Here is a 124458-nt window from a genome sequence, read left to right as displayed (position 1 = left end):
AATGGGTTCTATTGTCAATTTTCGTGTCCTGTCCGGTGTAGATTAGATATCTCTTAAAGCAAGAAGAAGATGACATAAAACTGGCAAGATATAACGTGATAATACCTCCCAGATTTTGTAGGATATATGCACACTGAAAGACTCAAACGTGTGTGGAGTCAATAACCAGAGCCAATATCAAAAAATATCTAATATCTCAATTATTAACCAAGACATCTTTAAGATTAAACGAGGAACACATGGGGAAAATGATTTATTAAATATATATATCCGTACATCCTGTAATTCTACAGGAAAAAAATTATTTTAAGGTATACTTCCCAGTTTATTATCAAGGTTATCTGCGCTGCGTCAAGATGTGCTTCAGCCCGTTTCTCTTGCGATATGAAGGTGAGTTGTATCCGTTTGCTCACAGAATTTCAGTGATGGATGTTATATAGACACTGAATATAACGCTGGATTTGGAGATGGTTTGAAACTGATAGATGGAGTGGTCCCAGCGCTAAAAGATGCCCAACATGAACCGCACGTGGTAAGCCAAACTGAGTCATACGTGTCTGTTTTATTGGCAGTCGGTGTACACGTGCACATTAGGGATTAATGTGATGATGTCTTGATCCCACTCTCCCCACTAGTCCCACCTCTAATAGCTTGTGTTTTTCTGGAAAAGAATCGTATAACTGTATCTATCTTTTATAAATTTGATCAAACTAAATACTCTTTGAATCTACGATGTATGCAATACTACTCTATAGATACTCAAGATTAATATGAGATTGGCAGAAACTTCCTGTGATACGCGATCTTTAAGACTTAAATGTAAAACAACTGTGAAATCCCATCAAATCACCTATTAAAGTTATTAAAGAGAAATGTCTGAGCAATAATTTGCCTCTGGGTATTTACTCAACATAATAGACAGAAATTCAGTTTTGTCTCTTTGATCTTTCAGCCGACTCTAAAATTCTTATTATGGTCGTGGGGTCAGTGGGTTTGTGTCGTTCTCTGCTGGTTTCTTATTATGATGAATGTTATTCATTATACGGCTGAGAATATCAATTAAATACAAATGAGTATTTCAGCCATCTCGACTTAGTCACGTGAGCAAACTTAATGTCCCTGTGAACTGGAGTTTGCGATCGTTTGTACGTTTTGATTCTGACACATTTCCGAGTGAAAAGGAATTTCAGAGGAGAAAATGAGTGGGCGTGGCTTGCGTTTTTTACTGCAAATTGATTGGATGTGTAAAAAGAGCTGTTGCATTGATTTTGAAATCAAGCTGACAGCAGACTGACAGCTGAAGGGGAGGATTTAACGGATGCTCCGCCCAAGCCGTCTAATTTACGTAATTTGAGATGAATTGTCATAACATGGAGGAAGGGCACTTTTTGACATTAGGCCTAACTGTAGATTATGAGGGCACATTAGTTTAAAAAGTGAATGACCCACATTGATAAACTATTTACTATAAACGCTGCGATATTTCAAGAATAAATAAGAATGGTCATTTTTTATTTCACAAGGACTTGAACTCTCCCTGCAGGGTCCATTTGAAATCATGGCATTTTCTTGCAGCTCAGATATCTCAGATATATGTCTCCATGCAAGTAATTTCCCATAATGCATCTGTCATTCACAGCGCGAGACGGTGACAGAGACGGAGAGAGGCCATTGAGAGCGCTCGACCGTGAGAAGGCCATTTTCTTTCTCCATTACTAACAAATGTTATCATCAGTCCATCAACGGCCGTCACTGAAGATTGATTCATCCATGATGTTCCACCAATGGGAATTCAGAGAGATGGTGTTTATATTTTCCTTTTCTTCTTCTCTGTGACATTTACATAAAGAGCATATGATAAAAACAACAAACTTCAAAATTAAAAACCATGTTGGCGTTGTGATATTATTGTCGTGATAATGAAACACATCATCCTCCCTATCATTTTTTCATGATCTTGATTAATACAGTCTTAAACAATAATCCTGTTTTTGTATTACATAAATAAGGAATTTAGAGGACACGTGTTTAATTTTGTAATAATAAAATAAAATATTGCAATTATTGTATCATTAAGTGATACAATCGCCTAAAATCTGTGTAGTCAAGTGTAATGCTCCGTTTTTGAATCATTCATTTTTCTACAGTATCCCTCAGAGCTATTCTTTCGTTTTTTTTATAAATCAATAGATGATTAATTATCTTATTAATTAAGATTATTCTAACCATAGTTCATAGCACAATGAACGTCTCAAGCCTACAGACTTTATTGATATGCATGAGGCGCTCGCAGGAATTACACGCCAACCTGCAGTGAAGCAATGCAATAATTAACAACACATCACAAACAACCATAAATATCCAATAAAGAATTCAACGTCGTTCTTGCCTCGAATGTTTTTTTTCAGCGGCTCTGAGAACACATATACACATATTTGAGGGTAATGTGTGTTTTTTTGAGGGTGTGCGTGCTGTCACTGTATAAATGGGACCTTGAGCAGATGTTGTGTCATTGAGCCGTGAATGCAACTGCTGTTATACAGAAATGCGTCATTAGAGCAGAAATGCACTCAGAATGCCACTCGTACAGGCATTGCAGTGATAGGAGCTTCACACATTTCAGAATGTTCATATCTGTGTGTGAATAACATATATGCAATGTAAGTCGCTTTGGGTGAAAGCACCAAATGGATAAATGTAAATGTGTGTGTTTCTGTGTGATTGTGTGCACGCTTGTGTGTGTTTGTGTGTGTGTCTGTATGTGTGTATGTGTGTGTATGTGTGTGTGTGTGCGTTTGTTTGTGTGTGTCTCTGTGTGCATGAATGTCCTCATAAAGATAGCTGTGCAAACAGTGTGTGTGTGCGCATGTGCGTGCATTTGTGTGTCTGTGTGTGTATAATAATGTATATCCAATGTAAGTTGCTTTGGATAAAAGCGTCTGCCAAATGCATAAATTTAAATATAATGTGTGTGTGTGTCTGTGTGAGTGTGTGTTTTTGTATGTGTGTTCATGTGTGTGTGTCTGTGTGAGTGTGTGTTTTTGTATGTGTGTTCATGTGTGTGTGTGTGTGCCTGTGCGTGTGGGTGTCAGACGCTAAGGGAGGTGGACGGGTGCTGCTTCAGTCTGTTGTCGGGTCTCGCTGTGTTAACATTGCCTTTAGAAGCTTGCTGTGTGTGTGTGTGTGTGTGTAGGTGTGTGTGTGCGTGTCTCTAAATCCAGCCATTTAAATCATTTCAGAAGGCAACAGCACAGAACCTCAAGCTTTAGCTCCGTCTCTATGATTTGCTGTTAGTATGTGAAGAGATGTGAACCTGTGAGGCGTTCGGTACCTCTGAGATTAAATGATCAGTTCATCCTCAACTGAGTATTCTGTCTTCATGTATTCACCTCATGTTGTTTCTGTTCTGTTTGTTTTGCAGTGGGATTATTCAAATTGATCTTTATTAAACTGCGAGAGAGATGTGTTTGCAGCGTCCAGGTCATGACTTTAATTCCTACTGAGGGAATATTTAGTTTACAAGGTAATTTTAGTTTTCTACAATTAAAACTTTGAAAATGTTTTTCAAACGTAAATTTTTACCAAACATTTTTGGGGAAACTTTACTCAAGGAAAATGAGATAAACTGAAGTAAATTTAAAGCTGTAAATTTTAATAATAAAATAAAATAAAATAATTTATCATATTAAGCAACATTAAAAATAAACCAATAAATGATCAAATAATTGACTACAGTTAACACAACAACTAATACCAGAAACTAAAATCTAATTTAAAATATATATAAAAAAAAAATCAAAACTATAATAACTCTGCTTGGATTTCACCTAAAATATCTTTATTTGTGTTCCGAAGACGCCGGGACATGTAAAACATGTTGAACGTCAAATGGATAACACACTTTCCTTTAATATAGTTTATTTGCAATATATTTTTAAAGCATTTTTGTAAAAGTCAGTCTTATTAATTTAGACATTTTTTTATTTTCTCCGGTGAAGTAAATGAATGATGGTATCAAAGTAAACGATTTGCCCAAACAAACAGATGAACGACTCGATCCAATGTGTGCAAACTGAATAAATGAATCCATGAGCCAATTTATTCTGCTCATATTATTGAGAACATGTTTTTTTCTTCTTGGCACAGCTGGAATGAATTTCATGAAGAACTCATTTCAACACTAAATAAAAAAGGAAAGAAATCTATTTGCATTAAGAAAACAAAGCGTTTTTTGTATTCCCATATTCCCAGTAATACATTTCATTATTGCTCTTATTCTATCAAAGGTCATGGGTTTGATTTCCAGACACCGATAACATGGACTTTGTATAAATGCAACAAATGCATAACTGTTATTTATATTTTTCTGTATTAAATATAACAGTAAGACATTTCTGCATATAAATCTTTTATGTATGTACATTAATTAAAGACAGGATTACAGCAAATGCCATAATGCAGTATGTGTACTAATTTACATTTCATTTAGTGATATTATATGACAACGGACACGACACGACAATCTTATTGAGGACAAGCCGTTGTGGTGTCACGTCCGCTGTAGACAGGGTGTGATAAATATATCGTTATACAGAAGTGAAAGATTTCTCATTAATATAATGTCATGTTTCAAAAATTCTTAATGTTCTTAAAAAGGCTTTATTTACATAATACAAATTTTTATTTCTTACAGTTTTATTGTGATCCTGGGGTAAAATGTGAACAGGATTTGTCCATATTATTTACATTTAATGCATACTTTTATTTATTTATTAGTATTATTTATTTATTTGTATTAATATTTTTATATTTTTTTGTCCTCTCTCTCTTATTCTACTTGTCATTTGTAGTGTTACATAATTCCATCCATCCATTTTCTACCGCTTATCCGAACTACCTCGGGTCACTCACGCACTCACCCTACGGACAATTTTTCCAGAGATGCCAATCAACCTACCATGCATGTCTTTGGACCAGGGGAGGAAACCGGAGTACCCGGAGGAAACCCCTGAGGCAGGGGGAGAACATGCAAACTCCACACACACAAGTCGGAAGCGGGAATCGAACCCCCAACCTTGGAGGTGTGAGGCGAACGTGCTAACCACTAAGCCACCGTGCTTACATAATTAATTATCAATAAAGTTTTTTTGAAAAAAAATTCTCCCTCTCTCTCTCTCTCTCTCTCTCTCTCACTGTGTGTGTGAGGGAACAGAAAGCATCTGAGCGGTAAATATAGGTCACAGACACATTGCAGCTTGTTTCTCATCTCCTGCGCACAATAACAAGGTCACGATTGACTCTCTCACCCAGCACTTCTTTTATTGCTGTGCTTAGACTTCAGGCATCTTCAAGACTTCCACCAGTGGCTGTGATGTCAGAATCCATCTTCAGCAAGTCTCTGTGGCTTCAGACTCTCATGGAGCGACAGGTATTAACAGTCGATGGGTTTGCTGAGCCCGGTTTTAGAGTAATCCGGGCCCAGAGGCTGTGCTGTTACGAGAAACGCAAGGATGGAAAGATACCTCATTACAGAAACTGCTAAAACCACTTTTTAAAGCTCAGCTGTGACATGTCACTTGACAAAGGCCAGGGGCAGACTGACCAGTAGGGCATTCTGTCAAAGTCCAGAACAGCTGTCCCACCGACGGCCTATGGCTGTGACCAGGGGCGGACTGAGGGACGTATTATAAATGTTAATGCACAAAACACAAAGGTAATTAGCGGGTCGGACACGTATGCATGTAACATATATACAACAACCCCTCCCCCCCGTCGATTGGTGGAGGGCCGAAAAATCCCAGTCCGCCCCTGACGAAGACGCACAACCTGACAGCCTTTTTTTTTTAAATATATCAACAAAGCATACATTAAAGGTCCGTGTGACATTTATCTCGCCCTCGGAACAACAATGAAGGTGAGATAAATGTCAGCCACTCCTTTAATTTATGCTCTGTTGGTTTGCTAATGTATTTTTCTAGAAAAGGTCGTGAGCTTGTAAGTCTTTGTCAAGCTAGCTTGAAGTACAGCTGTTTAAGTGATTATTTTGAACACATGTGTGCAGCTCTGTATGTGAGCTCGCTGATGAGCCAACCGCACGAAACATTGTGGAAGACGCTGGAGATTTACTGAATCAGAGAAATGAACATTGAGTTTAGTGTGGAAGTGAAGCTGAGAGCAATCTTGAGGAAAAACACATTCATTCACGAGATGAGGAGCACAGATGCTCCGGCACTCTTTCACAGCATCATTACTGATCCAGACCTCTACGGTGGCCCTCAGGGAACAAAGGCAGACACATTATTAGGGAACAACAGAATATACAGTATTTCTAAAGTTTCACACCATCAATTTGTCATTTGACGCTTCATAAATATAATCATAGTGTCATCACACACCTTGAAAAAAATATATAATTAACGCTTTATGTGATTCAATATAAAATTATATAGCATTTATTGGTCCAAACACCATTTTTTTCCATGTCCCACAACTCCGGTCACAATATTAAGATGCGTAAAATAAGCTTATTCAATTATAATCTCACATTTTTTCAAATAGAATTGTGTAATATACTTATTAATTGACACCATCGCAAAACATTTTACAACATTTTAACAGTTGGTGGCGTTAAATCAAGTATTTTGCAGCAAGTGAATAAAAGTCTTGAACATATTTAGTTTTATTTTCAATAGAGTTACACCAGTGTGAACTGAAATGCAGTCATTTACAATACATTCTTTCTCAAGTGCGTTACAAATGAAAATGCTAATCTTCATAATTAAAAAATTAAAGACATTCATTAGGCTTTCCATCTGGCTTTGATTTGATTGGTAAATTACCCTTAAAGAATGGTGTTGTTGTTGATAAACAGATGCTATACTGTGTATGTCATATAATGTCACATGTCACATAATTCTATGGGGACCAAAAATGGTCCTCAAAGTGAGACGAATCTCCTTTGGCCTTATTCACATTTCGCATCTTTTCCGTGCGAATATTCGTTCTTTAAAATTTTGACGCGCGGGAGGCACATGCAAATAGAGGGCGATGCGTCGCCGTCGCATCGAGATTGAAATAGTTAAACTTTTCAGAGGGCTGCCCGCAAGTGTGCGAAATGAGAATCGGGCCTTAGGATGTCTTCATTTTCAAAACCGTATATATAAAGTACATGGTGCACATATACATGATATGTTATGTCATCTTAAATAAATGAATTGATTATATTTCTGCAGCAGATGCAAACAAACAGCGTGATGATGTTTTACACACCCACTCAATGTTTCTCTTGAACAGCAGAAGAGCCTGAGGCTGCTGCGCTCTCTCTCTCTCTCTCTCTGTGCAGTGCAGTAAAACAGGGGTCAGATGGATGGATGGTTCCTTTGGCTCTTTGGTCAGGGGTCTATTGATTCACAGCAACGCTGCAGAGGAAGAACTCATTGGGTAAAGCTACAGCTGGTTTCCAAATGTAAGTACGAGAGAGTTCAGAGGCAGAGGTGTAAAGAGTACCTGAAAACCATACTGGAGCAAAAGTAAAGATTCCAAAACGACTTGAGTAAAAGTCTCTGAGTGTCTGATTTTAACAGTGCTTGAGTATTTTACTCACACTGAATGTAGACTCAAAGCAGCACTAGTCCTCAACACTCAAAGTGACCGTATCTCAGACAGTTCCTGCATATCTCATGTTCATCTTGAGTACTTGAAAGAATGGTATCGCAGCCTTCAAATATCCGTAAAGTCTTTATTTTGATAACATTTATTAAAAGAGAGATACAGCTGTATGATTATTTCCAAAAACAACATGCAACGCGATGGGGTGGAACTAAAGCACTTGCGCACCCTTTGCCAACAAAACACAGACATATGACATAGTTTGACTTAGCTCTTGCAGTTCATGTCCGGCATTTTTTAATGATGGCGCCATTTATCAGTTTCAAACCATCTCCAAATTCAAAACAACTCTCACTATCGCAAGAATAACGAGGTGCAGCTGCAGGGCCACAGGGCAGCCAACCTTGACACAGTGCAGCCAATCTTGATGGTAGGCGGGTTTTCTTATCTCGTAGGTTTGCGTGTTATTTTTTTTGCTTTTACGTGAGAATTGTCAGTGAAGAAAAGTTGTTACGAAACGGATTTTCATGTTCCAGCTTGTTTTTTGACAAGTTGACCATGTCAGGCATGAGAAGACAAAAGGTTTAACATTATAAAGAAGTCAGAATGTATGAAACACAGTTGCACGGACGCTTTAAGAAACATGTCAGTGAAAAACAGGAAACGATTTGTGAGAAGAGCAGTCGCATCAAACTAAACACCTCAAAATTGCAACAATTTAAGGTCGACACTATAGCCTACGTCTATTACAATTACACCCAAGTCTCAGTTAAGCTCGAGTGCTCATAAGGAAACCAATATCTTTCGAGAAGCACTCTTCAGTAAAACGGATGAATTAAATAATGTAAAGTAAAAAAATACAAAAGTACTTTCTCCACTGGACATGCTGGTTTGGCCTTATCGCCGGCTGCGGTCATGTCACTTACCTGCACCTGCATTCACATAAAGAAGCCATGTTGACAAGTTTCAGAAAGTAAGGGCAAAAATACACAAGTTATACTACCTTTAACGGAAATGTAATGCCTCTGACCATATTTGGAACATCAGGTTCCACTTCAATTGTACTGACAGGTTACTCCACCTTACTTGCGTTTACATTTGGGTGGTCTTAGTCAAATCAGACCACCAATTGACGTGGATTTCTGGGGGTGTGTTGTTATACGAGGCGTTTCAGGCTGGTCTGGGTGATCATTAGCTTTTAGATAGAATCTTTTGTTCCCAATCTTTCCTTTGTGTAATTTTGCGTGTCTAATACATGCATGGGCAGCTGACCAAAGACACAGAAAAACACGTGTCCGTGCCATATGACCCCTTTAATACTCAATACAACGACAAAGTAGCCAAAAAAGATACTTAAGTACAGTAACTAATTACATTTACTACAATACTTGACACCACTGGTCAACATGCCTCTGTCTCTATCATTTCTCCTAAAAGGATCAGGAAAAATATGTAAATTTTCACTCACAGAACGAGCGAGAGGGTGAATATTGTCATAACAACTAAAACGTTAGAAAAAGGCATGAAAATGCATAAGATTTTTACTATTGAAATAGAAAAGAAATGACTGGACAAAGCCAAGGCAATATAAACAATGTTGGAAAAAAACAAATTTTAGATTCTCTTTCTCAATTACTGCGGCAGGTCAGTGTTTAACCTCTCTCTCTCTCTCTCTCTCTCTCTCTATCTCTCTCTCTCTCTCTCTCTCTCTCTCTCTCTTCTGCTAATGTTTCTTCTAATGAAGTTGTCAGTGCTGATATATTAGTCAGTCGTTTAATGCTTGTGTGCTGTAGATTAAGAGAGGAGAAACTATTTGTTTAGACCTCAGAATAAAACAAGAATGTAATTACTGCACAGTCATAGACATCCATCCAGAACAATACATCTACAGTCCGTGTATAGCGAGCGTTCTCTTGCATGCTACAGACTTCCACAGTTTGACACACAGTGGTGTTTGTAGCTGTTGCATATCATCCATCCGCAGTGTCATTAAAGTAGTTCACTTTCAAAATAAATGTTCATGATCATTTCCTCACCCTCATCTCATCCAAGATGTTTAAGTATTTGTTTTTGAGTGGAAAAGAAATGAAGTTTTTTGATGAAAACATTCAAGGATTTTTCTCCGTATAGTGGACTTCAATGGACTCCAAACGCTTGAAAGTGAAAATGACAGTTTCAGTGCAGCTTCAAAGGACTTTAAACCACACCATACGATGATAAAATGTCTGATCTAGAGAAACAATCGCTCACTTTCTAAAAAAATAAAAAAGTATATGCTTTATAAAACAAATGCTCGCCTTGCTCTGTTCTGCGATCCGCGTTCCTGACTTCACGTAATACATAATTACATTGAAAACTTGTAAACACTGACTCTGTACTTCCACCTACGTCAAGCGGGACCTATTCAATGTAATTACGTAAAGTGATGGAAAGTAACGAATTACAAATACTCAAATGACTGTAATTGAGTAGTTTATTTCAGGAATTATTTAAGTAGTTTAAAAACAGTGTACTCTTACTTTATGTGTTTAACTTTCATGTGATTGGCTAAGGAGAATAATCGGTCCCGTCACGTGAACCCGTCCACTCAAATCGCGCATAGAAATCTGCGTCACACAGATTTCAAGACTTCTGCAACCAATTTAGTTTAATCATGGAGGAGGACGAACGTGTGCGGCAGGCAGGGCGGGTATCAAACGGCAACTTTCATCCAAACAGCTATACCATGAGATATCTCAATATCCATTGTCCATCTCTCTCAAAAGTCTCTACTTCAAGTGCTCTGCCCTTGTGAGTAGGGAACATATGCGATTGGAACGCATGCGAAGCAATTTCGCAAACTGTGGATTACCAGTAAATGTTGTAAATAATTTGTACTTTTACTCAATCACTTTTTTAAGACCAGTACTTTAACTTGTAATTGAGTACAATTTCAGCAATGTAACTTGTACTTAAGTAAAAATTTCCAGTACTCTTTCCACCACTGATTACGTATTTTGTGAAGTCATGAACGCGCATCGCAGAACAGATACAGGTATACATTTTTTTTTTTTATAAGATGAGCGATCGTTTCACTAGAAAAGTCCATTATTCATGGTCTGGTCTGGTTTAAAGTCCTTTGAAGCTGCACTGAAACTGTCATTTTCACCTTCAACTGTTTGGAGTCCATTGAAGTCACTATATGGAGAAAAATCCTGGAATGTTTTCATCAAAAACCTTCATTTCTTTTCCACTTAGGAAACAAAAACATAAACATCTTGGATGACATGTGAGTGAGTAAATGATTATGAACATTTATTTTGAAAGTGAACTACTCCTTTAAGGTCACATAACGAAACAAAGAAATATTTAAAAATGAAAAGTACAGTAGCACAACAAAGAACAAAACTACCCTAACACTGCAACACGAATGAATTGTACGACCTACAGGAGACACGAGACACATCTTTGCAAATCATAAAGTCATTTGTTAAAGTCTGTGATTGTAATTACACGAGGAGAGCAAATGTCTTGCATGCTCATGTCAAGCCTCGTAACGCAAGGTGAATGTGAAATCTGCTTTTAAAAGGGATTTCACTTCGTAGGGACGGGGGAGCGTACGGCATGCATGACTATCTAGTGTTTATCCAAAATCACATCACCTCCAATATTTATTATTATATAAAGCTGCATAACCTGTGAATTGAGCATCCAAAATGCACAAAAGCTTGCCAGTGGTGCTGTGTAAACGCCCTCTTAAAGCGTGTGTGCACTGCTTTCAGCTGGTTAGTTTCATGCTGTGGTGTGATGGCTAAAGCTCAGACTGGTAATCACAGGGCTGCTTGTTCGAGGCTCTTAAAGAGCCACAAGCATCATAACAGTGAAAAGTCTTTGGAGGTTTTGAGTGGAGAAAATGACAAGCACCCACCCTAAACACCTCCGCAACCACATAACAACACCCTAGTGTAGATGTCTTGCACGGTGAATCACCACTCATATCGTCTTCATCGTGATTTTATGTGGAAATGACATGTAATCTAATTATCCACGATCCCTCAGACACGCTTCGTTTGTGCTCCGGTCGCGCAGTTTTGAGATGATCCCTGCGCGTGACAGCGGGGTGAGCTGAGAGCCAAACAGCCGCAGATACACCGAGACATCACTGAGACATCACTGAGACATCACCGAGATAGACCGAGACACCGCTGAGACAGACAGAGACAGCTCGTGTCGTGTCTCTCTCTCTTTCACACACACACACACACACACACTCAGAGTACATTTGGAGACCGGAGAAGGAGGAGTGTGTGTGCTGAGATGCGTCTCTGATGCGCGCGGCTGAGAGGTAAACACACGCGCGCGTGGATGTGAACGGATGTTATCTTGTGACTTACGGACACGCAGAAAAATGTGAGGAGAGACACACACACACACGAGGAGACAAATGAGGACAGAACCCTCACACTCTAGACCTGGGTGAGTAAACTTCACACGCGCGCGCGCGCACACACGTTATGGGGACTTTTCATAGACATCATATTTTGTATCAACTGTATATAGTGTCCCCTAAACCTCACACAACCCTTCCTGCATTTGTGCGTTTTCAAATACGCGTCATTTAGTTTGATATATAATCAATTTACACACAATGTATGTGGATCAGTCTTTGTGGGGACATTGTGGGTCACGATGTATTAAACAGGTACACACACACACACCTGTGGAACAGTGTGGGCTGACATATCGGTGGTTGTTATGCAACAATATTTCCCTGCAGGAGTTTGTGTACTGTTGTGTTGTTGGGTCACGGGTGATGTTGAATTGTCCAGCGGCTCTCAAAGACGAGAGTGTTGTTGTATTTTGGGAGGTCGTAGCGTGGATGAACTTCGGTGTGTTGTGAAGGCTTGAGAACCAGACATTGATTGACCTTTTTTATTATAGTACAAATGTAGTCATTTTGTTTTATTTGCGTGTTTCTAAAACCACCGTTTTATTAGAAATTCCGTGACAAAACTCTTTACCATAGACGGTTTCATTATGACATCGTAAAAACGGCACTGCGCATGCGCAATTTTGTGACAGCTCCCCCAACACCTTAACTGCATGTACACATTCACAAACAACACAGTTCATGTAGATGATTCCTGCTGACAATCAAAAGAAAAAGAGAAGAAGCGTTACTTGGCTAAACTTGTCTCGCCAATATTTTGACTTTAGACTGCGATACCAATCTCTACCGCTAGACGTCAGTGTATCATAAGGTTTATATAAAAACTGCTAGACCCAATAAACAAATAGTTTATTTAATAAAATTAACATACAACAAAATTCAGAAAATAGTTCATTTAATACATTTATTATACAATTAAATAATAATATTAACTAATATTAAACTAAATCAAAGAAGATTTAAATAGTAGGCTATATTATTACACACTACCCAAACACAAACCGGAAGTTAACCGGATGTCTGGCACGCTCGCGTCCGATGAAACGGTCCATAGCAAAACTGTAATTTGTACCTGGGATGCACGATCTTGGCCAATTGTTTTGATCACGAATGAATAATAAACATGATTAGTTCAGTATAAAAACAGCAGTGAAGCTGAACCAAAGCGTGTCAAACAAAATAATTAAAGAAAGATAAAAAGAAGACAACAGTAAATACAGAAAAAACATTAAAGCTCCAGTATGTAATAATTTTGTAATAAAATTTCAGAAAATAACTTGCACAGTGTGATATATTTCCTCCAGTTGTGTACTTACAATATTTCAAAAGTCTCTAAAGATTTTTTATTTCAGAGAAATTCCGATTTTAAATAACTGGCCGTCCCGGAAAAGAAATGTCGCCTCTCAGTGACGCAATGTCCGCTCTATACTTTGTTCCGGTGTAGACCAGAATATCACATGGTGAAATGCGGAAGTGGTTGTTATGGATCACGATTACTCTTTGGCAAGTATTGAAGTGCCAGTAAACCGGAAGCGTCCATATTTGGATACACGCAGACTGTGTGACAAACGGAGGAATAAAACCAGGATAAATATCGGCCAGGCGTTTTCGAGATGGAGAGAGCTGCGCGACAATCTTGGACTTGACAGAGACTCTGCTCTCGCGAGTGTATTGATAGACAGGTAAGCAAATCAATTATTTATTTTAGAACGATTGGTTTGAGCACGTTAAACAACACGGCATTAACCATAAACACGTAACACTGCACAACATTAACCCAACAAATCATTTAACAAATAGCTGTAAGTTGCAACGGGATAATATAGCATAACATTTCACGTTCCTTGCAGTTGACATAAAATAATACGATCAGATATACAGGTAATACAAAAACAAATAAATTACCTCATCCGTGATCATGATTCGTTTATCCAATTTAGATACATCGCTATGGCGAAAACGCATTTAAAACGACATCTCCCATGGTCACCTGCTTCATATCGTCATCAAGCTTCGCCTTTGTTATTGTTGGAAATGCGCCCTCTTGTGGTCAAATACCAAGGTTACATACTGCAGCTTTAATAGATAAAATAATAGAGTAAAATAAGAGGGGTCACATGAGAGAATTTTTTTGCCACCTTCTAGAAATCGAGCTGCGGCGTTTTAAACCATTTGTAACTGGGAGATAAGTGATTTTGAGATACCATAATAAAGTCAGTTGTACTATAATCTAGTCTCTTAGCGATGAAAGCAGATTTTTCAGATAGATTAAAAACATTTAAATCATTATTAAAATATGATTCATTGTGCAGCCTCAGTGGTTACCGTGGATTCTATAGTAACCATGTTATTAATGTGAAGTAAACTAATGTCAAGAAAGGACAGTTATTGCAGTAAGTAAATATGGTACAGTATTCATTAGGGCTCTCAAATGATTAATCGTGATTATTATTGATACATATTGTAATAAATCTCCATAAAAGGGAAGGAAGGAGTCGGGAACCGGCAAACATTCAAAACATTTAATAAAGTAATAAAACAGCCGGCAGCCCCTCACGGACGACCGCCGGCGAACAAAACATAAATATAAATACAAATACAAATACAAACATAACACAAGTTCGGGCCCGGTCCTCTCTCTTCGACGGTCCGGTCGCTCGTTCCTTTTATATGTTCCCTATCTCCTACGTGATTCGAGCCCGGTGTGCGCACAGCCTACTCTACTACACATTTAAATAAATGCATGCAAATATTTCCTAAATATGTATACATGTATGTGTTTGTTTTTATAAATACAAAATTAATATGCGCAGTACACAGACATTTATTATGTAAACACAAACTTTTATTCTCGATGCGATTAATTGTGATTAATTGTTTGACAGCCCTAGAATTCATAAAAGTATGGCGTCTAGGACATCAAGCGGAAACCCAGCACTAAAACAACGTCCGCAAACATCAAAAACAGAGGACATGTGCCGTGTTTTTTCTCCTGCCTATAAAAGCAAAGAGAACACCATCACTTATGTTATTATGCAAAATCCTTTCTGTTCACCTTCTCATGCATCTGTTTGAATTCTCCAACATTGTTTTTTTTCTCTGAAGACCTGGAATGTAATTCTGTAGCTCAGTAAATGAAGCTGAGATTGGTCTGAATCGACAAAAGATGATGCAAAAACGGTGTCATTTCAATTAATCGAGTTCATATTGAGATCTTGGTTTTATTTAAGGAGGAGAAGACACCGTCCATGTCCTCCATTGTTGATGTTTACAGACGTATGGTGTACTGGCTTTCCACTTGATATCCTGATCCGAGATTCAGTTTGAATGTTGAATATGATTTAAAAGGCACTAAAAAAATGAAACGTCTTGTGCATACATGTGTGTGTGTGTAATCCGCTCTCCCCCATTTGCAAGTCCAAACCATTATAATGTAAATTGTTTCTGACACGTGCTGCCCGGGGCCGCGAGGCTTTTAAACAGACTATAATCTCAAACCACCACCAAACGAGTCAGAGAGAGAATAAAGGTATAGTATAGCATCCATTTTATCGTCCTTGTGTGTCCATTTCCCACTGGTGCGGAAGGTTAATGAGAGAGATGTTCATTTAGACTATAATCACACCGAAACCGGACATGAACAACAAAACACCGTCCGTCAGTGATAATAAACGCACAGACCGCATGCGTCTCTGTGATTAAGCACTCATTTGAATTTTAAATGAGCAGCATTAGTGATGTTTGTTCTCTTATTGCACATGCATGACGTTTGGTTTTCATCCGGCGACAATAACACGGGTAAATCATACTAAACATGCACAAAATAAACGGATATCTGTCAAAAATCTGCTTATAAAAGAAACCTGTTTTCACGTGCATAGTAAACCGGCTACACAGAAAACCACTTTAACATGGAAGTTTGAGACTTGCCAGGTTTTCGGGTGCAGTGACGTCATCGTCTACTTAGTCAATAAAAATGCAGCGGGAAAACGGTCAGAAGCTGTATTTTTATATCTCTTCTCATGGTTCGAGGGTGGACTTTTATGCGTTATATTACCTTTACTTCCATTTGGGAGTTTTACTATTTTAAGCTTTTGCTTCATCCTGCTCTGTTTCGGACTTAGTTAAATTTTGTTGCTTAGTTAAAATACATACATTTATGTATTTTGTTTTTGTTACACGGTGTTTGTTATATATATATATTTTGTTTGAAATAAATACATTTAAATTTATTACTATTGCGCTGTCAGACATGCGCAAATGAACAAAACTGAGAGAAAACAGGTAAAGGCGTTTCCATGAAGTGCGAAATCTGAGTAATCGGCGGAAAACTACCTCTGCCGATCTGTTTTTGCCGTTTATGAGCTTTCCCCTATAAAATAAAACCATTTTACGCATTTACATTAGGGATGCACCGATCCGATACTCTGGATCGGAATTGAGGCCGATCCGGGTCTTTTTTGCTGGATCGGATATCGGACTGACGGGTTCTCTTTAGTCCGATCCGTTGCGATACCCGTGGATGTTACTATAAAGCTTCATAAAGGACTAACTATCAGGAAATTACCATAAACGTTGTCATGCACTGTTTTCGATGTCATGTATTTTGATAGCTTTATGCGAGGAATAAACCAATATAGCATAATTATAAAACTCTGACCTCCGCTGGTGCGGTCATCTGTCAATCTCAATCCAGCATGCGTGTGTCCGGGAACAGTCAGGATCTTTCTCGTTCCAATGTTTTCAATATTCTTCATAATCACTAGATAATAGAGGGTGGTTTTGTTTAAAATGCATTTTGCCGGAGACTGTACTCTCTGAGTGTAATGTTATTAGATTCAAGCACTGGAAGCGGTCTATGTTATGCGTCATTCATACATAACTTTAAACTTTAGGATGGATTCAATTTTCTATGATTTAAACACATAACATATATATTCTCTTTGTGTTATAACTGTTTTGAACTTGGGAAGCAAAGATCCCCGCGACAACAGGATCATCTCTATCCGGGATGCTCGTGAGTGAAGCGGGTGCTTTAAGCGCATCATTCTGCGTCCAATGCGCATGACTTTAAATAACGTAGAAGCGAATGTATTAAGCGCATCATTTTGTGTCCAGGATGTGCATGAGCGAGTTTGGACACTTTTATAATGTGATAGCTTTGTGTAATAAACAGAGATTTATTTGTTAAATATTTTGTAAGTATCTGTGCTTTATGAGACCACATTTTTGTTTTGTTTGTATTTTTAAGTTTAATACAGCACTTAATTACATTTAAAAAAATCATACTTTTAAGTAAAAATACTTAAGTAAAGGAAAATGGTAGATTTTAATGTACTCATGGATTTAAAGTAAAAAAAAAACAATTTATTTATGGACTGTAGTGGAATAAGTATGATGTGATTCATACTGTAGGAAAGCATTTTTTGTCCAAAGTACTCTGATAAAGTACAGATAGTTTAAAATGTACTTGAAAGTAAACATGCTTAACTATTCATCTCTGGCAATAAAAGTTAAAATATGCAAGTCTACTTTGATCATGAAAAACAGTGCTAGTATCGGATCAGAATCGGAATCGGCCGATACGCAGAATTCAGATATCGAAATCGGATCGGAAAGGAAAAAGTAGTATCGGTGCATCCCTAATTTACATGACTTACACGTCATCAGTTTATTAAGCGTAACTGGATTAAAGGTCCTTGCACGTATAGTCCGAAATTTTCGTTTCCGTTTTTTCCGGATTTGTCCCTTGTTTGTACAGTGTCTCTGAATTGTCAAAATGCCTCTCAAAATGCTTGCTATGCATTTGAAAAAAACATAAAATCGAACCCAGTCCGAAAATATCTGCGGCAGTGTGTAAATGTAGTTGAGACAATGTTCAATGTTACATATTTTTTAAAGGGGAGAAATTTCATTGAGAGTTGGGTGGTCCCGCGAAACTGGACGGCATGTTCGGCGTGGTTCATCCGGTCCAGATTCAGTGAGTTTCCTGTAGGGATGTTTTATCAGGGAAATGCGTAGCCACAACAACTCGCCCTTTTGCTGTAATGAACGTTCCATTTAACATTTCCTGTCGACTAGACGGTGTTTGTTCTGTTTTTTTTTTTTTAAGGAGATAGAAAACACTTAAGCAACAGTAAAACTTTCACAGTTTGATTTCGAGAAAGCAAAAATAGACTTGAGATTACCCCCATACCCTCAATTACTGTGTGTATAACATTACTTCCCCTATGTGGTCCAATGGAAAGAGCGAGTGAATGTGAGTGAGTGAATTCGGACATCAAAGGAGCGCTGGACATCATTGTGAAATGTTGCCTTGAGCATCATGGTTGAAAAGAATCTGTTTTTTGCACTGCATCATGGGATTGATTAGCATCAGACACCACTAAACATGACTGTTTGAGGGTACGGGAGGCTGTTTTAGACACAGACGATGTTTTATTTAGAGTTTTCGAATTACTGAGAAATGTTTGAGTCCAGATTAAGATCTCAGAATTTTGTTTGTGTCTTTAAACGAAGACAGCTGTAGAGACAATAGAGAAAGTAAAGATATGCAAAAGAAAGTTTGTTTCTCAGCATGTACAACATTGTGCAGCGGTTGAGACTCGAGTGTTAAACAGACCTCCAGCACCTCTCATCTCATTACAATTCATCTTTAACGGAATAACAGAAGAGACAGGTAGAAATATGAGAGATCTATTATAAGAACAAGACTGTCTGGTAGACACCAAACCTGACGGATGAGAACAAGAGAGCAACCGTATGAATCATCAATAATAATTCATAATACAGTATGAGCAGAACGTATATTAAATCTTCTCTTGAGCTTTTATTATTTAAGAGATGAGATTTAAACCCAATGAAACTGGAAAAACACATCAAGAAATCAATAGAGGTTTGTTGTGGCCAATGTTGAACATATGTGTGTTTGTCTTCCACAAACCTAAATGCAGTTTTAATTTAATTGAATTAGTGTTGCAAATTGTGCTGAATTAATTACAGTATGTCGCCATGGTAACGTCTCCACCTGAAAGACACAAAATGACTAGTGATGGTCTCGAAAGCAGTGTGGAGAAATATGAACTGATCAGTATCATATTCCTGCAAAGTTGTTTTACACTTTTTTTTCATTTTTAGCGCCATGCTCTAACCACTGAGCCACAGGAAAGCTAAATTTGATTTTAAATTTAATTGGATTTTAGCAAGACAGACAACAGCAAAAAAAAATGCATTTTGCTAAATATATTAGCACATTGTGTATGCTGAATACTATATTTACTACATTTATAGCAGCATTTTGTCATGGGAGTAATATGAATACAAGATCTATGAATATGAGATATGTCCGCTAACACGTTAAAATGTAAAAACATTATTTCTTTCCTGTAGCTCGAGCATTGCGTTAACAACGCAAGGTTGTGGGTTCGTTCTCAGGGGATTGCACATACCTATGTATAAATGTATAGGATAATGCAATGTAAGTCACTTTGGATAAAGGCGTCTGCCAAAATGCATAAATATAATATTATTTCAACAACTGTACATCAAATGAGTTTGGGAGACAGTGAGATTATTGGTCTTCAGTGCTGTGTTTGGAACCATTGGTCGCTTCATGACGCAATTTACTTACGCATTCCATTCTTACTATGGAGGTCTATGTGAGTGTCGTAACTCAACGTTGGTTCCACCTGGAGGACGAAGTGAAATAAAACATGAGATATTCCTACTTTTTAATGAAATATTGCAGCATTTATTGTAAATAGTTTACCAATGTGGGTCATTCTCTTTATTAAATTCAAGTGCCCTCTTCAGCTTAAATCTATAAATGCACTTCCGCCCTCTAGTGACCATCCATCTCAAATGATGTATGTGGACGGCTTGGACAGCGCATCCGTTGAACTCCTCCCCTTCCACTGTCAGTCTGGCCCAATACAACAAACATCAGATGCATCAAATCTGCTAAATGAATGTAAATCTATTGCAATTACATTGGTGTGGTTTTTGACCTTATGGTGCCGTTGACATCATTTAAATAATAAAAATGAAAAACAGATTTATAAAGGCATTAGTTGAATACAAACAAACCTTGAGGGTGAACCTCAAATCATCCGCAGTGTAGTTCTTTATGACATAATGACACAAGTGATTTGTTTCAGTATTCTCATCAGAGATCTGAGCTCATTATATGACGTAACATCAAATGTTTAATGATGAGGAGAAGAGGTTTGTATGTCAAAGACAGCTGGAGTCCAGCACATCGAAACAACACGACCCGTTAACAGTCTTAACTCTCATCATTTCTGATCTTCCATTTACATTACAAACATATCAGAGCATATTCATTTCTTTAGATTGGCTTATATAAAACATCAGAAACACGAGCAGAGTAAATGACCTTCTCTCTATGCCCGGCCACAAATCTGGAGCCATCTTAAACTTTCATGCGGCTCGTATCAATATTGCATTTTAATGAATGATTTACAGATCAAACAGTCAGCTGGCTTCTGTACGAGAAGCAGTCGATGAGGAGGAAATTACACAATACGCTCACGTTGTAGGGTCCATCCAGGGTTTGTCTGCAAGATTTATTACATTGATTAAATTTAGATTACTCACCAAAAATAGCCCATCCTGGATTGGAATGGCGGATATTTTGGTAGTACCATATTTTTGCACGTATTGTAAAAGAGTCATGTAATTATCTTGACATGCTGTTTGCTCGTATCTAAAGTATAAATTAAGGTTTGTTCTTTACTGATGATAGAACAATCACGTGCGTTGTGTACACTCTTAAAACTAAAGGTGCTTAAAATGTTCTTCACAGCGACACCATTGAAGAACCATTCAGTCAAAGGTTCTTTAAAGGGGTCGTATGCGAATTTTTTTGTTTGTTATAGATGTAATGTAATGTGCATACATCTCTTTCTTACCTTTTATAATCTGAAGAACCTTTTTCGCCACAAAGGACCTTTTGTAAAATAGAAAGGTTCTTCGCATGTTAAAGGTTCTTAATGGAGCCGTTTGACCAAAAAGGTTCTTCTATGGCATCGTGAAGCATCATTATTGTTAAGAGTGCAACCAAACACAACAATCGCAATTTGGCTTCATTTAATGATATTTCTTGTGCATGTGAAATCAAAATACCAAAGTAATGCAAATTAACTGCATTTACAGTAAACAGTGAGTTATAAACAATAAAAGCTATACAGGGATTGAAAAATTCATCATGTGTCAATGTTATCAAGAGAAATGTTTTTTCAAAAGAATCGAGGCACGTTTACAGGTGCACATGCTTTATTTTCTAAACTAAAGCAAAGAATTCTGGGAACGAAGCGTCCATCGGTTAGACTCTTGGTTCGGGATGCAGACTGCCCTCAGGATGCTGATTTATCCCATCTGTGTCTCGGGGTATATTGCTACGTTCACCGCTAGCTTAACGTCACTGTCAGCTTTCTTTTGGCTTGTGATTGAGGTTCAGGTGGAGCGATCGATCAATTACTTTAATTAAACGATGAATTGCTGAGAGACCCTCCGGACCCCCGCAGCTTCATCAATAACTCTCTTCTGTCTGCCTCATATCAGTGTGATTCTGACACCCCGAAGAGACCGAAATGGACACTTTTTTCCTATATCAATAGAATGTCAATATTACTTTGTTTGCACTAGTAATACCTGACGTGTAGTCGCTGTTTGAAACAAAAATGTGATTTGTGAAGCTGTACGGATGAATGCATGTGAAGTGTTTTGTGAAGAATCCGTCCTGAGACAGGAAGAGTTCTGGCAGTATCGGTGAAAGCAGATGGCTGATATTTTCATAGTTGTCATTGAATCATCAGTCCGTGTGTCACTCAAAGTGGGCGTAAAACATTTCGTTCTTTCTAAGAAAAACAACAGCATTTGTTTTTTTTGTTTAATGTGAGCCACACGATGGTGATGCATGCTGGATGATGAGTTGTTGATTTGTTATTCTTTTGAATCCTGTAATCCTAACCCATTCTGAGTCGTTTTGACAGATTTATCACAGATGCGGGGTGAAGTACTATAAAGTGAATTACTATGGCAACCAGGATGATGGGTTATAATGAAGTCGACTGGCACACACTGTACCCTGCAAACAGATGAAAGACATTTCTACTGCTGTTATATAGTTACATACAGTGGGATAGTGATATATTGCTTTTTTATGTGACGACTAGAGGAAGATATTAAAATGGAAACTTGTAAACAAAATGTTTTTTACTGCTTTGTAATTTTTTAAACCCATCGTTGGGTAACAGCATAGGTTAATTTACAACCATGGGTTGAAAGCATATTAGGGTTGTCAAATAATAAATCGCAATTAATCTCATCCAGAATAAAAATTGGTGTTTACATGATAAATGTCTGTGTACTGCGCTTATACATTTTGTATTTATAAACACATACATTCAAATATATTTAGGAAATATTTAGTACTATTTATTTATGTTTACCAATAATTTAAATGATATATAAACGTTTATTAATTTTCATATTTTACATTTTTGTTAAATATATACATGTACAGTATGTGTTTGTGTTTATAAAAACAAATTTAATTTGAACAGTACACAGACATATACTATGTAAAAACAAACTTTTATTCTGGATGCAATTAATCGTGATTAATTGTTTGACAGCCCTGATATATATATATATAATGAATTGTATTTGATGTTTTGTACTGTTTGTCTAATTCAGTCAGAAAGCTTAAATCATTTGTCATTAATCAGTTCTGCATGTTGTCTATTTAAGAATTTGTTTCCAAAATGAGTTTTTTTATATTTTTACAAAAATCATGTTTTTTTATTGTGCATTCCAATTAATACCAATCAAACTGCAGTTGGTTTGTTTTGGTTTAAGCCATAATAACTCAAAAAATACAGCTAACTTACATAATAAAAACATGATTTTAGATTTTTTTTTCACATTTTGGAACCAAACTCATTATTTGATACTTTATAAACATAAGAATTCGTTTTGATAGTTAACGTCATAACTGTGTCAAATCCAGGGACTGGTTGTCCCTCAAGAATCTCATGAAGGTGATCTTGTAAATTAGTTTCCTGGATTTTTAGACACTTTTCTTTCATTTTAGTGTGCAGTACAGGACACACACACACACACCAGATGGGTGTGAATCTAAGACGTAAGCAGAGGAAATCCAGACGGGAGTTTTGCTCTGTAAAAGGTTTATAGTCACAGTATAGAATGAGATAGAAATGAGCTCAGCTGGACTGACGGTCTGCTTCATTCTGCTGTAAAAGAGAAAACTGTTACGCATTAGTTCAGCCTCAGCGAAACACGCACACACACAAATACACAATCTCATCGGCAAGTGATGAGACTGATGGTCTCTGGCCGGTCAATCAGTGCAGAAGTAACTGTAATTAAATTACAAAATTCAAGGGAAAAATAATAAATTACATTAACTCGTTTTTTTAAGTAATTACTACTTAGTAAATTGTTACATCCAACACTGCCAACAAGCAAAGACAAATGTGCAACCCACAGAACCAAAAACCCCAAACAGACACAAGCGCACAGAAATGCACGGCTGTCACGTGACCGTACCTGTACATGCGTCTTTTAACCTGCGGCAGGGCCTGTGATCTCCTCCCGGCGGTGACCTCAGAGACGAACCAAATAGAACAAATCCCCAGTGTTGGAGGGCAGATGCGAGAGATCTCGGCTTTAAAATAACTCCGGCAATGTGACAGGTTCTGTGTTCATCATTTTGTGAGGAAAATGCTGAATTATTCATTGTGAATCATTGCATGCGCAAGGGGGACCGTCACCGAGAACAAGAGCTGGAGTTTGACTCCCATCATAAATTCTTAAGTGGCTGAAGAGAAATGAGGACGTGGAAGAGTCTGATGATGAATATAGAATAAAGTGAGACGTTAAATACAGATGTCGAGCTAAAACCGGCTTCAAGCTTAAATCACTGCAGGTAGTGGAAAAACAAATCAAACATTTACTCCTAAAGCATTCAAACCTTTGTGAACAAATGCGTTCTATGACTGCAAAGATGTCAAAAAGTCAAAATCTCACCCGTGTCTCCCAGCTACTCTGAAGTCATGCAGTAATGTTTCCTTCGTTTAGTATGTGTGCAGCGATAAACAGATTTCACTCAGCGCTCCTTTATGTATATAAGCGACATCGCGCTAACATTTCAGAAATATTAACTATTACTACGAATATTTAAACAGAAATGAATGTCAAAACACCTCACAGGTTCAGTTATCGTGCTGGAAACGGAAGGTCATGTTAAGAGCGTTGCATTGTGGGATACAGTGTATAGTTTTCTATCGTTGTATTAAACGGTTCGCCGAATGTGGTAGAGGATTGTAATTCTTTATTATTTATTGTAATTTTGTTGTCAAAACATCCTTTAAACAGATTTCCTTTTATATTAAGTCTGTTTTTTAGTGAAATTGTGCAATATGTTTGAAATATGAAGATTGTGTTCGTCAGACATTTTATACACATTTTATTTGATCTCTTTGCTAGGTTTTCTCGTTTAGTTTTTTCGGGTTTGCATGTGGTACTCAGACAGGATCTTTTTACGTTTATATGTTTTTGTTTTGTAAATAATTGAGACCAAGGCGTTTTGTTAATGAAAAACTTCATCTTTAAAGTGTGCATACACACAGTCAAGAGTGTCCAAAGGGTGTGTGCATGCATGTTGACATTCATATTACGTAAATTTTTTAATAAATCTTGATAAGTAAGTGGCAAATTACAACATCAAGCTAGGGCTGCACAATTCACTCTATGCACGCCCTGCTGCTTACGTATTTCTGCCCATAACTCAGTTTTACACGGGCTTCAGGTATAGCATTCTCCCATAGCAAAACAAGGTCCTAGCGTGGTCTTTTTTCACATATTTGAGTATTATATTTCACATATTTTAATTAACTAGTGATTTCATTTAATTATATTATATTATATAAACAGTATATGCTAACTTTTGTTGCATACCTGTTCTATATATTTTCTGCGTGAAGGTGCGACGTCTCAATATTGCTTGGTTGTAAGGCCAGATTGGTGGCCCTTTATAAAGTGAACGTGGAAGTGGCCCTGCATAAAGTTAATTTATCGTATTTAACCGTGATAACCAATTCTATTCATCCCACGATTAATTGAGCATTTTCGAGCAGATTTTACTGTATTATTAGCAAGCACAAAATATCATCACGATAAGATCAGAAATTTTTCATTCAGTACTTAAAATACAATAAAGTTTCGCAGAAGTTCAACAGAAGCAGATATAACACGTATTTACTGGCTTTAATGTGTAAAGATTATCTGGAACCAAAATTGAAAACTGACAGAATAATTATTTATTATTTATTAATCTTAAAAAATGTATTGTTTTTTCCTTTGGAGGGAACATTAGACGTCATCGTGCATATAAAACTCACAAATAACGCAACATGGGCTCAACATGGGCTCAAATCTCTTAAAACGTAGATGCGGATTCGTTCACAGAGTAATTACCCACCAGGGAACACGTTTTTAATAAAGTTTGAAAAAATAGTTGGAAGCTTGGTGGTGGTGACGTTGATATCGAGCGACCTTAAGTGTAGTCTATTTTTAGCATAGTGTTAGCTTTTCATTTCTGACGATTGTATTCCGGCTTTAAAAGTAACAAATGTTAATTTGTAAAGACATTAAGCGGTTGAGCTTGATATCGCTAAATTTAAAATATTGGAGAAGCAAGTTTAGCCAAGAACGATTTTCTTTTGATTGTTATCAGAAATAATCTACAGACACTCTGTTATGTTTATGAATGTGTACCGGATGTAAAGGGCGGTCCACGATCAAACGCATGCGCAGTAACGTTCATGGTGAAGTGTCGTTTTATTTTAAAATGAGGTTGGTATAAATGTGAGCACGAGGCTTTGGATTAGTTTAACGCCCAGTCAAGCACATGATGCCGCTCTTTTGTTGTAGAAATGAATAATCCGTCCATGCAGAAGTGTAAGATGTCAGCAGAACACAGACGGGTTGATGTGTGTCGTTGTGTTGTTGAGCCGTGGCTTTTATGACCATCATTGACACGTGTGTGTTTTTGAACGCTTGTATTTCTGTATGTACATTTTGAGACTTGTGAAAAAAGTGTAATCTGTTAAATGACGCATCTCAGACCGGACATCTCTATTTGACACCATCACTATTTGCACAAACTTTGTGTTTTGGTGTGAATATTTATGAGTGTTTATTCAGAGAAATAGCTGTGTCTTCTTCTGTAAGGTCGGCTTAGATGAAGCGAGCGTCTCATAATTCTTCTGTTCTGAATAATAGAACAAAGCAAACGACGGTGGCAGGTTTTCTTCTGACACTTCAATAAGACGCTGGAGAAGTTTCTCTCATGTCTTGCCCTCCTTATCTGTCTTGTGTGTTGATGATTGTGTAGTGTAATGAACCTGAGGCTGTGTTTGACAATCACACGTGTGTTTGGTCACTTCATTCTGTCTGATCTATTTGTGTCAGTCTGATCGGCAGTTTCTGTGCAAATGCTACAGTTCACATCTGTGTTGATGCTGACGTGTGTGATTGGTTTTTGTGGTGTTCTGGGAGGTGTGTGTTTATAGGGGAGTTGTGATGTTCTGGGTTGTCATGGTTATATTCTGGATGTTGTGTGTGTGTGTCTGTTCTTGTTATGATTTTCTGAGCTATGTAGGGTGTTTTGTGCATGTGTGTGTGCCTGTGATGGTTGTGATGTTCATGGCGCTAGTGTGTGTGTGTGGTAATTTTGAGGTTCTTTGCAGTGTGTTTGTGTGTGTACATGTTGTGCTAGTGTTGTGTGTGTGTGTGGTAGTTGTGATATTCTGGGTGCTGGTGGGTGTGTGTGTGTTATTGTTGTGATATTCTGGGTGGTTTTGTGTGTGCGTATGTGATTGTTTATGATGTTCTGGGCAGTGGTGTGTGTGTGATTGTTGTGATTTTCGTGGTGCTTGTGTGTGTGATTGTTGAGATTTTCTGGGTGCTTGTGTGTGTGTGGGGGGTGTATGTGTTATTATTTTTGTGAATTTCTGGGTGCTTGTTTGTGTGTGATTGTTCTGATGTTCTGGGCACTGATGTGTGTGTGTTTGTGTGTGTGATTGTTAAGATTTTCTGGTTGCTTGAGTGTGTGTGTGTGTGTGTGTGTGTTATTTTTGAGATTTTCTGGGTGCTTGTTTGTATGTGTTGTGATGTTCAGGGCAGTGGTGTGTGTGTGATTGTTGTGATGTTCAGGGAGCTTATGTGTGTGTGTGATTGTTGTGATTTTCTTGGTGCTTGTTTGTGTGTGTGTGTGTGATTGTTAAGATTTCTGGGTGCTTGTGTTTGTTATTATTTTTGAGATTTTCTGGGTGCTTGTTTGTGTGAGTCCTGATTATCTGGGCACTGGTGTGTGTGTGTTTGTGTGTGATTGTTCTGATGTTCTCTGCACTGGAGTGTGTGTGTGTGTTTGTGTGTGATTGTTCTATGTTTTCGACACTGGCGTGTGTGATTATTGTGATGTTCAGGGCACTTCATTTCTCCTGCTCTTGTGTAGTGTTGTGAGGACTCTTGTGTCGTCTTGTTGGGTCACACAGTGCATGAAATGGGAAAACAGGTTCCGGTTCTCTCTTGTGATTGTTGACATATTACCACCACATTTGAAACATCTAGAACGATAAAAGAGTAGTTGGACATATTACTGGTACAACATATTTATTTAATCAAGAAACCTTTTGCCAAACAACTGATGTAATAATGCTGAACACAAATTTGACAAAAAAAAAACAATTTCAGTCATTTTATGACCTGTGATAATAATTCAGCAGTCTGATGAATTCTTCTCTTAATTAAATCTATCATAAACACACAGTCATATCTAATGCTTTATATGATATAAACTTCTCTGTTATATTTTGAGGCGTGTTTAGTCAAACACATGTTAACTTTACATTATGCGAGAAAAGTAGTTTGCATCTCTGAATCTACCATTCATCATTTTAGAGTTAAACTGTCTTTCCTTGATTCGACTGGCTCTGTAATTTGTTTGGCTAGAATTCTCTAAACCCTGTTCACAGTTCTCAGGTTTGTACCATAACGCCCTTTGTCTCTTTTCATTGCATTTATTTATGCAAAATGAATTATAATCAATGCATGGAAATGAATATTGTGAGCAATTAGTCTGTGTTGTTGTGTTTAAATCATTTATTTGGATTGAAGGTCGTGATTTAAGAGTGTTGTTGATAAATGAAGCTTGTCAACAGACGTGCATATAATGAGTCTTTGTGCGTCTCCTCCAGCATTAGTGTTTCTCTGCCGTCCCTCCCACTCGTTTCATCAGTGATTTGAATAACGCCTCATTTACAGCATTTAATTATGTTCCAGTACAAACAGCCTGATGGCACAATGTTGAGAGTGAAGGCCGTGGGCTGACGCTCGCTCCAGGTTTTCTCTCTGAGCGCCGGCTGTACGCGGAGCTTAATCCAGATAATCATCTTTCATCCTCTCTCACCAGCGCTGAACATCAGAAGATCAGATCTACGCCCACCGTCTCACCCTGTTTGTGTGCATTTCTTCAGGTTTTGATAAAGTATCCAAGAGGCTGGAGGTGTTTGTTTCTGACATGCAGTTAAACTCAATAACGCGGACATGTCACACACGCTTAAATACTGCATTTTAGTCTCAGGGCAGTTGTGTGTTAAACTCTCCAGATAGTCTCAGATGCTCTCAGAGCGTCTCTGGTGATCACTGACCTTCTCGGGTGATTTCAGACCAACTTTAATGTTTTTATACAGTCTCGGGTGATCTCAGACCATCTCAGTTGATTTCAGACCTTCTCAGTTGATTTCAGACCATCTCGGGTGATCTCAGACCAACTTGGATGTTTTTATACAGTCTCAGGTGATCTCAGACCATCTCAGGTGCTCTCAGACCTTCTCAGTTGATCTCAGACATCTCGGGTGTTATCATACCATTTTGGGTGTTTTCAGATCATCTCTATGTTCTCAGACAATCTCAGACCATCTCGGGTCTTATCAGATCATCTCCGGTGTTATCACACCATTTTGGGTGATTTCAGACAGTCTCAGGTGTTCTTAGACCATCGCTTGGGATTTCAGACCATCTCAGGTGTTTTCAGACAGTCTCAGGTGCTCTCAGACTATCTCAGGTATTTTCAGACCATCTCAGGTGATCTCAGACCATCTCGGCCAATATCAGACCTTTTAGGTGATCTCAGACCATCTAAAGTTACCTTAGACCATCTCGAGGATCTCAGATCATCTCAGTTGTTCAAATTGTCTCAGGTGTTTTCAGACAGTGTCAGGTGCTCTCAGACAGTCTCAGGTGCTCTCAGACCATCTCAGGTATTTTCAGACCATCTCAGGTCTTCTCAGACTATCTCAGGTGATCTCAGACCATCTCGGCCAATATCAGACCTTTTAGGTGATCTCAGACCATCTAAAGTTACCTTAGACCATCTCGAGGATCTCAGATCATCTCAGTTGTTCAAATTGTCTCAGGTGTTCTCAGACCATGTCAGGTGATGTCAGAGCATCAACTCTACACAGAAACATTTCTTGAAGTCAGCGGGAGTCTTTTAATTTATTGAAATTGTAAACTTGCCTGTTATTGAATTGACTCTGATGTCAGATTTCATTCAAACTATTGAATTGCTGATCTACATGTGATGTCAGGTTGTGTGTAATATTCCATGTGCTTGGAGGTGGTGAACCGCTTCGAGTCTTATTAGCCAGCGATGTAAATAATTAATCCCGTAAGCGTGTCTGTAAAGCTTTCGGACAGAGAGCAAAACCTCTTACAAACCTGCTGACAGAGCCGAGAGCGTACTGCTAATCTGACGTTAAACCCCGTACATCAGTGGACGTGCTCCTCACAATATCACGCTCTGATGTCTCTGCAGTTTAATGGACCGTTAGCACAGTTAAAGCCTGGTTAAAATAACATTTAATAGACTAGCAGAACTATGAAGATAAAGATGAAACATTTTTGGTATCACATGATTTTTTTCCACCTGATGAATGATCACATGCATTTAACATGTGAAAGCTAAGAATGCTCTTGGTGTGAATGGGCCTTAAGTTAGAAAAGCATGTTGTTAACTGAATAACATATTTCTGTACCATCAAATAACATCAATTCTGTCAGTCTTTTGTTTGTAAACGCTGGATCATTGGAATAATGATCATCTATTCTATACATTTACAACATGTGCTGTGTTGGAATGATAATGTAATTTCTTTCATGGGTATGTCCCATGCTTGTTCCACATTGTCGACATGGTTAGAAGTAGGGCTGCATAATGATTATGTAACAAATGTTAGTAGTTTAAGGCTATAACAACGGATGAAGACATACATCCCTCTATACCCTGGGTTCCCTTTAATAAAAATTGTCTGTTGGTTTGAAATAGGACCATTATATTCATAGTGCTGTTATGCTAGTATGAGATTTTTCAGCACATGTATTTTTGTTTATTAGTTATTCTGAATGTGTTTCTGTGAAAATCAGCAAAATAAAATGAAATCGTATTTATTATTTCAATAATTGTTCCCTTCATCTCTGTGAACAGTCCGCAGATCCAGACTCTGCTGTGGTCCAGTCGAGTCGGTCTTGTGATGTTAGTCTACGACGTGTCGTCTCTCAGATGTAGAGCCTCAGATCCTCACGTGTGTTGGTGTGATGCGGTGGCAGAGCTCTGCAGCGAGTGAGGTACAGCGGTGTTGTTCAGCAGTTTATCACCTCACACAGATGTGGATGTGAGCGTGCTGCTGTTCATAAACACTTTCTGATCTTCACCCTTCACCTACCATATGTCTGCTTGCATACAGAGCTCTGGAACACTCGCAGTGGATTCGTTGTTTTAACCTTCAGAGCTTGTTTGTGATAGTTTCATCATTCCTGTTATCATTCAGAAAAAGATGTTGACTGTGTGACTTTCACACCGGGGCGTGTTCTGTCAAAAATACAATGGTGAATTGGATGTATTTTGGGTGATACATCACCCAAAAATGATAATTCTCTCATCATTTACTCACCTTCGAGTCGTTTCAAATGTGTATAAATGTCTTTGTTCTGATGAACACAGAGAAAGATATTTGGAAAAATGGTTTTAACCAGACAGATTTTGCCCCCATTGACTGAAATGTTTCCGTTTAGATTTGATGCACTGACTTCACCTGACATGGTCTGAGAACACCAGACACTATTTGAAAACGAGTCTAAAATCTCTCAAAATGATCTGAGAACACATGAAATGATTTAAGAACACCCAAGATGGTCTAAGAACACCTGAGATGGTCTGATATCCCCTGAGATGGTCTGATATCACCTGGGATGGTCTGATATCACATGAGTTGGTGCAGGACAGGTCCTCCGAAATATGGGTCCCCAGGAACTTAAAACTGGAAACACGTTCAACAGCCGTCCCGTTAATGTGGATGGGGTCGTGTGTGCCTCCTTTCGCCTTCCTGAAGTCCACAATGATCTCCTTTGTCTTGGAGGTGTTAAGGAGCAGGTTGTTGTTTGAGCACCATGTGGCCAGGTGCCGTACTTCCTCCCTGTAAGCAGTCTCATCGTTGTTGCTGATGAGACCAATCACTGTTGCATCGTCTGCGAACTTGATGAAGGAGTTAGGTCCATTCACAGGTCTGCAGTCGGGTGTGAAAAGGTATCACATGAGTTGGTCTGATATCACATGAGATGGTCTTATGTCCCCTGAGATGGTCGATATCACCTGGGATGGTCTGATATCCCCTGAGATGGTTTGATATCACCTGGGATGGTCTGATGTCCCCTGAGATGGTCTGATATCACATGAGATGGTCTGATATCCCCTGAGATGGTTTGATATCACCTGGGATGGTCTGATGTCCCCTGAGATGGTCTGATATCACATGAGATGGTCTGATATCCCCTGAGATGGTCTGATATCACCTGGGATGGTCTGATGTCCCCTGAGATGGTCGATATCACCTGGGATGGTCTGAGAACACCTGAGATGATCTGATATCCCCTGAAATGGTCTGAGAACACCTGATATGGTCTGATATCACCTGATATGGTCTGATATCACCTGGGATGGTCTAATGTCCCCTGAGATGGTCGATATCACCTGGGATGGTCTGAGAACACCTGAGATGGTCTGATATCCCCTGAAATGGTCTGAGAACACCTGATATGGTCTGATATCACCTGATATGGTCTAAGAACACCAGAGATGGTCTGATATCACCTGAGATGGTCTAAGAACACCAGAGATGGTCTGAGAAAACCTGAGATGGTCTAAGAAAAACAGAGTTGAGTGAGTAAATGATGACAGAATTTTCATTTTTGGGTGAAGTGTCCCTTTAATATGTGAATGTTTGTGATGTGTTGTTTTGGTGGTCACACTCATGTAATGCTGATCTCACAGGATTTGGTAACTACTTTACAGTTATAAAAGTATAAAGTGGCTAATTCTATTTGTGTGAAATAAATACTCTCATAAAGTACAATTATCAATATCTCAGAGCATCTTGGGTAATCTCGGGCAGATGTCATCCAGTTATTCCCAACACTGTGAACAGTATAGTAGTTGAAGAGAAATAACATGATGTGTCATTTATATGAATCCACACATTCTCTACATATGATGAGATCAGACAGAATGTTTCTGTGTCCTCCAGAGGATCATATTCAATCTCTAAGGCGTCACAGACAGCTGCTGGACACGCCTCTCATCTTCTGTGACACAAACTTTCTGTTGTGTCTCCAGAGACATTCAGCTCCTGTTAAATATTACTGACAGTACAAATGAAACACTCCGGACAACAGATGCTGTTCTTTACGACTTCATCAGTGTGCTTCAATACTGCTGTCTGCCCTGAACACACACACATACACACTCACACACACACACATACACACACTCACACTCACACACACACACACACACACGAACACTCACACTCGCACAAACAAACACACGCATATACACACACAGAAACACACACAGAAACACACACTCATATACAAAAACTTGCACAAAAACACACACACTCGCACGAAAACACACACACTCATATACACAAATTCGCACAAAAACACATACACGCAAAACACACGCACTCACACACGCATATACAAATACATGCATATACACACACAAAAACACGTGCACAAAACAAACACGCACACACACGCATAAACACACATATGCACAAAAACACACATACATCGACATATACACACCCATATGCACACTAAATACACACACAGCACACAAGCATTTACACAAACTTGCACAAAAACACACACACACACACATATCCCGATCTGTCACCCTCACTCTCCCTATGAAAGGTGACAAACATCTGTACAACTGAGGATTAATCACCTTAGTAGTGAGGTACAGGCCCGCCGGTCCCTTCATTATTCCCTTCATATACTTCATATACTTCAGAATCAAGTCAGAGCAGACACAGGCTTACGCACAATAATAATCTACTGGTCACTGTTACTTTGTACCCACGTTCTCACTGCACGCTGTTCTGTTGTCAATAAACACACACGATGATGCTGCCACCGACATTTACGTTCTTTGTGCTCTCTGTGTGTGCTGTTAGTCTGCTACGACCATAGTGATGTCTGAGCTGGTGATGACTGGACTGAAAATAAATGGACTACATAACTGCCACATCAAGGCAATGAAGAGACAAAGAACAATACCCTCATTTTTATTCTAAAACCAAACAATGTAAATATCCTGTGCCTCTTGACTTTTCCCAGATGTGGCAGATTAGTTTTGTTATTTGTTTGTATAGCTAGTCTTTTGCACTTAGCAACACAGCAAAACGTGGAGAGCATGACTATGCAATAAGTGAGTGGACAGAGGCAAATAGTGAATTAACACAAAAAGAATGGTTGGATATTTCAAACAATTTATCATCAAAAAACATTATTTTTTCAGGAAAGTTTGATCATGTTTTGCTAGTGTTGATCAGATAGGCCTTTGTTCATTGTTGTTTGTATACGATTTCAAATAAGAATCCTCCAATGGCTTTTAAGTGCAAACCATTAGCCCAAATTAAGCAAAGTAACTAACTGAGTTGAAATTATTTGCTGATAGCTCGGTCCCCCCGTTATAAAATCCCATCTGCACAAACACACACACAACCAGATACAACAGTGTGAATTTAGGCAGTTTTTAGGCAGAAATTTAGTGTGTAGTAGGCAGTATACATTTTAGGCAACACCATATACGGTTTCATCATAACAACATAAACTAACGTAACTGCGCATGCCAACATATGTGACCCCCAACTGAATTCCGGTGCACATTCACAAACAATATTGCGCCTGTAGATTATTTCTGATAACAAGCAAAAGAAACCGAGCCGAACCGTTACTTGGCTAAACTCGTCTCGCCAATTTTTTAAATTTAGACTGGGATACCAAGCGCAACCGCTAGATGTCAGTGTACCATGCGACCCAACTACATGAACCAATCAACAAATTCTAATTTAATAAAATGAACATACAACACATTTCAACAAATCATTTATTTAATACAATTATTATACAGTAAAATGATACTACAACTTATATTAATATATATATAATATATTATATTAACATAAATTAAATCAAATATCAATAGTTATATTTTTAGACACTAGCCAAACACAGACCGTAATTTAACTGGGGGTGAAACGGTATACATAGTGTTAACATGATTATTTTGCAGATTAGACATTATATTCTTTTGTTTGTGTTTTTGTTTGTGTTGGACAGAAGACAGTTGTGTGGGATGGAAGTATTAAGTGAGAGTAAATGTTGACAGTTTTTTCATTTTAGGCGATTAATCAGCTGCTTGAAGGTCTCTTAAAGTGTGAATTTGAGATTTTTTTCCTGTCTGGTGATTTTAATTTCACAGCTTTTGAGTAAACCATAGACAGATGCCACATTTAACCACTCCACACACGTCGGCATGTCTGCCATTTTGGATAATCAACATTTTCCTCACCGACTGTAAAAAACTGTGTTTCCATGAGACCTCAACATTGTGCAGCATCTGTTTGTTAAAAAATTGCATGGAATAAAATTCCTGAAGACATGAAGAAAACCTTTCACTGATTAGAATGCTGTTTGTGTTCTGTTTTTATATGTATATATGAAGGGTGTGGTTCCAAAATGAGATAACTTTTATATTTATCATGTTGTATGTTATCATGTTGTCATTTTTTAGTTATTCTGGCTGAAATCAAAACAAACCAACTGCAGTTTGATTGATATTAATTGAAATTCACAATAAAAAAACATGATTAAAAACATTTTTCAAATGGAATTATCTCATTTTGCAACCAAACTTCTCACATATACTTCATATTACAAGTTTTTAAATTTTAGTAAATGTTTGTTTCTACACAACCCCACGTAACATTTGACATATATTCATTCATATATGTATAGCTATGGTGGTTGATGCACAGATAACTCACTTACAAGTGTCGACGGACTGGCTTTGACTGTTCCAATATGGTGGCCCACCGAAACAGACATCAATGAGGCATCTCTGAACATACATCTGTGTTAAGGCTGCTCGATTATTACAAAAATCATAATCACCATTATTTTGGCCAATATTGAGATCCTGGTTATTTAACCCGATTACTCATTACCTTTCAGAACAATATAGAAAACTGAAAAAACGTGCCTTTAAACTGTGAATTCAACTGAAAAAATATATAAATCTAAATATAGCACAGCTGAACCTCGTAAAAAGGGGTACGCTTTATATGCAGTTGGATAAAATTGATAAATATATATAATCCCGTGGATTTATACCACAAGAGGATCCATGCAAAATGGAATGCGGCACAATTATTGTTTTACCTTGATTCTCTTGTTTTTGTAATTTTGCTTTCCTGTAGCTCAGTGGTAAGAGCATTGTGTTGACAACGCAAGGTTGTGGGTTCGATGCCAGGGGATTGCACATACCTATGTATAAATGTATAGATAATGCAATGTAAGTCGCTTTGGATAAAAGCGTCTGCCATATGTGTAAATGTTAATGTTATTGTAATTGTTGAAGGCCAAAGTTGACAATTACGAATAATTTTCGATTAATTGTACAGCCCTAATCTGTGTGGCTAAAGCTGAAACTGTTCACTCGTTCACTATTCCCTATATAGGGAATGAGTTTTGAGTCCACTATATGGGAAAGAAGTTAAAGACGAGTTAGTGGTTTCGTGCATTGACACAGGATCACACCCCTTGTGTCTTGTATAAGTTTAGAGGACGAAACATTCACATTTATTTGAAGGCATGCTTATATATCACGTTAAATAAAATTATTTATTTAAAAAATAAAAAAGCACCACTGTTTATCACCTTCATTTAATCTGCTTGTTTTTTAGAAGTAGAATATAACGGTCAACAAGAACAAACATATGTGTGTATAATCATACATTCGTGGCAATAACGATCAGTGTCCTCCAGCTGATTCTGATCAAGCGGTAGACTCGTGATGAATCATAGGAAATAGTGAATGAGCGAGTGTGCATCGATTGTACACCAAAGATATTAATATTAACAAGATGCGGCGCTGCCTTTACAATGAAAGGCGAGGAGTGCACCGCTCAATATGGCCTCTCTAGCTAAGGAGGTCCTGCCTTCCAGTAAAACGAGCCTATCATCAATCAGCAAAATTCTCTGGGGCGGATTCCCTCGTGAGGCGCTTGCCAGCCTGTGCACAGTAGGTAAGATGAAAATCAAAGTGCATTGTGGGTAAACGAAAGTAGTTCACTCAGGTCTCGGACATCGCTACAAAGTGTTCAGGCACATGACGTTTAGGCCTCAGGTGATTGGCTCACACTATTCTGTGAGTTCTGTGAGTTTGAGATCTTACTGTGAACTGTGAAGTTTAACTAGACGCCGGTTGAATCTGTGTCTGACACCTGGATATTACTGTGAGGTTATATCGAGCTCACATCTTGTTACTTCCTCTTTTAACATCATTCTTTCTCCAATCGGGACAGGCTCGCTGGAGATGTTTCGGTTTGTTTACCAGCGTCTCAACTCTGTGTTTCTCTTCATCTCCTCCCGCCGAATGTTTCTAAAGATGAATTAAATGGTTTGATTATTCATGAGCCGTGTGCTGTAAAACTAACTTCAGTTCTGTTGGGTTCACTACCGTCAAAAATGATTGACAATTAGCATACGTTGTAGATTGGCAATATGGTTCTGTTCTGGGCAAACACAGGGGGTGCAGCGATAACCCCCTGTAAGTGGCCAAGTCTTATACTTTGAGCGGCTGAGGGATGCTGGACAGTGCTTGTAAACGGACTCCCATGCTTGGATTCCTATTAAGTGGAATGTCCACACAAGACGTTAGAATGCCAATTGTTGTAGATTTATTTTACAGTTACTGGTCTACATTTCCATGTAAGCAAGAACCCAAACAAACAGTCAATAAATCCACCAATATTTCATCTTTACAATCACTTCCATAGCTTGGTTCTTGCATGGCCAGCATACTCACCAGACATGTCCCCCATTGAGCATGTTTGGGATGCTCTGAATCGGCGTATACGACAGCTTGTTTCAGTTCCTGCAAATATCCAGCAACTTCGCTCAGCCATTGGAGAGGAGTGGATCCAACATCAACAACCTGATCTCTAAGTCTATGCGAAGGAGATGTGTCGCACTGCATGAGACAAATGGTGTACACACCAGAGACTAACTGGTTTTCGGACCCCCCAAAACTGCACATTTAAGAGTGGCCAATTATTGTGGCCAGCCACACGCACACCTGTGCGATAACCATGCTGTCTAATCAGCATCTTGATATGTCACACCTGTGAGGTGGATGGATTATCTCAGCAAAGGAGAAGTGCTCACTAACACAGATTTAGACAGATTTGTGAACAATATTTGAGAGAAAAAGGCCTTTTTGTGTACATAGAAAAAGACGTAGGTCTTTCAGTTCAGCTCATGAAAAATGGGGGCAAAAACAAAACTGTTGCGTTTATAATTATGGACTGTGTATAAATGGTGAACAATCAACCAAGTTTGGCCCCTACTGGACATCAGGCTGTAGTCAAGTCCGCTGTTGTCAAGTCCAAGACCAGGACAAGTCGAGACAGAGTCAAGACCGAGTCCAATTGAGACAGTCAAGACAGAGACAGAAAAAAAATCATGACTACAAGACCACATACTGAACTATTGATCATTGCACGTGATGCAAGAGAAAGCATATCTTCCATTCTAAGATAGTCATTTTCATTTTTGTTTGACTTGATGAAAAAGCTTATAACCTTATATTTTTTTTATTGAAGTTTAACAATTTTATTCTGCCAATAGAAAATATAACAAATAACCAACACTTGAACATGTTTCCATTCTATAACTTATTACTTAGTGTCTCCCAAAGTAAGCAAAAATGAACCACTTTTTTAAGGAACTTTTTTTATCAGTCCTCCTAACAGCAAGATTGTGCAGCAATAAACACCTTTGTATGCTCGTCTGTGTGCACCTGCCCGTGCATGTGCGTGTTCGAACATCAAGAGAGGAGCTGCCTGAAAGATGTTTGTCTAAGATAAACCGTTTTTTTCTTTTTAGTGAACCAGTCGAACCAGTTCAGCTGAATCGTTTGCGTTTAAGCGTCTCCTGTAAACACTTAATATTATCCACAAATTAATTCAGTTCCTCAATTTCTGGCGTGCATGACTGTCCCGCGGACTTGAACCAATATATCAGAGTTATTTAGTTCCGTAACAGCACACACTGAACTGAACTACTGTGTGAAGAGAGAACTTATGAGCAGACGCAGATCTCGTTCTTGAGTCGAGAGTCGCCAACAGTTTTCAGATCATTCGTTTTCGGATCACAAGAATATTGATCTATAAATATTTAGTTTTGAAGGAGAAACATATATTGCTGGACTCGGACGAGACCGACTAGAACATTTGTCGAGACCAATGACCAAGTCCGAGACAAGTCCGAGTGCAAATACCAACTAGTCCAAGACAAGTCAGAAAACATTTAAAAAACGTCTTGAGTCCGGACTCGAGTACTGCAGCACTACTGGACATACATGCACATAATTCACAGTAAAGACCAAGCAGATGTCATTACTTCTTATTGACATTTAAGTTAGGGTCGTTATTTAAAGTAATTGAGACTTTGTAAAAGAACGACAGTCGAGTCCCAATTGCAGATGTGAGGTGGAGCTGGGGATAAAGGCCAAGGTCATGGGTTCGATCCCAGGGGATTGCACATAGTCAGAAACAAATGTAGAATACAATGCAATGTAAGTCGCTTTGGATAAAAACGTGTGCCAAATGCATATGTAAATGAGGATTACCTGATGAATGATTGACTCACGTGACCTGCCAGAACTAACGCTGAATTCTATCATATCCAGATGCTTTATATCTTGTGTGTTTGTGTGTGTGTGTGTGTGTGTGTGTATTATACAACTTTAAATGTGACTCAAATGGTTTTACATTTAATATCGATCAGTTTCAGAAGATTTTTGTTGTGTTTGTAAAAGCAGAGTCCTGAGTTTGTGTTTCTCGTCCTTTCGGTATGACAGATTTCTCGCTCCGTTTACAGCACATTCTCTCTCTCCCTTCTGTCTCTATCTCGCTTGTCCTTGTGGTAGATGACAGGGCCGGTTAGGGAGGCCGGGAGCCGTGTGTGATGCGGTGTACTGACCTGTATGAAGTTGCTCAGGGGAAGACAAATCACATTCAGCTCTTTCCTCTGGAATCACACAGCGTGAACCGGGTTTGAGGTGATGTGTTCTCTCTCTCTCTCTCTCTCTCCTGTACAAATAAATCTGATGTTGTGACCGGACTACCGATCTTCCACAGGAAAACACAAAACACTTCAGTTTCCTTTGAAACTTTAAATTTGTTTCGGAGGAATGAAAAGAGAAACAAATGAGATCGTTTGGACATGTGTATGGAGGTATAAATGAATGTAGATTGTAGGCCTAGAGGTCAAATAATCTGGAGTTCAGTAAACTTGATGAGAAATGTTTGACTTCATATTGAGATCTTCAATAATATTGACTTTTGATTGCAGACAAGACAAATCTGAGCTCAGCTTGGCAACGGTGTTTCAAACATTCTGACTTCTTTACAATGCTAAACGTGCTGTCTTCTCATCCTTAACATGGACAACTTAAAAACGAGCTGGACGAATGGCGATACGCTAATACAGTTTTCGGATAACTTGAAAATCGGTTTCGTAACAATATTTCTTAGTTCTTAGTATTGGACGTGTCCACGTGTCAACCCCCCAGAGCCAGAAGTGAGGATTAATAAATATCTAGGACTGTATAACTCTGTAGTAGAGTAGGCGGGGCGAGACCGTGGTTCGAGTCCGGTGAGTAATTGTGAATGAGCGTCAACTGTGCGCACACCGGGCTCGAATCACGTAGGAGATGGGAGCATAAGAGAACGAGCGACCGGACCGTCGAAGAGAGAGGACCGGGCCCCAACTTGTGTTACGTTTGTATTTGTATTTATATTTATGTTTTGTTCGCTGGTGGTCGGCCGTGAGGGGCCGCCGGCTGCTATTATTTATATTAAATGTTTAAATATTTGCCGGTTCCCGTCTCCTTCCTTTCTTTTAATCAACCTTTCTACAAACTCAAAGTTCAAATTATTATAAATCACAAAATGATGTACTCTCTAAAATGTAATTGAATTAATTTATTTGATTTGCTTTATGGGGGCACGGTGGCTTAGTGGTTAGCACGTTCGCCTCACACCTCCAGGGTTGGGGGTTCGATTCCCGCTTCCGACTTGTGTGTGTGTGGAGTTTGCATGTTCTCCCCGTGCCTCGGGGGTTTCCTCCGGGTACTCCGGTTTCCTCCTCTGGTCCAAAGACATGCATGGTAGGTTGATTGGCATCTCTGGAAAAAATTGTCCGTAGGGTGTGAGTGCGTGAGTGAATGAGTGAGTGTGTGTGCCCTGCGATGGGTTGGCACTCCATCCAGGGTGTATCCTGCCTTGATGCCCGATGACTCCTGAGATAGGCACAGGACCCGAGGTAGTTCGGATAAGCGGTAGAAAATGGATGGATGGATGTATGGATTTGCTTTATTTGTTTTGAAAATATTAAAACGGGTTATACCAGTAAGCATTACCAATTTTATTAGATAACTCAGTAACACTTTCCTTGAAGCATGTATGTATAATGCATTATAAAGAGTTATTAAAGTGTAAAATGCATTATAATTCTTCATAATGTGTGTTGTAATGCATTATATGTAGCTGTAAAGAAGTATAACCAATTTAAAATGTGTAGTGTAACAATGAATTGCGATACTATTCTGTAAGTACTCAAGATTAACTTGAGATATGCAGAAAATGTCTGAGTTACGGCCACTTTAAAGACACTTGTGAGATTTCTTTACTGATGAGTATTGTCACGGTTCATGGATCCGTGTGTTCATTCCTGCTTGTTTGCCTTATGTTCTGTGTACTGATTAGTGTTCCCTTGGCAGCCTGGGTGCTAATTAGCAATCAGCTTGGCGGCACCTGTAGTGCATTGCCGGCTGCCTATATCTGCCCTGCTATCCCTAAACTCCTTGTCAGATCGTTGTGACTCTTGCTCTGTGTTCACCCTTAGTCTCTTGTCGGATCTGTCCAGGAGTAGTGGATATTATCTTTCTTGCTGAGGACTACCAGTGGAGATTATCATTCTTGCTGAGGACTACCAGTGGAGATTATCATTCTTGCTGAGGACTACCAGTAGCCGTTGGGTTCTTCGGGACGGTTGGACTAGATCTGTATATGATCGGAGATCAGCATCTAGACACTACTCACTTTGGTTTCCTCCTATTATTGTCCTGTCTTTGCTCTCATTATAGCATTAAATCTGTTTACACTTGCGATTGGATCTTGTGTTCTCTCGGCCGTGACAAGTATTATCTGAATCGCAGATGAGACGTAAGTGTAGGCTTCCATTTGAAGAATTTACTTCCAAAAAGAAATAGATCTGTTTTTAAAAATGTACAAAAATCATGTTTTGTGATGTGATCGTGTTTTTATTAGCTGTATTTGTTGAGTTATTATGGCTTAAATCAAAACAAAACCAACTGCAGTTGGACATTCATTGGAATGCACAATCGTGATTTTTGAAAGTTATCTCATTTTGGAAAATAATTCCTTATTTGTTCCTCATTTAATCTCCTTGATTCGTAGCAGAAATAATAGAGATATTAACGAGATCTCGTGTGGGATTTTTCTTTTTGATGGGACGGGTCTGACCTTGATGTCAGATGAAAATCCCTCTCAACCAATCCAATCGTTCATTTGTCTTTCACTTTAATTCAGCACAAATTACTGGAATGCATGAAGATCAGATCTCTGCTGTAGTTATATAAATGAAAAGAGGTCACTCTACGCAAACTCATTTGATTAGTTGTGAGCGGATGGAAGGCCGGTTGTGTGTTCGGGATGCTATATTAGTATTATTGCTTTAATGAACGAGTTGAGTTTAAGCCGTAAAGAGTGCAGATGTGCATCTCAAAGATATTATGAGATCTAAACACCTTACCAACCGCATAGCAACACCCTAGCATCGTAGCATGAGATTTTAATAGATTCAGGATGCGTTATGACATCACAGGAGGGGTCTGCCTGCCGTTGTTAGTGGACCCAATTAAAGTTTCATGTGATTTCTAGGCCCGCCGTGGTCCTGCCAGACCCACAGAGTGTTTGACTTGGCCCGGCGTGAAGATTAGACGGACTTGGCTGGCATCTCTAATTCAGTATCCAAGAGCAGTGGCCCGATGCCCAGTGACTCAACCTTTTAATGTGTGCCAGCGAACCAAAACACGACACATCAACAAACAGCAGATATATATCATTCACTGCCACCATATCAGATAACCTGAATTCATCTGCTCGGTGACAGATAGCCCATTTATTTACCCTCTTCATTCTCAAATGAATGAAAATTCGGATAAAATACGGATAACAGCTATGCAGTTTCATTGACCTTTATATTTCCTAATAATCCAACTGTCATTGTTAGCACCATGCTCTACACAATGAATTACAGGAAAGCCATATTGCCACCTGGATTAGCACTAGAGCCATCGATGGACTCCGTTCTATCACAAGAATAGCAAAACAATAGAAAAGTTCACATGAAGTGGTGACCATTAATTTTATTAGAGACTATGATGTGGATAGGTCTGTACAACAGTTTGAATCTCAGCTCTTACAGCTCGTGTCTGTAGCTTCTGTGCTTGCTTTAGCTTTTTCCTTCTTCCTGAAAACAAAACAGAAAGTGAAAATCAAACCTCTTACCCTAGAATTTTAAGCCTTAATTATAAACGAATTAACTGCTCAATGCTAGTACATGTAATGATAAAACCATACTTCTCATATTTGTATTAACCCCTTCTTCCCTGAATGTACATACCCTCACATCACAAACAAAGTATTAACTTTTAGGGCATAATGTAGCCAAACTGGAACGCTGGACAGATGATATAACGCTGGATTTGGAGACCGTTTGAAACTGATATATGGAGCCGTCCCAGCGCTAAAAGCTGCCGGACATGAACCGAGTGCGATGAGTGAAACTGATGTCTGTGTTTTGTTCACAATGGGTGCACACTAGCTTTGGTCCGGCCTACCCCCTCCCCCCCGCACGCGCCAGACCAGTGTTTACATCCAAAAACTATAATGAAATTGAATCAAAGATAATAGTTTGTACAGAAAATCATGTTCGGTGAATCTAGACTTAAAATTGCTGGGTTATTTTATTCAATGGTTGGGTAGATTATAGACAAACCCAACCGTTGGTAAAAACCTTTTTTACCTAGAATATGTGCATATATTTCACTCAACCTCGGATTGAAACAACCCATTAATGGGATACTTCATCCAAAAATGAAAATTGTGTCCATTTACTCGCCTTCAAGTTGTTCCAAATGTGTATAAATGTATTTGTTCTGATGAACACAGAGAAAGATATTTGGAAGAATGCTTTTAACCAAACAGATCTCAACACCCATTGACTATCATAGTAGGTTAAAAACAATGGTAGTCAAAAGTGCCACAGAATTGTTTGCTGTTCTATATTTTTCAAAATGTGTTCTATTATGTTCAACAGAACAAAAAAATATAAAGTAATTTTTCCTGCTATGGGAATCATTCAGTCAGGTCCATAAATATTGGGACATCGACACAATTCTAACATTTTTAGCTCTTTACACCACCACATGGATTTCAAATGAAACGAACAAGATGTGCAGACTATCAGCTTTAATTTGAGGGCATTTACATCCAAATCAGGTGAACGGTGTAGGAATTAAAACAGTTTGCATATGTGCCTCCCACTTGTTAAGGGACCAAAAGTAATGGGACAGAATAATAATCATTTATCAAACTTTCACTTTTTAATACTTGGTTGCAAATCCTTTGCAGTCAATTACAGTCTGCAGTGTGGAACGCATAGACGTGAAATGCATTCTCAATTGGATTCAGGTCAGGTGATTGACTTGGCCATTGCATAACAGTCCACTTCTTTCCCTTCAAAAACTCTTTGCTTGCTTTTGCAGTATTCTTTGGGTCATTGTCCATCTGCACTGTGAATCGCCGAGTGCTGAAGCATTTGGCTGAATATGATCAGATAATATTGCCTGAAACACTTCAGAATTCATCCTGCTGCTTTTGTCAGCAGTCACATCATCAATGAATACAAGAGAACCAGTTCCACTGGCAGCCATACATGCCCACGCCATGACACTACCACCACCATGCTTCACTGATGAGGTGGTATGCTTAGGATCATGAGCAGTTCCTTTCCTTCTCCATACTCTTCTCTTCCCATCACTCTGGTACAAGTTGATCTTGGTCTCATCTGTCTATAGGATGTTGTTCCAGAACTGTGAAGGCTTTTTTAGATGTCGTTTGGCAAACTCTAATCTGGCCTTCCTGTTTTTAAGGCTCACCAATGGTTTACATCTTGTGGTGAACTCTCTGTATTCACTCTGGTGAAGTCTTCTCTTGATTGTTGACTTTGACACACATACACCTGCCTCCTGGAGAGTGTTCTTGATCTGGCCAACTGATGTGAAGGGTGTTTTCTTCACCAGGGAAAGAATTCTTCGGTCATCCACCACAGTTGTTTTCTGTGGTCTTCCGGGTCTTTTGATGTTGCTGTGCTCACCGGTGCTTTCCTTCTTTTTAAGAATGTTCCAAACAGTTGTTTTGGTCACGCCTAATGTTTTTGCTATCTCTCTGATGGGTTTGTTTTATTTTTCAGCCTAATGATGGCTTGCTTCACTGATAGTGACAGCTCTTTGGATCTCATCTTGACAGTTGACAGCAACAGATTCCAAATGCAAATAGCACACTTGAAAAGAACTCTGGACCTTTTATCTGCTCATTGTAATTGGGATAGTGAGGGAGTAACACACACCTGGCCATGGAACAGCTGAGAAGCCAATAGTCCCATTACTTTTGGTCCCTTAACAAGTGGGAGGCACATATGCAAACTGTTGTAGTTCCTACACCATTCACCTGATTTGGATGTAAATGCCCTCAAATTAAAGCTGACAGTCTGCACATCTTGTTCGTTTCATTTGAAATCCATTGTGGTGGTGGTGTATAGAGCCAAAATCGTTAGAATTGTGTCGATGTCCCAATATTTATGGACCTCACAGTATATTGTACAAGTCTGTTCAAGCAAATTTGTTAAAATGCTATTCATATTCCTTTACTTCGCCACTAAAAACGTATCGTATTTATAATTTGTTTCTTATTTTTAAATTGCATTGCAGGAGAGGATAATTACTTGATTTTGCTTACCTAGAAATACATTCCAGTTTTCTTTTCTTGATTTAAAGCGGCCCGGCAATGAGGTTTCATGCATTCTGAATTCTTTACAATGTTAAACGTGCTGTCTTCTCATGCTTAACATGGTCAACTTGTCAAACAATGAGTTGGGCGTATTACGTAGTATTTCTGTGCTCAATACACTCCCCAAGAGATCATACAGGTTTGGAAAGTTTTTTTCAAACATACACAACTGTTTCTTAACAACTTTTCTTAGTCCCGTATCGGACAATTCTCCCGTAAAGCATGCGGCACGGCCACAGGAGAACAGGAGAAGGAGCATGCGCGGACGTCACTTTCACTTGTAAGCTAGAGAGAGAGAGAGAGAGAGAGCATACGTTCGCGAAATTCAGGTGTTTCCTTGTTCACTGCATTTGTGTGATGAATGTTATATAATCTGTGGCTTTAACGCTGGATTTGGAGACCGTTTGAAACTGATATATGGAGCCGTGCCAGCGCTAAAAGATGCCGGACATGAACCGAGTGCGATGAATGTAACTGATGTCTGTGTTTTGTTCACAATGGGTGCGCACTAGCTTTGGTCCGGCCTACCCCTCCGCCCCGCACGCGCCCTATGTTTTAGGAAACAATCGTAAAGCTGTATCTATCTTTTATAAATGTTATCAAACTTAATACTCTTTGAAGATACGAAATATGCAATACTACTCTATAGGTACTCAAGATTAATATGAGATTGGCAGAAACCCAGTGTGTTACGCCCACTTTTTATTGCACAATGCACATAAAAGGAAATGATCCCATATACAAAATGAGACTGAATTAAACAGATGGCACAAATATTTGGAGTCAAATAATTTTTTTATTTTTTTTTGATTAATAGTTCAAATTAATAAATACAATTTTTGACTTAATCATAAAAATAAAGTGCTTTATTTCCAAGTATGGTTTTTTGTGTGTTTTATCTTTTGCAAGTCATTTATCCTTCATCTTTAGCATGCATGATCTTTTGCTTTGGGAGGAAACAGGATGTTGGCAAGAGGAATGGCGTCCGTGTCATATATCACAAATCCATTTTTCCCCTCTGGGTTCTCCTGACACTCGACAGAAAGCTGAAAAAAAAGTTTACCGATCATATAACATACATATAGAACATAACATCATATATTGTATTAAAACCATTATGTCTCTGTCATACCTGAACTTGATCGGGTAAGCTACAATTTATGTCAGTCGAGTCGTTAACCTCATAGTCTTCCCTAAATCGGACATATTTCTGCTGAGAATCAGATTCTTCAACTGATTTGCAGCATGTGGAACCCTTATTTGATAAGAAACAAAACTTTATATCAATATTTGATAGATTACTTTGTTACCATGAGTAGAAACTCAAACTATACGTAAACACAATATTACGACTCAAAAAAGTTTCATTGTTAGCATTCCGTGTCAGTTCTGTCTTACCATTTCGATAAATGTTGAGTTTTTTAACTTAAGAAGTGGTACAATTATGGTGCGTTCACAACGTCTTGGTGTTGCATATATATTTTATCTTCCCTATTATTATGAATGACGTCCAACCTTGGAAGTAAAAAAAATTCCCCTTCCGGGTCAATCTGAAATGATTGTACATGCCGTAAAAACTTTCAAACTCATTAAAAGTTTGGCCTTGTTCCTTAATGAGTCTGATAACATAACACACAATTTTCTGGATAAAATATGGCCTCTGTGAATCTGTGTTTAAATTCATATCAACATAAAAACGGGCAACAATCGTGAATATATTCAATTCAAGTTTATTTATATAGCGCTTTTCACAATGTGTATTGTTTCAAATCAGCTTTACAAGGGCAAACAGGAAAAACAGAAAAGTTAAAACACAGCACAGTGCATGGTATTTATACAACGAGTAAGTTCATTCTAATAAATAACATCTAATTTCTAAATAAATAAATGAATGAATGCAGTCTCCCGGTGAGCAGGCCAACACTGCCCTGCTGTGGCGAGAAAATCAGAAGAAAATCTGAGGACCCAGATGATTTTTAAGAAACGTTTACATCCAAAATGACAATGAAATTGAATCAAAGATAATAGTTTGTAAAGAAAATCATGTTCGGTGAATTTAGACTTAAAAATTGCTTGTTTATTTTATCCAATGGTTGGGTAAAATATAGTCAAACCCAACCATTGGTCAATTTTTTTTTACCTAGAATATGTGCATATATTTTACTCAACCTCGGATTGAAACAACCCATTAAAGGGATACTTCTGCCGAAAATGAAAATGTTGTCTTATTTACTCGCCTTCAAGTTGTTCAAAATGTGTATAAATGTATTTGTTCTGATGAACACAGAGAAAGATATTTGGAAGAATGCTTTTAACCAAACAGATCTCAACACCCATTGACTATCATAGTAGGTTAAAAACAATGGTAGTCAAAAGTGCCACAGAATTGTTTGATGTCCTAAATTCTTCAAAATGTGTTCTATTATGTTCAATAGAAAAAAAAATATATAAAGTAAAATTTCCTACTATGTGAGTCATATATTGTACAGGTCTGTTCAAGCAAATTGTAAAAATGCTATTCATATTCTTATACTTCACAACTAAAAACGTATCATATTCATTATTTGTTTCTTAGTTTTAAATTGCATTGCGGAAGAGCATAATTACTTGCTTTTGCTTACCTAGAAATAAGTTCCAGTTTTCTTTTCTTGATTTTAAAACAGTAATCCATTTCGTTTGGTTTTTATCTTTATCTTTTCCAGCACTAAACATGATGAATAGAATCAAAATTGATATGCGATACAAATGCAAGAGAAACGGAAGAGAAGTCTGTTTAAGTGCAACGGAACAGGGATTCTCAGTGAAGTCTCTGACACGAATTGAAACTTCAAAACCCACATTATTGCAACCACATCACAAAAATGTTGTTGCATTTCGGCTTGCACTGCAAACTGCAGCATGACATTTACCATCTGACTCAAAACCATCTAGAGATGACAGAGAAAAATTCCATTCCCTTTTATAAGACCTCAATGCAGACTGCGACTGCAAGCCACTCCATGGTCCACAGAGATGATTCTCAGTTCCTTTCTTAGTTAGGTTTTATTGTTTCATCAAAAACTAACCATGGATTGCTTCAAACTGTTTAATAAACACAAATAGGCCTGTAGTGATTTTCCCTCATGACAAAACATACTGTAGTACTTTGACAAAAACAAGAACTTTCATGCCTAGACATTGGGCATGAATGTCTGAGGCCAGACTTCAGTGCTGCTTGATCTGAAAAATCAAGTTTATCTGTTTGGATTACAGCAGACTAGAGCAACCACAGTTCTTCCTCCCACAAGAAGAGAGAAATTATCTAGACAGGGCTTGACATTAAAGGTCAGATGTCATACTATGTCATCCATTCTGACTTCTTTACACTGTTAAACGTGCTGGCTTCTCATGCTCAACATGGTAAATTTATACAAAACGAGTTGGATGTATGACTGTACTAGGCTACATTGACATTGGAACTAGAGTAAAAATAAAAAAAAATGCTTGTCTCTTCTGTGTTTGTCTATTAGTTTTTGTGTGTATATTGCAAATGCATATGCTTATGATAATAAAATATAATAAAAAAATATTGCCATTAGTAAAAGATAATTTTATGAATAGTATATAATCAGATACAAGGTAACAAGTAACTAGCAACATGAGAAGTATTTTCATTGCATACTTTTTTCTTTTACTCGAGTAATTTTTGAAATAGTGACTTTTACTTGAATAACAATTTCTCTAGTTACTTGTACTTTTACTTGAGTAAAGATTTTGGCTACTCTACCCACCTCTGTCAATTTGTGGTCATACTTAAAACAGAGAACTTCATATTTACTGTGGTTATGTTTGTCAAGTTGCTGTACATGTTGAATTGAAGATTTAATCTCATTCGTCTCATTAAAAATAAAAATACATAGTCTATGAACTTTGATCTTGTAGACCTTGACTTCATGCATACTGAACTTTCTCTTGATCCAAATTCACTCCAGACAACAGTAATCCAAGATAACAATTCTAGTGAAGCCATTGAATATCAGCACAATAAACGCATTGTACATGTATCATCCTAAAGATGTTTGTAGATGACAGTTTCTGCACTTGACGTAACATGGCGTTCAACAAATGAGGCATAACTGCTAAAAATAATGGCAAAATTTGAGAAGTACACTAGACATGTATAGTTAATCTTAAAACCAAGAACCACACCAAGTATGTTTTCTTATTCTTAATATAAGCTATAACAGGTGCGTATAAAGTACTGAAAACAAAAATTGCATCACACAACATGAAGTTTATCATTTTAATGTATATAAAGAACAACAGACATGTGTCTAGATCCTGACACACCTGGAGTAAAGGAGTCAGAGCATGAGTTCATACCCTGACACAAAAGACAAAACTTAATAAAAGAACTGGAGTACAGCATGCAGATATCATGCTCTGACCAGCGGTGGTACGAGAGTTTTATACAAGGGATGGCCAAGGTTACTTCTGGATCCAAATATCCTTTTCTTTTAGGATTTGATTGGGGTTGAAGGGATGGCCAATCACATGTTCAGTCACAATACTCTCACAAAAGACCAATAAAACACCTACGAGGATGACTTGACATTTCATTCCCAAGAATAAGTAAACCTTATTGTAAGGTAAACGAACTTCAGTTGAAATATTAAATACTCAAAGTAATATGTTCTTCATTTCCTCACTATTTACTTCAATAAGCATCCTTATTTTTTAAAATAAAATCATTTATTTAAAATCATTGACAACAATACAGTTCACCTCACATTAAGCAAAGTGAATCATAAAAAACACTTTTTTTGCACATTTTGACATGAACACGCAAAGGACTGTAACATTAATCCAATTTCAAGTCTTCATTTTCTTCCATTTCAGTTACGCTGCCTTCATCATCAGCGTCCGGGTCATTCAGAGGTTGGAGATTCATGGGATATGACACATCTTCAAATCCAATTTCCCTGTGAAGGCCCTTTTGGTTCTTCATACAAAGGATTGACAACTAAAGCACATTGAAAATTATATAGTGAGTCAAAATATTTGTGTTAAAATTACCTGTTCAGTACACTGTAGTGGTGTGTTGTTCTCTTCAAATGTGTCATCAGAAATTTTCGTCCATATGACAGCAGGTCAAACACGATCTGACCATCTTGACCCCCTTGGTTGTCCACACATTTATACAGAAAACTTGAAAACAGTGAAAACTGAACCGATTTAAATCACTGGCACATACTGAACAGAATTACACAGAGTACTGACAAAATAATATAAAGTGGCAAAAGTCTGGCAGACTTATAACTAATAACAACAAAGTAAATACTGTGGTAGCCTAAGAACGTAGCTGGGCATACATATATAATATAAACTAATATAACTGTTAACAGCAAAGTCTTATAATAATGTTACAGAGCATATGATACTAATATAACCAATACTAATAATATATAATACTAATATTACATAAGGATTTGCTCCAGAAGGTGTACGGATAATCCCTTTGTTTCGCTTTCGCCACAATCTGTAACATTTTCAAATATGTTTTTTACTTGACCATGAATGTAGGGGAAACAAAAACGTATATACCAGATGTTATAGGCTTAATACAAACCATGGCTTCCATCATCGAGATCAAATCAAAACTGAAATGATTAAATCATACAGTTAAAGTGTGCGCAAATCTTACAAAAAACCTGCTGTTCTGACTCCACACCGGTCACTGTCAAATCAAGGAATATACGGTAAGGAATATATCCCGGAAATGAAATGTGTTGGCGCCAAGATGTGGAGCATGCGCATACTGCATCAGGAATGACTGACGTGAGACCAATTAATCAACTATTAAAACCAACTATTCCCATAAATTAATGTTCATAGAATCAGAGAAAGAGTCCATATCTTACTGTACATCTGACGTCCTTGTTGACTTTGATTCATCTTGTAGATCTTCATGTGCTCTGAACTTTCTTCTTCATTCCATACAACAACGGTAATCCAAAATACAGGTTTTAGGGATGCCATTGCCATAATCGGCACAATAAACACATTACATACTGGTATAACTACATATTATTTAAATAAAGCAAAACTAAAGATCTCAAGATAAAGTAGTACCGCAGTCATGAAAATAAATAGAACCTGTTTACAGAGACATCTCTTAAATCACAGACTCCACGCAGACCAGCCTTATAACATGTATCAAGCTCAAGCATGTACCATCAATTATTTTTGTATGCAAGTTTGCATCAGTTCACATATGAAATTTTCATGATTCAGCTTCATTGAACATTCTTTTCCGGCAAACTCTGTTTTTCAAAAGCTCAAATGAAATGATCCTCGTCTTATTTCGTTTTTGAAGAATCACTGTTTCAGGTGTTGTGGGTTGATCTGAGTGTCATGGGGTCTTTTGTATATCTTTGGGTGTCAGGGGGTCTTCTGGGTCCTGTGGGGTTTTCTGGGGTCTTTTCTATATCTTGGGGTCTTGTGGGGTGTCATGTGGTGGTGTGGGGTGTCATGGGGTCTTTTGGTAATGTTGGGGTGTTGTGGGGTGTTTTGGGTATTTTGGGCATTGTGTTCTAGCATTCTGGGCTGTTCTGGGTGTTGTGGATTTTGTGGGGTGTTTGCCATTCTAAGAGGTTTCTAGATGCTTTGTTGGTCACAGTCACACCCGCTCGAAACACCAACATGTGACTTGTTTCATTTCATCAGAGTTGTGTCAGTTCTTTCAGCACACACACACACCCAATGTATTTAAGTTATATCTCTCTGTGTTTCATCTTGTGTGAAGACATGCGGACCAGTTTTATTTTATTGTTGCTGAAACTGAATCTCAATGTCTTTCTCTCTCTGTGTAGGTGTGTAGAGTGAAGTGGAGGGGGGCTGATGGCTTCCCGGTGGGTCCTGTGCTGGTTGGGGCTCATGTTGGCCTTTATGTCCCTCTCACAGTCATCTCAGGGATGCCCGCCGCGCTGCGACTGCGCCGCTCAGTTACGCTCAGTGTCCTGTCAGCGCAAGCGGCAGTCCGGTGTCCCAGAGGGCATCCCGACAGAGACAAGGCTACTGGATCTCAGTCGAAACCGCCTGCGTTGGGTGGCCCCCGGAGACCTGGCGCCGTACCCACACCTTGAGGAGCTGGATCTGAGCGAGAACCTCATCAACACACTGGAACCCAACGCTTTCGCCAGCCTGCAGGCCCTGCGCACACTGCGGCTGAGAGGAAACCAGCTGAAGCTCGTGCCCATGGGTGCGTTTGCACGGCTGTCAAATCTCACCACGCTGGACCTGAGCGAGAACAAGATAGTCATCCTACTGGATTACACCTTCCAAGATCTGAGGAGTCTCAAAAATTTGGAGGTGAGGTTTTTCATTTCTTAACATATTTCTATTCGCCTTCCATTTAATCTCTTTGATAATCGCTTTCCTGTAGCTCAGTGGTAAGAGCATTGCGTTAACAATGCAAGGTTGTGTGTTCGATCCCAGGGGATTGCAAATACCTATGTTAAATGTATAGGATAAAGCAATGTAAGTCACTTCGGAAAAAGTGTCTGCCAAATGCCTTATTGTAAATGATTTACAGGAGAGAGTCAAGAAATGTCTATTTATTTTGCTCAGTACAGTTTGGTTAACTTGTGCGTGTTTTTTAGGTTGGCGATAATGATCTGGTCTACATATCCCACAAGGCTTTCTCAGGGCTGTTGGGTCTCGAGGATCTCGCCATCGAAAGATGCAACCTGACGTCCATCTCAGGCCAGACTCTCTCGTATCTCCGTAACCTTGTGACCCTTCGACTTCGTCACCTCAGCATCACCGCGCTCGAAGACCAAAACTTCCGCAAGCTGTCGGCACTAAGAGGCCTGGAGATCGACAACTGGCCCTATCTGGAGTACGTCTCACCACTGAGCTTCCAGGGTCTCAACCTTTCCTGGCTTTTCATCACCAACACCAACATTACGTCCGTACCGTCGGCCTCCTTCCGAAACCTGGCTTACCTGACGGCCCTCAACCTCTCCTACAACCCCATCTCCACGCTGGAGCCGTGGGCCTTCAGAGACCTCATCAGACTGAAGGAACTACACATGGTCAACACTAACCTGCTCACCGTCGAGCATCACGCTCTCGGAGGCTTGAGACAAATGCGAGTTCTCAATCTGTCCAACAATGGTCTGGTGACTCTGGAGGAGAGCTCCTTTCACTCAGTCAATAGTCTGGAAACCTTGAGAGTTGACGGCAACCCTTTATCCTGCGACTGTCGGTTGCTCTGGATCCTGCAACGCAGGCGGACCCTGAACTTTGACGGCAAGATGCCTGTGTGCGCTGGGCCGGCAGAGGTGCGGGGGTATGCCCTGAGCACCTTCGGCGATTCGGCCATGTTTGATTACTTCACCTGCCAGAAGCCGAAGATAAGAAACAGAAAGATGCAGCAGGTGACGGCGCACGAGGGCCAGCCGGTGTCGTTCCTTTGCCGGGCGGAGGGCGAGCCGACGCCGGCCATCGTCTGGATCTCTCCGCAGAGAAGACGGATCACATCGAAAAGCAACGGCAGGGTTACGGTGCTTCCGGGCGGGACGCTGGAGATCCGTTACGCCCAGGTGGCCGACAGCGGCACGTACATATGCATCGCCAGCAACGCTGGCGGCAACGACACCTACTTCGCCACGCTGACGGTGAAAGGCCACGCGGCCGACCCCGCGCTGTTCGCCAACCGCTCCATGTATTCCACGGACTTCAATGAGACGGGTCTGAACAACACGCGTGTTTTTCTCAAATTCACACTGGACCTCACCACCATCCTGGTGTCCACGGCCATGGGCTGCATCATGTTTTTGGGGGTGGTGTTGTTTTGCTTTCTGCTATTGTTCGTGTGGAGCCGCGGACGCGGTCAACGCAAGAACAACTTCACGGTGGAGTATTCCTTCAGGAAAACCGATGGACAGACCACCACCGCCACTTCCGGAGCAACACGCAAGTTCAACATGAAAATGATATGAAACAACGCAGCCAGGGGCACACCGGGGGAAGCATAAAGGCCCAACGCTAACACACACACACAGCGCTGATGCAGAAACACAATGGCCTGTCGCAATCTGACATTTAACGCTAACCTTGTCCTCGAAGCTCTCACAAACGTTCTATTGTTTTTTCTGTTGCCGCTGACGGTTATATAATTATCCGTTTTAATGCTGCACTTTGCTTAGGAGAGGTCATTGTTTAACCACAAAGCCATAGTAAAGTCTCTGTTCTTGGTTTCCCTTGACTTCTCATGAAACCAACAACATGTTAACTGATCATCACCAGAGACAAATAAATATATTGCCATAACGTCCTCCAATATAACACCCACTTGACTCTCAAAGCTTGGGCTGAGAGGAGAAACTAAACATCCGTGAGAAAGACAACATCTCCATTACTTCTCCTAGACGTCACTAAGAGGAAATGGAAGCTTGAGTCTCATCTGCGTCTCGAAAGTTTCCCCTGAGAAAATAGGGAAATCTCAAAGGTCTCTATTAGAGTTTGAGAAGATATGTCAACAACGTGTTGAACTGAGCTTAGATTTGTCAAGTCTGCCATCAAAAGTCTATATCGTTGAAGATTTCAATAACAACTCAAACATTTCCTCATCAACTTCACTCAAACCCAGATTATTTGACCTCTACCTCTCTCTTTTCCAAGCCATTTTAGGAGAAGCATCTGAGACCAAGTTGAGACTCAACTGAAAACCAATTGAGGGGCACTAAATTTGAGCAATAAAAGAGGGCCAAGGAACTAAATTGGATGTAGATCGCTTGGTTTTTAGTGATCGTTATACTCAAAGATGCGTTAAAGAAGCCGTTGATGTTCTGCGTTGAGCGTCTGTGTGGGTTGGGATGAACACACCGGCCGCATCACTGTAACCACGATACTGCGGTATCCAAATTGCACTACAGTGAATTCATCGTGTCTGATCCGGATTGATGAGGGGTCGGCTGAGTGTTTCTTATCCACAATCCCCCTCCATCATTCTGAATCACACACGTGCTGACCACCGGCTAGCCTTCATGGGGGGAGGTCAGCCGGGTGTCACGTCTACTGGACGTCAGACGCAGAGAGACACACACACACACACACTGAAAACCCTCAAGCCATATGATGATATTTGCGATCAGGAGGTTTACAGCAATAGCGTCGTGCGTTTCATTGATTCCCAACAGAAAATACAGACAGACGTGATGTTTTTATACACGCAGGCTTGTTGTATTTGCAATAACTGTAGAGTAATAACGATGGCAAATTGTATTTTTTTATTCTGAGTCTTACGAGACGTCATGCGGGATTCTTGATCAAAACGTGTTCACTGTTTCTCCAGAACCGCTCGCTGTGAATTCATTTCTCATCGGAAGCACTTGAAATATGTTGTGCCAAATATTGAATTAATAGACACGTCACCTCTCTCTCTCTCTCTCTGACGGTCTTGGTTTTTGGCGGCCGGTGTGTAGACGTTTCTGCTTCCCCTGCCCAGTCCACCCCAACGCCCCCTATGTCATGTCCCTTCACCCACCCGACTGGGTCTCCATGAGGGAGGGTCCCTGGCTGGTGACGAAAGATGTACACGAAATCACATCACCCATATAGTTCACGTGTCTTCGACTGTAGAGGATACTATGATATGTTTAGATTTATAAATTATGTGTTTTTGTACTTTTTTTTTTACGAGTCTTACGACTGAGACCGTTCCGTTGGTTTTCAGCACCGCAGCCAATGCTTGATGTAAATGAATGAATCTGTTAACTAACGCCGTAAACCAGCAGCTGCTGTTGAAAACACATCGCTTAATAAGTGAACTACAAGAGCCATAAATGATCCACCTGTCCAGAAATCTGCGATGACAAATACAGTTGAATTTGCTCCACGTCGTGTCTGTAGGTGACGCTTAGAGAATACAACGGTCACGTCTAGAGAGAATATTTATTGTGTAGTATTTGCTTTAATGCCTTCTTAGGTTCCATCAATCTATCTAAGTGACAAGTGTAGGGTACAAAATCAAGAATGTGAATGTAGGTGACAAAAAAGTGTAGGAGTTTTATTCTCATGTACAAAAACGCAAAGAAAACGCTGACAATAAGCAAACATTGAGTAGTCTTATCAGTTGTATAAATATATATAAATATACATAGGCCTATATATATTATTAGTTTACTAAAATTCTGACTTGAAATCGTCTCTGTTCATTGAAATCAAATAAAATATTGACATCAAAATCTGACTTTGATGCAAATTTGAAATGTTTGGTTTTATTATTAAACACGTAAACATGGGGTGACATAATTAATGTGTGTGTGTATAAAATGCACAGATTTAATAGAGAACATGATGATATAATTTACATTTGGTGTCTCTCTAGCGCCCCCTGTTGAGTGTGACCTCCACTCTCTCTATCTCTGAAATAAGTTTAAAGCACTTCAAGTATAATAATAAACTAAAACTTACATTGAACTCAATTACTATTATAAAGAAACATAAAAAATAAACAAATAAATTATTCAATCACCATAACATATACCAAAATTGCTAAAACTTTACCTACAATTAACAGAGAAACTACAGATCTAAAAATAAAAGCTAATTTAAAATATGAATAAAATCAAAACTATAATAAGAGAGATAACACTGTTTTGTTTTGTTTGATATCAATCAAACTGTAGTTGGTTTGTTTTGCATAATAACTCCCAATACAAGGTTTCAGAAGGACGCCAGCGATGTGTTTTTCTCCTGGCTCTGCTCATGCTTTTTGTGACCAAACTTGATTAAGTTCTTCACAGCTACACATCACGCAAAGATCATCTTCAACACATTTTATAACATATTAGAAATAAGATGTCATCTTTCACAAAGACCTGGTATAGTTTGACATCACAATATGAATTGATTCTTTGTCACACGTTTTATTTGACATGCGCTGATAACCGGATGGCGATGTTTGGCACATCTGACTGTATTTCTTCACATCGGGGAGCGTCTGGATTTGGTGATGTAAACATGTCAGGTCTTTGGTGACCCTGGCCCTTTTGTGTCGAGTAGCTGGTTGTTCTCAGACCTCGCCGTTGGAGTTTTGGTGATGGATGTTGTCTCTGTGGCCTGGGTTTGGATGTTGTTTTTGTTTAGTTTCTGTTAGCGTTAGACTGGTGCAGTCAGTGACCGTGTGTACTGTAGGTGATAGGAGGAGAGATCGGAGGCTCAGCCGGGACTCCATCACACAAGCGCCCGGCGTCCTCTCACACCCGACCCTTCATCTGCTCATTTTCTGACTGACACTTTTAGCAACTCGATGATGTGAAAGACTTCAAACCTTCATCCCTGATCTCGAAGAGTCCTCGGCATTTAAGTCGCCAATGTGTTTCTGGATGTTTTTGTTTCTCTTCGAATTGAATATCGAGCCGTAAAACTGCTTCAGAATGACCTTCATTAATTGAATATATTTGATTAATAAGGAAAATCATGTGGACACGTTATGTTATTATGAACAAATGTTTACCATCCAGACTTGTTTTACAACACCGCGTACATGCAATGGTTAATCTGTGGTTATCACAGTTGAGCTATGTAGCCATGTTTTTTCTTCTATTTTTAACCATGGTTCATTTTCACAATATAAAAAAAGCATTTGAAGATTGATTTAAGAATCGTTGACATTTCATTTTTTGTTTCATTTTCTTAAAATCAAAATGTTCTCCATCCTGTTTGCTGCCTCGGTTTAAACTGGAATTTTTTAAGCGTTCCCAGTTCAATTCTGGATTGTTTACAACCCTGTCGTGCATGAAACACGTAAACAGGCGCTGACATAATAAATGTGTGTTTGTGTATAAAATGCACAGATGATTTTAGGAGAGAATATGATGATTACATTTGGTGTCTCTCTAGCGCCCCCTGTTGAGTGTGACCTCCTCTCTCTCTCTTTCTCTCTCTCTCTCTCTCTCTCTCTCTCTCTTGCTTCAATTGTACCATTTTAGTCTCATATAAACACAAACACTTATAGCTTCGCCTTGTGTCACAGACAATCTTCATAATAGATGAAGCACAACACTCTGAATTTGATCTTCTCTTGTCTCTTTAACATGAAAAAAGAATTCATGTGTAAACATTCCCATAGACTAACACTGTAATAGGGACCCGAGCCATAGCTACAGACCAGCATATTCTTCACACATAATTCATCTTTAATACTTCGATTTCTGATCTTACAGCATCTCTACAACAGACTAGATATTGATCTGTATTGGTATATTATTTACCGAAAAATACTGACTTGTGACGCACATTGGCCTTGTGACGTCAATTTGAAATGTAGCTTTACTGCCATCTGGCGGTGAAGAGCCAGAGTGCTTCATTTCTACCAGTGAGAATCTTGCTTTTAAATGGACAGTTTACCCAAAAAAGTTCTGACATCATTTACTCACCTTTGACTTGTTCCAAATCTGTAACAATTTCTTTGTTCTTATGATAATATGGAAATATATCCCCCCCCCCCATTGACTCCTATAGTAGGAAAAAATACTTTATAACTGTTTTGAACACAAAAGAAGATATTTTGAAGAATATTCTGAGAAGACTTTCTTGGGCACTTTTGACTTGCATTATATGTTTTCCTACTATGGGAGTCAATCTGTCATTCTTCCAAATGTCTTCCCCTGTGTTCACCCAAACAGAAATTCATACAGTTTCATCAGAGAATTGTAATTTTTGGGCGAAGAAGCCATTTTAAGCTCAACATCTATCATCTGTTCTCCCCTCGTGATGATATGCAGATCAAAATATGACTGTTAGTCCCATAACACAATAAAAAAATCTTGTTGATATTTAAGGTCTCAGATAAAGGTAGATCACATGTAGTCTTAGATCTGTAGATGGAAGCCTCTTTAGATCTAAATAAGAGAAATTAAATGTGACCGTAGTGTAATTTAAGGGGAATAAGCCGTTCATATTTCTTCTTGTAAAACTGACAGCATAGATTTAAAGGTTTATGAATGCTGTTTGTTCAGACACTTTTCATCGGGATGTTTTTTGTGCTTTTTTTACTCATCTTATGTGTTTTAAGCTCAGTGTGAGATTGGATGAAACATCTTTAGCTTATTAAACTTGTCTGAATCTATGAGCCATATTGTAGTGAGATGTTTTACTGAGCGTTCAGACCGGGATTTCAGGTAATGTTTCATGTTTAACTTAATGTTTGTCTTCCTGATTTGTTTGTTTCTACTAATGTGTGTGTACATATATGAATCTAGACAACTTTCTTGTTTTTCTTCTCTCTCCTACTGCGATGAATTGTTTGGTGGACACTTGCTGTCAGATAATGTCATTATTACAGATTGATAGAATTCTGAAATGTTGCTGTAGATTCTCTCAGATATTTCAGGTGAAACGTGTCTGTTGTGTCACTTTATTTTTGTCTGCTTCATGGTGTGTGTGTGAGCGTTTTGCCAAAAGGTTTTCAGCACACGACGAATGAAAGCAGGTGCGGTTATAAATGTGTTTCATCCAAACCTCACAGCGGCTTCAGTCTCGTCCAGAAATCGAGTGTATATCTGTTATTTTCTATGCATATGTTTGTTTTATACTGTGTGTGTCTTGTCTTGTAAAAAGAGAAAATATCTCTTCTTCATAAAAGCATGTTGTACCCCGTTCACCATCACGGCTGTGGTGTTTTGTTTTTGAGCTCATAAACAGTGTAAGATGAAAGAAATGCACGTGTTTCCTCCTCTGAGCTTCTCTGTTTCCATACAGAACTGGCTCTTTGTTTTCCATCATACAGAAATATGAATTAAAAGGCAAAAGGGTTTTGTAGTACTTGTTGTTTTAAGGTCCTTTCAGGATCTGAAAGTCATTCAGGTTTCCAAGGATAACATTAAAAATATCAATTTATAATAATTCTGCAGCGTTGTTTATAATGAATCAAACATGTTATTTTATTCACATAGCAACGTTTACGTCAATTTTGTACCACCACATAGTTTCAGTAATGCATTGACTTATTCAGAAGTTTTAGTGTCGTCAGTTATATTGCAGTTATTTATTTATGTGAAAGAGTTTATTAGGCAATACTTGTACTTCTGCATAATTGTTTGCTTTAGTTCAGACAAGTGCACACAAGGATGAACTCCAAAAATAAATTGACATATTATTGATGATTTTTTCAAGTTGATGTTTTATATAATGATCATGAGTATTAATTAAAAAAAATGGAAAGGTGTTTGCCAGATTAAATTAAATAATATTTCATTGCAGTACTGCAGTATGACCACTGGGGGGTCAGTATTTGACTATATTTTAATACAATGTCTTTTCATGGAGAATTTTGATTATCTGATCTTCCCAAAATTGCTGTGAAATTCCCGTTCCGCTCCGTGTTTTTCACTGACACACTGATATGTGAATGCACATACTGCATTTTATTAAATTCTTCATCTGACCGCCTGTAAATGCACACGCAGGGTTTTGTTCTCGCTTTCGTGTCTGAGTTTCTGTCCTAATATAAAACACAACGCTCCTGTAACCTTTACACTTTATTCTTTATCACCTGCATAGAATTCTTCGTTCTTGACATTTCTGTTGATGACACCAATAGACTGAATTTAATAAAGCTGTTGAACTACGTCATAATTCGAGGAATGTGAATCTGAAAAGATGACGTCACGTGCGCAATACGTTTATCTAACAGTTTTTTCTGTTCTCGGTCTTCAGAGATGTTTTGGAACATGACCAAAGTCCCTTAATGCGTCCCAATTCGCCTACTTATACTATGCACTAAAAGTATGTACTGTTTTTGTAATGGAAAAGTATATATATTTTAGTGTGTATGTATGCACACACTGAGGCTGTGTCCGAAATCGCCCACTATACCCTCATTCACTATTCCCTACATTAGTTCATTAATTTAGTCCACTTTAAGGAGCGGGTGAAAACAACTGACTATATTCGGACACTCTGTGCACTGGAGATGCCGCGGGCGCCATCTTCTGCCGAGAGGCGGGAATTCATTCAGCAAGAGAAAACACTATAGATGGCTAGCAGCTAGCTGCGAGTGTACATCGGCTATATTATGATGCTGATTGGGATTTATTAAATGCACTCAATAGGGTCCTCTATGAATTCGGACGCCGCTAAAAATGGATGTCCCCTCTATGGCACTTCATAGGCATGGCCGCATTAACAATAGGGCTAGGCGGGGCTAAAGCCCCGGGGCCCGAGCAAGGAGGGGGCCCGTGATTGGCTGTGGAGCAGATTGATTACTACTAACCATCTGATTGCCAAAGCCTTACCACGCCCCCCACAAATTAGCCCTGTTATTTAGTAGCGCTTTGCCGTATATTCCATGCATCATCATGGAATCATTCTCATTAATATTATTAACAAAATTGCGCGTTCGCGTTATGATTGGTCAGGTCGCATGTCAATCAAACCCCCGTGGGCAGCAGGGCACGGTGAATTGAAACGTCACGTTTGAATTTGATATACCAAATCAAATGCATTTATTTTATATACAACAATTCAGCTTAGGCCTATCAGGCGATGGCTGTCTGCGCCTTATTAGAATATAGCCCACACATCAACCAATCAATCGCCTCCACTCTTCACTTCATTCTAGACTATTCTTAAAATTGCCACGCAAAAAACAGTCCTCGACAGCTAAAAATGTCATCTTAAAAAAAAAAATGTGCGAGTGGGGCTCCAGAAATGAATTTTTTAAAGCTAAACAGCAGAGGAAACATGAGCTACTCAGTAAAATCCCAAAACTATCGGGTTATTTTACTAAAGCTGATGATCACGGAGTGGTGGATGTTGGAGCTGATGATAAAGACACAGCGTCATCATCGACCACACCAATTTCAGGTAACGTTAACTGTTAAGTTTGATTATTAACTTGATGGATGTATGATATTGCTTTTGTCTTTGATCAAACTATTCGCCTAAAGGGCTGGCAGTGGCGATAGTGCTAATGTGTCCGGTAGAAATATGTCAATTGTGCTGCGCCATCATCATGATGTAAGTTTATAGTTTAAACACGTATTTAAGCATTGTGGTATAGAATCAAATTATTTTAAACTGCTCAGGCACAATAAGCAGCAGGAGAGGATTCATTTTGTAAATGCTCGTTTTGATACCATGGTGAACTTGAGACGGTTTTGCACAGCGCACTTGGTCTTAAAGTGACAGAAGCTGCTAATAAAGCTGCTATCGCCATTGTGTCAATAATGTTAATCAAACATCAGAAAGAAAGTAATTTACTGTCCTTGACTGAATCACTTTAGTAAAATAAATAAGAATGGATGTTGAATTTATATTGAAAGCTATGTATTGAATATTTGATTACTTTATACAATATTATTCAGTGCTTAAGGTTTTTCAAGTAGGTCGATTTCTTATGTGCCTTTGTTCTTTTATTATTTGTGATTGTTGTCATCAGTAAGCTTGATATACATTTCTTAAGCTACTATTATTTTTTGTGATATTGAAAATTATCACAATAATTATGAAATTTTAGTGCCATTAACTTTTGATATGATAAAAATCGTATTAAAATTAATATAACTTGACTGTGAAGTATATTGTTCGATAAAATGACTCCGTATGATGATATAGGCTAACATTTAGCTCATCGCCCACCCCAATATATTCGCTATTAGCAAAAAGACATGTTGACTTCTCTTTCCGCAAAACCAGGAAACTTTTTTTTAAGGTAAGCTATTTTCTCAATTGTATATTGTAAAGGAATTGGCAAGAGTTATTCTGAATGTTTCTAGATTATATTTATGTAAAACAACTTCAGCAGTGTTTTAGAAAAAAAGCAGTTTTTTTTTCTCTTTCTCTGTAGTTGGAGACCTAAAGTGGTGGGGGGGCCCTGCAGTAACTCATAGCCCCGGGGCCCAGTGAGCTCTTAATGCGGCCCTGTTCATAGGGTATAGGGGGCGATTTCGGACACGACCTGGAACATACTAACAGGAATGGCCGTTGTTGCCTAGACAACATAGTTGGCCATTAACAGTCACACACATCAGAATACAGTTCTTCTTTCCATTTATGTATATAATCATTTATTGTTTTTATATGTAATGTTAACGCTGTGCTTATTTACTAATTTAGTGACGCATCAGTTATTTCATTTTTTTAGTGCAGTGGAGCGTCACTTAACTCCGCCTTCTTGCGGTGAGTTGTGGGTAATATCAGCCGTTAGTGTGCATCATTCTGCACTTAGAAATTTTACCTGAAGTAGTAGACCATCCGGGAATCTTTGGAATACGCTTTTCAACATACTACGATTTGGGACGAACTCATTCTGTTTTCGAGTACGGTGTAGGACGGATAGTTTGCGAATTGGGACGGAGCATCAGTCATAGAGGGTGTGCGCATGTGCGGTAACCATGGCAACCTGAAAAGAAAATATAGGCCTATGTTGCAGTTGTGTTGGAAGGTTTAAAGAAATCACAAATACACACATTGCTCAGAGTTTTTACTTCCCAGTCATGAATCTCTACAGTGACATTCTCTCAAGATTCATCCCTTGTTCCTTTGTTCTTCTCCTTATTGGAAATTGATTGTCTTGTACCATCACAAAGACACGCGATTCTGATTGATTCTCTGGTAGCGCGAGGAGGGGGATGAGTCGCCCGTGGGGTGTTGGGTCACCAAAACACACAAAAGATTTAAAACAGGGAGTGAATCCCATGAAAACTTCAAAAGCAAACAACCTAATATCTTTTTTAAGCAAATTAAGCCTGTATTTAATTTTTTTGTATTGTGACGTTTTTATGACCAACAACGTGACAGTAATAGCCTCAGTTTTATTAAGTTCTACGTCCTCACGTCGTGTCAAACCTGTGTTAGTTTCTTTCTTCTTTAGATCACAACAGACGATATTTGGAAGAATCTGAACTCCATTGACTTCCATTGTGTGAAACATTTCTCAAAATATCTTCCTTTGTGTTCCACTGAAGAAAGAGGCTCATACACATTTACAATCACATGACAGAGAATAAATGATGGTTGTTTTATTTTTGACTGAGCTGTCACTTTAAGCCGTGTTTTGAAGTTAATTCTCCGTAGATTCTCTTCTTTGTAGTTCAGTAAGTCTTTACCGCGTTTTTATTCCATCACCATACACCCAAACGCAAATCTTCCCTTCCACCCCACCGGGTGAGTTTTGTTCCTCTCCTCTCGCTGACCGCGACGTGCGAGTCGTCCTGCAGTCTCTGAACAGTTCGATTAATATCCATGCATAAAAGAATCACCAGCGTTTCCCTAACAACAGAAGAGCTGGTTTTCTCATTCTTTTTTCTTTTTTTCTTGTTTTTAAATATCAGAATCACTTGAACACACACAACAAACACTTCAAATGAAATGCATTTTCCTACGGACAGAAACGTGGGTCAATGAAATTAAATCAACAAAAAACAAAATTCCACATTAAAATAAAAAAGAACTCAAGTACATAGCAATTTGCCCCATGACATCACTTTGGTCTCTAATGGCTTGTCCACACCGGCACGATAATCGCGCGCGTTTATCGTCGACATTTAACGCCTCGTGACTAAACAAAGGGCGCCAATGTGAGTGTGCATGCCAGGCGTAAAGGCGTGATTTTTTTAAACGCCTCTTTTGTTGTTGTTTAACGTCGCGTTAAAAACTGGCCGACCAATGAGATTGGAGCCTTTGTTCACGTACCTGGACCTGCTGCAGTTGCCGTAGAACACGACTTGGTGGTGCTCAAGCACAAAACGAGCACACATTGACGAAGAGGAAGCGAGATGAATTCTTCTTCTGTGTGAAAAGCGAGTGTGAGAAGCGTAAAGATGCGCAGCGCCACCTTGTGTACCGGCTTAATTTTCATTAAGCGCGTCTATGTCAGGGAGTGAATTGCACGTTGACTCGTTTCAACGCCAGTGGAAAAACGTCTCGAAAAACGCTGGCGATAAGGGCGTGCGATTATCATCGCGGCGTGGACATGCCTTAAAGCTGATTGTGTGTTTCTCAGAACGATTACACAAGCTTTGAATTTCAGGCTGATTCCCGTCACTCAAAGGCTTTGATAGCAGAAGTTTGTCTACATTCCAACTGCTCTGATGTCACTTCAATATTCAGCTGTCATTGACCTCAACTTAACAAATAAAAGTAGTTTCTTTTTAAGGGAGCATGCCAAAATCAACTCAACACGACGGTACAGAACAGTAAAAAGCTTCAAGTCACAATATTTCCAAAACTATTACTTATCACTTTGATCTTCTACTATCATCAGTGTGATTTCGTCAGATTAACTTTACATTACAAGGGTTTGAGGTATATCAGATTTGTCATTGTCAACACGTGCCTGCCAGCGTGAAATGACGTGATTGGTTGGGTTGACACGATTGGATTGCTCAGATGACCGATGGAGGCATATGATTGGACGGTCAGTGCAGACGTGCCTCGAATTTAGTACACACGCACACTTCCAGAATACTGTAAATGACACAAAAATAGCTCTGACGGAAGTGTGTGTGTGTGTGAATCCAGAGGCATTTCATCACATTTAAAACAAGCTTCTACACTATTCAAGCGTCTGTAAATAAATAGTCTAGATAAATAAATAAACCGACAAATATATATAATAACCACAGAAAATAGAAAAACAACATTTTTGGTAAAAAAAACAAAGTGCTTATTTATCAGATGGAAACAGTGCATGAGACTCCTTCAGTTGTATTTGAAATATGCAGCGATGCAGAAATATGCATGTATGTTTCGGGAATGAGTTAAGTGTGTGTCTGTCTGTGTGTGCGTGTGTTTGTGTGTTCAGAGTAGTTCCACCCGTGGTTAAAGGATAAAGGCACTCAACATGTCCTGCATAGCTGCCACTTCCTTCACCGTGGCAATAATGCAGTCTGACTACTCTGTGTTCGTGTGCGCGTGTGTGTGCGTGCGTGGGTGTATGTGTGTGCGCGTGTACATGGTTAACCCTACGCCAGTGTTTGCGTGCGTGCGTGCGTGTGTGTGTGCGTGCGTGCGTGCGCGGTCACGCCGATTAACAATACTAATAGTACTTTAGGGTTACGCTTACAAAAACGTGTATTCAAGTGTGCTAGTAGTATACCAGAAAGTTTACTTTCATTGTACTATTTAGGTAATGACACTGTCGTATACATGACATTTACTTTATACACCGAAAAAAACTACTTGAAGAATTTACTTAACTTTTTGTGTTAATTTGCCTATTTTTTGCACACGGCTTTCTAAAGTAAATGCGCTTGCCAAAATCAAGCAAATTAACAAAAATTATATCATGAGGTATTACAAGTGCACTCGTAGTCTTGTTTACTCATTTGATTTGAGTCATACCTTCATTTTTTTAAATACTATTAGTTTATGGAGAGTAAATATTTAAGTGTACTTTTATGAAGTAAAAATGTGCTACAAGTATTGAAGCAGTAAACTATCTTCATGGCTATATGTTCTTATAGTTGAATTACAAACAGCTGTAAACTAGGTATAAATAAAAAATTGGGCCAATTTAGTCCAACTAAAGTAAATAAGTAGTACACTGAGGTTAGTACAGTGTGCTTGTTACATAAAGTATACATAAAATAAACCTAATAAAAAATAATATTTTTTTATAAGGGTAGAATGCGTGTGTGCGTGCGTGTGTGTGCGTGTTGAGAGAGACGAGAGAGGATGACAGTGAAGATGATGATGATGATGAAGGTGGGTTGAACTGGCAGGCTGAAGAATCTTTGGTATCAGTGGCTGTGTCACACACCACTGTGTTTCTGTGAGGTAGCCACATTGATTCTCACTTATGAGGTGTGTGTTCACTTCCTTCACATTTTTGCTTCATGTCTGTAATGTTTGTAACGACACCTTGCTAAAAAAACACACATCTTCACCTGTGGACAGCTCTCTAATGCTACAGACATCTGCTGTCTTACCTGTATGGACACACATACAGGATTTGATGGTCCGGATGAGAAGCCTCTGCTGGATCTTCTCGCCAGCAGAAACCTTTCATGAAACATCCGCTGTTACAGGTGAGTGTGAGGTTCAGAGGTCACTCCTGTCAGGAGTCTGTTTCTGTTTGTCTACAACCTCTCGTCACACACAACGCTTTAGTTTTCTTCTTCTTCAAGTCTTTGTTTTCTCGTTGATTTGTTGACAAGGTGCTTCTTCACACAACAGAGCACAAAGAGTCCAGACGTTAAATACAAACGTTGTGTCTATGTTACTATTTTACCCGCATCATTATTATAGAGGAACCGAGAGAAAGTGGAAAGAAAAGCCTAGAAGAGGATTATTTACAGTTTCATTCGCAGGACAGCTTTGGTAAATTTGGCTTTCCAGAACAGACGGCCGTGAGGATGAGATTTCCGGTGATTTGTCAGATTCACGCGCGCGCGCGCACACGTCCTGTATATGATTATCATTAAGGCAACTGTCATTGGCACACAATTATCATACAGTGACATTTTACCTTTTGGGTTTGGCCACTAAAAGCTGCACATCATGAGAAAAACTAACAAACAAAAAAACAGCTCTTTCTCTAAATCACTACTGATTGTTTTCTCTTTGGTAATTTGAAGAATCTTTGGACGCGAGTTTTAAAACACAACATGAAATGCGAAAAACGCTTATGAATGCACAGAAAAAGTGAAAGAGCTCAAACCAGTAACCTGGACTGGTTTGAAAGCAATTAAATCAGCACAGGTCCATTCATACTGCCTTAAAGACTGAAATGAATCTATCATTTTTGTCCTTCTCCTCATTACAATCAAGACCGAAAGATTTTAAAAGCATGCACTGTAAAAAAACGGAAATTATTCGTTAACTGGAAAACGAGAAATATGCAGTAAAATACTTTTCCGCTGTAAAATTATAGGACAAAAATATTAAATAGTGTTTCCGATCGTTCTTGTAAATTTGTGGAGATTTTCTGTGATTTTATAGTTTTTGACCGTATTTAAAACTGTGAAACAAGAAATCGTGTTAAAAAACGTAAATTTGCTGGCAGCGGGGCGCCAGAAATAAACGGTAAAATAACGAGTTTTCCCTGTAAAATGACTTTAACGTAAATGTCGGTCTTTTTCTGCAATTTTACGGTCTGACTGTATTTTTAAAAACATTAAAATCTCTTTTAAAAAAAGATATTTATTTTATTTTATGTGGAAAATCTGTATTTGTTTGTGTGGTATCCACATCAAGTGTGTATTTAATTCTCAAGAGGATTACGGGAAGTGCTGCCTTAAAATTCAGAACAAGTCGTCATTTCTGTGTTCTAAGTAAACTAATAAATAGCTCTAATAAACTAAATTAACAAAATAAAATAATGTAATTATGCGCAAACCAATTTGTTTTCTATACCCTGCTGAAAAAATCCCAGTACAAATTCTGTAACACGTCACAATAAGGTCTTATTTGTAAACATGAATGCATTGCTTTACATGAACAAACATTCATTCATATTGGTTCATGTTAGTTTAAGCACTTATTGATACATTAAAATTAAAAGTTGTATCTGTTAATATTAGATAATGTGAAATAAACAAGTATATTGACGTTAACAGAAATTAATAAAGGCAAAAAAATTTTTCTTTGTTAATTCATGTTAGCTAATGCATTGACTAATGTTAACAAATACAACCATTTTGTGAAGTGTAATTGATTCCATTACAAATGTCATCATTAACCTTTAAAATGATTACAAAATGTCTTTACGTAGGGTGTTTTTGGGCCTTATTCTAATAACATCCCACCAATAGAACCTAACACATTACCAGTAAAGATTCCCAATATAACCCTTTAAATCCACTACAGTGGATTTTCTCAGCAGGGTGTTTATTTAAAATCTAAACTTAAAAAAACTTTCCACTTGTCTTGAAGGCAGCATGAAGTGGTGCAGATGGTGAAGGCATGGATTGTCCAGCAGGTGGCGCCGTTGCTCTACGCAGATTTATCTCTGTAAGACCCCCACGGTAAAATGATTCTTTAGGGGCCCATACAGAGGATTGATTGATTCTTTGCATCCCTTTATCATTGTGCTGAAGCGAGAACAACGAGCCACACTGGCAGTGAATACATCTGAGATCTGTCTGATGAGAAAAACATTGTGGCGACAACGCTTTCAAAACATACAATGCCGCCATATCCTCGTCAAGGTCAAACAAGGGGTCAACGTCAGGCACCAAATCAAAGGGGGAGCGTGTGCTGAAATTCGTATTGCCTTCGTCCGTTCGGCTGCTCTATGAGAGAGAAATTTCCGTATCGTAGCTTCACTAACCCACAGACTGAGGTTTAGCTCAAATATCAAGCACGGGAGGAAAATGACAGGGAATACATACCCAACACAAGAGACGGAAAGAAAATGAAAGCGTCGGATGGTGTTCTGGGTTCTCTTTGTCTCAGCCGTGCCCGTAAGAGGACGTTTGTGAGGTTTGATGGGCGCCGTAGATCATCTTCTGCTGGATTTGAAGAGGTTCTTCCGGCCCTCCGGAGCTCAGGCCTTGGAGAAGGTGGTGGCCGAGGTGCCGGGCTGAACCGGGCTGGCCGCGTGCTCGTCCTGCCAGCGGTCCACGCAGCGACGGCGGGCGTTCATGAAGAAGTTGCTGACGGTGGAGAGCTCCAGGCCCAGCTGCTGAGAGATGGTCATCTGCATCTCTTTGCTGGGACGCTTGTTCTCTTTGAAGATGGCGATGAGCGTCCGCCGCTGCAGGTCCGTGAAGACCAGACGCTGTTTCTTGGGTACCATGTTTCTGTCTTTGTGCTGCTCTTGTTCCTTTCTCTTGCAGGCTGTCACGGAAAGACAGAACAGAAGGAGAATGTAAAGAAAGCTGAACCGTGTGGATTTATAAACATGCAGTTTGACAGAATCAGGTGAGTGATTTCATGTGGCTCCTGTCTGAACTTGTGGCTCCTGTCTGAACTAAACACGAAACTAAACACAAATCTGACATTTAGACTTTTTAAGACTGATGTTGAGAAATTGAGCTTTAATATATTAAATATATTAAATATTTGGAATATTTTAATGTGATGGTCGAGTTTTTTTATTTAAGGTGTATCCGCAATTTGCATGCTTCATTACAGCCACGCTTACGAAAGTAAGTATGCTATTCCATATACTTTTTTTAACTAAAACTAAAGATACTCTTTATATTTGCATTTTAGAAATATACATAAATTGACACTTACATGTACTAACAGAAGAGTCAAAGTAAATTTGGTCTCTAAATTCATTCAATTTACCTTACATTCGGATATACTTTCAAATTTAAGATGAAGTATTCTGAGTATACTTGGCTGTGGTGTATCTCTAGATTGACAATTAAATCTTTTTTTACTGCAGTGTACTTCAAAGTGTACTATTAAAAATGTGCTATAAGTATTGAGCTAGTCAACTATCAGTAGGCTACACCTATAAGATCATGTGTAGTGTTGCAGTGCTTAATAAAAAAGTTAGTTGTGTACTTAAACTCTACTGTTACACTTCAAAGTGCACTTCTATAAACTAAAAGGTGGTCCAATTTAGTGTCAAAATTGTATTCAAATAGTACAAGGTATACTCTACTAGTACAATGATCGAAGTATACTCACTACTCATAATAAAATGAACTGGAAGTATACTTATCCTTTTGTAAAGGCAGTCAGAATTTTATATGTAATCAACTACGTTTTTTGTTGGGACAAAATGGATGTTGTTTTTCACATTAAAAATATGAATATGCTCAAGCATTTGTCTCCTACTGTTTATAAGTGTTGTGCAGAATAACACACTGCAAGTATGTACATATGAAGTATGCAAACTGAGCACATTTTCTGTGTATCTACACTACAATTGTCATCATGTGCAGTAGAGCACACTGCACACGTTACTGTATCCCATAATGCTGTGCACATAGAAAGCAAGTGTTTATAGAATAGCCATAATTCTGACTGTTAAAACGGGATAAAAGAAAGAACAGGTGCTCTTTTGGTTTAAAGTCCCCGTGAAACGGAAGTTGCAATCGTTTTTACTTTCGTATTTTGACGAATTACCGAGTGAAATATTTTGAATGAGAGTAAACTGTGTTTCGTTGATCTCTGCGATTTGATTGGATGTATTAAAACAGCCGCAGCATTTTGAAATGGAGATGGCAGTAGTGGAAGGGCAGGAGTTAACGGATGCTCCGCCCAATGCGTCTATACGTCATTTAAGTCATTACAGGACGGAAGTGCATTTTTAACTGAAAATTATGAGGGCACACGAATTTTAAAAGGAGAATGACCCACACTGAAAAACTACTTCCAATAAACGCTGCAAAATTTCATGAAAAAATACATTTTGTCCTTTTTAACTTCACTCGGACTTTAAACAGTAAATAAATAAAGTGGGCTTTTATTCGTTTAGCTGCACTGGCACATTACAAATTATTGCACGTGCAGAATGATCATGTTCTGTAAAAATCATACAGAAATGTGTTCTGATATTTAAAAGGGACCCATTTCGTACAATGGGAGGATGAGCGATGGATAATGTAAATTATGCACAGAAAGAAAAATGAAAATAACATGATAGAATGAAGCAGCACGATCTGCTTTTAATGTTTATTTGATGTGCACACTGATGTAGTTAACCGAATCACAAGCACAAACCAATATATTCAAATGCTGTGTGTGTGTGTGTCCTGTGGGAATGATGTGTGAGAAGCCTCAGGTAAAATCCACTCTCCCTCTCTGAGCTGTTTGGAGGATTTAGATTTACGTCTGACTTTGTAAACACCGGAAACGTGTTATAGGCTTTTTACTCTCAATACCATCACGGAGAGAGAGAGAGACCCAAGACACAGTTTACAGTCCTCACTGTTATCGCTCATGAAATAATGGTTTGTTAATGTACAGTAGAAAGCCTTCCTCTCTGTTTCTCTGTGTATGTCACACACAGACTGTGTTGCGGTGAGGGTTCCCCCAGTGAGTTTGTGCTGAGACGGCTGATGTCAGTCTGAGCGCTGTGTGTCTAATTACAGAGAGCCATGAGCCATCGATCCACCCTACACAGTCAAATCTGTTTACTGCTGCCGTCTAAAGCAGAAGCGCCCTCATCCATCATATTCATATAACACTGCACAACACACAACACGCGCACACGCACACTTATATTGCATACACAACACCGACGTACATTTATACTGTATACACACACACAATACTTCAAGCGCAGACGCACACCAAAATCCAAAATAACACATCTAGGGCGCAATATTATTTGTGTGTCTGGCTGTCTGCGTCTATAATCCATTTTACCTTTTTTATAATATAAAGCCCATATGCAACAAAACTGAATGTCTTAAATACTTTATTCTACGTCCCATCTGTTAAGACAGACATGAAACATGTTATGAAACGACGCAGCTACAGCACTGTGAACTTAAAGACTTAAATACATTAATTTCACGAGATCGCTCAGAAGACACGAAGACTGGTGGAGAGATCGCGACAATAACGCGTCCTCCTGTAAGTGCCACGTGTCTCCTCGCTGGCCCACATTTACAGATCTTTTGTCCTACGATCTCCTGTCGAGCATCTTCCCTGCTCGTTCACACCATCCGCCTCCCGGTGTCACGCGCGCTCGCATGGACGCGCACTGGGCTCGATACGGATCGATGGCCCGGGAAGGGGCCCTGATTACTGGACCACGTGCGCGCGAGAAAACAGAGGAAAATCGATCATTGCAGCTTTTAGGGCAACGGCAGACAGAAGAAAGACGCATATTCTGCCCGGCGTATTAGACGCACTTTTACTTAAGAAAAACAACATCCAGCGTGCTCAAAACCTTCCGTTTATTTGCTTCGACGTTTTTATTTATGCGTTTAATTTATACGATCTGACCATTGTATAGATTCTTTGTATTTAAATAAATACATCATCGCTGTTGATCTAAATGAATGGTGTCCCCAAACATTTGTGTGAGCAACAAACCAAAACTCTGTATTTGCTATTGATAAAAATATCCCTTACTAAGCGTATTTTATTCATTTTGTTTGTTTGTTTGTTTTATTTCCCAAATGCAATAGTGCGAAGGTGCGCGGCGCGTGGTAGGCCTTGGAGAAGCGCTCGCGTCTGCGCACTCAATCTCGGGTGTTGATTTATTAGGTGCAAAGAACCAATGAAGTCTGATGTCAATCCCCATCGCGTGTTTGAATGCGTCTACACACAAGAAGTGAACACGAGGTGGAATATTTTCTATCTTTCCTGTTTTTAGCAAACCATCGTCCACTTCTGTGATATTAAGGCGAGTAAATGATGACAGAGTTAAGATTTTTGCCTTACTCAGATGTAAACACAATGCAGTGCTTTTAAAAACTCATGCCACGCGCAGTTTATTCAAATCTCAGGGGTGAAACACATTGCTAATCTGAGTAAATTGTAATTAGGAAGAAACACACTGTTTAAGCATCTGAACAGTACGCACCTAAAAACAAAGTTTCATCCTGCATGAGAGCCTGCAGGAACACTCAATGAACCTTTATGTTTCAGAATAAACATTTATTCTTAATTTTATTTCTCCCGACTCCTTCATTTTATTTCTCCTTAATTCTTATTTTTTATCCTCAAATCTTAATTAATTTTCTCCTCAATACTTCATTTTATTTCTCCTCAATTCTTCATTTTATTTTTCCTCAATCCTTTACCTTCCTCACACTGGGTTTTTGCGAATGCGTTTAAAACAATAAGGTTTATACTTAATTCATATTCTCATATTCTCTACTCCAGATCTCAGGTGCATTTAGTAATTTTAAGATTGAATTCTTGTCGCGCATTTTCTTGCATCTTAATTATCGATTGGTTTTTATTTTGCACGAAGTATCTCTTTGATACAGACCTCATACCTCTCCTAGTACAGGAATTTTTAAGTTTAACTCATTTAAGTTATAACTGTAAATCAGCTGCTTTATTTATTCAGTTTTAGCGCAGTGTATTTTAAATATGCATTCACAGAAGTGAAGGCAGAACGTGCAATAAATTGAACATGCGTTTGTCTGATTGATCAGGATTATATAAACCCGCACTGCATACGTGTCAAAATTAAGATGTGAAACTATTATATGTATTAACTAATCTTTAGAAACCGCATTATACAGAAATTGCACACAGGCATCCACTACCGAAGAGCTTTGTTTGCACATGACACTTTCATTGGCAGCTTGTGTTTAGTTTTGTATTCCAGTTCTGATATGTAATCACTCAGGTGGATAAATAATAAAGTGTTCGTTGTGTATTTTTATTTGCGTTGCTCAAACACATGATATCTGTTTCACAGGATAAACATGAGAGCACCGTAAATTTAAACTCACATCAGTCAACAAGCTTTCTTCACATTTTTTAAATAACACCAGGTTAGATTTTTTTGGTGATTGAGCCCTTTTTCAGTTCGTTCCGAATAAGGAGCCCATCGCAATGGTCAAGCAGGCCAATAAAACAACTGATATCCACATGAATGCGTCAACATTCCAGTTACAGTAGCTACATGTGCATATGAACATGCTTTCTGCTGAGGTGGGTGTGGTCTGTGTGTATGAATGTGGGCGTGGCTAGGGAGGGGATGGGATCGATAACTAACCGCACCAGGCCGCGGCTCGGGATCGATGGCTTGAGCGGGGCCGATCTGTTTTTGGGTGCGGCGAAACGAACCCTCTCCCGAGCGGGCCGGGCTACTGCTGGCGAGAAACAGTCATGTCAATCAAAGCCTGCTCAACAACAATACACACCCATGACATCATGCTGGTGTGCCAAACAAAATACACGACTGATGTTTCATTCTACAGATGATCAAATATAGCACAATATTCCTCTCGTTTCTTAATATAGTCTTAAATCATGCCGAACAATATTTGGACCCTCTCTCTCCAGTGTTGGGTGTAACTAGTTACTAAGTAATTAGTTACTGTAATTTAATTACTTTTCCCTTGAAAAAGTAAAGTAAGGGATTACTCATGTTTTCTGTAATTTAAATACAGTTACTTTTGATGTAATTAAACTTAATACTTTGTTAAATATATGAGTGTGCAATAGCGTAATTGACTTCAAATTCAAAGTCTTACTTTAAAATCTGTGCTTTAATGTATAATTCTCACATTTGTAATACTTTGGTCAGTTAATAATATAATTTGAATGAATTTAATAAGCCGTTTCATGTATATTCTTGAATCACAGAAAATCAAGGTTGATGTAGGATATAGAAAGTCATTAGTAATGAGTAAATAAATACTTTTTGGACAGAGTAATTTGGACAGTAATCTAATTACACTATTGAATATGTAATGAGTAACTAGTAATTAATTACTTTTTCAGAGTAACTTACCCAACACTGTCTCTCTCTCTCTCTCTCTCTCTCTCTCTCCCTCTCTCCCTCTCTCTCTCTCTTGCTAAAACAAGGGTCTTGTCGTATATTCTATATTTTCTCAGTAGAACCTCAACTCTGACGAAATCCGTCAGTCGGGTCCAAATTAATTTGCGCCCAAGTAATTTAATTTCACTTTGTTTCTCTCAGCAGTGATAACACAATGATCAAATAACTAAACGTTTATGGCCAATAATCAATAGCTTAAAATAAAAATATATATATCCTGAATTTAATATGTCTTCATCTGGTTTTGTGCTTGTTTGAACGAGTTTATTTTGTACACCGGATCTACAATGTTTAATATGTTCGGTGAAGAAATAAAAAAGTAAATAAGGTACAAGAATCCTCGATACATAGGCTACAGTGATAGGCTAAACATCGCGTGATATCGCTGCGTCTTTACTAAAATGAAGAATTTAAGAAAATGTCATCTTGGACCAGACATCTTGAAAGATGACTGAATGTTTTAAATTATATTTAGAAGCCCCAAATACGCACCGAAATCAATGTATGCTTTGGGTGAGATGCGCTACACGTCTATCTTTTATTTATAAGAAGAAAATTAGACTAGCTTACAGCTCATAAAGTCTCGTGCGATGCACTTTTCACAGTAATAATCATTATTATTTCATGGAACGGTTGATATCATTTTGACCACCAATGTCATGAATTTGAATTATTCTCATGCAATGCTTTCGTCTCGCGACTATAATAGCGGAGCATTCTCTCTCTCTCTCTCTCTCTCTCTCTCTCTCTCTCTCTCTCTCTCTCTCTCTCAAACATCGTGTGAATTTTGTCTGCTGTGCTGCAATATCAATGTAAGTTATCGATGCAATATTTTTAGATGAAATGATCTTAAATAATTCACTCACTTTCGATCAGCCTTCATTGCTTTATTGTCCTCCAAGAAATATTAAAAGTTAATCATATTGAGACTAATTAAATGTCAATCAAGCATCGTTTTGTCGTCCTAACGCTGTTGTGTATTCTACACTGTATGCTCGACTAACATTTCATGAAGGTCTGCCATGTCGTGTTGCTGCTGTGATGTTGAGAGGATATAAAGTCCATTCTTCAGTTTTACTCATATGGGTTTTGTGTTCTTGCCTTGATGAGCTGTTGGCCATAAGGAAAGATGGAGGTTTTATTTGAATTTCTTTGCAGAATATGTGTTCAGTGTTCAATAGTCTGATATTCATAAAACCGCAGAAGACTCTCGGTTATTTCACTGAGATCATTTATAGATCATTTCAAATTCAAAGAATTTCAGGTTTTGTGGAGATCTTCTACTGGTGGATTGTCTTTCTTTCAGAGTTCTCTGTTTCAACCGGTGTCAAAAATCAATGTGTCGGCGGACAAACATCTGACAGACCAGATCTATCTCCTCCAGCTCGATTAAACATCATTCATAGACACTCTGATTGATCTGAAAGTCAAGAAGTCATAGCAATACCAAACCCGCACCTACAGACTCCAACTCAATGTATGTTTTTATGAGTCTTTTATTCTGTTAAACGCAGCTGAAGATATGTGTATATATACTGTACAGAATGTGTTTTACAGAAAAGAATCGCTTCAGAGATTCTGTGTGTTTGTGAGTGCTAAAATCTTTAAAACATCCAGCTCAACCAATGGTGTGAGTATGTGGGCGGGGCTATCTTTCTGATAGAGAGGTGAAGCAGGTATGGGGACAAAATGTCCCCACAAAGATGGCGATATTCAAAATCCTTTTCCTTGTGGCAACATTTTTTGGTCCCCATAAGGAAACAAGCTTATAAATCATAGAAAATTAACTTTTTTGAAATCTAAAAGAGCAGAAAGTTTTGTGTGATTGTTAGTTTTAGGGGGTGGGTTAGGGAATATGATATACAGTTTGTACAGTATAACAACAATTGTGTCAATGGAATGTCACCATAAAACTTGGAAACCCAACATGTGTGTGTGTGTCATAGACCGATCTCTCATGTGTACTGACTCTTGTTGTTTGTGTGTGCGCGTGTGTGTGTGTTTATGTGTGTGTGGACTTGGTTTTTATATGTTAGTGGGGACCTAAACCTGAATGCACACCAACTCATGTGGACCCGTGTCACTGTGGGGACCAAAATTGAGGTCCCAGGGACACAAAAGCTTATAAATTGTATAGAACGATAATTTTTGAAGAAGTTTTCTTCGATCTGTAGGTTTAGGGGTTGGGTTAGGGGATAAAATATACAGTCTGTACAGTATACAGCTCATTACGCCTATGGACTGTCCCCACGGAGATAATAAAACATACATGTGTGTGTGTGTGTGTGCGTGTGTGTGCGTTTGTGCGCACGCGTGCGTGTGTGTATACTTTAAAAACCAATCTCTAATGCGTACAGACTCTTGTTGTGTGTGTATGTGTGTGTATTTTAAAGACAGATCTCTCATGTGGACTGACGCTTTTGTGTGTGTGTTTTAAAGACAGATTTGTTGATGGTGGTTGAAGCCGGTGGTATTGTAGGGTGTGGGGGGCTGCGCGTCTGGCATTGCGAGCATGTGTGTGTGTGTGTGTTTGTTTGCATGGCTGGCTGCGGTGCGAGAGCCCCAGAGATGCAGGAGGAGGGAAATCAATACAGATTCAGCGCAGTCAGATAAGCCTTAACAATGTGTAGCGCAGACACACACACACACACACGTTCCTTCTGCATACACAGACATTTAAACAGGTGTGAGCACACATTCACACCGCTGTGTTTTCACACACACGCGTGTAGAAACATGCAGTCCAAACGTCTGAGACCACAGGTGTAAATGGCAATCTTCTGTAGAACACAAAAGATGTTTGGAGATGTGTTTGTGTGTTCATGCAGTGGATGTCAATGTTGCACATTGGCTTGCGTTCGGTTAGATATCAAATAAATAGCACACATATCCTAATATTTATATTTTTATAGTTTATATCTTTTTATTTGTTGCCGTGTCAGATCTGTACATGAATTCTGATCTGAGTCGAGAAGACATCGCAGGCGTCACTTCAACCTTCAGACATCACGTGTATTTGCTGACGACACGCACATATGATAATCATTCCAGTTATGTAAATGAGCGGCTAGTCTGTCTCACGCCGCCGGACGAGATTATCACAATTCTCTCTTAAACGTTTTTCTCTTTCAGAGCATTCTGTTCTTCATCAGCCCCACGTTGACGTTGTCTGTGAGTATTCGTCGCACGTTTTACTTTGCTTACCAAGAACTGACTCTGTAACACAGACTCCGGGTCTCCTCCTCAATTATTAAAGACCCGATCGATCACTTCAGCAACTTGCCTCCATCCTCTGTTTCTCACAACGTCGAATCTCTCCCACCCTCGATCAATGGCCGCCTCACCTCCACATCTGCTTTCACGTCAGATATCATCCGCTTCATATTTGAAGGTTTCACATGTTAGGATTTGTGCGCTAAGCGTGGTTTCCAGACTTTCGAAGATGTGCAGAACAATACTGTGTCTTAGATTCGCATCATAGTTTGATGATGATAATTTGTTTGACATGTTGATGTATCATGTGACATGTTAAATGGAAATTTCACTCATAATGTAAAAATATTGTTGTTCTTTATTTGTGTAAGTAAACCTGTATGAGTTTTTTGTTCAGTGGCATACAACCGAAGATATTTTGAGAAATGCTTTTGTGTTCATACAATGGAAGTCAATGGGGTTCAGTGTTGCACATTCTTCAAAATAGCTTCTTTTGTGTTCTCAAAATAGCGTCCCTCTAAATAGTTTTTAAAATATCGTTCTTTTTACATTTTTATTGTAGGTCTATCCTGATGGCAATGCATTTGTTTTTAGTTTAGCTTTTTGCCATGTTTGGCTATAATTTGGTTGTTAACGGTAATTTACTGTATTTGTCTTTTTGGACCATGCCTATGTTTTATATGCAGTTCAGTTTTATACACTACCATTGAAGCACCTTAGGATTTTCGTGAATCAAGATTCAATCTTTTGAAATACATTTTATTTGGGTATACTTTCACTCTAAGTGTAAATATTTTCTGTTGTTTTATAATGATGGTGAGCACAGAGTATGGCATGAGGAGTCTCCCGTAAGAATGACCTGATCTGCCAATCCTGTATTCACCGTGTGTGCGTGAGACGTGTTGTCCGTTCATCTGGAAATTTTTGCTTTGGTAAATGTCGTGATTCAGTTGCTCTGTGGCATTCGTAATGGATGGAGGGTAATATTTTTGCGATGTGTTGCAGAGAGAAAGGCCGAAGAGACGGGGGGATGGTGAGCCGAATTATTGATCTCTGATACGTGCAGCGGCAGGCAAACATGTGAATGAGAAAGAGAGAGAGAGAGAGAGAGAGAGAGACCCAGCAGCTGTAACTCTCCTCTACAGCACAGCAGACCAAGATTTCAACATGACCGGCAATTCTCAATGATTTTCATACAGAACCTTTTAAAGGGACAGTTCACCCAAAAATGAGAATCAGTAAGAATGGAGATATTTGGAAGAATGTCAGTAACCAAGCAGATCTCATCCCCCTTTGACTCCCATAGTATTTAAGGCAATAAATGGGGTATGAGATCTGTTTGGTTACTGACATTCTTCCAAATATCTCCATTTGTGTTTAGCAGAACAAATTGATTTATACAGGTTCAGAACAATCTGAGGGTGAGTAAAAAATGACAGAATTTCCCTTTAAACAGCGTTCAGTCGTTCTGGACATCTGAACATGAAAGTTGAGCAGAACTTCATGAAATAAATTGAATTTCTCAAAACAGGTCAACTGCTTGTTAGTGTTTGGTTTAATTGACGAATGCAGTCGTGTGTATATTTGGAATATACAACAACACAAAATAGCATGAAAGCATTCACGTTTGTATGATATGAGACATTTGTTGTGCTGTTATGTCTCGATATCAGAGCTATAACTACGGCGTTTGTGCAATTCATCTATTTTGTACTGCGGTCATTGACTGAGAAAAGATCCAATCAAAAGCTTTCTTAATGTCATGTGATGCCTGTTTGGCATGTGCCAATGTAGATACAGCAACCAACATGCAAAAAAAAAAAAACACGTCAGCTGTGATGTTTGCTCAACCTTTGTTTTAGTAGATTTAATGGAAGTATATGTATTCCGACATTTAACAATCCTATATAAAATAGCTTTGGTTCGAGTAGATAATGTAAATAAATGAATTAATTTATAAATGTTGAATTTGCTTTTGATCATTATGATGTGATGTTGCAGTGATAAACAGCTTCTTTAGAAGTACTTATTATATTGATTATAGTCTGTTGCGTTACTACTTGACTCTGAAAGATATCCAGTCATTTAATTTGATGTAGAAGTTAAAAGGTTTTGTTTTATCACCTTAACCTGTTCACATGTGCATGCGAGAATGAAATGGGAAACTAGTTTTATCAGACTGTTCTGATGAACACACAGAAAGATATTTGGAAAAGTGTTTGCTGACATTTCTGGCATCATTGACACTGGAACATTTTTATCATTTCATTGTTCTGTTGACACAAGAATTTGAAGAATTCAGGGAAGCAAAAAGGTCTGGGGCATCATACCAGTTTGAATTTTCTATCATGGATGTTAATAATGCAGCAGAAATCGTCAGTCGCTAACATTTTTCCAAACATCTTTCTTTGTTTTCAACACAACAAAGCAATTTATATTGATTGGAACATCATTTTGGGGTGGAGTTTCCCTCCAAAATATTGAACATCAAACTATTTTTTCTTTCGCTTTCAATGTGCATAATTTAACAAAAGCAATTCAGTCAGTCATTTAAAAATCACATCTAGACTTTTGTGTTTGATTGAGCTTAATGTTTTAAAAGTTGACACTAGATTATTTGGAGATGGCCTATATTTGCTACAAAGCAGATGTGTCTCAATTTCTTTGGTTACTTTCTTCACCACTGGACATAAATTTCATTCAGTTATGTATATGCATTAAAAAATAAAATGTTTAAAGTCCCCGACAACCGGATGTTGCGATCGTTTTTACTTCCGGGTTTTGACGCTTTTCCGAGTGAAATTGAATTTCTAACGAGAAAAATAGCGGGAGCGTATTTCGTCTTTCTCTGCGATTTGATAGGAAGTATAAAAACAGCAGTTTCCTTTTGAAACGGACCTTGCAGCAGACTGACAGTTGAAGGGGAGGAGTTAACGGATGCTCCGCCCAAGCCGTATAACACAGGTCACTTAAAATGGATTGTCATTACAGGACGGAAGTGAATTTTCAGATTTTAACTGAAGATTATGAGGGCACACGAATTTGAAATGGAGAATGACCCACATTGATACACTTATTACCATAAACGCTGCAATATTTCATGAAAAAATGGGCATCCTCATTCTTTATGTCACTGGGACTTTAAATATGGAATTATGACTAAAGGAAGGATAATAATCAAAAAACATTTATGAAAATCTAAATATTGTATTAATTCATTATCAATACAAGCTTCAGTGTTGTTTGTCAAGGTTTTACCAAAACCATTCAAATGACTGACGCCCAATTGTGTGTATGTGTGTGTGTGTGTGTGTGTGTGTGTGTGTGTGTGTGTGTGTGTGGATGAGTGCTTTTCAGGTGGCTCTCGATGCGCTCTCCGTAATCTCAGAGCTTAGTTCTACTCTCTTCACTCTTCACATGTTATTAAACAGACTCTTATTTGGCCAAAATTCCCTCAGTGTGTCTGTAAAAAGGCCTATTAGAGGCGGCTTATTCTAAACGGATGTTTTCACAGCACAAGATGGATTTACTCAAGCCCTCCTGGTATCAATATCTACTCACTTGTTAAGTCAGTTTTATGATCACAACATTCAGCAGGTAAACAGTCTTAACCAGTATTTATGATGGTTTGCATTCATGAAGTGCTTTTATAGAAAAATAATTCCCATCAACTCAGATGACTCACTATAATCAGATTTCATGAAGAAAGAAACTTTAAAATCAAACCGTGGATCCTCACATCGGTGAATCCAAGAGAAATATGCCAAGTTTCATCATCAGTGTAAAATATTTCAAGAAAACTGTTTTCACAATTAATTACAGAAAGTATTCATACATAATAATCTGATATTCTTCGCTCATGTGCACAAGTGCATTTTCATTTATTCATTTGCGGATGTTTTTTAGAAGCAACTGCGAAGAAAAGAATAGTAGTATTACGGGATAAATTAAGAGAAAACTTTGTCACAAAAAGGTAATGATAAATTTCCAATGATAGCTTCCTATGAGGATGTGAAATTGATCTGAATCATCTTAAGCTATATGAATTTGATATATATAAATGACTATATATCAAAAATTGTATTTTTAGTGAAGTTTAATGTTGTTGCTATAGTAATCTGTGTGAAATGGCTGATGTTGTTTTTCATACTGCAGATCTCAACAGAACACTGAAACCACAGCAGAGAATCACCACAACACATCGCCAACATTCAGACATCTGAACCATAAATATAAATAAATATATGAATGATGGATTTGACTGAAATGCTTAGCGATCACCAAACAATGAGTCGCTGGCTCTTATCGATCATTATTGAATTCAATGCACTCAATACACACTGGTTTTTAATTTCTCAGTCGTTGCTCTTTTATAGATCAGGAGACATAACAGGTTTCTGAACTCTATTTGTTTTAAGAATCAAGTCTCAGACGGTTGCATTAAAATATGAATTTAAGACGATTTTCAGTAACATTTGGTTAAAGAATTGACAACATGCAAGGTTTAATTCAGCTATTTGTAAACTAATAAAAACTGAATAGATCTGTGAAAGAAAAACAAAACTGAATTCTAACACAAAAATATAAAATATTTCATTTACAAAACTATTGCCATAGCCCTACATCTTAATCTTTTTGTAGTATTGCGATATGTTGATATATTGTCACAGCCCTACTTTCAGAGGATGCCTGGTAAAGAATCCAATGAAATATAAAAATCTAGAAATCTCTAGTGTATCAAATCTTAAAAAGTCAGAGCGCATGTTTGAGACTTTAATAATATCTCATGCAGTTCTGGAGAATTCTACGCCGGGACCATGTCTTGGCTAAATTAGTTTTTTTATGTAATAAAAGGTGTAATTTCGATGTTCTGCTAAACACAAAGGAAGATATTTGGAAGAATGAGAGCAACCAAACAAATCTCATCCTTGGTTTACTGCCATAGGAGAAATAAATGCTATGGGAGTCAATGAGGGATAAGATCTTTTGACATTCTTACAAATATCTTCCTTTGTGTTTATCAGGTTTGGAACCACGTGCGGGTGAGTAAATGATGACAGAAATGTCATTTTCACATGAACTGACCCCTTAAGTCACTTTTTAAAAAACTTTAAACTTTAAACAATGGCACTGATGTGAATCTTCAATGAAGACGGCTCAAACTCTCGTTTTAGTCTGGGACTAGCATTAAATCTTGTCTGAAACCACCGCTAGAGCTTATAAATCCCGTCTTGGTTCTTAAGGCAACATATTAAATGCTCGCTCTCATTCTTAGGCTGCTTTGGACAAAAGCATCTGATAAACGAAAAAACATTTTAAATGTGTTTTGTTTCTCTCGCAGTTTAATAATTTTAAAAATAAAATTAAGTTAAATAGTTTAATTTTACTAGAGCGACAGAAGAATATAATAGCTCTGATGCTGAGAGAGAGAGAGAGAGAGAGAGAGAGAGAGAGAGAGGGATGTCTTAGTTGTGGTGAGGAGCAATTAATCACAGTTGCCAAGTGATCCATTAGACATTCAGATTCCCACAGATTGGACGTGTGTCCCTGTGCAGGTCACTAATGTTGCCCTCTCTAACCACACGAAGACACTTTTACTGTCTCAGGGGTCCAGTTCCTCACAAGCCCACAGAAACTAAAAAGAGAATTCTTATTGATTAATACACTCATACATTTCAAATATCAATGGAGATGACGGAGTATTTACAGCTATGACCACAGATTGGCTTTATTCCTTCACTTCATCATCTGTTTTAGTTTTGCCTAAAACATTTTAATTGCCGATTTAAGAATCGACCTCTTGAACAAACCAAAATGAGATTGGCCTCGAACGCACCATTAATTGTGAAGGTTGGCTGGTTTACAATCATGATGTAAAAATAACTTTGTCATGTAAATATTTAAATTGTGCACTTTTAAAAACAAGTGGTTCTTCATAGCCACATCATGTGAGAATCATTTGGTTCTCAAAGAACCTTTCAGTCAGCAGAGTCCTACTTTTACACGGTCTGAAGAACAGGAAGGTTTTGCAGGCGTTAAAGATTTCTATGGGTTTTTTTGTTGGCATTGTTGAGCACTTTTATTTTAAAGAGTGAGCACCAAAACATGTGAATGGCTGTGTTTTTAATTGTAAGATGTGATGCGTTTCACACGACTACAATGTGTCTCCCGATCCTTTAGGTTGTTATTGTGGCTTCTTTCTGAAATGTAGTACTAGATCTTGACTGTATTCACTATTACACACACACACGTATTCTGCAATATTCTTTCAGTCATAATTATTGATTTCCTCTGCGCCCTCGTTGAATGCGTAAAATCCAAATGCAACCCGCGTCACACGCGCATGGACATGAGAGCATCATCAGTTTTTTAAAACAAAGCGCGATAAATTAAACGTCAGCGTGGTTAGCTGCCTCTCACTTCCCAATCGAGCATTGATCCGTGCGCTCCAGTTAAAAGGGAAGCTCGGAAACTGCGCTATCGATCAGGTGGAGGTCACGCTCCCTATTGCGCGCGCACTCCGCTTATTTGCGCCGCGGCTTTCTGAACCCCAGAGAGGGTCGCGGGGTATCAAATGGGCCCTAAGGACGATAAGATATGAACACACGAATGTGATTGGAAACCTGCGAGCACTGATCTCCCATCTGTCGTCGGTCTATCCCCTTATCAGCCTGTGACAGCAAATCGTTCTTTAAATGTTTGATGGTCATCCAGTCAACAAGACATCCACACTCTTAAAAACCAAGCGTCACCCTAATGAGAAATGGTTCCAAGTCACACAGGATTGAATCTCTATGGCCTGCAACAAGAGCACAACCGTTTTGGCGTCAAATAGCTTTTTGCTTTTTCATTAAAAAATCGCGTGTTAAATGTGCAAGTGGAAACAACCCTCGATCTAAATATAAAAAGCAGTTTTCAGGAATAACGGTTTTCAAATCAGTTAGTAATAAAATAATATTAAAACAAATAAAAAGATTTTGATATCGAATATCCCCTTTCGTGTGTGTGTGTGTGTGTGTGTGTGTGTGTGTGGCCGAAAAGAAGGATATTGCGCAAATTGCCCTGAAAAATCCACGCTGGATACGTGCTTTATCCAATAAAAGTGGATAAAATAACTGTTACCACTTGATGGGACTTTCTTCACAACACGTTCTTTATTTTTCCATATTTTGTTTTTGTATCGATTATTTGATTTCCTGAAGCTGGCCTTCACGCAGACGTGAGTGCGTATCGGTGGGAGCTGAAACCTGCTCGACATAATTTACTTATAAATTTATGAATGTATTTAAACTTCTTTCTTTTTATTCAGTAGGCTCGTCTGTAGACCTCAAACAAGATGAGACGTTATTTAAATGTGAGTTTACATTTTCAGCACGAATAGCGTTATGTGCAGTTTAGTGTTTTTTTTTATTTTTGTTAAATATGTGACTAACCTGCCAGTCTTAACGCAGACATCCTTTGAAACTCTGGTTCCTGTAACCATTTCCACATCCTCCTGAATGTCTCCCGGCCCGACTTGAGTTTACTCCAGGGCTTGGGGTTGCGCAGGAGGTCCGACAGCGTTCCCTGAGACCGACACAAGATCCTTTGGGCAAAAATGGCTTGAGGTATGCTGTATCGCTTCAGCTCCGCCGTGATCCTCTGCGCCACCTCCTTTGTGTTGATCTCCTCCACCTGCCCAGAAGCACCGCTCTGCCCGGCCCCGTGCCTCTCTCTGTCGGACAGCATGGATCCGTTTGCTTGCGAGTGCATGTGGCTGTGGGGGTGCATGCCGTTGAGGTTGGAGATCATGCCGTGCCCGTGGCCTCCTAAACTCCGAGCGAGATGCTCCTCGCTCCGCGAAAGCATCGCCGCGTGCGACTCGAAGCCTCCCTGCGAGAGCATCTTGTCGTTGGGCAGGTGCGCGCCGGGCCCGTACGCCGAAAGCGCCTGCTGGGAATTGTGCAGGGAACCGAGGCCGTTGGAGAGCGGGGACAGCGGCTGCCCCATACCGGACATGTCTTTGGGATAGTGGCCGTATAAGTTGCCCATGGACGCCAGACCGCGATCGTCTCGCATGAGCGTAAAGCTTCCGCTGACGTTGCCGGTGGCGAGGCGCTGGTGCGCGGCGTGGTGATGCGGGTGAGGGTGGCCGTGGTGGAACTTGTCGGAGACCGTGGAGATCGGCGGCAGGTGCTGAAGAGGGGTGAGGGTGGTGTACGAGTTGGACAAACTCATTCCCGACTCGCACATGGTCATGGCCGGGTGGAGGTGACCGGACAGTGCGGGGTCGTTTCGGTACTCACCGGCGCCTTCCAGGATCGAAGCCATGCTGGACACCATCGCCGAACGTCCGTGCGATACCAAGTTCCGGTGGGAGGCCGAAGACGATCTGCAGTGAGAGGAATTCATCAAGTCCCCCGCCTGCGAGTGCGAAACGCTGTGCATGTTTCCAATGTTTTCCATCGTGAGTTCCATTTTGAAAGGGAAGGTCGCTTCCCGCCCGCTCCTGCTCTCAGAGCTCCAGAAAAGACCTTATTTTCTCAAAAACGATTTCAAAACCAATCCATCGATTTCGAAGAGTCTTCGGTCAGTCCGACATGATGTGCTGATGCTTTTATCCTGGGTTAAATCACGCGTGCTCACTCTTTCGCACGGAGCGCTCAGAGCGTGTCTGTGGTTTATTCGCTGTACAACAGTGCTTCTGCCGAGAGGCTGTACGCGCGTCTGTCTTTGAACGAGAGCGCGCACCAGTGTGTGTGCTCGTGTGTGTTTGTGTGTGTGTGTGTGTGTGTGTGTGTGTGTGTGTGTGTGTAAAATGCCTTTACTTGACGTGCGCTGGCCGTGGTGCTGAAAACTCACCTGTTTCAATGCACGAGTTTGAATGAAACATATACCTAAACACAAAGAATTAAAAACCAAATATAAACAAATTTGGTTTGAGTGTAATAAAACACAGGCCGAAACGTAACACACATTATTTAAATGAAATCTTTTTCAGTAGCTTACTCCACATGTAGGCCTAATTATCTTTCCTATGCGTCATCATACATTTTTTTCCAGCGTATTGGAGGCGTTCACTTATAAAGTTGTTTGTAAACAATCGTTTTTAATTGCCATTTTATTTTCTAAAGTAAAGGAAAATAAAACATAAACATGTATGAAATGTTTGTATTTTTATGTACAGAGGAGTTAGTTCTTATAAAAGTACCATTTACTTTCTTCCGCAGAACACAAAAGAAGATATTTTGAAGAAGGTTGGCAAACGAACAACCCTGGATCCCGTTCACTTCTATTGTATGAACACACAACTAATGCAAGTGAATCGGGTTCAGTTAAAACATTTTTGATGACAAGAGGGAGAATAAATGATGACAGAATATCACTTTAATGCGTTCTCTTTCTGACATGGATTCATTTTTGTAAATCTAAATGTGAAACAAATGTGTTATGAAAAACGTTATCCGAAATTGTAATAAAACTGCTCTGACTTTATAAATGACGGTATGCGTGGCATAAAGTGAAGAGAGGAAATATGCTGGAGAAATTGAATACAGGCCGCTTTGCTCCGTTTTGCCGGTGCGTTGGCACGAGATGCATGTAGTTCCTTTTGGGTGGTCATTGATAAATCTGATCAATATATTGACTGACACTGATTAATCATGTTTTTTGACCCGGGGTGAGGGGGGCCGCACAGGTCAGAAAGTTTTGGTGCAGAGAAAGAGAAGGAACAGAAAACCAGAAGCACCTGCAGCTTCGGCGAGACGCAGTCGGGAGATGCACAACCGGGGTAAAAAACAGGTATCTAATATAATCCTGTACATTTTTGTGCTTAAATAATTTTGAGATAAATAAGGATGGAATTGTAAAAATATTAATAGGCTGTATTAGGGCAAACGCGTGTATTACAATGCAGCTGAAAATGCGTCCGTATTTTAATCATATGCTGCATTTGTACTTTTCAATGCTCTAATGTAAATTTATTGTGTTTATTTGTAGTGTTATTTTACGGATGATATTTTACATTTTAACAGTGGAGTACATATTACTGCATCCGTCTTGTTCCCAACATCAGGGATTTAACAATAACGTTGATTAAGTAATCGCCTGTATAATTCGTCATCTGGAGTTACATGCATTATATGTCAAATATCAGTGACTTAAAATGAGGATTTTCGTTGTTTCTGGAGTTTCAGCTGGTGTAAAAGCAGTTAAAGAGAGAGTTGAGTTGGGCCTGTATAGGCCTGCAGAAGTAATGGGCTCACTTTAGAGCTGTCTTAGTCAACGTTACACAAATGAGCTCTGTGTCTTCTCGCTTTAATGTCCCTCTATTGATGAGCACTTCTATCGGAAATAAATTACGCTTCTCGAGCCAACAGTGAATCGGTTTACCGTGTGCGCGCGCGCCGCGCCTCGGCTCGACTGCATCAGTATCGGCTGCCTGACCGCGGCTGTGATGAATGTCCACGCGCGCTCGCCTTACATTCACCCTCCGTTACACTCCACACCATGAGTTATAAGAGTTCACGCGTGTCTGAGGGTTAGAGAAGAGGTGGTTCTTCATTTTACTGTAGCCACTCAAGATTTATGGCGTAAGCTGGACACGTTTGTTAAAAAATTGCAACACATTAAGCAGGAGAAATAAAGGGGGAGCTCTTTCAATATGTGCGGGGATAATGCAAATCTTCTCGGTTTTAAGTTGGTATAGCGCTGGTTCACTGATAGATCATTAAATGGGGACCTACGTGTTTTATAAGTTACTCTGCAGCTCTTTTAACAGAAAAGAGTTATGAGACATTATTTTTTTGTTCATGTCAACAAAACCAACAAAATATAATAATTTGTGTATTTTGATCAGGTTGTTTATCACTTGCAGTATGACATATTCTTGATGTGTTGTGGGTCTTTTTTTAAGCCAAAGTGCTTTCATACTATTCTTTCTGTACTTCTATTTACAGATTTACTCTATGAATAGAGCAATGATAAGTTGGCATTGGCCAAACGAATAACTATTATATTTTTATTTATATTATATTGTTATTAGGCCTTTTGTTTAAAAGTCCTAATTAGTAGACTTCGAAATGTAATATTCCTACTTATTAGGCCAACAAGACACATTTTCTAATATTTATGGTCTAAGCCACAATTTTCTTACGTGTCAATTGTACGTATGGTTCCGCGCAGGTTATTTAATCACCACGTGCGCTAAAGATTGTTCGAGATCTCTTTATTAATTTTAAAGAAACTCGGTTTGATGTGAACTGTGGTTATTTTTATGTATTATGTTTTCCCACATATTTGTGATATTGATTATAGACCTATAGTGTGAACGGACACCTAAAGACACACTGCGACTAAATAAACCTCAACAACTTTAACATGACGACTTTTGACCATGAAGATTTGTGATGTGTGTTAGGAAAAATCTTTGATGTAATATTGTAATTAATAGATTATTATTTGAATCATTGTAATTTATTTAAGAACACATAACAATAATAATATGAAATAAATAAATAATTACTGTAACATAATAAATGTTATTATAATTAAATGTATAAATAAAAATGTATTATAATTCAATTATTTTTCAATTATTTTCAATAGTTTTCAATAGTTTTTATCTCATGAAAATAATGTCTCTTTCAATTTTGATTAAAACAATGATTGTTTTCAGGATTAAGTTAAAACTTAAATTCTGATCATATTGAAGTTTGGTTAATGTTCTAAGTACTTTTTAAGGTTTCAGAATATGAGAGAAGTTTAATTTATGGGTAAAGACAGCAGATGAGTTATTGCCCGCTCAGATGTTCATCTCTGGGGCAAATCTTCACACAACTTTTGATGAATGACTCTTTCGTCTCAGTTTCTGATTGCTTAATTAATTCACATTTCAGCTGGTTAAATCGATGTTTCACATTAATTGATATCTGTGTCTGCCATCTGTTTTTTTTTTATAAAAAAGTTTTCGGTCTGTATTTTTCAGGCCCCTCGCATTAAACTTTCTTCACCAGTCTGAATATTTCGGGATAAATATTTAAGCTCTGTGTGTTGAGATGCTCTTGTGAAATGTGAGTGATGTTGAGATGAAGAACTGCGTCCTCCTGTATCGATAAGATCGGAAATCAATAGCCTTTAGGTCAATAGAAATACGCAGAATTTGCGGTTTACGCAGCAAATGAACCTATTGCAACACGAAATAAAATCAAGGCCTATCGACAGGACTGCATGTATATTCTTTATATTCTCCAAAGGCGCGTGTTTACAGGGTTTTTCTTTATATATATAAAACACACTCGAGGTTCGTGTTGAAGGCAGTTAATGCGACATTTATCACTCCCCGTAACTAGTTAACATTGATGTTTTATTGCTAATCTAAACAGATTTACTCTATAGAGACTGATTTTTAAATGTAATGCCGTTTTAATTTCAGTAATAACATTAATAATACTTTATATTTATTAAAAACAACAAATTTGCAATTATGTAGAGATGAGTTATTATTAAATTGTAAAATTGCTCATTTTTAACGGAGCTCTTGGAACTGTTTTTAGCCTTTAGAGATAATTTTGTTAATAGCCATATGAAATATGATCAACGGACATATTTTATTTATACATTTTGATAAAAATTATGATTATTTTTCATTGAAATATTTATATGGATAACTTAAATCAACTTATAAATGGGATTGAATGGTTCACGAGTTTATTATTAATTAGAATTATATAATTAGAGATCGATAAATACGACCTCCAATAATTATTATTGTTAAAATACATTATTAGTAGTAATATAATATTGGGGATTTTTTAGGTTCCAATATCGTTTAAATACATATTTGTGTTTGTGGTGCTTTTTTACATGGAGACGTTCATTCAAGTAACGTTTGTGTTATTTTAATGCCATGTTAAAATTATTCAATTGAATCATCTTAATCAAATGCATTGTTTTGTTTTGTTTTTACAGGAACGTGTGTTGCAGGCACGGGTACAATATGACGTTGAGGCCTAAAGAAGATACACAAATAACTCAAACATGACTGTGATCCATAAGACTAATGCATTTAACAATCACAGACTCGTCTGCATCAAAATATTAATTAAATGAATTCGCTTTATTTTACCTCAAAGCTGTTAATGGACCAAATCTGGACTCATTTTGTAATGACAGAACGATGCATAGACATTTGATCTGTTACCAAAGTAAAGAGATCCACACTGATCGTGTTTATGGACTCAACGTGTCCGAAACTCACGCAGGAATGAATGTGTGCTGGTGTGTTTGTCTTTTGGTCAAATGTTCTTATAAGGCTGCAAAGAGAAGCCTGAGAAGTCTGAATGATGTTCAATAGTGTGACATTTGTCAAATTAAGATTGATTTATCAGAGAGATCATAAATCCCTCCCTTGCAGATGAAGAAATGCGTGGAGTGAAATCGAGGCGGTTTTATCTTGTACAGCATCAAGCTGCTTATAAAAGTCCAAACATGATTCTCTTATAATTAATACGTCAATTCAAACACTTAAGACACAAACAGCCAGCAGCGTCTCCTGTAAAAATAAATAAATAAAATAATAAAACATCTTAGCTCTCAAATTCATTGGTGCACTGGTTGCTAAGAAACAGAAGGAGAGATGGATTGAACGGAATAGTCGATCAATTCTGTTGAGAGAAAGAGAGAGAGAGAAAGAGAGAGAGAGAGAGGTCCATTTTGCAGTTTTTGCAAATATAAATAAAAAATGTTTTGTTTTAAACAGCATATGGCTAAACAAGAGTTAATCTAGATTCACACTTTATAAATGTGTCTATTAACAATGGTTGTTTTATTTAATAGAATGTATATAAATGATTATTTATATATGATGTGTAATTATAAAGTAAATGTTTCTAAACGTGAATTTGTGACGTATTTCCTGTGTTTGTTTGCTCAGATGAACATATGAAATCGCTCTCGCGCGCACACGTGTGTCTCGTGCCTGTCCAGAGCATATCGAGAATGAATATCGATCTTTTATTTGTTTGCAGTCAGCTCTGTTTTTTATAGCTGGGCGTCTGATGTGTGTTCTGTTACAGTAGCACCGAATGCCTCATTTCTCTTCATTCGTCTGCTCTCATTTTGACAGGCGAGAGTGTGAATTTATTACAACAAAAAAACTAGGAATCTCTATGGAGATTCGAATTATACTCAATTGACATTTGGTATAATTGCGGTATACCGTCTTTCTGTTCTCAGTTGTAAAATTTCAACTGTTCAGATTTTGACTAAGGTGGGCAAGAGAATTCACATTTCAATATTCCAGCCTCAATTTAAATGCCGATGGACAATTTTCAGTCAAATTACCTTAATTTTGTTTATTTAATGTAATTGATTTTGTGTACATTAATAGGATGTTAAATCGCCACCAAACAGATCCTGACTCTTTTTTTCTAAGACTTACAAAACCTTGCATCCTGACCATAACATTAGCTCAAACAATGGTGTGAGTTTGGGGCAGTGCCGATCCTAGACGTCTAGGGGCCCTGTGCAAACCTTTGTGAGGTGCCCTTGTCATAATAGTTAAAATTAGATAATCATAACTGTAAACTATAAGACATTTAAATAATAAATCAATTAAAACACATAAATTAATTAAATCTGAAAGACAAAAAAAAACATTAAACCGACAGTAAGAACAATTTTACATTTTGATTCACGTGAAATTTTAATCTGTTCTAACAGTCAGTTTAATGATTTTTGTCTTTCAGTTTTAATTCATTTAAATGTGTTAATTGATTTATAATTTGTATTTCTTATTAACGTGAATTAAGATTCACGTGTAAATAATCCTTAACCTTAAGTAACACCTGGCTCTGGAATCATCTTCTGTAGCTTTTCTTTTTAAGTGATTAACAGCAATAGCACATGATAAATATAGTTTACTCAAGAAAGCTAAACATACGAAAAAACATAGATAATTCACAGACTCACATGAACATTATAAAGCTGTTTTTTATGACTTCAAGTGATTCCCTGTAAAAGCCTTAAATTAGAATATTAAGATGAATGTAATTTTGGAGACGGTCCTATTGAACGTCCACAGTCAAACCAACTGTGTGCCAGTGGACAAATACTGAATTTTTAAATCACTCGCATTATTTGGCAAGACTAAATGAGACTAAATAGTGCAAGAACACCTGCCTTCTTTTGCTTCACGTTGTTGCCGTTTTTTAACTACAGACGGGTAGCTATGTGTTAAATCCATGGCCGTATGTAAAGAAGCATCATCACATTACGCATGCATCACCTGTGTGCACTGGATTATGCAGAAAGTTGAAAAGTTTACATAATAGTGTTTTTTATTCTGTAATCAAGGGGGGCCCCTGGTGTTGGAGGGGCCCTAGGCAACTTGCATAGTCTGCGTATATTGGAAGGATCGGCGCTGGTTTGGGGCGGGGCTATCTGTCCAACTGAACCATGGAAAACAGAAGTGCAGTCCTTGTTTATATTGGGTGATTTAATCCCTTGGCTTGTTATCGGAAATTTGATAATTCACACTTCTGATGATATGATTCCGAGCTTGTTGTGTTCGATTGCTTTGGGGTCATATCTAAATCTGGGGTCATATCTAAATCTGACTCCGCGTAAGGATTGTGACTCCCTTGTTTTACCCAACAAAGGTTAGGGTTAGGATTAGGTCTGTGACGGGCTTTAGAGAAAGCGACCAATCACAAAGCAGCATTCTAAGTGAATGAATCACAGCGGGGGAGTCCAAATATTTCGGTACAACAGTTGTCCATACTAGTTTCACGACAGGACAAGGCAATGGAGCTGTTGCGGAAAACTAATGAATCATATATGTGATTCCATCCGCCATGTTGATTGGCATCGAAATGACTTCACGTTTAGATTAATATTCTGTAAATAATACACATTGGTGTGTTTTTCCTCATCTTTTTGAAACTCGTGTGTTTGAGAGTACAGGCCAGCTGTCGAATGACCTCTGCGGTCTGGCTGTATACAGGTGAATGTTAAAAGCTGAAGACCTTCTAGCGGGGTCACTCGTTGTCCACTGAGGGCCCGGGGCAGATTTGATCGGGTCAGTCGGAGTGAGAAATGATGTGCTGGCTCTTATCTCTTCTTGACAGATACGAGCCTCATGCAATCAGACCAAACACACAATCACTGCCGCCTTTCACCACCGGGATTCATTGATCCGGACGATCCAATCAGAGGCGTTCATCAAACAGCGATGAGAGCAGCTGGCCAATGGGAGCAGACAAGAGCAGAGAGTGTCAGATGAGTGTTGCGAGTGAGTCTATTAGAATCACATTAGTTAAAGAACAAAAGTTAATAGAGTTTAGTGGAATTGTCTTTACCTTGTAAATCGGTTACCTTTAAAACAAGTATATACATATAATTCATTTAGTAAATATATAAATATCAATCTGTTAGTATAGTAGCCTATTTGTAAGTGTTTTATATTTTAGCGTTTCTAGGGACCGGCACAGTTTTACATTTTAAAAAGTTTGCTTTAACAATACAAAACTTTTGAGTACACAATTTGTTTACAACCATTTTTAGTGAATGCATACTGATAGTTTACTAGATCAATACTTGTAGCATTTTATTCTGTGAAAGTACACTTTGACTTTTTATACTCTCCTGACTTCTATCTCTTTTCTATTCTTTCTATATACAAAATATATAAATACTTAGCTCTGTATACTGTGGTAGGCTTTGTGCGACCAGTTTTATTGCACTTATGCGTTTTGTTGTCCTTACGTTGTTCCAATTGCTTCTATTGTTTAACTTATTTATAAGTCGCCTTAGAAACTTACAAATGACTAAATGTAAATGTTTACTACTATTGAAAGTATGGTGACAGAGGCATTTAGTTAGCGCTATAAAATGATTAATCGCGATTAATCGCATCCAGAAAATTAGTTTGTGTTTACATAATATATGTCTGTGTACTGCGCATATTAACGTTATGTTTATAAACACATACACATTCATACATATATTTAAGATTTTAGTAGTAAAATAATAGTACATCTCAAAATTGTATTAAATACATATACATTTATGTTTATGTTTTTGTAATTATAAATACAAAATTAATATGCACAATACACGGACACATATTATGTAAACACAAACTTTTATTCTTGATGCGATTAATCGCGATGAATCGTTTGAGAGCTCTCCATTTAATACACTTCTAAATCAAAAGAATAAACACAACCACAAGCCAAATATACTTAAAATGCCTCAATGTTGGTTCAAGATGATAATTCAGTAAAAGACCAAATATTTTCCGTCAGTAAGTAAAGTACACTTAACTTGAAAATAATAATCAGAAAGAGCTTTGAATTGTGCTTGAGCACATGTACGAAAGAAAAACCCTGGCTTGACCACGCAGAATGAAAATCGTGTCTTCTATTCAATGTATTCCTTAAACTACTGAATTTTCCTGCATAATGGCAATGACCCACTTGCCTAATATCAGATATATATATATATTTGAAAGCTGTCCCGGTTCTATCCTGCCTCGAGTTGCCTGCGCCAGAATCTTTTCACGTCTCCAGTCATAACCAGAGGAGAATTGTGGCAGGCTCATTTTTTTCCACGGGCATATTGATTTTGTGAGGGAACAAAGAGAGAATAGCAAACGCTGGAGATACAGTGTGAGGAAAGCGTGCTGTTTATTCTCAAGATGAAAAATGTGCGTTTGCAAAACAGAATCTCAGACGCCGGTGCGCTCACATCACTGCGGTGCAGATGCCGGATGAAAACAGCTCATGATGGGATGAAGATGATGACACGCATGCAGACACACAACAGGCTTGAAAACGAGAGAGAAAAGAGAGAAGGAATATAACACAGATGTTGAAATGCGTGCGTGTGTGTTATTTTGTTTTACAGTATGAGAGTGAGAGTGTTGAGCTTGTGTTTGGGTGATTAGTCTGGTTGGCCAGCGATAGAGAGAGTTGATCAATACTTTATTGATCAGCGCCGAGGAGCATCAGGGGATTGAGAGCGAACGAGCGAGCGAGAGAGAGAGAGAGAGAGAGAGAGAGAGAGGGGGGGGGCTGCAGGTTGACTTTTAAAAATCCTTTACTCAGGAGATGACAAATAATCCTCAGAATTAGAACGAACGTAAACCAAAAACCGATTTCCAGCTGGATCTGACGATAGAGGCACACAGAAAGGGATTTGAATACTTGTACATGTGATAATCACCAGGCGTTGCTAGGCGGTTGCTAGGCTGATTTGAGCGTCATGTCTTTGACATGCATTTGCTGTCGTACGTCGACAAACTGCTTTAGCAACAAGAATTCAAATAGTTTTAAAAAGGCAAGTTTACCTCAAAATAAAACAATTCTCATCGTGTCTTCATCCTCACGTCATGTCAAACCTTTGTGCGTTTCTTTCTTCTTCAGAACACGACATGGGAGATATTTTGAAGAATGATAATAATCAAACATGGTTTAAGTCCATTGACTTCCATTGTGTGAACAATGGAACCACTGAGACATTTCTCAAAATATCTTCTTTTGTGTTCCACCGTCCAAAAATAGGGTAACACTTAAAGCTCCAGTATGTAATAATTTTGTAATAAAATTTCAGAAAATAACTTGTACAGTGTGATATATTTCCTCCAGTTGTGTACTTACAATATTTCAAAAGTCTCTAAAGATTTTTTATTTCAGAGAAATTCCGATTTTAAATCCCGGAAAAGAAATGTCGCCTCTCAGTGACGCAATGTCCGCTCTATACTTTGTTCCGGTGTAGACCAGAATATCACATGGTCAAATGCGGAAGTGGTTGTTATGGATCACGATTACTCTTTGGCGAGTATTGAAGTGCCAGTAAAACGGAAGCGTCCATATTTGGATACACGCAGACTGTGTGACAAACGGAGTAATAAAACCAGGATAAATATCGGCCAGGCGTTTTCGAGATGGAGAGAGCTGCGCGACAATCTTGGACTTGACAGAGACTCTGCTCTCGCGAGTGTATTGATAGACAGGTAAGCAAATCAATTATTTATTTTAGAACGATTGGTTTGAGCACGTTAAACAACACGGCATTAACCATAAACACGTAACACTGCACAACATTAACCCAACAAATCATTTAACAAATAGCTGTAAGTTGTAACGGGATAATATAGCATAACATGTCACGTTCCTTGCAGTATGACATAAAATAATACGATCAGATATACAGGTAATACAAAAACTAATAAATGACCTCATCCGTGATCATGATTCGTTTATCCAATTTAGATACATCGCTATGGCGAAAACGCATTTAAAACGACATCTCCCATCGTCACCTGCTTCATAGCGTCATCAAGCTTCGCCTTTGTTATTGTTGGAAATGCGCCCTCTTGTGGTCAAATACCAAGGTTACATACTGCAGCTTTAACATTGAGCATTTATAAATGTGTTCATTAATGATTGATAAGTCATTTACAAATGCACTATAAAGCAGTTGTAACTGCGTGAATAAAAAGGATTAACGAAATACCTGTCAAATAGTGAACTCACATGTTATAAATGCTTCATAAATGAATTTATTCATTATCAGATTTTTTTCCAAAGCAGTTTTTTCTAGTTTACCAAGATACATTCATTAAACGTTTGATCACTTTTTAACACTAAATGCGCAAAGGTTTTTGTAAACTTGTTTGTTGGCGATGTTTTATTAATGATTCAATTACTTCCAATAGTTAATTAAAACCAGAAAATATTTATTTATTATTTATTGTAGAAACAGAATGCTCAAGAGGCTTCGTCTATGATGTGAATCATACAAAGTATTGACGTCCCATGAATGTGCACTTAAAGAAAAGTGGATGCCTGTGAAGTATTCATATACACAACTTCAAAACACAAAGTTTGGGGAGAGTTATATTAAAAGAGTCCTAAATGTTAACAAACCATAAAAGTGTGCCTTAATATAGTGGATTCATTTGAACCATTTATGAAATACACAATATTAAGAAAAACCAACATAAAACCCTTCAGTCTCCAGTCTGAAAGCCTATTTTGCAAATAAATAATGAACACATTCATTAATTAAGCATTTATAACATGTGAGTTCACTATTTGGAAGGTATTTCGTTAGAATCCCTTTTTATTCATGTAGTTATAACTGCTTTATAATGCATTTGTAAACTACTTATTAATCATTTATGAACACATTTATAATCTTTATAAAGGGAAAGTTAAATGACCATCTTTAAACGTCAATCTTTGTTAGAGGTCACATTTTCCCTACTATGGCGAGGAAATGACACAGGAACGATTGGCGTCAGACCGGTTATATTAATTAATACTAATAACAGCGTTAGTTTTGCCTTTAACATTGGACGCGAGTTGGATAATAAAACAAGCAGATTGAACAGCAGACATTTGTAAGCAGGACTTCAGAGGACATTTCATAGAAGTGTTTAAGAGGTAAGCGCACACACACACAATATCAGTGTGTAACACATACAGCTTTCTCAGTTGATGTTAAACTCATGGAAGCTGTTATTTGAGGGTTGGTTATCTTAGAATGTGTGTAGTTGAATTCTTAGCTGAAGGACTGTGTTGAAAGTATTTGCAGTAAACCGGATTTTGTGTCGGCTTGCGGCTGCAGTGCTGCGCGTGCAATCAGACGTTATAAAGACGCGCTGCTGTGGATGATAGTCGAGAAAGTGATTGGAGAGCTCTTGCGGGTCTGAGCTGCCATAAAAGCCATTCTTATGAGTATTGATCCATATCCTTGACTTAGGTGCTAAAAATGTGCTCCATTATTAGGCCTGCGGGGTTTTTTCACTGTTCTTTTCCGCGATGACACGTGTGAATGCCTCTAAATCACGCCACAAATACATCATGAATACCTTTAAAGGTCAGGTTAGTGCTAATATAGACTGCTGGTCTGATGGAAACTATGCTTTAAGTGGTCATCCTCATGCTGAAAGAGCAAATAATTTGTGATTTTTAAGGTCGTTCTTGTTTCATGGTGTGTGCAACAGAGTTACAGACACGGAGAAAAAACACTTTAATTTTCTAATAATAGGCAGTTATTACCTTACTTCTTGACTGACACTTAAATGATTCGTTCGGCAATTCATCTGCCTTATGCCCTCCCGTTTGTCAGCATACCGTGATCTGATTGGTCAGATGGTCTAGAATGTGTCGCATAGTAGGCGGGCATTACACTGAGTGATGCAAATCGACCCAAAACTGAAATGAGATGACAGATGACTCGTTCGCGCGATTCAGATTTGACTCATTTTGAATCATAACTTTCTTATTCGTTAACTTTCGGCTTTACAACTCGGCAGACTGCTTACATTCACACACATTTTAATATTTACTCTAATATTTAAAATATTGAAATGAGAACGGTAATCAGCACATTTTCAGTTTTTAATAAAATATATATAAGATGTTTTTGAAATAGATGACATTGAATCATTAAGAAAAGCAGCAAATAGAGAGGCAAGGTATTTCAATTATTTTTTTAATTATTATTCATTTTTAACTATTACACTTATAATTACCCATAATAAAAATAATAAAATAAAATAAAACAAAATAATACAAAATTATCAATAAATAAAAAAACACAGACTTGCCAGGGTAAACAAAAAATAATGGTAATAAAATCACATCTTGAAAAGACACAAAGGATGAATACCGAGAGACAGTTTTCATAGCTTTCAAATTAGTAGAACTTCGGATAGTATCCACATGTCAATAGGTCGACACAACAGTACATACAAAATACAAGCGTTGTGTGATCACACAGATAAGCTTACTATTATTTTAAAATGTTCACATAACATTATCAATTCTACCTATGCATACGTTCAAGTTGACTTCACTGAAATGTTTTTCATGCATTTTAAACATGTTTTAATCTGAGAATGTCTGATCTTAAAAAATACATTGTGTACGTAGAAAAACATAATGTCTTTATTAGAAATAAATAGTGTGCTTGAGAATTGTTTTTGAAATGGACGATTGAAAATGATAAGAATACTCGGACCAAGGTGCAACTTAAAGAAGATGCTTATTCATATTTGAATAGAAAATTTAGGAGCAAAAGGCTTCTTTGAAGATGCTTTAATATAAAATAGTGACAACAATTTTCACAACATAATTCCCATAGTTACATTTGTGTACATCTCATACAGTCGTAGTGAGTTTATTGTGATCCTTGGATAACAAAATGTGGAAAGAATTAGAACGAATAAGTGAACAGTAGTGTTTTAAATATTAAAAAAGATTTCAATGTAGTGTTTTGTCAGGAACTTTTCCCATGTCAGGACGAATTTCACGAATCACTTTGTGGTGCACTTCCTGCCATATGTCAGGGTTCAGAGGTCGGATGAGGTCACCTCTCGTGTCCCATTGCTCCGATCACCATAATCGAATCTATAAGAGCACTTAAGCAAGCAGAAATATTTACGGACATGCAAAACAATAATGTTTTACGTCGGGACCTTCAGGTTTGATTTAATGCGATGTGATATTTCTCAGTAATGTCTTCAGCGTCTTGAAGACGATTGTGGATTCATCCGTCGGTCAGCTGCGATCGGCCTTCTTGTTGTTCTACAAACATTCAAAGAGAAGAAGGTTGACTCAATGAAAATCTAAAGAGACTCTTGAAGAAATCAATTGCTTCTCAGGAGGGTTTGCTGCTCAGTTGTCGCGTGACTTTCGGCCTCCGAGAGGTTCAGGGGTTAGACGTAAGCGAGGTCAAAGGTGAACGGATATTTTGAAATTCTCTGGGAGAGATGTTACGCAACCGACCGCTATCGAGCTGGATGTGGCGTTTATGATCTGCCACGCATCAGAAATGTTTTATGGAGTTGGAGGAGAGAAGGTCAAGAGAGTTCAGGCGGCGTTTACCTGCTTTTTAAATAATGGAGTGTTTCCCAATAAATCTCACGTGGTCGAGATCTAATCCTTGAAAACGGAATAAACCTGATGTTCACTCCCAGAACTTCACTGTCGCCCCGCTTCAGTTTGATCATGACCCGCGCTGTCCCATGATGCTCTTATCATTTTCATTTGAACTACAGCGGATTCTTTATCTCGTAGTCTGGAGAAATATCTCCCCTTTCTTTGCCCTTGTATCCCCCCATCTCATCCCCAGGACTCTAACACACGGCCGTCTTGATCCGACACTGCTTTTAAATTAATATATTGATATTGACAAGCCATCTGCTGCAAGGCATAAATTATCGGGAGGAGGATGTGTTTGATCACGTGTCTTTTACTATCCACGGTGACTTGGAAACCCCTCCTGGTGCCATTTTAAACCCAATCACTGAATACTAAGGCTGTCACACGATTAATTGCGATTAATCGCATACAGAATAAAAGTTTGTGTTTACATAAAATGTGTCTGTGTATTGTGCATATTAATTTTGTATTATATAAAATCAAACATACATTTAAAATTATATATATTTATTAAATTAAGGGGTGAATTATTGATATTTAACATTTAAAATACATATAAACGTTCATTAATTTTTATATTTTATATGTTTCTTAAATATATGTATGTATGTGTTTCAAACACAAGTGTAATATGCACAGTACAAAAGAATATATTTTGTAAATCTGGATGCGATTAATTGCGATTAATCGTTTGACAGCCATACGAAAACATTGATAGTTTGGTGAGCAAAGCTTTGAGCAAACACTTGCACATGGTGCAACGACTAGAAATAATAAAATTAATGGCTGAATAAACATTCTATTCGTTGCATTTACCAAGGTTATTTTAGCTTACGGGTGGCACGGTGGCTTAGTGGTTAGCACGTTCGCCTCACACCTCCAAGTTTGGGGGTTCGATTCCCGCTTCCGACTTGTGTGTGTGGAGTTTGCATGTTCTCCCCGTGCCTCGGGGGTTTCCTCCGGGTACTCCGGTTTCCTCCCCTGGTCCAAAGACATGCATGGTAGGTTGATTGGCATCTCTGGAAAAATTGTCCGTAGGGTGTGAATGAGTGAGTGAGTGTGCCCTGCGATGGGTTGGCACTCCATCCAGGGTGTATCCTGCCTTGATGCCCGATGACTCCTGAGATAGGCGCAGGCTCCCCGTGACCCGAGGTAGTTCGGATAAGCGGTAGAAAATGGATGGATGGATTTTAGCTTACATAAATTCAAACTTTGAAATCGTCTCTGTTCATTGAAATCAAATAAAATATTGACCTTCAAATAATTGGAAGAACTTAACTTTAGGATAATTTGAAATGTTGCCTCAACAATAAACTGAAATACGTTTAAAGGACTAAAATTATAATAATAAACAATAACTAAAATAAAACTAAAATAGAAATCAATTAATATTATATAGCAACATTAAACATAAACAAATATATTATTCAATGACCAAAGCATTTACCAAAATAGCTAAAACTTTAACTAAAATGAACATAAAAACTAAAGATCTGAAAATAAAAGATACAAAACTATAATAACTCTGCAATGCACCATATGACAATTAAAAATATCTGATGAGAATTTATATTAAAAATAAAACATCTGTGCCATAAAAAGGCACAATACAAGAAATAGTTTTCATTTACAAGAATGTTAAACTGCTATTCATTAAAACTACGGGACAAGAAACGCAAAGCCATCCAAACACTGATGCTTTCGGAAAACAAAACCTTTGAAATTACATTTTGGTGACTGAGAATGCATGTGTTGAGGTCTCTGCGATTTACATGCCTGGCAAATTGGTCAATATTCTAATCATCTAGATGAAGGTTGAGCCAGATGAAAGGACAGCCAATCAGTGAGAGTGCTGCTCCAGCCCTCTGGCCACTGCTCACCCCTCGACCCCTTGAGTGACCCTCAGGTCAAAGGTCGCCTCCTAAGGTCAACAGTCTCCGGCCACTGCACTGGACAGAGTCGTTTCCATGGACACGCAGCCATCCCAAGAGACTCAGGGCGTCATGGAAACGACCCCTGGAAATGTGCAGGTGATGTTTTGCAAAAGGATCTTCAACTCCCTCTGCTGGATTCGCACAAACACCTCACAGCTTCCAACCAGACGTCATGTGTGCATTATGAAATCCATTGTGAAGTTTGAACTGTATCTGTGTCAAAGACGATTTACTCTATAAATTTTGGTGTTCATAAAACGAACTGACTTTGAAATTGTAAAAACATCCTGTCGCATCACATCTTTATTCAAAGTGAATGTAGTCAAGTGTAAACAGTTACCTATATGAAAATCTTTCCAGTCCAGTTATTTAAAAATAAACATTTTCTATTCTATTCTATTCTTTTCTAAAAGGACATTTTCAAATTGCATCTCCTTTCTAGTGCAGATCGCATCTTTGTCTGAAACGCTGATCATATGTGACGGATTTTTGAGTCTTTACATTAATGGTGAACTGCGCCCTCTAGCGATCTGAGACTATAAAGCGAGGATTTCCTAAACGGGGTTTGTTAATATAATACAATACATATATTTTTTTATATTAATAAAGCAATTTTTATACTTGTTTGTTATTCCAATACACTCCTTGATTGTACTTTAAAAAAATCTTTTAAAAACTTTGACGATTGGCCAGACTCACTGACGACCACTATGACGTGCTGTAAATTTACTTAAACCTTTTCAGTTCCGATATTGCCTACGGAATTGTTTTAATAACAGTTATAAATTCATTTACGTGTGGAATTTTAACAGTAAATGCTAAAATATAAAAAAAAACCATTTAGTTCAGTCCGTCGCATCGGTTTTTCCGGACACACGTGACCACACCTGCTGCCCCGGTCACATGACACAGAGTCGCTTTGATTGATGACGTTCGCGTCAAGCCTCTAAGTTATATTTAATTGTAAACACTTTATAAATATATACATTATTTTCTGATAATTATGTCCACTGAGGTTCTGGAAGCCATGGCAAGTATTTTATTGTGTTTTGTTTCACATTCAGATGAAGATGAAACACAAGCAGTGACGTTATTTGACACGTTGGTCTTGCCATTGAATGTGTTACTATCTGCTTGTTTGAACACAATCAAACCATAAATGAAGATGAAAAAGTAACTTTTTAAAGAGGTAATATTGTGAATGAAGGGTCCTCTAGGAGCATTTTTGATACATCAGATCATTACACAGTCAGAATGACATATCTGTTGGCCAAAACAATGCTTTTTCTTCTTTGTATATGACTTTTGGATTATTTTGTGTCCTGTTGACTATTTGCATTTTGAAGCATTATTAAATTGTGTTAAACTAACCCCATACAAAAACCAGAGCCATTGAGAGAGAGTCGCGTCAACTCCATTGACTCCAATGGAACAGTTTTTTCACAGCAGTGGCGGTTCATGGAGGCTCTCAATAGTTCCCGGAAGTTACGCATGAAGCTGCGACTATACAGACCAACTGAGGTAAACTTGTAACCCATTAAAAGACGAAAGCCATTCAATGAGTACATTTTTTAAAGCATTTAAAGAGAAAACACTTCCTGGAACTTTCTGAAGGCTCCACGAATCACATGACACTCTAGCGTTTTGAACTTCCGTTGGCAGAACTCTCTCTCTCAATGGCTCTGGTAAAAACTTACCCTGATAGGTGTCACTGATGTGCTCAAGATTTCATTTGTGGCTTTCGTCTCACCTGTCCACAGGGAATGCTGGAGGCTTTACGGGTGACCGAGCTTCGCTCTCTGCTCTCCAGGATGGGCAGGAATAAAAGTGGCCTGAAGAAAGATCTCACAGAAAGAGTGGTCAATCTCCTGCAGAACGAGTGCAGTTTCGAGCTGCTGTTCGCCGTCCAAGAGCTGCACAAACTCCGTCAGGTCTCGAAAGACGCTCGCAGGAGCTCAAAACCCAATTCCGTCACACCCGGTCTTGTGGAAACCATCTCCATGCCGGAGAGAGTGTCAGCCGGCAAACCTGGATCACTGACGGTCGTCTCTACAGAACAACAGATGATTCAACTGCCCTTCTACCAGACACTAGAGACCGTTCTACCCCCTACACCTCTAGGTATGATATACATGAGATGATGTAAATTTCAAGTTATAATACAGAGAATGATCTGGCAGAACGTAATTCATAAATAAAAACATTTATTAGTTATTATTAGAGCCAGAGTCATATCTACCTCTTTACAATGTTGTCCATATTATCATTATTTCAATGTTATTTGTCAACAATGTATGTGTATGCCATAATATATACATTTTTTACTCCATTATTTACAGGAGGAACTGCATTCTCGTCGATTGTATAATAGATTTCTGTTTCTGAGTTACATCTTTGTGTTATTGTTGTGTGTTCAGTGCCCGTGTTTGGTGGAGCTCTGCAGAACTCAGACTTTCAGTTTCATCTCAATGCGAGTCAGCAGGCTCAGATCCAGAATGCTCAGTGAGTTCCTCTTCAAATCTTCATGTTGTTCAATGTTTTTGTGTTTCGGTTGTAGAAAAATATCTTTAGTTCTTTATGCTAAGACATTTTTTCATTCAGTGAGGTTCAAAGGTCAATATGATGCGAATAGACTGTTTCTAGGTCACAGTTGAATTTTAGCACATTTGTGCCGTTGATCATGGGGACGACTGTCATATTTCTTTGTTGCTGTTTAGAACATCTTAAATTCTCCGTGAACCTGAAGTATAGATCGTTTTTACTGCCGCATTCCCGAGTAGAGGCATTTTTTGAAAGAGAAAAAGAGTGACCGTGGCTTTCGTTTTTTCCTGTGATTTGATTGGATGTATAAATCAGCCGTTGCCCTTTGAAACGGAACTGGCAGCAGACTGAAGTTCAGTTTATACTCGAGCATCGGACCTGCGTCATAGCCTACGCAGAGTCACATACCCTACACCGTAGCTTGATAGCACCTCTCCAAAAATCTATTTTAACCCCTCCCTCAGGTAAAAAAACTCCTCGATAGAGTCATATTTACTCAAGGGCATTTCCGAATGTAGATTACTTGTGCTTCTGTATTAAACATCTCAAATCTGCAGCAAAAGTGACGGTTTACTTGCTGCTATCACTGCTAATGCTTCTCAAGCGAGCTGCTTCTTCTTCGGCTCTTGTCTTGGTTACACAAACAACATGCGCATGGACACAGAGGCCTAGTGGTCATCGCCTGTCGATGTGGACAACGACATAGAAGTATAAATGAAAACTGACACGTAGGCTTCAGCGTAGAGGCTGCGTCATAGGTTCGACACTCGAGTATAAACTTACCTTGACAGTTGAAGGGGAGGAGTTAACGGATGCTCCGTCTAAGGCGTCTAACATGTCATTTACATTAAACGCTGCAATGTTTCATGAAAAAATAAGAATTGTCATTATTAATTTCACTGGGACTTTAACTTTTCAATTGTTGCTAATATTTTTTGTAATTTAAAAATAAATGAATGCTTCTTTCATCAATCTTACAAATGAACAATTGTAACATTTCTCTCAAAAACCGGGCACGGTAATGAATGAACGGGTTATTTGACTTTGCTGGGCTGCTGCTGGGTTTTGTGTCTTTGGAGGATTTTATCGAATGAATTGATTTTGAATTGCTTGGCTTCCTCCGAAGATCTCCGTCTGGATCGATGTCTGTTCAGGTGGTGCTCAGGTGAAACTCTACTTTGTTCTTTGAGAAAATTTTACTGCCGGTTTAAGTGTGTGTTTTTAAAACAAGAATATTAAAGTCTCTTGATGAGTTTTTTTTATCTCTTATTACCTCATGATGTTTCGTTTGGAGATGTTTTTAATACCCAGGAGGTTCCAGATATAAATGTGTCTTTCAGGATTTGTTACAGTGAGAGTATCGGTGTTGAAGAGGATCAGTATCCAGCAAACATCAGTGTTTCAGTCAATCACGCTAACTGTCCTGTACAGGTGATCTTTAGCTCAACTTTACTTCTGTTTCTCTCCTTCAGACCCTTCTGCTCATGATATCTATACAATTAACAAACAAATAACTGAACTGAACTGTTTAGTGCATAAATAAACAAATGTCTCCACACCAATTAATCTCTTATGCTTAAATTCTTGTGTTGTTTCCAGTGTTCCTATTCATCCAGTAAACCTGGAACTGAACCGTCACGTCCATGTCGTCCCATTGACGTCACATCTTTGTTGTGGGTTTCATCCACAAATCGCTTCTCAGTGACGTGGGGAAACTTCGGCAAGGTACTGAAATATTACACATGAGGAATTGCCTTAAAGGGATGTTTCTGAGGCAAAACAAAATGTCCCCATGTTTCACTCATCCTCATGGCATCCTGATTGTACTAATTGGCTTCGTAACTCTGTCTCCTCTCCACCAATAAAGTGGCATGTGGTGGACGTTCTTGCGCAATATAAATGTAATGAATAATAATATTAATACTAATCCTGACTGAATTTGACTTTCTTCTTGAAGAATAATGCAGTCGGAGTTATAACACCACGGATCATTTTACTCCGGTTCACGCGCATTCAAGAGATGACAGAAGTAGACATCAACGTTAATAGCACTATATGGATATTTCTCTTAAACAAACACATGGATTGGCTTCAGAAGACCTCTGTAAAGAGCACAGAGCCGTGTCTGTCCAGCCGTTCTTTGATCGATGGATATACGTTTTGGATCCATTCACTCCAGTCTACCGCATGGAATAAAAAATGAAACGTGGTTTAATAACTCCGATTGTATTATTCTTCAAGAGGAAAACCAAAGTCAGTAAGGATACCCATGAGGATGAGTAAAACGAGAGAACTCTGAAATATCCATTTAAGAGTGGAGAAATTAATGAAAAATCTCACTTTTGATCCAAGAAGTAAAAAAAAGGTACTTTATTTCATGGCAATAAGGCATCAATGTTCTCTCCCTCTCTTTCTGTCCCTTTTTCTGTCTCTCTGTCTCTCTCTCTCTCTGTCTCTTCTCTGTCTCTCTCTCTCACTCTTGTCTCTGTCTCTCTCTCACTCTTGTCTCTCTCTATCACTCTTTGTCTCTGTCTCTTTCTCTGTCTCTGTCTCTCTCTCTCTCTCTCTCTCTCTCTCTCTCTCTCTCTCTCTCTCTCTCTCTCTCTCTCTCTCTCTCTCTAGCATTACTCTGCTGCTTTGTATCTGGTGCGTTTGGTTTCCTCTCAGGAGTTGTTAACTCAGTTGCGCAGCACATCAGTGGAGAGTCTGGAGCTCTGCCGGCAGCGAGGTGATGACATTCCTCATTCATCATTTACACTTTACATTCACAGATGTCTGCTGAAGAAAACAGCCCATCACAAACCGCTTCACAGTTGAAGAGTTCGTCACTTGTGACACAACTAATTAAAGTATAAGAAAGAAGAATGCTGCTTGCGAAAACAAATACACAAATAACTTATTGTAAAAATCTGCTCTTTTTTTGTCAGATTGCATATTTACCAGCATCACCTATTCACAATTTTACCTACTGAAGTTATTTGAAAATATACAAATGTTAAAAGTTGAATTAAAATACTGTAACCAACTTACATTTTTCGCTCTCATTCTTGTGTTTAAAACATCACATCATTTGTGATATTTTGATCATTTGGATACGTCTGCAGCCTAATGTCAATGGATCTTTTACAGTATGTGAGAAATTAAACTCTGATCAGAAGAATGACATCACCACCACAGGACTACAAGTTTCACTCATGTGTCCAGTAAGATGTTTTTGTTTATAATATATAATTCTTAAACATTAATATTGATGTCATCTGCATGAATAGACATTACAGTACAATATCTCTCTATTTTGTCTGTCTGTGTGTGTTTTTTTAAGCTGGCAAAGATGCGCATGTCAGTGGCGTGTCGAGCACGGGGCTGTGCCCACCTGCAGTGCTTCGATGCCTCCTTCTATCTTCAAATGAATGAGAGGAAGCCCAGATGGACCTGCCCCGTGTGCCACAAATACGCCCCTTTTGATGCTCTGTGCATCGACAGGTACACTACAGGACAAGCACACTTTAAATAGATATATTCGGACATTTATAATATTGGGATTCATAAGATATTTAATGATTCTGACTATATGACTCCATGATCGATTCATTTGTAATTTTTTGTGTGTGTTTGAGGATGTGAACTCCTAAATGTGTTTAAAGAAACCTCTTGAGAAAGTGTAAAGATGATGTGAGGCTTATGATGTTTTTTGTCATCTCTAGTTTGATGTGTGAAGCTCTTGAGAGTTCTGGGGAAGATGTGGAGGAGATTGAATTTCTGTCTGATAGCAGCTGGAAACCTGTGAGGCGGGACAGAAGCAACAAAGAATCAGCTCAACATCCTCCCAAACACAGTAAGATCAGATCTCAGAACAGCTTCTCTGTTATTAGTTACGTGAATAAAAAAACTCAAGCCCAGTCAGGACCTTTAATAAAACTAAAATCATTTTTTATGATCACTAGTTTGTAATTTCTTACTAGTACGATACTCAGTGTGGCATTCTTTTTTTATATAATAGTGGGGAATCATTCTCCGGTGGACAGCAATGTTGTGGATCTGACTCAGGGTTCCTCTGACGATGAAGATTTGAATGAGGAGATGGTTTCTACACATTTAGAAGACAAGAAAGTACACTTCAGAAAATCTGGCAAGATCAAAACTACTCGATCCAAAAGCAGGTCTAGAACAATCAACTGAGCAGCAGTTGTATTTTAAATGTCCTTTATTAAGGGTTTTAATGCTTTGTTAATTTTGTTTTGTAAACTTTGAATACTTGCCAATTATGCAGTGTTTTTATGTTATATATTTGTTGTGGCAATAAAGTCTTATTTTACTGGAACTATGGTGCTGTGCACTCAAATGTTGGGCAATATTTACTGTTTTGTCTTGGTCATTTGTCGTGTGTTTTTGATGGAAACAAGTCAATGATTCAAATAATGTATTAATTTACAGAGAATTTAAAATACATACCTACTTAACAAGTTGATGTGGACAATGAAAATGGAAAATGCAGTTATACAAAACGTTCGCCGCAATGAGTAAAAAAAGCAAATTAAATCTCGATATTATACGATCATAAGTAACTGGAGACAAAATGTTTTAGTATTACTCGTAGAACATAAAGAAACAGCAATCGGTTAAGAAACGTGCTTTTGATTTTATCCAGTAAAAGTTCTTCTTCGTGATTTCATGTTTTGCCAGCTTCAATATAGCGATAATAGAAATAATACAGCAATAGATGTAAAGATCAGCAAAGCAAAGACAATTGTCAAACAAGCTGTTATTAAATACTGGCAAAATAAAATATGGAGAAGACATGAAGACATTTCTATAAAATTCAGAAGAAAGTGGATTATAAAATAATGAGACCGGAAGTGATTTTAAAAGAAGATAAGAAGTAATAATAACAAGACTAAGATTAGGACATTTCTCTTTAAACGGAAATTTATATATTATGTATTATGTTTATTTTGTGGTGAAACTGAAGCGTTGATCATATTTTATTTCACTGTAGAGAATACTGTAAAGTGAGACAGATTCTGGAAACACAATTCGGCACAGATAATAATGTCTTTAGCCCTAATATTAGGTAACAAAAAATCACGAGAATGATAATAAATTATATCATAGTCAAAGGAAATTTCAGGAGAATGTAAATTGTTTTGTTTATTTAATTATTCTTTTTCCCCACTGTCACTTCACACTCCAGTTCAGCTGATGGCGGTAATGCGCCAAATGTTGGCTGGCCCACCGCCAATAAACGTTACACGAAGAAGAAGCAGCTGGGAAAGCGCACCGCATCCACATCATCAGCCTGTATCGCGATATACCGCTGATCTGTCCGGTTTCTTTCATCACCGGTTTTAATGTCACAATATTTGCTAGAGACCTTGATCTCTGACAGACGCTTTAAACCTCAGTCAACACAGACGATGCTAACAGGCTAACTGCGTCCTGTAGCGCGAGCTGTTAGATCAGCTAATTAATTTCATTCATTAATCATTTATTCTCGTTTTATCAAGATTTTATTTTATATTTGTGCAACGAGAGGTGAAGACATTTCGTTTAAAGATATTTTATGACGTTACGTGTGTAAGGGGCAGTTAACGTTACCTGTGAGGTTCACATGTGATGTTTCTGTTATTATTATATTTATTTAGTCTGTTTCCTTCTGGTGTATCATATAAGTGTTTGTTATTTTAGTGTAAACAGTCTAAGTTCTGAATCTGGCTTTTATGTGATAATGATCAGATCCAGACAGTAAACTGGACACACATGTCGGTGAGGGTTGGATCTGCAGATTGAACTTTGTAAACTCGATGAGGAGTTTGACATTACACACATTGTTAGGAAAAGCTCAGTCTGAGCTCGCCTTTTACTGCCTCTGAGATTAAAGTCCTGATTCCAGCATGGCTCCCAAAAAGAGGCCCGGTCCTATAGTGATAACTGGATCTGGAGAGACTGAGACCACCTCCACGCCCATCGATGCTGTATCAGAGTGAGATGTAGAATGATGTTCAGTCTTAACCAGTCTGTCATTATTTATCATGAAAACTAACTCTGTTTCTCGATCGCGCTTTACACCAGAGCAAACATCCAAGCTCTTCAGAAGAAGTTAGAGGAGCTTGACTTGGATGAGCAGCAGAAGAAGCGTCTGGAGGCGTTCCTCACACAGAAAGCCAATCTGGGTGAACTGAAGGACGACGATTTCCAGCACATCTGTGAACTGGGAGCGGGGAATGGAGGTGTGGTCAATAAAGTGTGTCACAAGCCCTCCGGTCTCGTCATGGCCAGAAAGGTGAAGTTTCGAAACCAAATTCAGATTGTGTCTTTGTCGCATAGAGCGTAGGTTCTCAAACTCTTTCGTTCTAGGACCCCCCTGTGTAGAGTGCATCGCTTTGCGGCCCCCCAGATAAAGCCTTATAATCTTAAACTTTGAGTTGTAATAAAACAAAAAACGCATTCGGTTGGTCGCATAAAACCTATAATAAATTTCTATATTTCATAAAATGCCACAGAATCTGTGGCCCCCCCCTGCATCCTTTTTGGCCCCGTTTGAGAACCACAAGCACTTTAACAACATCGCATTTCTCCAAACGATGAGTTTCATAGCAAGTGCGTTGACAGGATTCAGACTCCCTGACGGTTTTACAAATTGTGGAAGGATCAAACAGCATGATGTGATGCGCTTGTTTCTGAAACAGTCCTTATGTTTCAGCTGATTCATCTGGAGATCAAGCCTGCCTTCAGACATCAGATCATCAGAGAACTGCAAGTTCTGCACGAGTGTAACTCTCCGTACATCGTCGGTTTCTACGGGGCGTTCTACAGCGACGGAGAGATCAGCATCGGCATGGAGCACATGGTATGGCGTCTAGCAGGGAGAAAACATTCCTGTGTTTATGAAACGCTGATCGTGTTCGATAACTGTGTGGCTGTTTACAGGATGGAGGCTCTTTGGATCAGGTTCTCAAATACGCTGGCAGAATTCCAGAGGAGATCCTGGGGAAAGTCAGCATAGCTGTGAGTAAATACATCTGGAAGACACTTACAGTGTTATTAAAGATAACGTGGGGATTTATTACATTATCACTGAAAAGCACCATTGATGGATGTGTAGATGGACTCCAGCTTGTTTACAAAACTGTCAATCAGAAAATGACCTGTTTTGTTTTTCGTATATTCGAGTGTGACACTTAGGACAGGTCTTGTTGATTGTTGTGGGTAACTAGTCACTAAGTAATTAGTTACTGTGTTTAAATTACTTTTCCCTTGAAAACTAAAATAAGGGATTACTCTACTTTTTAAAGGAAAAGCAATTAAATTACAGGAAAAATTAAAGTAAGGGATTACTCTTATAATCCATGGCATTTACTCTAAATACAATAAAGAAAACATGACCTTCCAAATCAAATTGATGTTACTAAAGGTGTCACACAACAGAATACTTTATTTGTCAAAGTTGATTTAAAGATGGTTTTCTTCCAACAGGTTTTAAGAGGTCTTGCTTATCTTCGAGAGAAGCATCAGATTATTCACCGAGGTAAAATATCTGAACTCACGTGAGGCTTCTGGAACTAATCGGAGTATAATTTTGATGAAGATGTAATTACGTGTGTTTGTTATTATCTAATGAAATATTTCCGTTTGCAGACGTGAAACCCTCTAATATTCTTGTAAATTCTCGCGGTGAGATAAAACTGTGTGACTTTGGAGTGAGTGGGCAGCTCATCGACTCCATGGCCAACTCTTTTGTGGGCACACGGTCCTACATGTCGGTGTGTGTTTGTGGCTTTATTATTATTTGTGTTAATATCCCCACATCTCTAATAAATCTGTTTATGTGTGTGTTTCCCCTCAGCCGGAGAGATTGCAGGGCACTCATTATTCCGTACAGTCTGATGTGTGGAGTATGGGTCTGTCTCTGGTTGAGATGGCCATCGGCCGTTATCCCATCCCTCCACCTGACCCAAAAGAGCTGGAGGGCATCTTTGGTAGACCAGTGATGGATGTTGGGGAGTCGAAGACACAAGGCACCTCTCCACGGCCCAGGGCACCGGGCAGAGCCGTCAGCGGTATGAAACGTCTAGTTCTGTGTTGGCTGTAACTAGTTACTGTAATGTAATTACTTTTCCCTTAAAAAGTAATGTAAGGGATTACTCTTATTTTTCTGTAATTTTAATATCAGTTACTTAACACTTTGTAATATATTCAATAGTGGAAACGACATCAAAATTATAAGTCTAACTTTAAAATGTACGCTTAAAGTATCCTTCTTTTATTTTTATACTTTGGTCACTTAAAAATAATAATTTATATAGTTATTTATTTGAATGAATTAAATACGCCATTTTGTGTCTTTCCTTGAATTAATTCTTATCAAGGTTGATGTAGTTTATAGAAATAATTAGAAATAAATAATTTAATCATTTTTGGAGAGAGTAATTTGTACAGTTATTATTTGACACTATTGACTAGGAGTAACTTACCCAACACTGGACTAGTTTGAATTTTGCATGCAGTTCACTCTTTATATTATAGTCAGTAAGAAAGTCATGATATAATCCAGAATACCCTTATTCATTTAAACTATGTCATTTTTACATTAAGGTCTTCACATAAAAAAAGAATTGTAATCTTACTAAATTAAATGTGTTAAATATGTTTATAATCCATTTTTCTTCCTACATTTTTCTATGGCATGACTCATTACCCTATAAGGAACTGATTGTCTTTATTCGTTTCTTCTGCAGGTCATGGGCCGGTGATGGCTATATTTGAACTCCTGGATTATATAGTCAACGAGGTGAGACTCATTTCTCAAATTTTACAGATAAATTCTGTAACCCAAGTTATGCCGTTATTACCACTGAACACATGTTGCTTTGACCTCCAGCCGCCCCCTAAACTCCCACTTGGCATCTTCACTCCGGATTTCCAAGAGTTTGTGACCAAATGGTGAGTGCAGTACAGTAGATGTTTCAACAGTTTGTGTGTGGTCTTTCAATTAATGTTCATTTGATTTCCTGCCCGTAGTCTCATTAAGAACCCGGCGGACCGGGCCGACCTGAAGTGGCTGATGGTGAGTTCTGATTTATTCCTTCTGTAAAGATCCGTCGTGTTTGTTTGTTAAGATTGTCTTGGATCAGCTTCTGATTCAACATTTCTGTTAATGTAACCAAGGCCAAGTGGGGGGGACAAAAGCATTAACCATTAACATCTTGATGTACTTTTTGTCACCCCTTAAACCCCAATGCTCAAAATAATCAAATAGATTAAGTAATATAAGCTTAATTTGATGATAAAGTTAATATTTTAAGTTCCTGAGATCCATGTCTTCTTGCTCATTTTGGGTTGCGTAAGTCAAGGTTTTTGATTTCTGCATATAAAGACTAACGCCCCGTATACACTGTCAGTTAAATGTGACCCAATTCCGGATTTTTCCTCGAAAATATCTGTGACACAGATCGGATATGACCCACCATAGTGTAAACAGGAAAAAAACACATGCATTGGGATATTTCGAGATCATTTTCAGGCCTCATTCATATGTTGAAATAAATCAGATATTTGTCAATGTGACTGTCCTGTTAACAGGCAGTTCCGATTTTCTGAGGCATTGCGGTCTGTACGTAATTAAAACGGCGAAAATTTGGTTCTTGTCCGCAGTTTTATGACGTATGATCGGGAGGAAGAACGTGTGGATGCGGTTAAATCAAAGACATCCAGCAATTTGATTAAACAATCAAAGCATATGCGCAGGCTGCTATGATGGCTCTTTTCCTCCTCCACCATCCCTCAAAATCAATTTAATGTTTGAGGCGATTTTGTCATATATCGCGGAGCTAACATCAAGCACATTTCGCGTTTGTCCATTATGGCTAGAGAGTATTGTTGGCTCAATAACAGCGATGTTTGACAAGTATAAGCACATAAATTGGATATGTGTCACAATTGAAAGTACTTGTCAAAAGACTGTTGAAAAAAACAGATATAGGCAACAAATCAGAATTGAGCATCAAGACCTGCTGTATAAACGGGGCCTTAGAAATATGTCAAATAGAGAAACTGAGCTTTGTTAACTTAAAAATACAAGTACACAAAGATGCATGTTTAAGTTCTTTCCACTTAATTTTGTGAGAATTATGAATTCAATATTTAAGTTACCCTTAATTCCACGTATTAAGTACCTTATTTTAACATTAAAAGTTCTGCTTACTTAAATTGAGAACCTAAAAAACCCGGTGAAAACACGAGTAGGCATCATTTTTTTTTGAGTATCGGCATCTGATCCGTGTTTACAGTGTTCCGATGGATAAAAACTTTACACTTGATTTATTGCAGAGAGCTGTGTAATAATTGATAATAAAACTAATTTAATTTGAGTGCTCTCAAACGTTTAATTGTGAATAATCGCATCCAGAATAAAAGTTTGTGTTTATGTAATATGTGTCCATGTACTGTGCATATTCATTTTTGTATTTATGAACACATACACGTAACTGCATATATTTAAGAAAAATGTAAAATATAACAATTAATAAACATTGATATAGAGTTTCAACTATTGTTATATATAAATAAATACATTTAAATATTTCCTAAATATATATATACAAGTATGTATTTGTTTATGAATAAAAAATGTATATGCACACTTCACAGACATATATTATGTAAACACAAACTTTTATTCTGGATGTGATTAATCGTTTGACAGCCCTACTTTAGTTATAACCCACTTTCTCTCAACAAGAATCCCAAAGTGCTACAAATTAAAGGAAACTAAAGAAGAAAAATAAAAAAAGCAGTAAGTGTATGAAGAGTTTGGTTCTAAACAAATCATGTTTTTTATTATGTAATCATGTTTTTGTTGTGTTAGTATGTCTCAAATCAAAACAAACCAACTGAGAGAAAAAAAACATGATTTTTGACAGTTTTAAAGACAGAGTCGTCTCATCTTGGAACCTAACTCTTCATACTGCATATAATATAAGTGAATACGTTTTTGACCCATACCTATGATGTGTTTTACAGAACCACACGTTTATTAAGCGTTCAGAGGTGGAGGAAGTGGACTTTGTTGGATGGTTGTGTAAAACCGTCAGGCTCAATCAGCCCAGCACGCCCAGCAGAACAGCCGAATGAGGCCGACGCGCACGCACACACAACCTTATGACCACCCTGAATCCTGTTTTCTCTGTCAATAATGACACATTGAGCAACGTTATGACACTGTGTGCTCATACCACACACGCAAAGCTGCTTATTTGATACTTTTACAGACATGAGTGACTCCTAAAGAACACGTGTGAGTCATATTTCACTCCGTAATCAAGACCATGTATTTTGTATACAGAAATATGTTTAAGGGACTTTAAGATGAACACACAAACAATCTTGATATGGTCCTAAAAAAGGTTTTGATTTCATTTATTATCACAAACACTTTTTGTGGTTAAAGTGAATTAGACATGTTTTCGTCCAGATTCACGTACAATATCTTCGGATCACACGAACTTCACCACTGTCACTTTCAGAATCACTTTAAGCAGTTCCTCTGCTAATGGTTTACGTTTATCCATCAGATGAGACAAAATGTTTTATTATCAAATATATCATATTTGTGCTGCTTTTGTTTTTCAGTCGTGTTTTATACCACATATATCCTCAAAATAAAAACTGATGTCCGTTCAGAAATCCAAATATCATTGTTGTTTCTTCATTTCTAATACTTCATTTATTTTTGTTTGGAGTATTTTAGCATGCGTGGTGTATTTATCTGCATGCGTGCAATAGAGTAAGGAGACCTTGTAGATTCACCACAGTGTGACGTTCATGTCCGCGTTTATTGATGCACTTTTTTTTGTGTTTATGACGAAAATGTGAGATTTCCGTTTATCCGTTTGTTTGAGGATCTGTAGCACAAACAGGGCTAAAGCTGAAATCCTCAAATGAGATGATGTGCTGTAGATGTTAAACTAGTTTTGGTTTGAATTAAGATTGAATTTTTTATGTTCTCATTACAATTGTATTATAATTTATTATTATTAACAGGTAACATCTTGGTGTACTTTTTATCCTTCCGTCATTTTTACCGTAAACCCAAATGAACAAAATAATCAAATAGATTAAGTCATGTAAACATAATTTTATTAAAAGGTTATGTTAGTCTATTTATTATGTTACAGGATCTGTAGCACAAACAGAGCTGAAGCTAAAATCGGTTTATTAGTTACTGTGCTGTATAGATATTTAACTAATATGAGTTTGAATTTATATTTTTGTATGTTCTCAATAGAATTGTGTTATTCTATTGAATATTGTTTTGTATAATAAGAGTTGGACACATGGCAGGGACATGATTGGGTGATGTTGTACTGAGGTGATGAATGCAATATCATGTGTCGGTCAACAGGAGGCAGCACAGGCATCTGTTAGTGTTTACTGCGTTCACTCCCTCCACCAGCAACAACTAGCACATGTATAATGTTAAGATGAAAAGTGTCCAGATGATGTTGAGAAATCATAAACTAAGCAGATGTTTGTGATGTAACCATGACGAGGTTGCCAAAAAACACCATGTTTGTTCATTTAGATGCAACGTCTGGAATGTGTAGATGTTCAGCGTGCACACGTCTATGCAAAACATCTGAATTCTGTGCTGGATGTGATATTGATTCTTAATCAGTTTAAGCGATTTGAACGAAGGTCTTGTGTTTTTATGGAAATATGTGAAGTCACGGTTCGCTAAAACTTTAATAACTAGGGTTTTAAGGTCCTGCTTTGGTTTATGTAGTGTCCAACAACAAGTTTATGTCCGAAGGGGTAATAATAGGCAGTTATTCTTACCTTACTTCTTGACTGACTGAAATGATTCGTTCCGCGATTCATCTTTCTAATCCCCTCCTTTCCGCTAGCCTAGTCTGCTGTGATTGGTCAAATGGTGTAGTCTGATGTGATTGGTCAGATGGTCTAGTCTGATGTGATTGGTCAGATGGTCTAGTCTGATGTGATTGGTCTACCGCGAATGTGGCTCATGAGCTACAGCGTTTGGGAGAGAAGTTTTCGCGGGCAGTCCTAGCAAGACGTAGGCGGGGACTATATGTAGTGACGTAAATCCACCGCGGTTCGCCAATCGGACTAGTGACGACTCGTTTGCGTGATTCAGCGTCGACTCCCTTTTCAAGCCAATAAATTTGTTATTCATTCCCCTTTCGGATTGACAATTTGGCAGACTGCTTACTTTAAAACACGCAACATGACACTCCATGAAATGTCATTTTCATGATCTCATGTTATGTACTCTCCATGCCTCACGACGACCCTTGAACTCAACTCGCTGTAGCTCTCCATCAGGTCAGACGGACAGTCTCATTTATTAAACACTGACTTCACCCCCATCCCCTGTTTACCCCGTTAACGCTCTTCTTCAAATCTGACCCATATTTCAATCTGTTTTCCAGAAATAATGAAAGTGAGATTGTTCAAAACACGCCAAGAGTATGTAGATTGTGGAGGCTAAATAATTGAATTGAGTGAATTTGACTAGAAATGTTTGAGTTGATATTGAGATCTTCAATAATATTGACTTTTGATCGCAGACTTGAATAATCTGAGCTCAGTTTGACACACTGAGTGCCTTTACATGCACAGTCTTACGCCGATTGTGTTTAATAAGCTGATATATGTAAGGTCATGTAAACGCGTAAAATGGTTTTCTTTTATCAAAACCCGATCGGCAGAGGTTGTTTTTGGCACATTACTCCGATTTCGCGCTATGTGTAAACGCCTTTACTGGTATTCTCTCTGTTTTGTTTATGTGCGCGTGTCTGAAAGCGCAGTAGTAAAAGTCCCAAATGGAACTAATAGTAAAATAGTAGAAACGTCTAAATGAAGAACTATTGTTGCATGTCCAGGTACAGCGGACATGTGTAGAGTTATCAAAATAGAGCTTCTGAACGTTTTCCCGCTGCATTTGTAATGACAAAAAAACAGAATATCGACGATGACGTCACTGCACGCGAGAAACCCGCAGGTCTCAAACTTCAGTGTAAACGCGGTTTTCTGCGTAGCCGGTTTATTACTATGCACGTTAACATGTGAAAACACGTTTCTTTTTAATCGGATTTTTGATAGATGTCCGTTTATTTTGTGCGTGTTAACGCACTCATCTCTTCTCAAACTCTAATGACGGACACATTTGTGACATATCAGGAGAATCATCTGAGACGCACACGAGACTTTGCATTGCGAATGATGGTTTTCTCTTCTAGTTGTGTTTCCATCAGGAAAGACGAGTTTTAAATGTGCTTCTTATTTTAAGGACACGATGTAGAATTGATCTGAGAAGGTTTGTGTGTGTTGTGAGACAGGAACACGTGTCTCTCTCTCTCTCAAACTGCTTCTCATTCTTTTCTCATCATCCCATCCCCCCCGTTCTTGCAGATTAGAATTCATTAGCAATCAAAGAGTCTCTGTGGAACTCCTGCTCTTAATTACCAGCTCATTTGCATTTTTGCATATTAATGACTGCAGAGTTTGCCGTCTGACTGCGGCAGCGAGCGAGGCTCTAAAGTCACGCTGTCCGTTTATTCTCGCATGACGAGCACAAAGAAAACCACCGGAACCAGTTACAGCGCAGTCTGCTCCACGAAAAATACTATAGTATGTTTACCACAGTAAACTGAAGTACGTTGAGTAATTAGATTCAAATTATTTCTATACAGTGATTTTCACAATGTCACATTGCTGCAAAGCAGCTTTACAGTAAATGTGGGTAAAATAAATCATATATAGAATACATGACACTATGGCTTTTTTAAGTAAGATGTGTATTGATTGGACTAACTGATTGTGTGTTGGTTTGTAATCTTGTTTTATTGAAAGTGATATCAAGCAAGTTTATTCAAATGAATATATTATACTAACTGTAAAAATCATTATTTAAAGAAGAATTTAAAGTATTTTCTGAAATGTATGTGTGTCAATGAGTGTGTTAACCTGAACAAAATAAACTCTATTCCAGTTTCTTTTAATAAGCAAATGTACATCAAATCTATTCATGCGTTTCACAATAAGGCACTTATGGCTCTAATACAAATATACAATAAAATTTCCCCTCTTGCCTTTAAAACAAAATACTTCACCACTGGCGTATCAAAACTAACAAAATTGAGATGAAAAGACAAACACATGTTTGAGGAATGTGAAGGATGAGCATTAATCTATTATAAGGACTTTACTGAAAGTTGCTATGAGATATAAGTGTCTTCTGCTTGTGTTTCCATTGAAAGTGATCAAGTCTAAAACCTTGATATGCAATCATTTAAATGTCTTTGATAAAAAACAGAAGTGCTTGATTTAGTCAAATGTGTTTTGATGGATGAGCGTGGCAAGTTAAGGGATATAGATATATAGAAACGTTATAGTATGTGCATTGGATGTATGAGACTTGCCGGGTTTCTCGCGTGCTGCCAGTGACGTCATCATTAATAGTCTGTTTAGTCATTTAACATGCAGCGGGAAAACGGTCAGGAGCTGTATTTTATATCTCTCCACATGTCCGCAGTACCTGCAAATGCAACAATAGTTCTTCATTTTGACGTTTCTACATCAACTTCATGATTCCAGAGAGACTTTTATAGGTTATTTTACAATTACTTCCGTTTGTGACTTTTACTACTGCGCTTTCAGACATGCGCACATGACCAAAACTGAGAGAAAACCTGTAAAGACGTTTACATGCAGCGCGAAATCCAAATAATGGACAAAAAACTAAGTTACCTCTGCTGATCGGTTTTTATCTAACCGTTTACGAGCTTCCCCCGATTAAAAAAAAAACGTGGTAACATGACCTAACATATATCAGCATATTAAGCACAAACGGCAAGACTATACAATTAATGTTATTTAGTTTCATGTTTTTAAATGTTTTTATACAGATTGACCAGCAACTTTGGCAAATTCCAGTAAGAGCAACAAACCCAAATTGGACTGTGAAGATGTTTTGACTCATGTATTATGACCCATAATACACAACAATGACTGAGTTAGTGCAAACACAATATAGACATTATTCTTGCAGTAGGAACAAAGTGTGTATTTTCGGAGAAAATGTAAATGATGTTTGTCGCCGTATGCCAATACAGATAGATGGTTCAAAGCAAGCAGCTTCATCGTTGCAATGGTGTTCTGAGTTTTATTGATGTTGCTATGGACTTGCTGTCGTGTTGTAGGTGGTTGCTAGGGTGTTCCAGCCTGCCTCGGTTACTTTATCTCTGGATGTGACTTGGGTTTAGACTTATTTTTAGCCTCTCCTTAAAGGGAAGGTGCAACCAAAAATCGCAATTCTGTCATAATTTACTCCAGTCTTTCTTAGGTGGATCACAAAAGAAGATATTTTGAGAAATGTCTCTGTGGTTTCGTGTTCACTCAATGGAAGTCAATGGGGTTCGGTGTTGTGTGGCGATCAACATTCCTCAAAATATCTTATGTTGTGTTCTGAAGAGGGAAGTCACTCGCACAGGTTTGACGTGACTCTGAACAAACGAATAAAACAGAATGTTTGTTTTTGAGTCAGCTGTCCCTTTAAAGGACGAATTATGGTCCACCACATGATGCAACATCATCAGAGGGGTCCGCAGTGGTCCGCTCACCCCATCCACATGAAGCCCATTTTTTGATTGACTGCAGGCCGAGTCTGAGGACTTTTATTCTCCAGGATCATGTTTGCTAAAATTTGTCTTTATCATATTAAATTGTGTCAATTGTGTTAATGAACGTCTGTGCTGTGATACTCACTTCCTGTTCTCGTCATCGCTGCCGTGACCGCAGCATTGCACAGTAGCAGTGTGTCGAAGTGCAGGAGTGTGTGAAGAAGCATGTGTTGTGTGCACCGCCGTAACCTGAGCGTGGGCGTTCAGATTCACCGGCTATCCCCAAAAACACACAGCAAGGGAATCACTCACATGTGATCCGTGAGAGACAAATCAATCTCTGCGTCTCCTGTGTGTGTGTGTGAGATTCTGAAAGATGACAAGGAAGATCACCGTGGATTGTAGCAGTTTGCGTTACACCTATGGATGATACATCAGGTCATGTGACTTGAGCGGGGGGTTGGGGGTTTGGCGAGACCGTAAAGCAGGTGTCTAAATCCTTTGCAATGAAGGGGTGACATCAAAGAGGGCCACTTCGAACACCCTAGCAACAGCATAGCATCACCCTCACAACCACAGCGACGCCCCCACACTTTTACATGTGCGAAGTCCTCTAACACAGTCAAGTAGAAATCGATTGTTTGATGTTTTTAATTTTGCTTTGAAAGATCCCTGACAGCCTGCAGGTTGAATGTGAGCGGATGAGAACAAGATGAGATCATGAGAAACATCTGCATGTGTTAAAGGAAGCAGAATGTGTGTGTGTGTGTGTGTGCAAGAACGAGAAAAACACTTTGATGTTGTTTGTGTGGTGGTCTTATTGCACATGTGTGTGCGTGTGTGTGTGTGTGTGTGTGTGTACGCTCTTCTGTCCCCCCAGTGCGTGTTGG

The 124458-nt window shown here is 38.3% G+C and overlaps 4 protein-coding genes and 2 long non-coding RNA genes across 10 annotated transcripts; 4 read left to right on the top strand and 2 right to left on the bottom strand.

Moving 5' to 3' along the window:
* The first annotated feature begins 11748 nt into the window (after window positions 1-11748).
* Window positions 11749-61088, top strand: LOC130417363 (leucine-rich repeat and immunoglobulin-like domain-containing nogo receptor-interacting protein 3). Of its 3 annotated transcripts, XM_056742897.1 has the most exons (4): window positions 11749-12063; window positions 50815-50962; window positions 52788-53286; window positions 53577-61088. In XM_056742897.1, the coding sequence occupies exons 3-4, from the start codon at window positions 52816-52818 to the stop codon at window positions 54918-54920; spliced, it is 1815 nt and encodes a 604-aa protein (XP_056598875.1). In that variant the 5' UTR covers window positions 11749-12063; window positions 50815-50962; window positions 52788-52815; the 3' UTR covers window positions 54921-61088. The 3 variants fall into 3 exon arrangements, with proteins under 3 accessions (XP_056598875.1, XP_056598874.1, XP_056598876.1); XM_056742896.1 differs by lacking the exon at window positions 50815-50962; XM_056742898.1 differs by lacking the exons at window positions 11749-12063; window positions 50815-50962 and adding an exon at window positions 30724-30772.
* Window positions 46725-48897, bottom strand: LOC130417365 (uncharacterized). Its single transcript, XR_008906170.1, has 3 exons — window positions 48558-48897; window positions 47069-47191; window positions 46725-46982 (listed from the first exon to the last, which is right to left on the bottom strand). It is a non-coding gene; the product is annotated as an uncharacterized LOC130417365 (long non-coding RNA).
* A 1072-nt stretch (window positions 61089-62160) lies between the features above and the next one.
* LOC130417366 (uncharacterized) lies at window positions 62161-69928 on the top strand. The gene is made up of 3 exons (XR_008906171.1): window positions 62161-62793; window positions 67828-67958; window positions 69805-69928. It is a non-coding gene; the product is annotated as an uncharacterized LOC130417366 (long non-coding RNA).
* A 396-nt stretch (window positions 69929-70324) lies between these two features.
* onecut3b (one cut homeobox 3b) lies at window positions 70325-87976 on the bottom strand. Its single transcript, XM_056742899.1, has 2 exons — window positions 86953-87976; window positions 70325-70710 (listed from the first exon to the last, which is right to left on the bottom strand). The coding sequence occupies exons 1-2, from the start codon at window positions 87974-87976 to the stop codon at window positions 70418-70420; spliced, it is 1317 nt and encodes a 438-aa protein (XP_056598877.1). The 3' UTR covers window positions 70325-70417.
* A 10249-nt stretch (window positions 87977-98225) lies between these two features.
* Window positions 98226-111238, top strand: pias4b (protein inhibitor of activated STAT, 4b). 3 transcript variants are annotated; one of them, XM_056742894.1, is made up of 11 exons: window positions 98226-98513; window positions 106148-106508; window positions 106805-106889; window positions 108055-108093; window positions 108269-108359; window positions 108528-108653; window positions 109551-109656; window positions 110058-110131; window positions 110251-110411; window positions 110633-110763; window positions 110929-111238. In XM_056742894.1, exons 2-11 carry the CDS (start codon window positions 106151-106153, stop codon window positions 111105-111107), a joined length of 1350 nt encoding a protein of 449 aa, XP_056598872.1. In that variant the 5' UTR covers window positions 98226-98513; window positions 106148-106150; the 3' UTR covers window positions 111108-111238. The 3 variants fall into 3 exon arrangements, with proteins under 3 accessions (XP_056598872.1, XP_056598871.1, XP_056598873.1); XM_056742893.1 differs by lacking the exon at window positions 98226-98513 and adding an exon at window positions 105292-105417; XM_056742895.1 differs by lacking the exons at window positions 98226-98513; window positions 108055-108093 and adding an exon at window positions 105292-105417.
* Window positions 111239-112167: 929 nt separating this feature from the next.
* Window positions 112168-118610, top strand: map2k2b (mitogen-activated protein kinase kinase 2b). Its single transcript, XM_056744480.1, has 12 exons — window positions 112168-112460; window positions 112662-112908; window positions 112998-113208; window positions 113629-113775; window positions 113856-113933; window positions 114402-114453; window positions 114564-114688; window positions 114772-114985; window positions 115664-115716; window positions 115807-115868; window positions 115947-115992; window positions 117948-118610. Exons 2-12 carry the CDS (start codon window positions 112820-112822, stop codon window positions 118056-118058), a joined length of 1188 nt encoding a protein of 395 aa, XP_056600458.1. The 5' UTR covers window positions 112168-112460; window positions 112662-112819; the 3' UTR covers window positions 118059-118610.
* Window positions 118611-124458: the final 5848 nt, after the last annotated feature.

The sequence above is a fragment of the Triplophysa dalaica genome, chromosome 3 (genome assembly GCF_015846415.1).
Source record: "Triplophysa dalaica isolate WHDGS20190420 chromosome 3, ASM1584641v1, whole genome shotgun sequence".
Classification (NCBI taxonomy): Eukaryota; Metazoa; Chordata; class Actinopteri; order Cypriniformes; family Nemacheilidae; genus Triplophysa; species Triplophysa dalaica.
This window is presented reverse-complemented; position numbering and strand designations above follow the sequence as displayed.

Bases quoted from the DNA above. Each gene is read 5' to 3' on its own strand.
- LOC130417363 (XM_056742896.1), top strand. From the start codon at position 52,816: ATGGCTTCCCGGTGGGTCCTGTGCTGGTTGGGGCTCATGTTGGCCTTT. The intron at 53,287-53,576 runs GTGAGGTTTTTC...CGTGTTTTTTAG, and splicing joins GGAGTCTCAAAAATTTGGAG to GTTGGCGATAATGATCTGGT.
- onecut3b (XM_056742899.1), bottom strand. From the start codon at position 87,976: ATGGAACTCACGATGGAAAACATTGGAAACATGCACAGCGTTTCGCAC. The intron at 70,711-86,952 runs GTTAGTCACATA...TTTCCGTGACAG, and splicing joins GTCTGCGTTAAGACTGGCAG to CCTGCAAGAGAAAGGAACAA.
- pias4b (XM_056742893.1), top strand. From the start codon at position 105,391: ATGTCCACTGAGGTTCTGGAAGCCATG. The intron at 108,360-108,527 runs GTGATCTTTAGC...TGTTGTTTCCAG, and splicing joins ACGCTAACTGTCCTGTACAG to TGTTCCTATTCATCCAGTAA. The intron at 110,132-110,250 runs GTAAGATGTTTT...TGTTTTTTTAAG, and splicing joins AAGTTTCACTCATGTGTCCA to CTGGCAAAGATGCGCATGTC.
- map2k2b (XM_056744480.1), top strand. From the start codon at position 112,820: ATGGCTCCCAAAAAGAGGCCCGGTCCTATAGTGATAACTGGATCTGGA. The intron at 113,209-113,628 runs GTGAAGTTTCGA...CTTATGTTTCAG, and splicing joins GTCTCGTCATGGCCAGAAAG to CTGATTCATCTGGAGATCAA. The intron at 115,717-115,806 runs GTGAGACTCATT...TTTGACCTCCAG, and splicing joins TGGATTATATAGTCAACGAG to CCGCCCCCTAAACTCCCACT.